Source organism: Panthera tigris, chromosome X (genome assembly GCF_018350195.1).
Source record: "Panthera tigris isolate Pti1 chromosome X, P.tigris_Pti1_mat1.1, whole genome shotgun sequence".
Lineage (NCBI taxonomy): Eukaryota > Metazoa > Chordata > Mammalia > Carnivora > Felidae > Panthera > Panthera tigris.
The window spans coordinates 98,192,021-98,297,667 of record NC_056677.1 but is presented as its reverse complement, the minus strand read 5'-3'; the positions used below and the strand labels follow the sequence as shown (position 1 = coordinate 98,297,667).

The following is a 105,647-nucleotide window of genomic DNA, read 5'->3' as shown; positions in this document are numbered from 1 at the left end:
CATGCGGGTACCCAATCATCTCCCCGCCATTTTTGAAAATAACCATCTGTGCCTCTTGGCTATTCTTTGAAGAAGAACTCGCCATCCAGCTGCCAAGAGAGCAGTTAGCGGTCAGCCTCAAGCTGCAGCCCATTGGAGATCTGCTAAAGCATTTAAGCAGAAGCCAGGCTCCTCCCAGGCAGCCCCTGGCCAGTGACTGCGTGCGGGAGGCTTACTAAGACCTGATCCCTTTCGACCAGTGAGCAATTTCTCTAATGGGTTCTTCCAGATGCGAACACGTTCACAATTTGAGGTTCTCTGTGCCCCATCCTCCTTTCTCTTCCTTTTTAAAAAATTTTTTTAAATGTTCATTTATTTTTGAGAGAGAGAGAGAGAGAGACAGAGCATGAGTGAGGGAGGGGCAGAGAGAGAGAGAGAGAGAGAGAGAGACGGAGGGAGGGAGGGAGACACAGAGCCCAATGCGGGGCTCGAACCCATGAACTGGGAGATCATGACCTGAGCCCAAGTTGAATGCTTAACCGACTGAGCCACCCAGGCGCCCCTGGAGGCCAGAATTTTGAGCTCAGGGTGCCAGTATGGTCTGGGTGAGGGCCCTCTTCTGGGTTTCAGACATCTAGCTGTGTCTTCACCTAATAGAAGGGGCTCGGGAGCTCTGTGGGGTCTCTTTTATAAGAGCACCAACTCCATCGTGATGGCTCCACTCTCATGACCTAATCACCCTAAAGACCCCACCTTCTAATATCATCACATTGGGCATGAGGATTTCAACATATGAATTGGGGTGGGGGTTATAAACATTCAGATCATAGCAGCTCCCCAGACAAGCATTGCCAGATTTAGCAAATAAGGATGACAAATAAAAAAAATGTTTTGGGGCGGGGTACCTGCGTGGCTCAGTCGGTTGAGCATCTGACTCTTGATTTCGGCTCAGGTCATGATCCCAGGGTCATGGGATCAAGCCCTGAGTTGGGCTCCATGCTGAGTGTGGAGCCTGCTTAAGATTCTCTCCATCTCTCTCTCCCTCTCTCTCTCTCTCTCTCTCTCTCTGTCTCCCTCTGCCCCTCTCCCCAACTTATGTTCTTTCTCTCTCTAAAATAAAAATGAAAAAAGGTTTCATGGGATATACTTCCACTAACAATTTATCCGAAATTCTAATTTAACTGGGCATCCCACTGATTATCTATACCCCAACCCTGGACCTCTCTGCACCCTTAGAACCTGCACAAGTGCCCCACCCCTTCCCTGACTCGGAGAGTCAAGAGGATCAATACAGTATGGTCCCTAGGGCGCCTGGGTGGCTTGGCCAGCTAAGCATCTGACTCTTGATTCCTGCTCAGGTCATGACCTCACAGTCGTGAGACAGAGCCCTGTGTTGGGCTTCGTGCTGGGTAGGGAGGCTGCTTAAGATTCTCTCTCTCCTTCTGCCATTCCCCTGTGCATGTGCTCGCTCTCTCTCAAAAGTAAAAAAATTAAAAGAAATGCAGTATGGTCCCTAGGGCCAAATAGATGGACAGCCAAAAAGAGATAAAAAATATTATATCTTTATATGTACACAGGAGTCTGAGCAAACTATGATCCCTTGCATCCCGGACCTGAGTCCCTGGACCTGAGTCAGTTTTCAGACCTAGAACCCCTTGTCTGCAGAGGTGGGAAGTTCCCCAGAAGGAAGGACCCTATATCACTATGGATATTATACACCATGGTCTCAGCTCTTCTCCAAAGGGATCTAGGGCCATTTATGTGGGTGACTGTACACTGGGGAAAGGGGAGCCATTTCGAGGACTACTGGACACTAATACTCAGCTCCATGGACCTGTAGACCTACCAGGTGGTCATTTCTCTGGTCACTGAGTCTTCATTAGGATTGACATACTTAGCAGCTGGAGTAACCTCCACATTAGGTCTTTGTCCTGTGGCATAAGAGCTACGATAGTAGAAAGGCCAAGTCCACGACTCTGAAGCTGCAGCCCACAGCTGAGATAGTAAACCAAAATGAATACTCCATCCCCTGCCCCGGAATGGGGTGTAGCATAGATTGGTGCCACCCTTAAGGATCTCAGGGATGAAGCGATGGTGTTCCCCATTTGATACACCAGTATAGACCCTGAAGAAACTGACTAGGACTTGAACGATAACTGGAGATGACTACAAGTTCAAGCAGGTAGAAGCCAATCACAGCTTCTATGACAGTCATGGTACCTTTACTAGAGCAAATGAATTTGGCTTCAGGTACACGATAGATGGCCATTGATGTGGCAAATGTGTTCTTTGCTATCTCAATCAAGAGAGAGAATCAGAGAGAGCTCGCATTCACGCAGAATGTATAACAATATGCATTTACAGTTTTGTTCTGGAACATGTTATTTCTCCTGCCTTCTGTCATAACACAGTTCAAAGAGATCTGGCCTCTCTGGACACCCGCAGAACATTACTCTGATCCATTGCATCGGTGACCTCACTGTGCTGATTGAGCGGGATGAGCGAGAGATGGCTAGCACTCTGGAGGCCTTGGTAAGACACATGTGCTCCAGGTTGTAGGAGATAAAGCCTATAAACATTTAATGAAGTTTTTAAGAATCCAGTGGTCAGGAACACACAGGGAAATCCCTGCCAAAGTAGATGACAAATTGTGGTGTCTTGTAAAACAAAGCACAGCACTAGGACGGACCATTTGGATTTTAGAGCAAACCACTCCAGACCTGGGAATACAGATCCACTCACTCGGCGCAGTCAGGGGCATGGAAGTCTACCACTTTTGAGTAAGTCACAGGGCGGTAAAAGCAGCCCTGATGCTCAACTCGCACGATCCAGCAGACCCCGTGGAGTGGGCAGAGTAAGGCGTGAGAACACACGCACTGGAGAGTTCCTGGCAAGTCCCGGGTCCAAAACACGGACAGCTGTTAACAGAATACGGACAGGGCGAGATAGGGAGGGAGCTTACGTAATCCCTTTGGACCCTTCTTGGTACTCTTTTGCCTTGCTCCGTTTTAATTTGTGCATAGGCGAGTGCAGCAGGCCCAAACTGAGCTATGTATGGTTGGTTACTGGGGCTCAGGTTTCTCAGTAATGAGGGTTTTACCCACTTCACCATGTAAGCCGCCGGGACCAGCAGAGGTGATAGCCAGGGGCAGGAGGAATTTAGGATGGAGACAATTAGGGAGGAGATGAGGGATTCCGGTTGTAGTTCTGAGACCACCTGAGGCAGTGGGAGCTGCGGTTTTTTTTCCCCACTAGCCTCTCCCTCTTCTAATTGTCACTCGGGAAGAGAGGCCTATGGGAAAACAAAAACTTGTCCCCAAATATGCACAGAGAGACTGATGTGCTCAGCACAAGAGATGGATTGTGGCAGCCACGGAGGACCTCCCCGTGAGAAAGAACTCGCCATTCAACGCGGAGTGAGTGCTACATCCTGGCTATTCTGCCCGATGTGGGACTCCTCTACCCGGTAATCTTTGCTCTAGAGCTCCCTGTTGCACTGGCCAAAAATTTAGCCAGTCTGAGTCTCCTACTACACAATCCTGCTTCCTTCTCTTTTATCTTTCACAGATGATACCCACCCCACTCCCAATAAACCTCCTGCATTTCTAGCCCCATTTCAACTTCTGTTTATCAGGGGTCTTAAGACGACACACCATCCTCTCTCCATTTCCCCGCACCGTCTCTGTCATATAACAAGTCTCCATATATATGGATTGTTCTAGGGCTCTCTTTTGTCTCTCTGTGCCGATATTATACCATCCTGTTTACTATAGCTTTATAATATGTTGATATTTGGTTAAGTAAGTCCTCTCACTTCTGCCTCTGCTTCTTTAAAAGTGTCTACAATACCTCTTGTGTTTTTCTATGCGTTTAAAATTTAAGGCGTGCCTGGGTGGCTCAGTCGGTTGAGAGTCACTGCTGTCAGCACAGAGCCTGCTTTGTATCCTCTGTCTCCCTCTCTCTCTGCCCTCCCCTGCTTGTGCTCTCTCAAAAATAAATAAACATTTTAGGGGCGCCTGGGTGGCTCAGTCGGTTAAACTCCAACTTTGTCTCAGGTCATGATCTCACTGTTTGTGGGTTCAAGCCCCATGTTGGCCTCTGTGCTGGCAGCTCGGAGCCTAGAGCCTGCTTCAGATTCTGTGTGTGTGTGTGTGTGTGTGTGTGTCTCTCTTTGCCCCTCCCCCGCTCGTGCTCTGTCTCTCTTTTAAAAAATAAACATTAAAAAATAAAAAACAAAAATAAATATTTTAAATAAACATTATAAATAAATAAATAAATAAAATTTAGCTTTTAAGTCTCTCTCTCTCTGTCTCTCTTGTCTCTCTCTCTCTCTCTCTCTCTCTCTCAAACACATACACACACAACATTGGGGGGGTCGTGACTGCAATTTCATTGAGTCTGTATTTGAGGGAATTAACATCTTTACAATATAAGTTTTCTAATTTATGAATAATGTATATCCCTTCTATATATCTACGATGTCTATCAGGAAAGTATTATAGTTTTCCATATAGACGTCTTGCACACATTTTATTAGATTTTTTCCTAGGAATTTTTAAAATGTTTTATTTTGAAATAATATCAGTCTTACAGAAAAATTGCCCGGGTACACTCTGTACCCTTCACAGACACAGATTGCCCAACTGTTAACGATTTATAACATTTGCTTTCTGTTCCCCTATATATTTTGCTGAAACATTTAAAATTAAGTTGCGGGCTTGATGTTCCTTTACCTCAAAATAGGCATTTCTTATAAACAGAACTTCTCATATATAACTACAGAACAATTATCAAAATCAGAAATTAACATTAATAACAGACTATTATCAAATGTACTCAAATTTAAATTCATCAATTGTCACACTAGTTATCTTTAGGGCAAAAAGAAAAAAATCTGGTCCAGGATGCAACCTAGGATCACACATTGCATTTAATTGTCTTTTTAGTCTCCTTTTAACCTTGCATAGTTCCTCATTCTTTTTCTGGACCTTGACTTGTTTTTTGAATTTATGTATTTATTTTGAGAGGGAGAGAGGGAGAGGGAGGAAGAGAAAAAGGGAGAGAGAGAGAGAGAGAGAGAGAGAGAGAGAGAGAGAGAGAACCAGTGGGGGAGGGGCAAAGAGAGAGGGGACAGAGGATCTGAAGCAGGCTTTGCACTGACAGCAGAGAGCTGGATGCAGGGCTTGAACTCACGAACTGTGAGATCATGATCTGAGCTGAAGTCAGAGACTTAATGGACTGAGCCACCCAGGTGTCCCTGGACCTTGACTTTTTAGAGAGTACAGGCCATTTATCTTATAAAATGTCCCTTAATTTAGATTTTTCTGATGATTTCCATTATTAGATTTAGGTTATTCATTTTTGGCAGGAATGCCAAAGAGTGATGGTGTGTCTTTTATAGTGCATCACATCAGAGATACATGATATTGCTTTGTGCTTTTGCTCATAATGTTAATTAACTTCAACCATTTGGTGAAGGTGGTCCCTCACAGGCTTCTCTAATGTAAAGTTACATTTTACTCTCTGTAATTAATACAGATCTTATGGAAAGATACTTCAATACTATATAGATATTCTTTTTCTGATTATATTCTCATCCATTGATGATTCTTGCCTGAAAAAAGTGCAGAGCCTGCTTGGGATTCTCTCTTTTCCCCTCTCTATACCCCTCCCCACTCATGTTCTCTCTCTTTCTCTGTCTCTCTCTATCTCAAAACAAATAAATAAACTTAATAAATTATAAAACGAATGAAATAGAAAGTACAAAGTTAAAAAGGACAATAAGAAAATGACAAATTCAGCAAAGGGGCTTGACAACAGAATAGAGCAGGCAGAAGAAAGAATCCATGAATTTGAGAATAAGGCAGTTGAGATTTTTTAATCTGAGAGGCAGAAAGCAAAGTGATCAGAGCCTCTGGGACCCGTTGGACACAACCAAGCATAAACACAATAAGACACCCAGAAGGAGAGGAGAGAGTGAATGGGGCAAGAGGTACAGATGAAGAAATAATGTCAGAAACTTCCTACATTTCGTAAAAAAAGAAAACGTGAATCTACGCACCCAGAAGCCAAACAAAGGAGATTTTCCAAGTAGGAAAAACTCAAAAAAGATCCACACCTAAGACACATCATAATCAAACTGTCAAAAGACAAAGACAGAGAGATCATCTTGAAAGCAGCAAGAGAGAAATGACTCATTAGATAAAAGCGTGACGCAAAGAAGATTAACAGCTAATTTCTCATCAGAAACCAGGGTGCCAGAAGGCAGTTAGATGACTCATTAAAAGTGATGAAAGAAAAAGACTGTCAACTAAGAATTCTATATCCAGCAAAAGTTTTCTTGAAAAATAAAGGAGAAACCAAGACATTCCCAGATAAACAAAAACTAAGAGAATTCATTGCTGGCAGCCCTGACCTATAAGAAATGCTACAGGGAACTTCTCAGGCTTAAGTGAAAGGACACTAACTTGAATCCACATTAAAAGAAAAAAACCTGATAAACTTAATTGCATAGGTAAATATAAAAGACAATGTAAGTGTGGTTTTTTTCTTTGTAACTCCTTGCTTTAATCACCTCCTCTTCAATGCTTTGGTGAAGAATAGATTCCCCAATGTAGAATGATGAGGATGGCCAAACACATGACATCTGACACTGCGTAGATGAGAAAGCCAGTGGTCTACTAGTCACATACGCTCACAGGCCAGGGGAGGAGGGCACCAGATGCCGTGCAGGGAAACAAGGTGTTTGCACTTGAGCACAGAGTGAACAAACAGGGTCTGTGGGAGGCAGACTTTCTAGTGTCAAAAGGGTGAGGTGACTCTTGGTTCCCACAGAAGGGTGTGATTGGCTTTTTTGAATAATTCTATAGGCTGGCAGGAAACTGAGGCCTGCTGGTCAGGGATGAGCAAGAACTAACTGTGTCAGGTCCCCATGATCAGAAGTTGTTTTGTTTTGTTTTGTTTTGTTTTGTTTTGTTGTTTTGGCTAGGGGAACTTATCCATGGAAGCAGAGTGGGGAGGTGAACTTGTGGTTAGTCTATTTGAGGCTCTCCTGATTTTACCAGCTGTCAAGGCAGCACTTAATATTAATTTTAGGACTGGCATCACACATGACCCCTTGAATGTCTTATCGGTTTCAATCTTGGTTATGACTGAGAGTTTTAGAGAGTAGAAGTGCCTCCCTAGGAAGTGAAGTAAGTACTTGACCAGGAGGAAAAGGGCCACATGGTGAAATGATAGTTTTCAAAAACTTGAACTTTAGAGATGCCCCCCTTTATGGCCAAAAAAGGCATTTGAGGGACCTGTGTGGCACTAATGCGGGGAGTGCATGTCTCCAGGGGCCATGAATTTAGACTAATCAATGCCTGTAGCAATAGTGACACCCAGTGGGGGGGCCCATTTGCCACTCTGTAACTTAAATAAGAGTTATCTGAGGAGCCCATTCATTATGCCTTTCAATTAAACCAACTTCCTGGATCCTAGAGGGAAAATTCCACTGAAAGTCTTCTTTTTTTAAATGTTTATTTACTTTTGAGAGAGAGAGAGAGAGAGAGAGAGAGAGAGAGAGAGAGAGAATGAGCAGGAGAGGGGCAGAGAGAGAGGGAGACACAGAACCCGAAGCAGATCATGACCTGAGCCGAAGTTGGATGCTTAACTGACTGAGCCACCCAGATGCCTCTGAAAGCCTTCTTTAAGAGCCTTCATTGTGTATTCTGAGAAGTGAAATGAGTGTCCTTGTCACTGGCAATAATGTAACTACAAAGGTGATCAGGAATATCCTGGTAGGGCCTTGTATTGTGTGTGGCCTTAGTATATGTAGAGACATGTGACCTTCATTCATATTTTGGATATCTGTGAGGCAAGAGATTCCCAGAGTTCTTCACTCCAAAAGGGGGCGACTCTTGGGCAATGGTGCAAGGGTTTCTTAAAAATGTGCAAATGATATTATTTGTTAGCCAGTTATCCAGTGTTAAAATGACTACCTAAAGTATGTCCAATTGTGCTGACTCTTCAGTGTCATGCTTTTCAGGGACATTCTGGTTAAGGGAGGAAACCCAGCAACATTCTACTGAACTCCATCATGTATGACGGTGCAACGCCATCTATAAAGTGTATGAACTCCCATTGTTGGTCACTCAGTTGATCCTAAAGGGGTCTCTAGGTAGCCAGGGGTCTGGGAGAGGGTTGACCTCCTCGAGCATCATGGCATCTGGCAAGTGACAGAGGATAGAGAAGGTCATCCTCCTGTATGTGGGATCTACTAGAGGGCCCAGGTTTAGCTCTATCCTGTAACAAGGAGGTCTCAGTAGCTGTAATGTGCTTATGGAGTGCTGCTTCCATGACCCAAAGCATAATGGGCAGCTGGGTATCGAAGGCCACAGGCTTAGGGACTGTGAGAGCCTTGATTTTCAGGCTCACTATGTGGCCAGCAGTTGTTGCCCTAATAGTACATAGTGCAGGGCTATGAAGGGCAATTTCTTATATTAGAGGCCTATAGACCACTTATGGTCATCATAGGTGGCCCAGAGATTCCAGGAGGCATGGAAGGATGTTGCTAAAGCTACAGTGACGGAGTCTCTGAGGACACTCTTAGAGTACTTGTTGATTTCAATTTGGACAGATTCTGGAGCTTTGTGTTGGAGACCGATTCAAGGCAAAATGATTTGCATGTAACAGCATCAGTGAGATTAAGTAAAATCTGTGAATGAAGGCTATGGTCGGGGCACTTGGGTGGTTCAGTTGGTTAAGCATCCAACTCTTGGTTTTGGCTCAGGTCATGATCTCACGGTTTCGTGAGTTCGAGTCCTGCATTGGGCTCTGTGCTAACAGGGCGGAGCCTGCTTAGGATTCTCTCTGTCTCCCTCTCTCTCTGCCTTTCTCCCATTCTCTCTCTCTCTCTCTCTCTCAAAATAAATAAATAAATAAATAAACTTCAAAAAAAAAAAAAAAGAAGACTACGGTATTTCCAAAACAGCAACAAAATACTAGAGGATGTTGGACTTGTATTAACATTGTGGGTGCTGAAAGGGTCAGCAGCTGTTTTCTTAACTGCCAGAGATGGAGTAGCCCTCAGTATGCCAAAGAGTTTTCAGGAATGTAACAGAGGTGGTGGAGCCTTGACTACGTGTGTGGCAATGGTCTGTCCCCTTTCTGTGAGTTCCTTTATCAGTATTTGCATGTCGTTAATAAATGTGTCACACGACTCTCCTTGGAGGAGGGTGTCATGCATGTCATGTCATATCTGTGTTTCTAGACAGAGGTGGATGCTGTTAGGATCCTGGATCTTGCCGGCAAAGATGATGCATAATGGCAAGGCTGCTGAGGTATCCCACGGGTAGCCTGGTAAAAGACGTGTTGTTTCCTTTCAGAGAGGAAAGCAAACAGCAGTTGAGAGACTGTTGAAACAGACACCGAGCTGGATATATTATTCAAATCTATAATAGCAAAATATCTGCCAGTTGCTGAGTGGATGGAGTCACTAATTCCAATAGTCAGTGTCGGATATGGGGGTCTTAATGGCTGGGACCACAGCACTGACGTACAGTGATTCACTGTGAGGCACCGATCATTCTCCTCAGGTTTAAGACCAGGCCAAACTGGGATGTTAAATGAAGAAGCAGTGGGGATACTCACCCCTTCACTAATTAGATCTCATATCAGAACTTTTAATCCTTCAGGGCCCTGTTTTGAGTTACACTGGCCCATTAACTTTTTAAACTGGGGAATCCATGGCATCTCATTTAGTCAAGCCAATTTATAAGGGCCGAAGACTTTATATAATTTTAATTTATTACTCAATTGGGTCAGAATGTTTGTGCCCCCTGGAGGATAGTTTAGGGTCATGGGTGCAATGACCATGGGAAATTTTGGCAAAATACTAATTCTGATCGTTAAGGTGAGGCATATACCTATCTGTCCTTTATTTTATATTCAGTAACTCCCTTAAGATTATAGAGTACCTTGTTTAAGTTTAATGGGTCCCCAGGTATAACTGTAATTTGAGTCCCACTATTGATCAAGTCCATGTAGGTTTGCCAATTGGTGCATTTAAGCAAATGTGGACGTTAATTCAGAACCTGTGTTGTAGAGGCGCAAAAGTCAGTCCGTGCCCTTTGGTCTTTTTGCTGTATATATTCTTTTAGGAAATTTTGGATTTCCAGTAGTATCAAAGTGCGTGCCTTTGTCTTGATTTAAGTTTTTTCCTTGCAACCCTGAGGGGTGAGTTCTTTGTTGCAAAGGAGGCATAGCAGAATGGCATAGCGGGAGAGCACTGGGTCCACAATTCTGGTATGGCCCGACTTTTTTCCCCACAAGGGCTTTCCTTTTCCCCCCTATTTTTCTCTCTGTAAAAATTCTCTCACAGTAATTTAGATTTCCAGCCAAGCAAAGCCTCCAATTTTAGTTTCTGTTTCTGTCCAATCACCCGTGATATGGACCTTCTTGGCGGTTAGGGGGAAAGGTTCAGGGGCCCTGGGGCCTGCCTCATGGGCAGCTGTCTCTTCCTCCAGGGGATGCCAGTCAATCTTTCCAGGGTTGAGGTCCACAACCAATAAAATCATTCTGTCTGTGACCTGAATGGGATCCATCAAGTCCCATGACTGCAAGATTAGCCCTTGGGCCTCCTGGTGGGCGGCAGGGCTAGGCAAAGCTCAGGCACACTGGCTAGGGATTGTGCATGGGGAAAGCAATTAAGTACAAAATACTCCTTCCCATTTGTAAAAGTCATCAGTACCTGGGCCGTGGGTCACCATGGATGTGCACCTCGGTATCTTTGGGGGGGTCAGGAGATCATATGCTACAGTAGCAAGGGAGGTAGCAGCACAGGAGAGAGAAGCAAAGATACTACCCTTGTCTAAACAACAGTGACTATTAGGCAACCGGGGTGCCATGCTTAGTTCTCCCCAGGACGGCAGTCTCCTTCCTTTCCACAAACCTCACAGAGAGGTGTCCCCAGGCCCATCCTGGCAGCGCACAATCATAAACAGGTTTGCACGGCTGCCCAAGCAGCCGGTGACAATAACCAGGCTAGACACAGTAACCAGAGAGCGATAGCTCCACTCTTGGTAGTCAAGTGCCAAGTGATTAGGATACTGTGTGTGCTGTCTTCACAGGCAGGAGGCCCAGCGCCCACCTGCCAAACCCAGACCAAACCCAATGACATGTCAATTAGCAACAATTCTTGTTGTGAGGATTAGAGCATTTAAACTCTTTTAATGCTTATTTATTTTGAGAGAGTGAGAGAGCATGAGAGCGTGCACAAACGGGGGAGGGGCAGAGAGAAGGAGACACAGAATCCCAAGCAGGCTCCACACCATCAGTAGAGCCAGACGCAGGGCTCGAACCCATGAACTGTGAGATCATGACCTGAGCCGAGATCGAGAGTCAGACGCTTAACCCACTGAGCCACCCAGGTGCCCCAGGATTAGAACATTTAGAGTAAGAGCTACCAATACGTGGCAAAGACCACACAGTGCCCTGTAAGCCAAAGAGCAAGTCCATTAGCAATTGACAACTCTGTCCCAGACAGCATCCACCTTATCATGGAATCTGTTAATTAGCCATAAGCAGTGAATTAAAACTAACCAGGTGTCCTTGGTCATGGCTGGTCTATCCTCTTCATGATGCCAATTGTTTTGATCACCTCTTCTTCACCCTACTGATGAGGGAGGGATTCCTCCCTAGAATTATGGGGATGACTGAACACCCACCACCCAACACTGGACACATGAGCTTGGCAGCAGTTTATTAGTCGCATATACTGACAGCCTGAGGGAGGAGGAGGACACTGCATGTCACATAGAGCCACAGGCGGTTTGCACTTGGGATCGGGATGTACAACCAAGCGTTGTGAAGGGCAGGCTTTGTAGTATCAAGAAGATGGGGTGATCCCTGGTTCCCATAAGAGGATGTGATTGGCTTGTTGAAGTAATTCTATGGGCTGGCAGGGAACAGAAACCCACTACTCAGGGATAAGCAGGAACGGTGCCTGGTGTCCGTGATAAGGAGGGTTGTTCGGCGAGGGGACCTTATCCATGGAAGCAGAGCGGGGGAGGAGAATTTGCAGTTAGGCCACTGGAGGCCTTCCCAATTTTACCAGATGTCAAAGCAACATGTAATATTAATTTTAGACTGTGTGCCACGTTCCTTTTTTCCCTTTCTGACTCAAAAGACAACTGCATAAAACAATCATGATAAATCTGTGTACGTGGACATACAGCATAAAGATGTAACTTGTATGATAATAACAGCACAAAGGACGGAGGAGGGAATGGAGCTATCTTGGAGCACAGTTCTCACATAATATTGGTATTAATTTCAACTTGATTTTTATAGGTGAATGTATTAATTGCAGTCCTCAGGGAGACCACTAAGAAAATAACTGAAAATACGGTAAAAGAAATGATAAGGTAATCAAAATGGTAGACCAGAAAATAATGCATTTAATACCAAATAAGGCAGTAGTGGAGGATTTGATGAACACAAAAGACATGAAATAGAAAAAACAAATAGCAAAAGAGCAGACATAAAGTTTACCTTTTTGGTAATTAAGTTAAATCCAAATAGATTAAACACTACTATCAAAGGGCAGAGATGGGAAGAATGGATAAAAAAGCATGATCCAATTATATGCTGTCTACAGGAGACGTGCTTTGGATTCAAAGATACAATTAAGTTGAAAGTAAAAGGATGGAAAAGATGTATCATGAAAACGGTAACCAGAAGAGAGTTGGAATGGATACACTAATACCAGACAAATTAGACTTTAAGACAGAAGTTGTTAGTAGAGGCAAGGAGGAAGATTTTATAATAACAGTGAGGTCAGCAATTCAGGGGAATACAACAATTATAAATATATACACACCTAAAAACAGCCCGGCCCCATATATGTGAAGCAAACTCTGTCAGAATTGCAAGGAGAAATAGACAATTCAACAACAATAGTTGGGGACGTTACCGCCAACATTATAGAGACTTTTTTTTTAAAGAAGTGCTATAAACAATTGCATGCCAACAAAATTAGACAAACCAGATGAAATGGAGAAATTTGTAGGAAGACACAAGCTGCCAACGCTGACTGAAGGGGAAATAGAAAGTCTGAAAAGACAGGTACAAGCAAAAACATAGGATCAGTGGTCAAAATTCCCACCAAAACAAAGCCCAGGACCAGAAAGCTTCGCTGGTGAATTCGACCAAAAGTTTAAAGAAGAATTAACACAATCCTCCTCTTCTCAAGCCAGAAACCTAGAAACCTTCCTTGATTCTTCCCTTTCCATCACCCCTCCTCCAAGTCTCCCAAGTGCTTAGCACAATGCTTGGCACACAGTAGGCATGTATTCATCTATTCAATGAATACTGAGCTACCATGTTCCAGGTACTGTTCTAGGCATTGGACCTACAGCAGTGAACAAAATAAGTCCCTGACTTCATGGGCCTTACATCGTAGAGAATGGATGAAGGAGTCAATCTTGTAAAACTTGAATCAGGCACCACTTCCCCCATCTCTCCTGCCTGGGTTAGGAAACCTTCCCAGTCCTTTCTCAGAATCCAGCATACACTTTTACCACTGCGTTTAGTTTTCTGTGCTGAAATTATCTTTTCTTTCTTTCTTTCTTTCTCTCTTTCTTTCTTTCTTCCTCTTTCTTTCTTTCTTTCTTTCTTTCTTTCTTTCTTTCTTCTTTCTCTTCCTTTCCAAATCTCTCCCCCCCCACTTAGTTGTGACCTTCTTGAGAGCAGGATCTGAATTTTAATTATTTCTAGCATCTGGCGCATAGCAAGTATTCAACGATGGTTTGTTCTGCGCTATTCAAAGCGTCTTCTAACTTTGGATACCATCTCCACCTCCAGACATCGCCAAACACATACCAACTTAATGTGTCCAGGAACACTAGGCAGTGTTTTGTTTCTCCTGGATCCCAGATTCATTTCACACGTGGGGCCCCCGGGGGGCGCCTCAGGCAAAGTTTAGGAGTCTTTTTTTTTTTTTTTAAGAGCAGAAATCCTTGTTTCATTTTTTTGGTTTCCCCCTTTTTTATTCGAGATGCCCGTCTCTCTGTCCCTCTCTCATTTAATCACCTGCACACACAGGAGTGTCCACTCCCCACCCTGTACATTGTCGCACTGGGGAAATCCTTCCCCAGGGCCAAGAGACGGAGGAGACACGATGGCAGGTGCACTGACCTACCACGAGGGCAGCTTTTAAAAAAACAATTTTTAACGTTCATTTATTCGTGGGAGAGAGAGACAGACAGAGAGACAGAGAGAGAGGGAGAGAGAGAGAACGAGTGGGGGAGGCGGGAGGGACAGAGAGGAGAGAGAGAGAATCCCAAGCAGGCTTCATGCTGCCAGCACAGAGCCCGATGCTCAGCTCAAACTCACAAACCGTGGGAACATGACCTGAGCCGAAATCAAGAGTCAGACGCTCAACCTACTGAGCCACCCAGGCGCCCCAATGAGGGCAGCTTTTTACCCCAAACGTGGTGGCAGGGAGGTGGCGCTGACAGTGGCTGTATTTTTCCCACTGCTTCTCCCTTGACCTCTTCCGTTTCCCGTTTCTCACTCTTCCATCAGGGCCTGGGAGTCATGAAGTACTCCGTTCAGCTGCCCACCGAGAAGAGATGGCTCAGCCCTTTGTCTGAGCTTAGAGAGGGAGGCTGGGGCACTGTCCTTTGGATCCTTTTGGTCCTGAAGGGTCACCCTTTCCAATGTAAGCTGGGACTTCCATGTTGCCAAGCACTGCCCTGGGTCGGATCCCCGTGGCGATGCTACAATACGCTTCGCAGGGGTTTCGTGGACGATTTTCAAGCTCAGGAACAAAGATCCACAAGAAATTGTGCCTGGCTCACCCAGCCTATCCCTACCACTGGGAAAACACCTCACATCACACATCCTGTTGAGGGAGGCCGGGTGCCCATCAGCTTGGGTGTAAAACGCATTGGGTCATTTGTGGCGGCCGTGGGGACCGTGGCGTGACTGTGGCGGCCACCTCGGGCTCTGATTTCCTTACCTGTTAGAGAACGTAATACTGACTAGGGAATTTTCTCAGGTCGGTATAATAACCCCTGTGCTTCTGATGGAAAAGTAGGCCAAGAAGGGTTAATTAGACCAGGGGACTCCAGTCATTTTGTGAGGAGAGGCCATTTTTCATTCCATTGAAGCCTTGAGAACACCTCTGGGAGGGAGGGGGAGCGGAAGGTGGGGGGGAGAGGTGCTTGTGCGTCGGTGTGAGTGTGTTGGAGGAGGCTGTCAGTGAAGGCCTTGAAGCCGGGGAGGAGCAGCTAAGAATGATGGGTCTGAGGGACTCCGGGAATGGGTACTCATGATAGGAGGGGGGTTAAAGGAGCAGACCGGAAAGACCCTGGGGGTGAGAGGGAGGCTGACAGTAAAGGTCCTTGGGGTGGGGAGGAGCTGAGGATCTGACAGTGACGACCCCACACAGGAGCCGTAGACGGGCTGCTGGTGTTTGCTGCACTCCGTGACTAGCTCATCCAGTGTCCCACTCGGGGCCCCCTGGGCCAGACTAATAATGTACGTGCCCCACTACAATGCCAACACATCAAACAAGCCACCATTAGAACAGGATCATTTTCCTCCAGGCAGCTGCTTGCTGCAATCATTCTGCTGATTAAATTTCATTCTGGAAAGTACTGCACAGACATTAATCAGGTGTCACAGCCACTCCATCCTATAGAGCCAAAGCCTCTCTGACCTTTAAAAACACACCAAACAGTTGCTAGAACACATCTCCCTAGGGAGGACAGGTCCTCAGGCCGGCCCTCAGAAATACACGCTGTCCTCGCCCCCTTCCAACCCATCTTCTTCTCCCCTGGAGACAGAAAGGGGTAACAGGGACCTTTCTGACATGTTTGCCTGGGGGACTCTGGTCAGTCTTCAGCCTTGGTGGTGCCAGCAACCCCCTACATCTGTGGATTTGAAGTCTAGAAGGGCTTTCCCACCTCAGAATAGCTTCCCCACTGGCCTACTCCACGGCCTGACATTTTCACTGTAAGAAAGCATTCCTTCCAGTTAAAACACCGTCATCTCCAGAAATCCTCTGTTCAAACAAAAACAAAATAAAACTGGTTTATCCGGAAGAAAGAATCCATAAACAATAATGGCACCTTTTATAATCACGGAGCACTTTTCCTTGCTTTCCATGTATTTGGCCATATGCTATCTCATTTCATCATATATCAGCCCGGTAAGGAAGATACTCTTATTATCCCCATTTTGCAGCCGTCAAGATGGAGGCTCCGAGACATTAATTGATTTGGTCGAAGGCCCGGGGCTAGAAAATGGTCTTCTGATGCCGGGCCTTAAGCGCTCTCTCTCACCCTGACACAAATGACTCTTGGCAACTGAGAATTCTAAAAAGAGATGTGTTTTGACAGGGAGTGGGGGTGGGGGGGGCAATGGTTGAGGTCACCACCAATAGGTCGTCAAAGGAAAAGCCTTCAGGGGCACCCGGGTGGCTCAGTCGGTTAAGCGTCCGACTCTTGGTTTCAGCTCAGGTCATGATCTTAGGGTCATCAGATTGAGTCCCGCGTGGGGCTCCACACTGGGCGTGGAGCGTGCTGGAGATTCTCTCCCTCTTTCTCTGTCTGAAAAAAGAAAGAAAGAAAAAAAGAAGGAGCCAGAAGTCATGGTGGGGACAATGAGCACTTGGATAAGAGGAGGCAGATTGGGGGGCAGGGGGTGAGAAGTGCAGAAATCAGCCCGGTCTCCTTCAGTTTGGATGTTAGTATTTGCGCCCCCTGGTTTCTTTCCCTCAAGCCCGTAGGTGGCAAGTAAACTGCCTTATCTCTAGTTGGCCCTTCCTGCCAGAAGTGGAGCGAGGCTGGAAGCAAGTGGAGGACGGCAAGTCATATGTTTCGTTCCCTGGGTTGGGCTGCCCTTGGTGATGGTGATGTGTACCGGCAGTCTGCGGCCGCCCACTCTCTTCAGGCAGGGCTCATTCAAGTCCAGGACATTAGCATTAAGACAGAGCATTATAACACTGTATCAGTAATGTAAGACAGTGCCCTGTCCTTAACGCATAATGTCGTTGAAAATGCAGAGTGTGGCAGACTGCAACTTAATTGGAAAGGATGCCTTGGACCATTCGGGACGCTACAGAACATTTGGCATAGCCATTAAAAACTGTTCTCCAGAGCCCAGGAAACTAATTGCAAATGGTTAGGTAATGCAAAGCTGATGGAAATAAGATTTCCCCTGAAATTGATTCCATGGTATATGTATGGGGATGTTTACTGCAGTATTGTTTGTAACCATGAAAAACCAGAACTAAATTAAATGTTCAACCATGGGGGGAGGGGTTGGTTAAATAAGCCTGAGACATTCACACGATGGAATGTTAGGCAGCTTCGGGGAAAAAAATGAGGTAAATCTATGTATACTGACATGGAAACATGCCCATGAAATAGAATTGTTTTTTTTTTCTTTTAAAGTAAGTTGCAGAATAAGAGTTATAGTTTGGTTCCATTTTTGCTCACTACCTATGTGTGTAAATGTGTACAAGTACTTGTGGGTACTTGTATATGCGTAGGAAAAATGGAGAAGTCTGGGAAAATATACACCAGATTTTTAACAGGTTACCTCTTTAAAAAAAATTTTTTTTATGTTTATTTATTTTTGAGAGAGAGGGAGAGAGAGAGTGAGCAGGGGAGGGGCAGAGAGAGAGGGAGACACAGAATCCGAAACAGGCTCCAGGCTCTGAGCTGTCAGCACAGAGCCCGACGTGGGGCTCGAACTCACAAACCGCGAGATCATGACCTGAGCTGAAGTTGGACACTCAGCCGACTGAGCCACTCAGGCGCCCCAGCAGGTTACCTCTTAAGAGTGAAATTGGGAAAAGGGAAAACACTTTCACTTTTTAGTTTATACACTTCCGTGATTGAAATCGAGGCACGTGTTTCATTTCTGCAATTGTTGGCTGTTTGCTAAAGGAAGGCAGGCTTTCTTGGACAACGCTTCCTCATTACAGCAGGATTCTGCGCTCCTGGCAGGGCCGAGAGGCAGGTCTAGAGTTAGGTGCATTTCATCTTCGACAGAACTTACGGCTCCAGCTGAACCGCAAAGCTGTGTTTCTTCTAAACACGAAGACACTAAAATGCAACCTTACCAAAGGAATCCAACCTAATAAACAAAGACACTCATTTTCTCTCTCTCTTTACTCTTTCCCTCAGATTCCACCCACCCACCCCACCCAGGGCTGAGTTCCTTTTATCTTCCCAGACAGGTCAGTGTCTCAGAAAAGCTGTTCCTTTCAGGCAATCCACAGAGTAGACAGCCCCCTACCGGTGTAATTTCAGGGGCATAGGAAGAGCTGGACCAGAAAGAGTACTTGCCCACCTGCCAGCACCAACACGCTTTAATCACACAAAGAAAGAGAAGTACAAATTCCCTTGAAAGAGGTGACACATTGCCTGAAACTTGCACTCAGACAAGGAAGACTGAAAGCAGAGCTGTGTGTGTGTGTGTGTGTGTGTGTGTGTGAAAGAGAGAGAGAGAGAGAGACAGAGACAGAGATAGAGATAGAGATAGAGAGACAGAGGAAACCAAAGCAAGTGGGTCCCGAGCGGCCCGAAGCACAGGCTGCAGGGAGGACAGAGTGCAATTTACGAAGCATTCACATGTTTAATTTGTTTATAAAATACAATTTGGAGGGACGCCTGGGTGGCTCAGTCGACTGAGCATCTGACTCTTGATGTTGGCTCAGGTCACGATCTTGAGGTTGGTGAGTTCGAGCCCGGCGCCTGGCTCTGTGCTGACAGTGCTAAGCCTGCTTGGGATTCTGTCTTTCTCTGTCTCTCTCTGCCTCTCCCCCACTCGTGCTCTCTCTCTCTCTCTCTCTCAAAAATAAACATTTTTAAAAGGTAGAATTTGGAGGGTTTGGGGAGCTATTTTTAATAATACATGCTCACTGGGGTGCCTGGGTGGCTCAGTCGGGTAAGCGTCTGACTTCAGCTCAGGTCATGATCTCACGGTTTGTGAGTTCGAGCCCCGTGTCGGGCTCTGTGCTGACAGCTCAGAGCCTGGAGCCTGCTTCGGATTCTGTGTCTCCCTCTGTTTCTCAGCCTTTCCCCTGCTCGTGCTCTGTCTCTCTCTCTCAAAAATAAAATAAACACTAAAAAAATAATAATACATGCTAACTGAATATATTTGGAAGGTACAGAAAAATATACGAAAGAAGGTAGTCACTTGTAATTCTACTACCCAGCATTGACTACAGTCAATATCTTCACGGTTTTTCCTTCTGGTTATTTTTCTCTACATATATATGCAATTTCAAACAAAATTGGGATCAAACTGTACAGCCTACTTTTTCACTCATCATTATGGATATTTCTATGTCCCTAATATTTGAAAACACAATTTCAATAGCTATACAACATATGCACCTTTTGGCTGTGGTACCTTCTAGTTCATCATACCCTTAATTTGGGACATTTCAGGTTTTTTTCCAATTTTTTCCTTATTATAAATGACATTGCCATGGACATCCTTGCCCGTAAATCTTAGTCCAGATTTCTCTTTCCTTAGTACAGATTCCCAGAAGTGGAATTACTGGGTCACAGAGCATAAACATTTTGAAAGGCTCTGTGGAGCAGTTTGAACTGGGAGCAAATCTATTGATTCCCAGAAACTACTGAACACAGAAATCCTCTCCAGTGCAAACGTGAACCAAACAGTTGGACACACACACCCCCGCCCGCGACGATGCCACATCTAATTAGGTGTTTAATGGATGTTTTTTGATGGGGATACAGGGAAAGGATGTACTCAGCTCTGTAATTAATTAGAGGAAGGAAACGGGGCAGTTACTGCTTAACTGAAGGCTATTCCGCTATCCCCACCAACCGCCATCTCTGGCAGGTAAACCAGAACATCCAAACTGTGAGACCCACAGAATGATCCCCTGACCCATTCCTGTGGGCTTAAGGCCACTCGCTCTCATCTCCTGCCCTTTTCCCGCCCTGATTAAAAAGAAATAAATGTGGCGAATTTTTCTGTATGGATTTTCCTTCAATAAATAGTTTACTGTATAAAATATGGTAATTATATTTACTCATTGACAGGTTTTGCTCTAACCTTAACATTTGGTGAATATTAACCTCTGTTAAATTTATTCTAAAATTCAAGCAAGCATTATTTAGCCTTTTTGAGTATCAGGATTTCCCTAGTGTATTCACTGATGCGCGCATTATTGTTCTCTGTCGCTGTTTTATGCCTTCAAATTAGGAACGTGTGAAAATCTGTGGAAAAACAGACTTTGATCTTAGAAAGAAACCCTCCTTTCTGTAGTAAGAAACAGATGTTTTTCTGAGCTTTCCTATCAAGAATTTATTAGAAGCATGTATATATACCTGTAGCGTTTGGACGTTTTTGTTAATGTTTCCCAACAATGTGCTTTGAAACCAGAGCCATTTCTCTGTATTCATTTTCACAGAATTCTCCGGACGCTCTTCATCACACATTAGTGATCAGAAATGAGTTGTAATTTCCATTCCTTGCCCATAAGGGCTAAGTAGATGTCGTAATATAAGTTGAGGGGAGTTTTATTGTGCAAGAATGAGCTACTGTTGGGTTTGATTGATTGAAGACGGACTTTGATGCAGTGTATTTGAAAGCTACTAAATGCAACTTACAAAGCTTAACAAAACACATTTTATTTTGTATTGCAAAAGTTCACTTTCAAAAAGGAGTATTTCATATTCAAAACAAACAAAAGTAGAAGTATGCGTGGAGAAAAAAATCAGGAAAAAACCGCATTTCAACCTGTAAATTGTCATCTCTGGGGAGTAGAGTTGCGGGGGAGAGGGTAATTTGCTGCATCATGTGCCTCGGCAGTTTGGAGAATTTGTACAGTGTCAGGTTTTATTCCAGTAAGCAGGAAAAAAGCAACATATGAAAAGGGCCATCTATTCAACAGGTGTTTAAGCCCCTACTATGTGCGAAGCATAACTAAGTGACCATTATAGAAATTTTGAAAGCTACAAAAAAAGAAGACTTCAGGGCATGTGCCACAGAGAACAATAATGACTACGACAATGAAAACAACTGAGCAGTTGGAGGTTTCTCGGGTTCTTGTGGACTGTGACGCAGTGTTGCCTGCCTACTGGGACTGCTCTCAGCCTCTGGCTCCTAGATCTGTGGTTCTCACCAGATGCCTAGTGCCCAGCTGACCTCCGATCCCGCTTCCTGACTGGCCCTTCCCCTCACGGGCTGTAACCGGGTGTGTCTCAAGTGCTAAAACATCTCCTTTGCTAGGTAAAGCCGGGAGAGTGTGAGGATCCAGGCATGTGCTGATATTGGGAAGGGACTTTGCTACAAATACTTTGGAGGACAATTTGGCCACATGTATTAAAAGCCTGAAAAATATTCAGACTTGATGATAAAAATCAGGATAGTGGTTGCTTCTAGGAGGGTTATTGGCCAAGAGCGGGTTCAAGGGAGCCATCCAGGATGTTGGAAAGGTTCATCATCTTGATCTGGGTGGGGGCTACAAGAGTATGTATGTGAAAATGTATTGCTATGTGTACTTAATACCTGCGTATCTTACTGTATGCATGGTGCTAAAAATGTTTTGTTAGGAAATATATATGTGAAAAAAAATTAAAAGGAGCGCCTGGGTGGCTCAGTCGGTTGAGCATCTGACTCTTGATTTAGGTTCAGGTTGTGATCCCAGGGTGGTGGGATTGAGCCCCATGTGGAGCTCTGCACCGACAGCGCAGAGCCTGCTTGGGATTCTCTCTCCTCTCTCTTTCTCCCTGCCCCTCCCCCCCTACCTTACTCCCACTCACTCGCACGCACTTGCTCTGTCTCTCTCTCTCTCTCCCAAAATAAATAAGTAAACATTAGGAGCATCTGGGTGGCTCAGTTGGGTAAGCATCTGACTTCGGTTCAAGTCATGATCTCGAGGTTTGTGAGTTCAAGCCCGGTGTCGGGCCCTCTGCCGTCAACACAGAGCCTGCTTCAGACAATCTGTCTCCCTCTCTCTCTGCCTCTCCCCTGATCGCTCATTGTCTCTCTCAAAATAAATAAATAAACTTTAAAAAATAAACATAAAACAATTAAAAATAACATAAATTTTAAAAAAGAAAAAATATATGTGAAACTTTCGAACCAATGATTCTGCTATAACATTATATCTTACAGTAACAAAAATGCAAATGTTTAGTTCATTGTGTTCCTTATAAATGTTAAAAAACTGGAAACCTCTGAAGTATCTGATAGCAGGGAGTGGTGAATAAGTGTTATTCCATTCATTTAAAACCATGTTATCAAAACGTTCTTACCAGTATTGAAAAACACTTTTAGTGTGTGGTAACTATTGTGTTTGGTCACTAGGATAGGAAGAAATCAATGGCCAAGTAAATACAGGTACCAGCGTTGTTCCCTGGTGCTGTGGTGATTGTCTTGGTACCCAAAGAAAATGACCAGCTGACGATGGGAACCAGTCAAGCTTCGGGGGCGAAATCACAACATCAGCCATGGTTCTCCTCAGTGAAGATTCAAGCAGCTGAACGCCAATACCTTAGGCATTGACCTAAGGTAGTCTGGTGGGTCCAACTGCAACTTCAGTTAAGGACGTTTGGACTCTTTGAGGTTCTCCATTTTTTCGAAGCTTCTCTCTACCCTTAGTCAACTCAAGTCTGGGAGCTGAGTGGTGGGTGGTGATAATCAGGGTGGAGAGAGAATGGCTGGGATGTATCTATGTCTGTGTGCATTTGCGAATACTTGTGTGGCCACCATTCCAAGTATGTGTGAATGCATTTATGTGTATGTAGCTGTGTGCACGTGACTCCTCTAGTTCACGTTTCCCAAATATGGAATCAGGAAGGCCCTACAGTAATTTAGTGAAACTGATCATCAAAATAAGGAGGTGATAGACTAATACGGCTATTCCCAGGGTAAATGTGTTAGAGACACAGAACCATCTGGTATTCTTCTAGTGGTCCAAAGGCTCCTGGGGAACGCTCTCACCATTGGTTTGAAGAAGATGGAAATAAGCAGGCTGCAGCCCCATCGGCAAACGTTTCCTCATGCTATGAAACAGTTTGCAACCTAGGGCAACTGTACGCTTGATTAAGCTTGCAATGAAAAGGATTTATTTTAAACCATTTTAATGATCTCTTGTTTATCAGAAGCTAACCAAGCAGTTTTATGGTAGCCTTCGCTGCCATGAGAGACCCGTTCCTTCATCTAGGTGGCTTTCCTATTGGTAAATTTTACTGTGAGCCTCTTACTGTATAAAATCTACACGTGTTTTGACATGAGAAAAATCAGGATGGAGCCCATGCAAAATTGCCTCTTGCTTTTTAATTGTCCAGCTCATTCTGAGTATAATAGACTTTTTTCTTTTTTGGCGGAAAGGGGGTCTTTGTGCCAGGCTTGGTTGAAATGCGGGTTGCTTTTTTTCTTTTCCAAGCTCCCATTCTAGTCCCTCCCCTTATCCCAGATCCGCTGTCCAAATAAGCACACCATCTCCAGGGACAAGACCGCTACTGCTCTCTGAGCTGTGGCGGCTGCCATTGTCACTGCTACTGGTCTCAAAGTCATCTTTAACTTGACTGAGAGCCTGCTGTGTTCCAAGTCCCATAAGGTTCCCCAAGAGACCGTATGAAGGAAATACACAGTGTGCAAGTTCTTTTAAGTAGCTACCTCCTCTAGTACTTTTTAAAATAGCTTTTAATTTTCACGCAGGCTTCGGGAATACAGATGTGGATAAAGCAAGCTCCCCCGCCTTAAGGGTACCTCACTCATTTCTGGATTTGATTATAAAGGTCAATCGATAGGCAGTGCACTGAAGTGAAAAGACCTCAGTCTGTCCATCGAAACCAGCAAGGTGACAAGTTTCTACTTGGCTTCTTTAGGGATCTCCAGCCGTGTGGTTGCCATAGGGGAGCCAAAATCTCTAGAGAATGTGCAAAGCCGTCTTTTCCAGTCCGTATAAACCCTCTTTTCTTCAAGGCTACTTTCACAGAAACAAAATCAGTTAGTTATGAAGTACTCCTGAGAAACCAAGGCTGGTTGCAGGAGACCTTCACATGTAATGTATGAGATATTTAGAGCGAAGGGGGTGGGGAGAGGTAAGTAAACACAACTGAGGACAAACACGGCAAGAGTATAAACACAGGGCTTCTCCTCTCTCTGCCTTTGTGGAGCATATGGAGATTGACACAAGCCAAGCATGCCTAAGACACACACCTCTACACCAGTGGGCATCTTGTCTCTATCTGGGACATATCTCACACATTTCTAAACCACATCTATAGCCTAAGGCTGCTAATAATACCTGACACAGCATTCAGCCTGGCCCCTGGGGTGCCCAAGTTCTTTACAAAGGGCTTCCTTTTTAACCTTCAGGAAGTGTCTTTTCTTCCTTTGGAAGATGGGAAAGGGCAAGGGCCCTTGGTTCCATTTGGTGGATAAGGAAAGAAGGCCTCGCAGTGGATTAGCAAGCCAGAGCTGGAAAGAACCAAGTTCTCGTCTTCATCCCATCTCTCAGGAAGAGTTTTTTACTTGTTTGTTTGTTTGTTTGTTTGTTTGTTTGTTTTGGCGGGAGGACCGGGAAAGAGTGTTGTCACAATCATCAGGGGAGGTGGTTGGAAGGAGGCCTGGCGATCAGAACCTGGGAGCTCTCACGGGGACAGAATGAATGCCTTCAAACGGGAAAACAGATAAATTCCATAAGAGGCCAGACCCACGGGGGCCTACTTGCCACTGTTATTGTCTTCTTCACTTTCTGGCCTCATTCTGTTCTGCTGTTTCGAGACCTCAAAACCGCCCTCTGGGCTGACAACATAGTGACTGGGGTCTAGTGGGGTCTGGAAGGACTGGTTGGGAAGGACTCTGCTGTCCTCCAAGATCAGGGCCATTCACACTTCACCCTCAGTTTCCCTTAGCAATCCCCCCAATGGATTCTGGCAGGCATGGCTTGTTCATTCTTTCCACAGTTCCTTGTGTTTTCATCCTGTTGCCCTTCTTAGGGCTAATGAGTTACTTAGGTTTCCAATATGCTATATAGAGTAATATTTCTTTTCAGCTGCCACCACAGGAAGAGCACTAACCTGGGAGTCCAACAGATCTATGTTCAAATCCCACCTCTGCCACTTACTGGCCTAGTGGCTGCAGGAAGTGTTCATCCCTTCTCGGAGATGCAGTTTCTTCATCTGTAGAATGGGAGTATCGATACTTCCTCTTCCTGCCTTGCATGGCTCTTGTGATGAGAAAATGAGATCATCGACATAAAAGCATCTTGACCAGAAGCACAAACCGGGGTGGTGCTGATGCCGAGTCATATTTGCTTTAGCTGAAACTCCTTCTAGCTCTTAGGGGGCTGTTGGTTCTAGAATTCTCAGATCTGGTGAATAAGGCTGTGTTCCCTCTCTCCATCTCTGCATAATTTTATACACGCTGGTCACATCCCTTCCCAGCCTTCATCTTTCTAGACTAAAGAGTCTGCGTTTGTTTAATCTATCTTCATATGGCAGCCCCCTCTACCCTCCCCCATCCCCTTGATTGTAGAGTGGCCCTTCTCTGGATCATCTCCAGCTCCATTATGTCATTCTGGAAGCACTAAGACCAAACCTGCACAAATGTGTGTGTGTGTGTGTGTGTGTGTGCGCGCGCGCGCGTGAATGTGTGTGTGTGTGTGTGTGTGTGTGTGTGTGTATTCATCAGCCCTGAACCTCTGACTCTGCCCCCTCCCCAGTTATAAATCCTAGAACAGGATGCTTGCCCAAGACCCTCTCTCCAAACTACAGAGAAGGCCGGTTGGCCCCAGGCTGTAGCCTCCCCCTCTTTCTCTGCGCAGCCCTGGCCCCAAGGGGCTAAAACGGCTCCCTGTCTGGCTTGGGAGGCTGGGAGGTGGATAACTAGGATGGGGGGGCCGAGGGGGAGGGGTGGGGGGGTCTTGCGCAAGCGCACGCCGCCGCTCGGACCGCCAATGCTGCTGCCTCCCGGAGCAGAGGGAGGCAGAAGAGGAGGGAGGGAGAAGAGGGGAAGGGAGGGGGAGGCGGCACTTGGGCTGCAGCTCGCAACCAGAGGCAGTCTCTCTCTGCTCTCTGGAGGGACGGGGAGCGGCAGCCGCGGAGTAGGATGCTCTGCGGGGCGCCCTGAGCCGGGGGCGCGTGAAGCAGCTTCGGGGGCCGGGGCCACAGGGCAGCTTTCACCATGCATCAGTCCCTGACTCAGCAGCGGTCCAGCGACATGTCCCTGCCCGATTCCATGGGTAAGTCCAGCCGCCCTTCCTAGGGGCGGCGGCAGCTTGGGGTGAGTGCGCTGCCCTCTGGACCACAAGCGCCCCGGCCGCCCCCGAGAGCCGGGGAGCGGGAAGCGGGGCCAGGTAGGGGGTCCGAGCTCCCTTGCGTCTGGGTCGCCGACCAGAGCCCCAGGGGAGCGGCCCAGCGGGGGCGGGGGCGACGCGCGGAGACTGGAGCGCCAAGCTTGCGTCGGAGTATCCCTGCCCCGGAGTGCGGGTGTGTGCGTGTTTGTGTGCGGGCGCCGACAGACTTGCAGCTGGTGGTAAATTCCAGCTGTCTGGAGATCCAAACACTTCCCTGCAACCTGCGCCCTCGCTTTCCATTCGACGCTCCCTCTTTGCAAAGTCCCCGTCACTTCTAAGAGCTCACGACTAACGACAATTAGGAGAAGCAGAGTCCTCGCCCCCTCCCAACTCTGTCGAAGCTGCCCAGAAATTCAGAGCTGCAGTGGTGGTGGTGGGGGCAGACTTGCACCTCGCTGGTGGGGGGGTTTGCGCAACCCTGGGGGATGGGCGGGGGGGGGGGAGGGGGGTTCGCGGGAGGGGAATTCCTAAGGAATCACTCAAGACAGCCCAGCCCTGCAGTCTGCAGCGGCAGGATCAACATTCCTTGAATTTGATTCCTGTTCTGCTCCAAATGCACGGAATGTGCGTGAGTGTGAAAAAAGAGGTTGGGGGGGGGGGAGAGACGAGTGAGAGCGCGAGAAAGAAAGAGCGAGCGCGAGCCCGCGCATCTTCTGAAGTAGCGCTTTCCCTCTCGGGGTGGAGTGGAGGGGGGGGGAGACCCACTAGCCTGATTTGGTACAACACTTTTCCTCATCAAACCTGGGGGACAGCTCATCAAATCAGGCACCAACTTGGCTGCCCCTCGAAGCTGCTTTTTGGTAGTTACAAACAAAACACAAACCCAGTCCCCCTCAGCTGTTAGGCACCTTCCCAAGCCCTATGATTTCACTGGGCGGAGAAATTAATTTGGAGCCCAGGAGAACGGGAGGAGATTGTCAAACCATGATCCCACCTAATCTTAAAATTCGCCTCGGGTACACTTTAACATAATCGAATTATCTCTTGCCAACATACTTTACATTCTGCAAATTTCCTCCGTCCCGAATTCCTGCCATCCAATCTGCTCAGGTCTTCTCCGATGAATTTGCGGGAACATCTCAAAAGGAGGGGGCGGGGAGAGGGTTGAACCCCCTGTGTGAGCTCCTTACTGCCTGCAGAAGGCCCGGTCTCCACAGAATTCGTTCACCGGAGGGACCCCAGAAAGTGTCATCTCCTAGATGGTGAGAAGATTCGTATTTTCAATGGTTTTGCATATGCAGTATGAGAATTTGCTCTTTTTTATTTTTGAGGGTGTAGTCATTTGCAACGTGGTCCAAATGAGGCCAAGGACTTGGGTCCGAATCCAGAACCCAGCAGTACCAGACTCCCCCCAGCTGTCTTTCTAACACGACACACACACACACACACACACACACACACACGCACGCGCACACAGGCACACAGAATGCACTCCTCACCTTGGCCAGCTGTGGCGCCAGCGCAGCCCCTGGCTCCCCGACGCCAGACTGTTGCGCCAGGGAGGGCTGGGTGGAAGAGTGCGAGGGCCCGCAGCGCCCATTCCCGCAGTGGGCCACAACCACCTGCAAAGCCCGCCCCCGCGTCTGGCCGTCTGCCAGTGGGGGAGTGGGCAGGTTAGGGGCCCAGGGCTTAAAACGTTGCTACTTGGCACATGGCTCTGTGGGCTGGGAAACAAGATGAAGAGAGTTCTTTCTTGGGCTCCCGGGGGCCCTCAGCCAATCTTGGCGTTTCCCGAAAGGTCTGCGCAACAAGAAGCTGAGTGGGCTTCTCCCAGCCCAGACTCTACACTGCGGGGAAAAGAATCCTAGATCCCTCATAGACGCGCGAGCCTGCTCCACGCATCCCGCTTTGTAAAGTCTGCAGACCCAGGGCACTAGCAAATTCCTGAGTCGAGTGGTAACCCTGGATTTCCAGTTTGGACAGGGGAGTCTCCCCGGAGTTCCCTGGCTCGGGTCCCGCACAACCCAGGCCTGAATCAGCGTCTAGGCTATTTAGGAGCTACTCCCACTTAACTCAGCTCTGGCAACGCCACCTTCCCTTGCATGGGGGGTGGGGGGGTGGAAGTGGGGGGGTTGTGTTTCAGCCCCCAAGGGGCAGCATTTCTGAGGGGATTCCCTCTGCAGGCAAGACACAACTGCAGCCCAAACAGTAAAATTTAAGACACACACTGCACCAAGGTGCCTGCATCTACGTTTGCTGGCTGCCTGGGGATGAACGGTTAGTACAAGGCTTGGAGCAGAGCAGGCGCTTGGCAATATGAAGATGGTAATTTGACTCCAGCGCCCCTGCATCCCCTTCCAGCAAACCCCCTTCTCCCTTTTGGCAACACCGCCCCCAGGCGCTAAGGCACCTCTACTACAGCCGGCACTCCTCTCCCAAATAACACATTTGTAATTCACCAGTGACCTGGGACATCTCTGATCAAAGAACTGCCAGAGGCGGGGTGGGGACGGGGGGGGGGGGGGACGCAGGATATCAGCACCCTTAAGAAAATGTTTGGGAGATTGGCGGCCTTGAGGCTCTTGCATGGGCAGGCACCTGTTTCCACCGATGTGCAAGGCTGGGACTTCCTGGGACCCTCCCTGTGTGGCAAAACTGACTCAGGTAAGCAAATCCTAACTGGTTCAAAAGATGAGCCTTCCAAATTAGCCAGTCGTCAACAACATGGTGTATAGGACAGACTACTGGGCCCCTGTCCTTGCTGCACGCCGATAGCGATTACACACCCTATAATCAAGGGGGTCATCAAGAGCTCGTACAGGTAAAACAGGAGTAAGCAGAGACAATCATCCCACCTTCTGGCAACCCACATCTTCGTTCCTGTCATATACACAATCTTGGACCTGGATTTGTCATATGACTTGTGTGCCAGACCCCCAATTTACAAGGGTAATCAATTTACCATTGATACATGTATTGAGTAAGGTACACAGGAATTCAGGGACATGAAATAATGAGCGATTAGAATAGAGTGAGCTTGGTAAGAAAACTTTTGGAGGAGGTTAGTTTTGAGCAGGTTTTAGGGGAAGGGAGGGACTCAGATTCAAAGACCGCAGTGCAGGTGGGGGATCTGACCAGGGGGGAAACCAGGCTGTATCTGGAAGGGTGGAGGCAGCAAATAATTGGGCGCTTCTAGAGCTGAGTATCCTGGTCGTCAGGAATCTGGGGTGGAGGTGGGGCACTGCAGAGAGGGAGGGCCGCAGTAGCTCTGCAGGGAAGCTGCTGGGGGCGGAAGGGGGGCAGGCAATGCCCATGACGGGATTTCAGACTCTCCCACTGCTCTTGGTTGCAGGGGTGGTTGTCGTTGTTTAAACAGAAATCTACTGGGCGCCAAGTCGTCGGGCTAGTGAGAGACATTGGGGTTTTGTGACATTAGTTGACCAGAGGCTTTTAGTTCTGGGGACCCGTCAGGTATACCCTAATTTAAAAAATCAATTCTATGAACACAGCTTATATTTATTCACACAATTCCCCGCACGCCTTTTTGATTAGAAGGGAAGACATTCTGATATGTTGCCTCTGGTTTATTCAACAAGTATTGACTGCTCTCTAAGTATCAACCACTACGATAGGCACTGTTTTCTGGTACCTCCTGCTTTATTTAAGTACCTCCTGGTATCCGAAGTTTTTTGATATGTTGATTAACTAAACAGAGTCGGAATCAGATGTTCCTGTGTTCGCGGGAACATCTAGGGCAGGCCCCAAAACTGTACCCTAATAAGAATAGGGCTTCCTTCTAAAATGAAACAACCACCAGGAATATGTCCTAAACGGAAACAGTTTACCTTTAGTAGCCTGGACCACACGTTCAGAGAACGTTCATCTGCTCTAAGCAGATGTGACTTTTAAGTCAAATTGACACTAAAGATAAATGGAGAGGTGATTCTTCACTTTTCAAAAGCATTCACCCCGCAGTTCCTTATGATGGTCAACTCCCCAAGTACAACTAGAAATAATTTCATCTTTCACAATTATAGTCCTTATAGTGTAAAGTAGGGAGTGGCTTGGGGGAGGGTGTGGGGAGGGGGGACAGAGAGTAGATATTCAACCTAGTGATGAGAGAGTTTTCATGGGACTTTTCAAAACAAATCCTATTTGGAGGCAAGGCCCCTGGAAATCTGTAGGATCTTTGCCTGGGTTTCTCAACCGACTGGATTTTCAATTCAGGTTCTCGAGCAGGAGAAAAAAAAAAAATACATTTTCAAATGACACCATGTGGTTTGCTGAGTCACTTTTCTGACCTGGCTCCTGTGCTTTTAAGAGCTAGAGTGATATTTGCAAAGGAGACCCAAGAGCTGTGAATAGGATTTAAAGCCACTTGGCAGGGAAGGAGTGGGCAGGCGAGTGATACCAAAAAAATTAGAAAGACCATACACACACTCCCTCAGTTTAGTCTCTAAAGTTATATGTTTTCTGTGTGAGGTGTTGAGACACTTTTCGTGCGTCACAAAGATACCGCTGGCGGCTCCAGATGTTTCCTCACTGTGTTTTGCTAATTTGAGGCAGGGGAGGGCTCAGATGGGGTGAGCGACAAGAAGGCAGACGGAATGGAAGGCGAGGTAGGTAGGTTTATGTTAGAGCCCCTCGTTCACCGGGAAGCATCTATCAACAAACAGACTCAAGGACCCTGGTTTAGACACTCATTTAAAGGAACCCCTCGAGATCCAGACGGAGGCTAACTAACCTCCGGGCGAACAGAAAATAAATCCTGCCCCCCTCACCCGCCCCCCCCCCACCCCCCCGCAGTCCGCAGCTCTGCTCTCGGTGTTTCCACCAGTCAGCCCGCCATTTGCTTCCCAAATAGCCCTCTCTCACGAAGGGCCCTGATGTCACAGGTGTCCCCAGGGGTCCCTTATGCTCTTCCCCGTGGAGGCTGGACTCGGGCCCCACTGGAGAGGAGCCTTCATCTCCCAAGTCTCCCTGCCTCGCCTCCCAGGGCGAGATCGGGGTGCCTACAAGCGCTCCAGCCCCTTCTACACTGCAATGTGTCTTAGAGCGGGATCGCATTAGCAATGACCCTGATGAGTCACGTCGCTCACTTTCCAGGCTGACGTCAGGGGAGACCGCCGGCCCCTCCCACCTCCCTTGGAGCCCTCGGCGGGGACGGCCCCGGGGAAGACAAGATGGACGGTGGAGCGAACCGGGGGGGGGGGGGGGGGGGGGGCGCGCTCCGTCCACCCGGGAGGGCGGATCTTCTGGGGGCTGCGCGGGCCCGGCCACAGTCCTGCCCTCTGCCCTCCTGGCCTCGGGGTCTCGCTGCTTGTCTCGCCTCCCTCCCCCGTCCTTCGTCCCCGCTCCTCTCCCTCCCAGTGGTGCGGTCTGGGCGGCTTCAGAGGCGGCTGCTGCCCTGAGGCCGAAGTGAGGCCTCCCGGGACGGTGGGGTCCTGGGAGCGGCTTCTGGGGGCCTCTTTGGGCCCCTAAACGCCAGCCAAGCCACATGGGTGGGTGACCCCCATCGTAAGGCTCCCCGCCGCTTCATCCTTCTCACTAGAGAACTGGACGCCCCTACCATTCCCCCCACTTGCTTGGTTTCCCGGAACGCAGAGGTGAGAACTCATCCCCGGTGGTCCCCGTGGGGAGTCCCTTCCCCTCGCTGGGGAAACAACGGCGGCAAGCGGAGCGGTGCTCGATTCCTTTCCAAAAAAATTATATTCAAAAGCGAGTCTCGATACCATTTTTCTATCTGACTTAATAAGCCTGTTTTCGGAAAAAAAAAAATATTGGTTTGCGCTATCGTGGCTGATAAGCGCTGAGTAGGAGAACGGGTTTCTTGTCATTTATAATATTTATGTCACCCTCACATAGGCCTAAATGTGTGTAAGTTATAATCTTCCCCATCTACCTCCCCGGATACATATCTTTGTGGACTAATGGCCTCCAAACACTTACTTTATTACACACATTTGTTATGTGACAAATCTTGCCAACACACCATTTTAAAGTTTATACACGAGGTGGCAAATGTCAGAAATAAGTGAAAAAAAGAATCCCAGTACCTGGCTTGGTTGTGATATTTACACTGAAAATGAAATTTCATATCTCCGGCTTATAAAAAATAACCCTTCTTAGTTGCATTTTGGCTTTTAAATATTTTCATTTAATGCCTCCATGCGTACACTTCCCATTTATCATAGGCCTTGTAATTTGGCCTTAAAAAACACTCTACTAAGTGGGTACGACACATCTTTCATGGAATGGCAAAAGCACAAAATTTGTTGTGGGTTTTTTTTTTTTTAATGTAACTGCTAAGATGCCGTCTGTTCATTTTCAAACCGGATATATATATATATATATATATTTTTTTTTTTTCTTCTTGTAAACGTGGCACCTGATGATTGCAAAATACCGGAAGCTCCATCCCTTCCCCATAATTCCCCTCCCCAGAGATAACCCCAGCTACCAGTTGGGGTAGGAAAGGAAGACCTTCCCAGTGATTTTTCCCTGTAAGTCCGTGCCCTTCTCCGGCCAAAATGAACCACTTCAGTTTCTCTGTGTGCTTTCAGGAGCCTTCAATCGAAGGAAACGAAACTCCATCTATGTCACCGTGACTCTGCTTATTGTGTCGGTGTTGATTCTCACGGTGGGCCTTGCCGCAACCACCAGGACCCAGAATGTGACCGTCGGAGGTTATTACCCGGGAGTTATTGTAAGTATAAAAGGCCTAGGTAGGTCTCAGGGGCTTGCTGGCTGCGGTCTTTCGGGTTCTACTCGGAGGGTTTTTGATTGTCTGAGTTTCCAGTGTTTGCTCAGGTTTCCTCCTGTATATTTCTCTGTATGTGTACAGAGAGGAAACTCTGGGCCCGTTAAGAAGAGCACTGGACTGAGAGTCAGAGGAATCCCAGCTGTGTCCCTAATTAGCAGTGTGCTGCTGAGCAAGTCACCTCGCCCTTTAAGCCCGTGATTTTCTGGTCTACGAGGTGTCACCAACCAGCAGGGTTAGCTTTAGGCTAAGGTCCCTTTCTCTCTGGGCACCTGCTTTCCCACGTATAACAGGCGTCACCTGACCCTACCTGAAACCTGACGACGGCTTGACACTCTGACCGTCAGCGCTGACCTCCAAAGTGAGCCTGCATTCCTACCAGGAAACACATGTGGAACATTTACTTCTAAGATAGGTATATTTATCCATTTACAGGTTTCATACATGTTCCTAAAACATACAGACATGGAAATTCAAGAATTAGATTCAAAAGAAATAACTTTTATTATCCTCATGCTAACTTCAAAGAATGACCTCCACTTCGCGTGAAGTCGGTCATTAAAGGTAGTGGCTATGAATCCTTATTTCAAGTAGCCCGCTAGATCATTTTGAACAGTTTTGGCTGACTTATCAGGTACAATTAGGTTACCGTGGGCATCATTTTTGGAAATTTTCAAATTGGGGTCGAGTCGACACACAATATCACACTACTTTCTGGTGTACGACATAGTGAGCCCATGTCTCTCCATGTTATGCTGTGCTCACCGCAAGCGTAGCTGCCGTCTGTCACCATACAGCGTGGCGTCATTGTTTTTTTAATGTCGATCCCACTGCGTAGCTGACAAAAAGCTCATCCCGAGACAAGTGTCAACTGTGCCATTTTCTTGTGGCTCGCTTCTGCTTACTTACATTATTAGGGTCATCTTCAATTTGCGGTTTCTCAACAGAAGCCTTTCCAAACCACCTGTCCATTTGATAGGGACCAGTTTAGTTAAAGCTAGATAACGCAGTCCGGGCACACGTCAAAAGCCCCGCCATCAACTGGTTGCTGCTGGGATCTTGCCTTTTCCTCCCTGCAAGACGGCTGACCTTGTTATCTGACATTCACACCGAGGGAGGGCGCCAGTGACAGTCTGTTTATTGAATATTTGTACCGCTTAATTTCTCTTACTAGTTTAGATAAACAATAAATAGGAAAAAAGAGTTCGAATAGTTTCTTAGTGTACATCACTGGATTGTTGTATCCATCACCAGGGTGCGTGGGATCCGCTCTGGAAACCACCGAACTCTTGACATACAAAGCCTCACTTTATAGCAAATCATCGTGTCGTATACATGACATAGATACAATTTCTTTTGTCATTTATACTTCAATAAATCTGGGGAAAAGAAGAGGAAAGAGAAACAAAAACAAACATGAGCCTCATTTGGATCGACACACACACGGCTGCTGATCCCAAAAGCCTAACCCTAGAGGTAGGGTCATATTTTCACCATCAATTATATAAATTGTCAATTGTAAGTGATTGTAGAGAACAGGGAGGAAGTTTGGAAGTTTAGGATGGTTCTTTTATGTATAGTTAGTACAGCAAAGAGGTCAGATGTGTTTGTGTTGTTGTTGTTTTTCTTTTTTCTTTTTTTGAAGAGGTGGGGTTGGAGAGAGAAGTCAAGGGAGAGGAAAGGATTAAAGATGGATGTCTTTGACAAGCCCAAGCTGCTGCGAGTGACCAAGCCTGACGAGGGTTGCCTAGGCCACGGATTCCACAGTCAGCCTCCTCAATAGCCCTGGCTGGCTGGCGCCAGACGTGCCTCCCACCTCCCACAGGCTGCCTGGGAAGTTCCTTCGCCACTCTTGGGCAGGCAGGGCTCCCTCCAGCCAAGGGCAGGTGTCCCTCTGTTAAATGTGTGATGTGAGAACTCACCCGGTCCACTTCCTGTGGTGAGGCAAGAAAACCAGTTGTCAGCAGAATTGGGTTTTATTTTTAAGCACAAGCGAGGGGGGCGAGGAGGAAGGGGGAGGTAAGATTGCATTTTGGTGGCTTGGAAAAGCAATTTATAGGGTCTGTGTGACTTTGTGTGCTTCAGGTAGCTGCGTTTTGTAAAATATTTCTGATGGATGAACAGATGCTCAAAGCCAAGAGTCAGACTCCCCATGGGTGAGGAAAAGGTATTTTCCCTGTCATTTAAGAGTAGGAACTCCTATTCTAGAACAGTGGCTATGAACCTGCTCTGTAGAATAGCTGCCTGTGGGTGGCTAGGTTGGAATGCATTAACAAAGGAAGGAGGGCGCATGATTGTTGGTATTCGAGTACCTGATGTTCAGCAAGCTCGGGTAGTTGAAGGGGTGCGTGCCTCTGTGTGTGTGTGTGTGTGTGTGTGTGTGTGTGTGTTTCACTAAAAGCTAATATGGAAATGTTAAGAGGAGAACCATCCCTAACAGACAGTGTGCCCCATGGTTTACCCTTTAAAAATGTGCTCTTAGAGTTCCTGTAGATTTGTTTCTTTAAAATGGGTTTTAATTATAGAAATGAATGGGGAAGATTGCAGATCGAAAGGCAGAAACATCCATTTGGGTTTAGAGGTCAAATCATGTTGTAACAAATACGGTGACGACTCAGGCCTCTGAAACAGCGTGTGCCTGACAATCCAGATTTATCCGGGAGTGGGATGCTTTCGCTCATTGACCCGTTTGGTTATTAGAGAGGTAGGTACTGTATAAACTCTAAGCCAGTGGTTTCCCTACTTTGGTGTGCAGAAGAATGACCAGATGAAGCTGTGGGAAATGCAGACCTCAGGTCCCTACCCCCAGAGATTCTGGTTTGGTAGGCTCGGTATGGCCCAGGAACCTGAATTTCCTTTTGATGAGCTAATTTTGATTGGAAAAGTAATACAAATTGAATCTGCATTTTACTAACTACCCCAGGGGAGCCTCATTCAAATGAACTGGCAACCACTTGGAGGACTAAAACCCAATAAATAAAATATGCTCAGCAATAAACCCAGGCATTTTAAGATTCCATACTGGCAAATTGGTCACTCTGAATATAAATGATCAGTGTATAGCAATGTGAAAAATTTCAGGCTACTTGGAACTCTGATGTTTTGGGGTTAGCTCTGCGGGTTAAATGCTTTAACAATAAATGAGAATTCAAAATTTCAAAACAGACAAATTAGGGCGCAGTTATTACATTAAAAGAAGGCTTATTATACATACAACTCACTTAAATATAGAGACTCGGGCATTTTAAAATATAATTACATTTGTACAGCTCAAACTCACATGAAACTTTTCTGGGGCATATTCATTTTGCCAAGCGAGGTGCCCTTGTACGGCAAGGTGCATTATAATAGGTCATGAGCTACTTGATCTGAGCTAGAATGTGGTGCCAGCATCCTAAGACACACACATGCATGTATGCATCTTTAAAGGTGCTAATCTGTCCAAGCGGAACGGCGCAGTTTTTTTAAAAACTTAAAATCGGTGAAGAAAGACAAACTGGTTTAGGATTTTTACTATCCACGAATGTTCCAGACATTCCATTCCAGAAGAGTTCAGTGAGCTTTCTACACCGGAGGCCTAAAAAAGGCAAGAGGCTCACTTGTTGTATAAAGCTGGAAAGGGTAGGGGAGAGAGTGCGCTCCTTGTCTGTAACACTTTAACCTTCGATCCGGGAGAATGAAGCCTTTAAATGTGTTTCCCAAGCAACCCACAAGATGGGGTTGGCCACCTGATCAGCATGGAAATCTTTCATTCTTGTACCCTCTCCCCAGTTGTTGTACTGCTAAGACTCATGCCAGCCTGGGTTTTCTTTAGGAGAAAAAAAAAACAGGAGTTTCAGCCCCGTTCACAAGGTGGGGGTGTGTGTGTGTGAGTTAATGGAAAAATTATATCAGAGTTACCGTGGGATAGTAGGAAACTGAGACAGCAGAGATCATTCAAAATAATGGCCCAGAAACTTTCTTTAGGCAGATGTGGCTTCAGCTTCACATGTAAAGACTCATGATAAATCCAACAAAGTTTAGACTAAAGCATGCTAAGGAAACATACTGAGCTCTGGATGGTAGAAGTTTGCAGTTTATTGTGAATTAGGGAGAAATTTGTCCACCTCTTGTTGAAAATGTCTCTAAAATATAAAATCATTCTAAAATAAAGTTCCTACCCCTAAGGTACATTTCAAAGATGGGTCTTGAGTCTGGATTTGCTAAATAAGACTTGTAATGCCGTAAAGTTCTAACCTTCATTGGCTCCCTGTTCCCTCCTTAGTTTTGTCATTCACAGCACTCCAAAGATGCCTTTGGTCTGGTCTCCCATTCCCCCCTCTTTTGCCAAAACTGTCAGTTCATGGCCCTGAACGCAACTTGGATTTTTCTGCCTTGCTGCTGTCATTTTCATTGTTCCCCCTGGTCTGGAATGTCCTCCCTGCGTTTCCTCTCTGTTTATCCAAATGCTCTGTTCTATCCCAACTTAAAGACAAGGCAGGACATTTTTCAACCGCGGGCGTCCACAGTGGCGTCTGCCATCTTTGAACTCCCCGCCATAGATTTCTCCTACTCATGGTTCCTGGAAAATACATCCTGCTTTGTGGCATCTGTAGGGCCATATTCTCATTTAGTTTTGTTTTTACAGGTCCCCGATCCCTTATCTGAATCCTTGGGCCAGATGTGTTGGAGAATTTAGATTTCTTTCCTTTTTTAAAATATTTTTTAAAAAAATTTTTAACATTTGTTTATTATTGAGAGACAGAGAGACACAGAGCGTGAGCAGGGGAGGGGTGCGCGGGGGGGGGGGGGAGACACAGAATCCGAAGCAGGCTCCAGGCTCTGAGCCGTCAGCACAGAACCCTACGCAGGGCTCGAACTCACAGACTGAGAGATCATGACCTGAGCTGAAGTCGGATGCTCAGCCGACTGAGCCACCCAGGCGCCCCTCTTTTTTTTAATATTTATTTTTTGGCGATGGAGAGCACAAGTGAGGGAGGGGCAGAGAGAGGGGGACAGAGGATCCGAAGCGGGCCTTGCACTGACAGGCTGACAGCAGCGAGCCCGATGTGGGGCTCGAACCCATGAACCGTGAGATCATGACCTGAGCCGAAGTCAGATGTCAATGGACTGAGCCATCCAGGTGCCCCTAGATTTCTTTTTTATTTTAGAAGGATAATACAGTGCATATATTATATTATCTAACATCCCAGGGGGGTTGAGAAAAACCCCATAATCAAGCACTTTCATATTCCTCTAATAAACTGAGTTTTTATACTAAGTGGATAAAGATTGTAAAATAATCTCACATCAGTTCAAGGTTTTGCCACCAAGTTAGTTACGAAAAAAAAACAACCTTTCGTTTTTAAGAGCTTTGTGGATTTCAGGATTATGGGAAGGAATTGTGGACCAGTTTACCTAATTATAGCTCCTTGAGGGTGAGTCTCATTGGTTGTAGTATCATATCCCCCGCCCCTACTTCTGGCCTCCAAATCACAGATATAGCACGGTGCCTGCCACAGAGTAATGTCCAATTAACACGTATTGAACGACTAATCCTTCTGAGCCTCGGTGCAGTGAATGGGAATCGGCCTAGTCCAAAAAGAGCCGTTAAATCTGACTTTGATGTCTAACGATTTGTGTTTTCCTTCAACGAGTGGAGGGCAGCCAAATCAAAGCAAATTGGTTATTTATTCAGGTAATGGGGAATCAAGATGGAGGTCCAAAGGCCTACACTTGCCATGATTCCCTGCAGTTCTCGAGGGAGAGCCAAAGAGCTTCCCTTTCTGGGGTCTCAGGAGAGTAAACAGTCGATTAGAAGTAGCTGCCCACTTTCAGGAAATTCTGTTGATTTTCCCCTTTTTATTTTCAACCCCTCAGCTCTTCCTCAGATAGGATTTTTCACTCCATCCTTGCAGGGAACCTCTTTCCCGGAGAGGGAGGGGAAGTGACGAAAGTCACTATTCTACTGACACACCACAAATGCAGCACAGTGTGGCTGAAAGAACACCAGCTGTTGGTCGGGGCACCTGTGGGCTCCTGGCCCTGTCAGTAACTTGCTATAAGAGGGGATGAGTCCATACAATTCTCTAGGCCACCATTTTCCTATCTATCAGATGGGAATCGTATCAGCTCCACCGAACTCCACAGCGTTACTGTGACCAAAATGGAGGGCACGTGTTGCTTTAAGTTAAAATGCTTTTCAAATGTACGGTAGTTTTTGCAACACTGGTGCGTTCATCAGCCTGTCATCCAGGTGAGTGAATTCTTCCAGCATGACTCAAAAGACAGTAGTTCCCTGCCTGGTGATCTCTACCTATCTTTGACCCCATGTTAAAATGTCTCCTCCTCTGTGAAATCTTAGACTTAACATTTATTTAGCGTCCTACCTCATGCAAGTCACACCACGTACTTTGTTAAAAAAGGTTTTCTTTTATTTGAGTATAGTGGACACAATGCTGTGCTAGTTTCAGGTGTATGACATAGTGATTCAACCATTGTGCTGTGCTCACCACGAGTATAGCTACCATCTGTCACCGTACAACGTTATTATAATATTATTGACTGTATTCCCTACGCTGTGCATTTTGTTCCCATGATTTATTCATTCCATAACTGGAAGCCTGTGTCTCTCACTCCCCTTCACCTATTTTGCTCATCCTCCACACACACCCCCCCCCTTCCCTCTGGGAACCATCAGTTTGTTTTCTGTATTTATAGGTCTGACCCTGCTTTTTGTGTGTTTATTCATGTGTTCTGTTTTTCAGATTTTGCATATGATGAAATCACATGGTATCTGTCTTTCTCTGACTTACTTCACTTAGCATAACACCCTCTAGGTCCGTCCAGGTTGTCACAAATGGCAAGATCTCACCCTTTTATGGCTGCGTATACATACCACATCTTCCCTTATCTCTTCGTCTATCAGGGGACACTTAGATTGCCTCCATATCTTGGCTATTGTAAATCATGCTGCGATAAATGGAGGGGTGCATGTATCTTTTTGAATTAGTGTTTTTGTTTTCTTTGGGTATATACCTAGTAGAAGTCACACTACATACTTTATCTCATTTAATCCTCACAGCAGCCCTGTGTGGTAGTTACCATCACGGTTTGCATTTTATAAGTGAGGTACCTGAAGCACAGAGTGGTTAAGGAACTAGCCCAAGGTCACACAGTTTACAAATAGCAGAGCCAAGGATATAATACAAAATGAATGATTCTGTTCTCCTGTAGCACTATGTTTATATGTTGCCTGCGGTCCTTAACCCACAGTTTGTCTCTCCTTCACTGGACTAGGAGCCCCTGGAGGGCAGGGACCACATCCTGTTTATCTGGCACAAGTGCTTAGTGAATATTGGAAAGTTGAATGAATCGGAGTGGATTAGAATGGAATGGAAAGAAAAGGAGGGAACTGGATAAAGTAACTGTCTAACCTGGGACTTCGGTCCCAAGTGCCTTGTCTTTCCAGTCAATTCCATAAGGCTTCAGCCCACCTCTTCCTGGCCACTACCATCAGAGTTATTTGAGAGTGCCAGGAATGACGAGGTTTTTTGCTTCCTGTCTGAAGGTCAAGACTGCTGTTGGGGTCCAGGAGACCATTAAGTGAATATCTGTGGAAACTGATAAGCTGCTCAGTCAAAGGACTTATTTTCCATGTAAGAGACTGCCTCTGATTTTCTCACAGTCTCCACAAGTGGTCCAGAGTGCCATGAACACAAACTATTCATGGAATTCTTCCTAAAAAATAAAAGCTGTGGAATATATTGGAGGTGTGGATAAGAGAAAACATGAAGCTGTGTTATGAAATACAGCAAGCAATGATAAGATTTTCCAGCTCAAATTGGGTTAGAGTTGCTCAGAAACTAAATGTCTTCAAAAACGATACTAATCAGGGGCGCCTGGGTGGCTCAGTCAGTTAAGCGTCCAACTTCGACTCAGGTCATGATCTCACAGCTCGTGAGATGGAGCCCCGTGTTGGGCTCTGTGCTTATAGCTCAGAGCTTGGAGCCTGCTTGGGATTCCAGGTCTCCCTCTCTCTGCCTCCCTGGCTCGTGCTCTGTCTCTCTCTCTTTCTCAAAAATAAATAAACATTAAAAAAAGTTTTTAATGGTAATAATCACTAGAACAATAATTAATATTTCCTGAGTACTTACTGTGTGCCAAGCACTGTGCTAAGTTCTTTCAATGTATCATCCTGGTTTGTGCTTGCAAAAGCCCTACGAGATAGCCACCACTCTAGTCCCCATTTTCCAGATTCGGAGACTGAGGTTTAGAGAAGCCAATCAGTTTGTTCAAGATCCCACAAACAAAGGTGGAAGAGCTGGGGCAGGAAGCCAGGCTGGTGTGAGAACCAGGTTTTAATCAGTATACTGTATAAAACAATACATTTCAATTACATTTAAACTAAGAGCAGGTGTTGGGGCGCCTGGGTGGCTCAGTCAAACGTCCAACTCTTGATTTCGGCTCAGGTCATGATCTCACGGTGGTTTGTGAGATCCAGCCCCGCATCGGGCTCTGTGCTGACCATGAGGAGCCTGCTTGAGAGTTTCTCTCTCTGCCTCTCCCCCACTCTCTCCCTCTCTAAACAAACAAACAAACAAACAAACAAATAAATAAGAACAGGTGGGAGATGGGCATAGTTTACCTGTTGAGTGAGGATGTTCTCAGTAGAGTCTTGGATGGCACATGATATACTCTTCATACACTTCGGCTTCTATTTCCCAAGAGGGGTTGCTGGCTGAGTGGCCCTGAAGAATGAGTCCTTGGAAACTTGTATTCATTCCTTCCCTTCATTCCCTTTCATCCTTGGGTTTCTGAGACAGTGACCCAGCCCCCCCAGGCAGCCCACCACATTCCTGCCTCGCCCTCCAGGCCATTAGATTTCCAACCACAGGTGTAAGGCTTGGGGGGGGCCTCAGACTGAAATAGATGCCCCTGTTAGCCATGGTAAGGCTGCAGATGGAAACCGGGACCATTAGTGAGGTTAAGAGACTCGCAGCTACATTGCTGAGCTTGTGTTAAGATTTATTGGCCCATGCTCACCACTCTTTACTTCTTCCGTTTTTACCCCTATCAGCAGCCTTCGTTAGTGATCGTGTTCAGCTGAGACGGGCCACCTCAGTCCGCTAATGGCAGAAGTGAGAGGAAAGTGGGACCCGCTACACTGAGCCATCATCCAATCCACTTAGACAGGGAAATTGTTTCGCAGGGTTTTACGCTGCCATTTCTGTTCACCCTCTAATGAATGCTTTCTGTCCATAAATGAAGCAGAGATGGAAGAAGAGGTGAATAAGTGCTAACATAAATTGCAGTGGGTCAGCCACAAATACAAGCTTTCAAAAAATAGGGTTGGTTTTTTTTTTTAAGTCTAGGTTAAGGTGCTTGCTGATTTCTAAAGTACTTCCTGGGTTTGATTAGTGTGCCGGATGCATCGAAAATTGCTATTTCAAATCTTCATTTTGTAATCCATGCATCAGAGTAGAAGGCCTCTTTTCAAAAAAAAAAAAAGATTCAAATCAGAATATAATGTGTGCTTTTCACCGTTACATGTCTCTTACTGACTCACCAGTCACGAGCTAGGTAATGGATATTGACATTGAGATAGGCAGGCTCTGAAACGCTCTGGTTGACCTTTACTCGTAGCTTTTAGGTATGATTTATTTCTATGAGGAAAAAATTTGCAAATAGTGGGGGAAGCACTTTTATTGAACACCTTGTATCTGTGTAACAGTTGCATGTGGCTTTAGCATCTATACCCCAGTTCTTTTCCGTTGTCCTGAATCATATCCAGGAGCTGCAATGATCGTGTGGCCAGGCTGGCCACCTTCCCACATGCTATGTTTGCCATGTTGCTTTGCAGCTCGGCTTTGGATCGTTCCTTGGAATCATCGGATCAAACCTTGTCGAGAACAAACGGCAGATGGTAAGTCTGCATCGCTATAGAATTACACTCTTTGTCTGAAAAAGCTGAATATATTTATGAATTAAATAACACACTTCCTAAGGTTGCCCACATTGGGCCACAAAAGTAACTGCTCCTTTGCCTTTTCTCCTCAGCCTCCAGGGAACTTGTTCGAAAGTGACCCTGTGGTATGGGACTTGTTCTCATCTTGCCCGATGCTCCCTCAGTGCCCTAGTTGGTCTCCTTAAGTGAAAGAGATAGAATATTCTGGATCTTGCCCTTTGCTCTCCTCCTCCCTCTCAGATGCATAACCTTTGGGGAAGGTTTTTGCAGAGGGCTCCTGCCTTTTAGGGTATTACAATCTAGGAGACTTAGATCAAGAGGACAAGTCACACTTGGGGCACACAAAAGACAAAATTATGAAGCCAACCTAAAGTATTCCCACGACTCATACTTCAAAGCTAAGTGTGTTGTAATGTTCAAAGGAAGAAGGAACATGTAACAGGAGGTAAAACTTAGAAAGTTCTATGTCCTAACAGGGGCCACAAGGGCAAGCTGTTGGGTTTCCTGGTATGGACCGAATTGCAAGCATATTGTAGATTTATTGGCTTGTAAATCAAGATGCCTGGTGAGTGGTCAGATGGTGGACTGATTAGGCTCCCCCAGTACAAGCCTCTGTGGCATCTAGACTTTGATAATGGGGTCTATTTAACAGCACGTTTAATCAGATAACGTCATAGCTCCAGGGACAGAGAACTCTAACCATATGTTCTCATATGAATCGCCCTCAAGGGAGAGATCATAGTTCTCTTCTTCCATTTCACCTGGACTCCCCGCCTCCCCTGCCTGTTGTGTTTGCACTTGGGGCTTACATTATTCAAAATAACGGGAGAGTTTTAATTGTAGAGCTGATCATAGCATAGCTGATAATGCCAATTTCATGACATCGTTCATCCATTATTTACCAATTCTCTGTAGCGCTGTGAAGTGAGATTTATGGGGAGAGGCTTTTGAACAACTCCTGAAGGAGATGAGTATTTCCTCCTGGCCTGTAGAGGAGGGAGAACCTTAGGGCGGCCTTGACTTTGATTTGATTTTGCCCGGGAGAGCAGTTTAATGCCATGCTATTTCCCCCCTCTTTGCCCCCAAACACCTGAAGAAAGCAAAACACTGATTCCATCTAGTTCTGAGGGTCAACACGGGCAGACGGTAGGCTTAGGCAGCGCCTGCCCCTGCCCCTGTAAGCACCTTCCCCCGCATTGGGTTGTAGTATCACCCTTGTAGTGGAAGATGAATTATTAGGAAAACTTGTCATTTAACATGATCATATAACATGATATAACATGTATATATACACTCATATACATATATACGCATATACATATGCATATATACTCATCATATAACATGTTGAGTATAGGGCAGTCTGGTTCAAGCAAACATTTTCTTACTTAAAAATTTTGGGGGGTGCCTGGGTGGCTCAGTCGGTTCAGCGTCCGACTTTGGCTCAGGTCATGCTCTCCAGATTTGTGAATTCAAGCCCTGGGTCGGGCTGTGTGCTGACGGCCCAGAGCCTGGAGCCCACTTCGGATTCTGTGTCTCCCTCTCTCTCCCCGCCCCTCCCCCGCTCGCACTCTGTCTCTCCCTCTCTCAAAAAGAAATAAGCATTTGAAAAATTTTTAAGAAAAAATAAATAAATACTAAAAAGAAAAAAGAAAACTTTTTGTATATATTACGCAGAGTTAGTTGATCAGTTCCAGAGACTTCAACCCTTGTCAAATGTCTTTGGTATTTACTTTGGTATTTATTTGTCTTTGGTATTTACATCTTACTAAGTTGACTGTTCTTTCTTCAACAATGCAGAAGGCCATGTAGGGTTGTGTGGGGCCTCAGAACCATCCCTGTCTTCATCAGTGCCCACTGCGAGGGGTTGAGAAGAACACTGGACTAGGAGTTGGTGGGCATCAGACCGGATGGTGACCCCGGGCACACCACTTCCCCTCCTTGAGCCTCCAATCCACCAGTAAATAAAATAGGGGGTTGGACCACATGATGTCAAAGGTCCGACATCTTTCTGAGTCTGAGCCTGGAAGAGCCACACGTGTTCCTCCTTGGACAATAGGCTGGATGTTCATGTGGTGCTGACAGACTCACTGAATGAGTTTCTTAGCTTGCCCTGAACATGGGGAACGTGCTTCAGTGGCCCCTTCCCTGCCTCCCTCGGCTCCCACTCATCCTGGGTGATTGAAGAAAGCACCCTCATGGGGTGGCCGGCCAGAGTTCTGCATTGGCTGGCATTCTCTTGGGGACCATCTAGTCTCCAGAAGCAGCAAGAGTGGAAGGCTAACAGACACTTTTGTTCCCCCCTCATCCTCGCAGCTGGTGGCCTCCATCGTCTTTATCAGCTTTGGGGTGATTGCGGCCTTCTGTTGTGCCATCGTCGACGGGGTCTTTGCTGCGAGACACATTGTGAGTACTTTCAGTCCTGGGTTCAAGCCATTGTACGATACGGCAAAGTTGAGTGTGTGCTGAGATGTGTGCCGAGTGCTGTGAGGGGTACAGAAGAGGGAGAAAACAAGATCCGTGTCTCAGGTTGCCGACAGTCGAGGACACCACGGGACACACGGTCATCTAGAGAACAGGGGCTGAGCCGGGGGTATAAACTCTAAGTACCAGAGCGGTTTATCCTGGACTCCAGTGGCCGGGACAGGCTTCCCCGTGGTGGTGGGAGCTAAGCCTTTGACACGTAACTGAGATTTGGAAAGGCAGAGGGAAGGGCTTTGGGGCCGGGGGAATGACTCAGAGGTGACGTTGGGAGCGAGGAGGCAGGGAAGAGCAGGGGGGCCCATGACTTGAGAGCCTTGGAGGCTTCAGCAGCCACAAGAACAGACCATGAAGACAGAGTCACCTTTTCTCAGATACCTGAACTTTGCTGTCCCTACAACCATGGTTGGCGTTTAGTGATAGGATTGGGCTCCAGAGAAGGCCCCAGAGCTAGAAGCCTCCACTCAGAGCCCAGTCCTGGAGTGCGGGTGCCAAATCCTTCCTCCTCTGGAGAAGCTGCACCTTGAGAAAGGCCATTTTACTCCTGAAACCCGAACCTGTGCTCTTGTTTGAGGAGGCCTGGGATTCAGGGCATTCCTGTGTGGCTGTCTACAGGAGCCCTCGCCCCTCTTTCAGTACTTTCCATTCCATAGTGTTCCAGACTATTCTGCTAGGGCTGACTTCTCCATCAGGCACAATAGGCACAACGCCTGTGGCCCATAGGACTTTCAGGGTTTCAGTAAAATATTAGCATTTCTTTTCAAATCCGTAGAAACATGATAAGCTTTTAGGTCAAGAAAAAGTTTTCCCATATAATATAAATATATTTGTCTTTATACCAATGCAGTCATTAGATATAATTAAAATAAAGAAGGGGCGCCTGGGTGGCTCAGTCAGTTAAGCATTTGACTCTTGATTTCAGCTCAGGTCATGATCTCACGGTTCGTGAGCTTGACCCTCGTGTCGGGCTCCATGCTGACAGTGCAGGGCCTGCTTGGGATTCTCTCTCTCCCTCTTTCTCTGCCCTTCCCCCACTAGCGCTCTCTCTCTCAAAATAAACCTTTAAACAAAATAAAGAAAATATAATTTTCAATATTTTTTAACGGGGAGAAGGACCCACAAAAGCAAAAGTGCCTAGGTCCCAGGGAGGCTGTAACATAGCCCTGATCCAGCCCACAAACCCAAATCAAAAGCGAGCCACAGCAACTTACTGGGCCCCCACAACCAACACAAGTACTCCTTTCATTCCTACTGAATCAGCAGGGAGAATGAAAACACCTCGTGAACTAGTTGGAACTGTTTTGCTTTCCAAAACAACTGAATTGGAGCAAAATTGTATTACCAGAATCTTCTGTGGATCAATGGCACTTTATTCCATTTCAGTCACTGGCTAATAGTGCAGGTCATGTTGAGGGAGCCTCGTGGGTACGGTTGGATCTGGGGAAGGATGATCCGTGACGTTATTATTTCAATTCCAACTTGCTCTCGGACCCTCCTCTCAGGAGTAAGAGTCAGTCCATCATTTGCCAAGATTGGAGGGACTCATGTGGTTGGTGCTTCCCCACAAGCAGTCTCCGAATTGGTGTCTCAGGAGAGGATTTCTGGGCAGAGGGCAGAGCAAGGGGTGAGAGAGAGAGGGTCTTTACCCGATTTTCTTTCCGGGCCGAGAATTTAAATGTAGGCCCCTCTATCAGACCCATCCCTTCTGATTTTAGATGAGAACAGCCATCTTCTTCATCTTTTTCTTCTTAAAAAGGCCAGTGATACATGGGGAACTCGTAACATCCACAAGCCCACCACCCTAACTTAGCAATCCGTATCATTTTTGCATATGACCCTCTGAGTAAGCACCCAGTTGTGTGGCTGTGTGTAGCGTGGTTGCAGCCAATCATGGCATGCGTGCTATTGGTATTCAACAGGAGCCATCTTAATAACAACAATGCCTTGTTTTTGTGTAGCGTATTTAGCTTTTAAATGTGCCTTCACATCTATTGTCTCATTGGAGACCCACAGCAATCCTGTGAGATATGTAGGGCAAGCATTATTATCCCCATTTGACAAGCAGTATTCACTCTGAGGCAGTCTCCATGGTAACAGAGGCCTAGTGGCCAAGAAGCCTGCAGTAGATTTTGATGGCATCATGAGCTAAAATGGCTTCCTCTTTTTCCTTCTTCCTCCCACTCCTAGTGTGTTTTTTTTTAACAGCTTTATTGAGATGTAGTTCACATCCCATATAATTCACCCACTTAAAGTGTACAATTCAGTGGTTTTCAGTATCCTCACTGTTACGTGGAAACCACCACCACATCAATTTTAGAAGATTTTCAGCATCCCCCAAAAGAAGCCCCATGCTCTTGACTCTCACCTCCCTTTACCTCTAGTCGCCTCAGCCCTAAGCAGCTACTAGTCTACTTGTTTTTTTCTTGATAGATTTCCCTATGCTAATTAACCTTTCATATTAATGGGATCATAGAATATCATGGTCTTTTGCGACCTGACTTCTTTCACTTAGTGTGCTATCCTCAGGGCTCACCCATGTCGTAGCATGTATCAGTGCTTCATAGCTTTTCACGGCCTAATAATATTCCACCGTATGGATATACCACATGTTGTTTGTCCATTCGGTGGCCGATGGGCATTTGGGTTGTTTCCAGCTTGTGGCTTTTATTAATAATGCTGCTCTAAACATGCATGTACCATGTGGCCATATGTTTTTGTTTTCCTTGGGTATATACCTAGGAGTGGAATTGCCTGGCCGTATGGTAACCACGTTTACCCTTTTGAGGACCTACTGGACAGTTTCCGAAAAGAGCCGCACCGTTTTCCATTCCCACCAGAAGTGTATGTAGGAGAGTTCCCATTTCTCTGCATCCTTGCCGACTCTTATGATCTGACTTTTTGATTCTAGTATCCCACTAACCATCCCAGTGGGAATCAAGTGGTATCTCAGTGTGGTTTTGATTTGCGTTTCCTTGACACTCCTAAATGTTTTTGAGCACTGGCCTCTGTCAAAGGCAATGGAGAAAAATCCAAGTTATACTTACTGGAAGTTTCCTCTATCGACCACCTACGTGTCTCTGACTCCAGGCCCTCTGTACTTCCCACAGTTAGTGGCCTGCAGCAAAGTGTTTGATTCGTGGATTTGGGTTAAGGCTGGATGAATCTTTTAGAAAACCTTTCTGCTTACACTGCACCTGTCCTAAGACATCTGCCAGCCCTCACTGACACCCAGAGAGTTCTGAGAAAGGAGGCTTTGTTAATGTATGGCAATATCCGTTGGCCAGTTTAACGAAAGGCCCTTTTGGATCCTAGCACTGCTTGGGTGGGCTAAAGCCAGGCTTTCTTTTTATAAACAATGAATTTTTTAAAAGATTTTATATTTAAGTCATCTCTACACCCAACGTGGGGCTCGAAGTCACAACTTCGAGATCACGAGTCACGTGCTCCTCTGAGCCAGCCGGGTGCCCCTAAAGTCAGCCTTTCCTGTTGTTGAAATCTCTCAGCACTATCTTGCCCTGTCCTTTGGCTTGGGAATGTGTGAGCTACCTCTCAAGACCTACCTTCTTACACGCCCCTTTAAATATGTCTTCTTCCTTCTCTCTTGTCTCCTGGTTCTTTCCTTCCCCGCCCCCAACATGGCCCTTAACCATCTGGGAAGGTCATTTTGCCTTTTTGTAACAGTTTCCCCTCTTTCAAATGGATGTAATAGTAACCTACCTCTCAGGCTCAACCTGAGTGTGATATGAAGTAATGGGTGCAAACTGGGCCTGGCACAGAGTAGGCACTCAACATAAAGCAATGTCCATTTCCATCTCTTCGCTCCAGAGTCGGAAGCCCTTCGGATTTGAAAGGTCACCGAGCCCTCACGAAGTGACTTTTTCCTACCTCCCAGTTGCCAGGGCTTATTCCTTCTCGGGGGTCTCAATGCAGAATAGCAGCCAGAGGCAGCAAAGGGGCAACCGTCACACACGTCTGTCTTCATCTGGGGCAGTTGGCGGCTGAATGCTTTTTGCAGAACCAGGAGGTCGGGAGGGCTGTGACCAGCGTATCAAGCCTCCCTTTCCACAAGATAATAGTGGTCTCTGCTATTGTGCAAACACGGAAAATAAACCCTGCTGCGTGTGAACATGAGAACCCTCGCTCCTTTCCCCCCTAACTCCAGCCTCAGCCCACAGGTCAATGTACTTTCAGAACAGTGAACAAACAAGAGGTCCCTGTAGAAGCAGCTGATGGGAAGTCTTAGGTGCTCGATGGGGCTGGGAGGCAGGAGGCACTGGGGTGTCAGGATCAGGAGATGTTAAATCATCCGTGGGAAAAGCAGCCACTGGGATTTGAAAATGGCAAGTGGGGGCAGGAGGGAAGGTGCTTGGCCACCCACCCCCCAGGTCAGTTTGCATGAACTTCTTGTCCCGTCCTAACCTGCTTTTGGCCAGAGCTCCGCCACCACTCAGGAGATGTTTAGCATCACCCCAGAAGTGAACAGCATCCCCTGCCTGCAAGTTTCCAGGCAGCCCTGGATGGTGCTTGTCTGCTCTACCCCAACCCCCGTGCCTGGGAGTTCCCTCAGCAGGAAGCTGGCCAAGCCAGGAGGGTAAACCAGCTGCCCTTGAGCCCCATGTTAGTTTTCTGGGCTTTAGCAGTGTGTTTGGAGTTCACTGTCTTTACCTAGTATCCCTAGTATCTGTGTAGTTGAGTGGAAATGGCTCATAGTGTAGTTGAGTTAAACTCTACAGCAGTCTCAGGACACCCAGGTGGCTCAGTTGGCTAAGTGTCCAGCTCTCGGTTTCAGCTCAGGTCATGATCTCATGGTTTTGTGAGTTCGAGCCCTGCATCAGGCTCTGTGTTGACGGTGCGGGCCCTGCATGGGATTCTCTGTCTCCCTGTCTCTCTGCTCCTCCTCCACTCATGTTCTCTCTGTCTCTCTCAAAATAAATAAATAAACTTCAAGAATTTTTGAAAGAGGGGCGCCTGGGTGGCTCAGTCGGTTGCGTGTCCGACTTCGGCTCAGGTCACGATCTCATGGTCTGCGAGTTTGAGCCCCGCGTCGGGCTCTGTGCTGACAGCCCAGAGCCTGGAGCCTGCTTCGGATTCTGTGTCTCCCTCTCTCTCTGCCCCTAACCCACTCGCATTCTGCCTCTGTCTCTCTCAAAAATAAATAAACATTAAAAAAAAATTTTAAAGAAATCTACAGTAGTCTCAGTAGCTGCTCAGCCCCCTGGGGCTTGCTTCCTGAGCTCTTCCTTCTGGAAAAGCTGTGGCAATGACAGCAGGGAGCACATGTCAGCCAGCCCGTGTCCTGTCCTCAGGTGATGATGAGAACTCATTGATGGAGTTGGGCTCCCTCCTTTTGAGAGTATGGTGTTGTAAGAATTTTGAATCTTGTTCCCTGGGGACTCTTTGGAAGAAGACAAAGACTGGAAATAAAAGAAAACCAGAGAGGAAATTTCAAGAAAACCATTTCTTAGTCAGTTTCCGAATTTCTCATTAACCAAGTGGCCCAACAGAAAGCAGTTATTAGAACATCTTAATCTAATCCTCAGATTCTCAGGGTCCATAGAAGGGCTGCTTTCAGAAATTAACCCAACCCACTGCCTACTCGTGTGTGTGTGTGTGTGTGTGTGTGTGCGTGTGTGTGCGTGTGTGTGCGTGTGTGTGTTCAAATCTTTTATTACCCATCAGAGCACTTGCTGCTTTATTTTCCAAAACCAACACTTCTTTGGTTCGGTGTTTCCCTTTCCAGGATCTGAAACCACTCTATGCTAACCGGTGCCACTATGTCCCCAAGACATCCCAGAAGGAGGCTGAGGAGGTGAGCCAGAATGAGGCTGCATGTCTTACTTTTGGGGAAAGTCTTCCGTTCTGCCTGAAACCCCCTTCCCTGTACTCCTTTTCACGGGCCTAAGGCTTGCTGTTAGGTGTCTGTAGCTGATTTGTTCAGTGGGTCAGAGCACAGTGTTAATGAGGCCACGGTCATAGGTTGGAGCCTCAAGAGGCCTAATCAGATTTACTTTGCTCTGTGGCCACAGGCTGCCCCTCTGACCCCAGCAGGCAGCCTCTCCGTGTGTGGCTTTGATCCCAAGAGGGACAGATGAGTACAGAGGCCACAGGGCAGGCCACTCCCCCAGCTCTGTGGATGGCGGTTTGGTCGTCTGGACTCGGTGCCCAGCTGGAGGGAAAGCAGGAGCCTCACCAGAGCACTGGGCCTGGACCAGGGAGGCAGAGCCTGGGTCTCACACGCAGGAGGGGTCAGGAAGCCAAACGAGGGTAATCGAGAAGCCCGGTCCACTCTAAGGCTCTGAGAAGGCCTGGACTGTGGGCCTGGCCCCTCTCATGACACCCCAAGAGGCCAGTCTGCTAATGCACGACGACTTGTCTCGCTTGCCCTATGCATCTCTCCTCGTGTTCCACGCCGCCTTGCGCGGAACTAGAGGCAGCAGGCAGTGAGGTGAAGCACGACTCCGGGCCACTTTCAGAAATTAACGCAATCCCACTGCCTGCTTGTGTGTGTGCACAATAATTGCCCCCCAGCCCAGAGATTCCTTTGATATGAAACTACCATTCGACATAAAATACAATGCGAATGGTGCCCTTGGAGTTAGGCGGGGCGATGGCCCTCCTCCCAACGCATCAGGGCAGATATTTCTATTATGGCTCTGCCTTTCACTTCTCCCCCTACTTTGCACCCAATCCCAAATTTACTGTTTTTCTAACTACCCATGGGTTCAAAGGGAGGAGTAGAAACGTTCACGTGCCAACAGCTTATCAGAAAGGCAGTGAGCATTTGGATGGAGGACCCGATATAGAAAAAGCGCCTGTTTACCACAAATATTCTCTATAACACAGTGAAACACATTCACAAGCACTTCCTTGCATCCATAAAGGACGAGAGTCTGGAAAATTTCTTCCCAACAGAAGACGGTAAATGGAAATGGATCTTTTACATGTTTTGCAAACTCGAGATGTGTGAAATGTCATTGCTGTTCTGATTTCGTGGCGATCGCTTTCTCGTGTTAACTTGGTGACTGTAAAAATATTAATGACTTCCATAGGTTCACTTGTAACCCTGGTCCCCCTAACCCTATTTTTCCTATATAAGGTCATAAGTTCCTCAACCAAAAATTCTCCTTCCGCGAGGGTTCTGAGGAACCTTACCCAGGCAGCTAGAGAGGTACTATTGTACTTCAAAGTGCATGTGACAGCCTTTCTGTCTTCCTCCCCATCTGATCCCCCGCCCCTTGTTCCCCCCCCACCATTCCCCTTCCCCACTTACTTTCATTTCCTGCTGTCATTTGTTCTTCCGCCTGTCCTTCCATCCATCCTTCCTCCTCTGCATCTCCGCCCTTCAGGGATGGGGCACTGAGGGCTGTGGCTGAGGCTGGACGGACCCCAGCTACACGGTGGCTCGTGTCGGGCACAGGTCAGCCAGCCCCGTGCCCAGCCCCATCCCTCTCCTGCGTTGGTGTGTTCATTTCGCAGCCATCCTCACCGCCTCCATCAGTCACTAACTCATATTTCCAGTCCCAGAGGGTCCTGCCTCCCATCCAGTGCCAGCCCATCTCTTCACTGTTGTGTGCCCTCAGGTGAACTGCCCTCACCTCAGCCGTGGATTCTGCACGCCTCGCATCCGGGGCAACACCTGCTTCTGCTGTGATCTCTACAACTGTGGCAAGTAAGTGCTGAGCGCCTCACAGGAATGATGGTTTGACCACAGTGGGCACTAGGAGGGCTGAGGCGGGGCGGAGGGGTGGGGGGAGCGCAAGGGCACACGGTAGGGATCCGAGAAATGGAAGATGTTGGTCTGTCAACAGATTTCAGCTAGTAAGCATTACCTGCCTTATCCGTGCCAGGCATCACGCTAAGTGCTTTGGAATACTTGATCTCATTTTGTTCTTACCTATGATGTATGTAGGATTATTCTCTCCATTTTACAGATGGTGAGAGTGAGGCTCAGAGGAGGCAGACACCTGGCCCAAGGTCACCCAGAACTTGAAAACAGTAGAGGTAGAGTTCAAACCCAGTTCTGTCTTAAGTCCAAGTTCAACAACATTCAACAGATAGTTACTGAGCACTTTCTCTGGGCTTGGGCCTGTTCTAGACACTGCTGACTCAGCAGCAAACAAGATAAAAGTCCTTTCCCTTATGAAGCTTGTATTTTAATAGGGAAGACAGTCAATAATACATGGATATAAAATATGCCAGGTGTTGATCAGAGCTCTGAGAAAAAAAATGAAGCAGGAGAGGTAGATAGGTAGGTGAGGGTGAGGTTGCTGTGTGAGACAGAGGAGCCAGGGAAGGTCTTTTTGAGGAGGTGGCATTTGTGCAGAGACCGGAACAAAGCGAGAGAGCAACCCAAGTAGATACCTGGGGAAAGAGTGTTTTCAAGCAGCAAGAACAGCAAGTGCAAAGGCCCTGAGGCAGGAGCAGGCTCAGTGCTAGTCTTGTTTGGTCACTCGGCTCTCTGCCCTCTAATTGCAAAAACGTCACTTATTCTTTTTTTCAAAACATGTTTAGGGGTGCCTGGGTGGCTCAGTCAGTTGAGCATCTGACATCAGCTCAGGTCATGATCTCACAGTTCATCGAGTTCTAGCCCTGCATCAGGCTCTGTGCTAACAGCTCAGGGCCTGGAGCCTGCTTCAGATTCTATGTCTCCCTTTCTCTCTGCCCTCCCCCTCTTGCGTTCTCTCTCTCTCTTTCTCAAAAATAAATAAACATTAAAATAATTTAAAAAAACATATTTAGGTGGTGGGAATACAGAGTCTATACCTCTGAGGAACTCACAGACTCGTAGGGAAGACAGACATGAGAACAATTGATTATATACAACAGAGTGTGATAGGTACAGTGGGGACCAGTGGATATACTGGGGACCCTGATGACCCAAATGACTGAAAGTCAGGGCTGCTGGGGGAGTGTCAAGGAGGAGGTGACATGGGAGCTGAAATTTAAAGGGGAGGGAAGGAGTTGGGAAAGAAACCAGAAGGGGGTAGAGGTGGGGAAGGTATTCCCAACAGTTGTAGGGTGGGGAGAGTTCTACAGGGGGTAGGAGGTAAGGGCGGAGCTGTAGTCAGAAGCCAGATCATGGAGGGCTCACTGGCCACAGGAGTGACTTTGGACTTGACCCTGTAAGCAATTTGGACTTGACCCCATAAGCCATTGAATGGTATTGCATGAAAGATGGAGTGCTGAGGGCCTGGAGACAGAGGGGGAAGGGAGGAGTTGGCAGAGGGGGCCCGGAGGGAGCTGGATCCAGAGGAGTCAGATGGATGCAGCATCCTCCAGACCCCCACCCCCTACTCTTGGTATTGGGGGGCCCATTTCTGCGGTCTGAGGATTAAGACCTGACTGACTGGAGGTAGGGTGGAGAGGCGGGGAGACTGGCACCAGCCTTTTACCTTCTTCCTTTGCACCAGCCTCATTTCGTTCAAAGGTTTGGCGGCGGAGGAAGAGAAACTTAAAGACTCAAATGAGGTTTGGGGATTATCTGGGAGGCTCAATTATTCATGTTGTAATAATAACTAACACTTGTAGAGGACTTCCCTCCTCAGCAGCAGTGATGGCTATAATTATACTTCCTGAGCTCATCCTTCCAAAAATGATCAAAGGAATGTAAAATAGGTCCTAGGGGAATTGGGGTTATTTTGCTATCTTTCCTTTGGCCTCCCCTGATGCCCCCCTCCTTGCCGCTGTCCTTCCTTCTCCTTTTCCCCCCTCCCTCGCCCAGCTCGCTGCTCTCCTCCCTCCTCTGGCCTGCTCCCCCTCCTTTCTCACTTCCTGGCCTCCTGGTGGGGGGTGCTGGGAGCAGGCTCACACCTGCGGGCCCAGGATGGAGAGGAGCGGAGGCCCCCTGGGAGGCTGCGAAGTGATTCCTTGCAGGCGCCTTTCTCTCTGAATTTAGGTGTGTTTCTGGAAAAGGTTTGAATAAACTAAATCCTACTTTAAATTCCATTCAGTTGAGTCCTTAGGTGCATTTTTTTTTCAAAAGTGGAGACTAAGCCCAGTTTATCTTCCTGTCAATCTGAACTTCATAATAACTGACTTTCTTACTTCTTTAAGAAAATGTTTCTTTTATGTTTGAGAGAGAGAGAGAGAGAGAGAGAGAGAGTTTGAGCAGGGAAGGGGCAGAGGTGGGGCGGGGGCAGAGGATCCGAAGCGGGCTCTGGGCTGACAGCAGCGAGCCCGACGAGGGTCTCAAACTCACAAACTGAGTAAGTAGATTGTGACCTGAGCCAAAGTCAGATGCTTAACAGACTGAGCCACCCAGGCACCCCTGACTTTCTTACTTTCTTAAAGCAAGTTATGCAGTATTGTCTTCAAGGCTCTCAAGGAACTTTATGAGGAGTGGTGCTAAACTCTGGGTTCTCTGGAGGCAGGGACCATGACTTCATCTTATCTCTATCCCCAGTCCCTGGCACAGGAGCAGGCATGAGTAAAGGCCTAATGAAACAGGAGTGACATTTGTTGGAAAGTACCAAAAAGAAGAACGCCCTTTTCACCAGGAAGATAAAATATTGAACTAGGCAACGAAGAGGGGTCACGGGGACGTGGTCCTTAAGCCTGGAAATGGTTTTCGCCTACCTGGGGCCCGGACCCCAGCCCCGGGCATCAGTCAAGGCCCTGTCTGTGGTGCTAAGTTTCCAAGGGCAAAGCCACCAGGAAAAGACTTTACTGAACTTTCCATCAGGAAACAGTCCCACTAGGGTCATAAACCAGGGCCACGAGACTTAAGAGGTAATGATCCTACAATAGAGGGAAAAGGTTTTCCTTGACCTGAGGCTTTTTCCAGCCAGTGCCAAAGAGACCTGAACTCCAGGCCTAAATATAGCTAGCAGCAAGCATTCGGAGAGATGCGGGGACTTTAATTTTGCAGAGCCTGTATTTGTTTTCCTCACACAAAACCTATTTTTAATCAATTGCCAGCTCCTCCAGTCCATTTCCTGGAAAGGAGGCCAAGAAAAAAAAAAAAGTGGGAACAAAAACATCAGGCAGTCATTTGTACAGTGCTATGGAAACAGAGTTTCTACTGTCCCCTCAAACCCACAGACCTTCTTTGACGTCAAGGCAGTCAGGTTTTAATACCAAACATAGATGATTCCATTTAGCCTTATGCAAGAAGGTGGCTTTCTCTAGGACACAGCTCTTCAGCAGCTGCCTTTCAGAGCACTTCGCTCAGCTTTGGAGAGGTCAAGTCAATATCACTGGTTCTCAGTGTGTAACCTAAAGGAAATGGAAGGAAATGGGGGTGGTTTGGTGAACTGCTTCAGCTGGCAATAACATGGAAGAAGACAGCTTACTTTCATTCATTCCCCTGCTTCAACAAAGTTGTATTGAGCCCCTACTATGTGCCAGGGACTGTTCGAGAAGAATAGGTATGGGGAAAGCATAATCTTACCCTTCAGGAACTCGGCTTACCAGAGGGGCTGGGGGGAGGGCAGCTTAGACCCATACACAGAATACATGCAGTGAGAGATGCACAAGCTTGTCCATTGGCGTTGCCTGTCCACCGAGAGTTGGTGGATGGTTCCAGGCGCCTATGGAAGAGCAGAAGGAGGCCCTTCTGCGTTAGCCAAGATCTGTTGCCTCCTGCTTTGTTAAATGGGGATGGAAACAGAGAGGTTATCTTTTTCTCCAGGCACACCCAGCAAGTTGAGAGCAAGAGGGTGAAAGCCCATATTGGGCAATCAACCTCATGATCAATGCCACAATCAGGCTTTGAACTCAGTTACTCATTCACCATTTATTGATGACTTGCAGTGTTTCTGCCACTGTGCTAGACAGCGAGGGAGACACAAAAGAAGTGTAAGAGAGGCCCCTCGCCCTCAAGAGGTTATAATTGAGACGGAGGCGCTATGTTTACCTTGGTTGTAGCTTCAGCACCCAGCACCGTACTCAGCGCTGAGTAGACTGTCAATAAACATTAGACGAAGTGACTAACTGAATTATTGACATACGCAAAGTGCCAAACTAAGAGGAACAGACTGTCTGAGGCTATGGGAGTCCAGGGGAAAAGCTAATGAGTGGGCACCGGAGTCCTTGAAGAAGACACTAGAGACATGGCTGTGGAAGCTTTGAGCAGTGGGAAAGGCTAGGACAGGCAGAGAACAGAAGGCGGTACCTTCCGTGCAGGGAGACAAATCTGAGCACAGGTTCGGAAGAAGTACCCAGTATGGCCAGTTTGGGGTTTCTCAGGGCTCTGGCCTAGCTGGAGACTGGACTCCATTTTGGAGCCAGATTGTGGCCAACTGAGGCATTTGGATCCTTCTTCCTGAAGGTAATGGGGAGCCATGGGAGGATTTTGATTAAATGAATGATTTAGTTTTAAGAATGTTTGAGGAAGCTTAATGAAGCAGTGGTAGGGTCTGGTAGGCAGGCCTCGCGGGCATGGACACTGAACCAAGTGGAATCATGAATCTCCAACAGCAACAAACTGCATTAATTTGTTAAGCCCTGAACCACACCTAAATATTAATGTTCTTTTGCTTCATGGTTAAGTAAAAAAAAAAAAAAAATTTCAATAGCTGCCGAACCTGCTCAAACCGGAACCAAACATATAGTATCTAAAATAATTGAGTATTTTTAAACAGACTGCTACCCTGTGCACCATGGTGTGGTCTGTGCCTTTAAAGTGTCAATGCTTTTATTTTTTTCATTTTCAAAAACAGCTTATTTTTGAGAGAGAGAGAGAGAGAGAGAGAGCGTGCATATGGGGGAGGGGCAGAGAGCGAGAGGGAGACACAGAATCCGAAGCAGGCTCCAGGCTCTGAACTGTCAGCACAGAGCCTGTCGTGGGGCTTGAACCCAGAACCCATGAACTGCGAGATCATGACCAGAGCCAAAGTCAGACGCTTAACCGACTGAGCCATCCAGGCGCCCCAAGGTGTCAATGCTTTTAAGAACAAGATTCAGGGGCGTCTGGGTGGCTCAGTCGGTTAAGCGTCCGACTTCAGCTCCGGTCATGATCTCATGGTCCGTGAGTTCGAGCCCCACATCGGGCTCTGTGCTGACAGCTCAGAGCCTGGAGCTTGCTTTGGATTTCAGGTCTCCCTCTCTCTCTGCCCCTCCCCCACTTGCACTCTGCGTGTGCGTGTCTCTCTCTCTCTCAAAAATGAGATAAAAACATTTAAAACTTTTTTTAAAAAAAGAACAAGATTCAAAGATTCCTTGCCAGAGGCTGGCTCTTAGAAGGGAAAAACAACAACAAAGCTACATGTTTTGTGGGGGGCTCTTATTATGTGCTGGAGTGCTGCTTTCTTGCATTATCTCCTGAAATCCCCCAGGTTAAGAAAGTTGCTCAGCAAATAAGGGACAGAGCTGGGACCCAGATGCAGTTCGACTCCAGAGTGCTGCCTGTCTGTGCGCACTCCCAGCCCAGCCTGCCCTCCATGTGTTGGGAGGTAGACAAAGATCATTCAGGAAAGTCAGAAGCTCACTGTCAAGCCCTCCAACCCCACACTCACCCTTACTCACAGGCCTGCCTTTTTACAGCTCTTGTACGGCTATGCCTTTTCGTGGCAGTAAGCAATTTTCTTCTCACTGCATAAATCTCTTTATTAATATATGATACTGATGAGAGTAATGCTTTAAAATCCCAATAAACATGGGTTATGTTAATATTTTATATCCGAAGAGAGAATTTTTTTAAAGGATAATGAAATATGTCTTCTTTCTTGATCCCTCTTTAATGGATCATTTCTTCATCCAGTGTCTAATATCCTGGGTGCCAATGTTATGGTTCATGGTTTTCTTCTAGGTTCAGTGAAGAATAAAAGATATGTGCAAGTAATCTGAAAAAATGTAGCATGAAATATAAATCTGATTTTTCGATTATAATTCATAATGATAGAGTAACAGAATTCAACAATGATTTATGTCAGTGGGGCTCCGTTTTGATTTTGAGAGGCAGGAAAATGTCATGGTAAAGTATAAACTCAAGGCCAGCGTGTCTGGGTTCAAAGCTCACCTCCACTACTTAATTAATTTCTTTCTCTGCTTTGATTTTCTCATCTGTAGGTAACAGGGATAAAAATAGCCCCTACCACATAGGGTTATTCTAAAGATTAAGTGAGTTCGTGTTTGCACACTGCTTCGAATAGTACCAGGTGGGGGTGTCTGGGTGGCTCAATCGGTTAAGCGTCCGTCTCTTGATTTCAGCTCAAGTCACGATCTCATGGTGGGATCGAGCCCCGGTCGGGCTCTGTGCTGACAGTGTGGAGCCTGCTTGAGATTCTCTCTCTCTCCCTCTCTCTCTGCCCTCCGCTGCTTGCATGCATGCACTCTTTCTCTCTCAAAATAAATAAATAAATTCAAAAACAAAGAATAGTACCAGGTAATTGTAAGTACTCTATAGAACTTTTTGTTATTATAATTGTATTCGTTTTTCAAAATCACAGATTTGACCTACATCTATGATGGTAGATAGCTATACATATTCTTACTTAATATCAGAAAGAAAATATTCTACCTGCCAAGAGTAATAATTACTTGAGAGTTACTGTGTTCCCTGATGTCTGCAGAGAGCCACTGGTAGTGGGAATAAGCTTTCTGTGTGTCCGCCTTGCTTGTGGGTGGTCTCCAGTTATAGTCTTGAAAATACTGAAATCTGGTTCAAATTCGGACGAATTAAGACACCTTTAAAATTTCAGTATGGAAGCTTACTATTTAAAACCGTGGGTTTCACGGCGCCTGGCTGGCTCAGTCGGGTGGAGCATGTGACTCTTGGTCTCAGGGTTGTGACTTGGAGCCCCACGTTGGGGGCAGAGTTTACCTAACACATAAAAAATAAATAAAACAGTGGCTTTCAAACATCAGCGAGCTCATGAACCAGATTCCCGAGGCTCACCCTAAGATTTTCTGCCGGATTCTGTGGGACTGGGGCTGGGCCTAGGAACCTGTGTGTTTAAGCATCTGTTTCTCAAAGACACATGCACACACAGACACGCAAACAGCACGCTGATACACAGGCATGCGCATGTACACACAAACACACCAATGGTTCTGATGCAGTCTGTCCGGTAACCACACTGATTTCAGTTCCTCAGAAAAACACTGATTTTAAAGGATCCTGAGATAAAATAAAATCACCTGTAAAGTTTAAAAGTCTTCTCTTGTGTGAATAATCCCTCCCTGCTTGCCTTTGGAGGTTAACCTTTCATTTTTGTCCTTTTTCACATCCAGTGTTCTTACAACAGGGGAGTCACGCGTAATGTCCATCCTGATGCCAGGGCACTTGGTTGTGATTTTAAGAACCACAATGTTGGAGAGTCATTAGCGATTCCAGCGGCCAAGTTGTAAACTAGTCTGCAACATCCCAGAAGACAGGAACTTTCACTTAATCACTTCAACACAGATTTATGTGGCACCGACCAGGTGTCAGGGAGAGCAGCAAACAAAAGGAACTGAGTCCCTGCCATCACGGAGCTCACATTCAAGTGAAGAGACAGACAGTAATGAGTGAGCGCTAGAGAGCAGCTCAAGAAGGCTGACGTGTCAGCTCTGCCCGCCATAATAAAATACCATAGAGCAGGTGGCTTAAACAACAGACGTTCACGCTCGCATAGACCTGGAAGCTCGGGGTCTGAGATCAGGGCACCAGCATGGCCGGGTTCTGGTGGGGGCTCTCTTCCTGGCTTGCAGATGGCCACCTTCTCACTGTGTCCTCACGCAGCCTTTCCTCAGCGCCTACAGACGGAGAGAACTTGCTCTCGCTCTCTCTCTTCCTTTCTATAAACCCATCAGTCCTATCGGATTAAGGCTCGGCCCTTCTGACTTCATTTAACCTTGATTACTTCCGAAAAGCCCTGTGTCCAAATACAATCATTTTGGGAGTTAGGTGTTCAACTTAGGAATCTTGGAGGGGGATACACTTCAGTCTGTAGCAACTAATGTGATAGACAGTGACTGAGCTGAGCGGGGGTGTCTTTGGACAGAGTGGTCAGGGAAAGCCTCCACAAGGAGGTGAGATTCAGGTTCTGTGCAGCAACTTGGCTTTAGTTCTTTACTGGGACATTGTTTTGTGTTTGTTGATGTTTTGTTCTGAAAGAGGAGAAACGGTGAAATCTTTGAAGCTTGAATTCAGATTCCAGCTTTTTCACTTATGACTCGGGCGAGTTCCTGACTTCTCTCTGCTTTAGTTTGTTGGTCAGGAAAATGGGAATGGTGATAGTACCTACCTCATAGAATATCATAAGGATTTGCAGTGCTGTCTAATAGAACCTTCTGCAGTGACAGAAATGTAATCCGCTCTGTCCAGAGCAGTAGCCAGCCACTAGTGTGGCTCTTAGAAGTGTAGCCAGGGGGCCCCTGGGCGGCTCAGTCGGTTAAGCCTCTGACTCTTGATTTCGGCTCAGGTCATGGTCTCAAAGTTTGTGCGATCGAGCTCTGCATTGGGCTCTGCGCTACAGCGAGGAGCCAACTTGGGATTCCCTGTCTCCCCGTCTCTTTGCCCCTCCCTCCGTCTCAAAACTAAATAAATGAACGTTAAAAAAACGTTGTAAGAAATGTGGCTATTGAGCACTTGAAACGTGGCTGGTGAGCCTGAAGAACTGAATTTTTAAAATTTTTTTTCATGTTTATTTATCTTTGAGAGAGAAAGAGACAGAGCTTGAGCAGGGGAGGGGCAGAGAGAGAGGGAGACACAGAATCCGAAGCAGGCTCCGGGCTCTGAGCTGTCAGCACAGAGCCCCATTGGGGCTTGGACTCACGAACTGTAAGCTCATGACCTGAGCGGAAGTCAGACGCTTTACCAACTGAGGCCCCCGGGCGCCCCTGAATTTTTTGTTTTACTTAATTTTAACTCATTTGCATTTCAACAGTGACTAGTAGCTACCATCTTAGACAGCACAGATTTAATGAATTCACGTATGTAAAATGCTTAGCGCTGTGCCTGGCACGTAGTAAACGTGAATGTGCGCTGTCTAGGATTCGTGTCGGTGACGGCAACAAGTGTTTGTCTGGTAGGTAGGAGGTGAGTTTTTCAATTTATTTTTTGCCTAAGCAGCAATCGCACTTTGATTTATTACGGTGCCTTGCTCCCCAGTGCGTTCATGGCTATGACGTCCCTTACCATAGCTCCCCACCTATTCACCTGTCTTTTCGCTGAGCTGTGTAGTAGCCAAAGCCCTAGGGGACAGCCTACTCCCGGGAGACTGACGGGTGTGTGCTTCTCCCTGTCCAGCCGGGTGGAGATCACCGGTGGGTACTACGAGTACATCGACGTCAGCAGCTGCCAGGACATCATCCACCTCTACCACCTGCTCTGGTCCGCCACCATCCTCAACATCGTCGGCCTGTTCCTGGGCATCATCACTGCCGCTGTTCTTGGAGGCTTTAAGGACATGGTAAGGAAGGAAGCGGCTTCTTATCCCAGAGGCCCCTGTCAGGGGCCAGGGTGGAGGCTAGGAGGTTGGAGGCAAGGGGGACCCACGTTTCAAAGGGAGGACTCCGAAGCAATTGCTTCAAGGATATAGCTGCCTTCAAACATCTCAAACTGAAGGAAACAGGCGATGTCATTAGTGGGCAAAAATTTCTTGTTAACATGAGTTGTCTGTGTTCTTGAGGTACATTCTGGGGGCGGGGATGAAGAGCCAGTGTCCTCAATTCTCCCGTTCATGCTGGTTATATAAACACAGCCTTTCATGCTCACGCCGCCCCCCCCCCCCACACACACACACAAACACACACTTTTAGTAGAAACCTTTCTGGTCAGTTTTTCCCCTAACTGACTTCGGGAGAAATAGAAGCAGAGAGGTTTTTAGCTCAGGTAAGAGTAATGCTGGTCTCCCCGTCCCCAGGAATTTCATCCTGGAGTTTCTCCAGAAAGAGCATCTGGGCTCTTCTCTTTCTCCATCTGAAGGGCCACCCTTGGGCTAAGCTGCTTGCCGGGTCTTGTCCTCAACCTCAGCCTCCCCAAGTTCCTTATCCTCCCTCTCAACTCCTTTCCATATTTGTGTGTGTGTGCGTGCGTGTGTGTGCACGCGCGCGCACGCGCCAAGTCACAGGGGACTCAACGCTCAGTAAGTTCCCTGTAAGAGTGGGCTTCCTCCCTCCTTTGCTTTTAAAGCATTACTAAGCATTCCTTTGCTTATTTAACAAACTTTGATCTCTAATTATAGAGAGAATAGTTTTAGAACTATGGTTGTCAACCTGGCTTCCTTTTAGAATAGAATCACCTGAGGGGCTCAAGAAGCCCAGATGCCTGGGGGTGCCTGTGTGCACCCGGGTGGCTCAGTTGGTTAAACGTCAAACTCTTGATCTCGGCTCAGGTCATGATCTCACAGTTTGTTGGTTCAAGCCCCACATCAGGCTCTGCGTTGATGGTACGGAGCCTGCTTGAGATTCTGTCTCTCCTCTCTGCCTTTCCCCTGCTTGTTCTCTGTCTCTCAATCTCTCTCAGAATTAAAAAAAAAAAACTTTAAAAAATAGCTTAGATGCCTGGACCTCTCCACCGAAGATTCTAAGTTAATTGGTCTAAATTGAAGCCCAGGCATCAATATTTTAAAAATTTGTTAATGTTTATTTATTTTTGAGAGAGAGCGCACAGGCAGGGGAAGGGCAGAGAGAGAGGGAGACACAGAATCCGAAGCAGGCTCCGGGCTCTGAGCTGTCATCCCAGAGTCCAATGCGGGGCTTGAACCCACGAACCGTGAGATCATGATCTGAGCCGAAGTCGGACACTCAACTTACTGAGCCACCCAGGCGCCCCAAGCATCAATATATTTTTTTAATGTTTATTTATTTTTGAGACACAGAGAGAGTGTGAGCCAGAGAGGGGTAGAAAAAGAGGGAGAGAGAGGATCCCAAGCAATCTCCTCTCTATCAGCACACAGAGCCCGATGTGGGGCTCGAACTTATGAACCATGAAGTAATGCCCTGAGCTGAAACCAAGAGTCAGAGGCTTAACTGAGCCGCCCAGGCGCCCCAGGCCTCAGTATTTTTTAAAAATTCCACAGGTGGTTCTGCTCCGCAGCCAGGATTGAGTGCCTCCGCTTTAAAGAAGCGTCCCACATATGTTTAGGGAATTATTTTGTGCTTAAAAGGGTTCTCCTTTGACCCCAGAAATGAGTCAGATAGCCCCTAAACCCCTGGGTGTTTCTGTCCCATTCTGGGGTCCCTGAGGAACAGGAACCTGAAAGATAGTTTGTAATTTGACCTTGGCCTGTCAAAAGGCTAAACAATGGAAAGGGAAAGGTAGGGTAAGATGGGGGAAAAGAAAACACTGCAGCAGAAGCAGGTTGACAGGAAGTTATTGAGTGTTCCCGCTGGTGACTGGAAGTCAAGAGAATTCCATCCCTACTCACGTCCAGTCTGTCTGTCTGTCTGTCTGTCTGTTTTTTTCTCTCCCTCTCTCACACACGCATTTCTCATTCCCACACCCCGCCCCCCACTGGGGAATGCCCAAGCACTAAGGAGTGGGGGCACACCAGCAGAGGTGCGACCCTCAGAGGGAGGAGGCCCTGTAGGTTTGGGCCTGAGGGAACTTTGGGGCGGGAGGGCTTCAGAAAAGCTGTTTGTGGGTTGAACAAAGGATGCTCTGTGTTCTTGGAGACCTTCCCCAGGGGGCCAGTGAAAGTGGAGGCGCTGAGTAGAATGGGAGCCGCTCTTGCTGGAAGGGAAGCTTCGGGGGTCAGGGGTTCAGGAGATCGCACATCAGGATGGATGTTAAGGGTTATCTGGATCGTTCCTAGTGCTTTCGGACCCAGGGGGCCGAGCTACCCTGATGCGCAAATGCAGTGGGTGGTGGGCGACTACTCAGTAGGCTCCGTGGGGTTCCTGCAAGGAATCAGTGGATCGTTGATGTACAGGTTTATTTTTGGACTCTTCGTTTCACTGTGACCTTTGATCTTTAGGGGAAAGGGGGGTTTGTCGAGGGTCTGTCCTGACAGGTAGAATCACGAGCCTCTACTTTCTACAGAGGGCTTTTGCGCAATTAACTTCCTTCGCTCCTCCCCGCTATTACTACCTTATGAGGTAAGTATTACTGCCCCCATTTAACAGATGAGGAAATAGGCCAACAGAGGTCAAGTGACTTGCCCAGAACTAAATAGCAGAGCTGGGACTGGAGCCCAGGTTTGTCAGATGCCAGAGCTTTGCTCTTTCTACTGTGTCCCAGCTGCCCGGACCGACATTTGGATAGCCCTTTCCGGTTCTCCAAGTGTTTTACCACACATTACCTCCTTTGTTTAGTTGCTTTAATTTAGAACAATTAAAAGCGAGTTGTTTCCAACTGTCCGGAGCTTCTTTAAGAGGAAACGAGGAGGAGGGCAAGGGAAATACAAATGCCGGGCCTGGGAACTCAAATGGAGGACCAATGGGGAAAACGAAAGATGAAAGCAAAGATCAGGGGCAGGGCATCCGATTCATGAGATGGGAGAGTTAAGTGGGAATGTTCAGATGGGGTGCCAGGAAGGAGCCATTACTTCGATCACTTTATTTTTTTTAAGTTTATTTCTTTATTTTGAGAGAGAACGGGAGGGGCAGAGAGAGAGGGGGAGACAGAGAAGCTCAAGCAGGCTCCGCACTGTCATCGCAGAGCCTGATGTGGGGCTCAGGGAGATCATGACCTGAGCTGAAATCAAGAGTCGGACGCTTAACCGCTTAACTGACTGAGCCACCCAGGTGCCCCACTTCAGTCACTCTGAGACGTGGTGTAGACAAACCTGGAACATCAACAGGTGAACCTCAATAAAATCCTCGACCTGGGTCCAAACGCAGTTGGTGACTTGTGGTGTGCCCCCCGCCTCCGCCCCCGTGAGTGGAATGCCCTGGGATCCGCAGGGAGGCCCAGGGGTGCTGGCTGGTGAAAGCCATTCCCAGGGAGTGAGGACAGGAGCCAAGGGCTAGCTGGCAGCTGTCAACGGGATTAGCCAGGAGCCGCCATTTGCAGAATGTGTTGCCTTGAGAGGAACAAGGATGTCTTCATTCCCTGACCAGAGGAGGCTTGGGGCAAAGGAGCTTTTTTTTTTTTTTTTAATGTTTTAAATTTATTTTTGAGAGAGAGAGAACAAGTGGGGGTGGGGGGCAGAGGGAGAGACACACACACAGAATCCAAAGCAGGCTCCAGGCTCTGAGCTGTCAGCACAGAGCCCGACAGGGGGCTCGGACCCAGGAGCCTCGAGATCTTGACCTGAGCGGAAGTCGGACGCTTAACCGACTGAGCCACCCAGGTGCCCTGGGGCAAAGGAGCTTTGAGAAATGTTTGATGAAGTGTTTGTTGACCAAAGATATAAGAATGTGAGATGAGTCTTTCAAAAGTGACTATATCTTGCCATTTTCTCCTAATTGGTGTCTATGGTTTGGAGTAAAGTGGGGAGGAATGAAAGTGACCCTCTTTAAAAAGTCCACAATCATTGCCTCAGAATAAAGTCAGTTTTGTCCAGGCAAGATTGCTTTCACCATTTCCTGTGCTTCCTAGTAACCTTTTGTTTCCCCGGAGCTCAGAATGTTACCGATCAGTAGTGGGGGTGTCATAACTTCTGAGCCCCAGAATTTTATTTATTTATTTTTTAAAGTTTATTTATTTTTGAGAAAGAGAGGAGAGAGAGAGAGCACACGCAGGTGGGGGAGGGTCAGAGAGAGAGAGGGAGAGAGAGAATCCCAGGCAGACTCCACATGGTCGGCGAGGAGCCCAAGGCAGGGCTGGTACTCACGAACTGCGAGATCATGACCTGAGCCGAAGTGGGTCGCTTAACCGACTGAGCCCCCCAGGTGCACCAGGAGCCCCAGAATTTTAACGGAAACACACACCATTCTCTTTACGCCCTCTACCCTTGACTCTCCTGTCTTCTGTGGCTTTCCTGGGCTTATTCAATCTTCCTCTTGTGTTGCTTTCTCTGTAATAGTGAACTTCCTTTCAGAGATTAGCCTGGGCCCCCAGCCTCGCTGAGCACACAACAATTTTTATAGATAACGTTTACATTGCGTGATTGTTTCTCTATAGCTAGGCTTAGTTTATTTGCATAGATGAACTGATTTCATCTTGCAAGAGCTGGAGGGCGTGTTTTTAACTAACAGAAGGCCAAGGGAACATGACTTCTGGGCCCTCCTCAGGGATGAGATTTCTTCTTAGAATTCTGGTGGCGAAGTCAAGGCGTTTCTGAGCACTCTTTCTCTAGAAAGCGAGCCAGCCCTTGGAGTTGGTCAAGGACCTCAGCCCCCTCCCACCCATGGGAGGGGCTGACAGACATTTCTCTCTGCTTGTCCGTGAGCTGCATTGTGATGCTTGAGGTTTGTAGCTCTTCAAAGCTCCCAGAGATGTAAACAGTAACCCACTCCAAGGAAGAGAGCAGTAGAACTGTGTTGAAACTTGCTATAAGGGAAGAGTCCTCTGCCAACACCCCAACGTGGCTGCCCGTGGCCACTGCCAAAGCCTGCCCACACATTTTCATCGCTTGAGAGGAAGCGTCTGCTCTCCGTTCACGTGGAGTAGATACATACCAGAACGAAGACACTGATTTTGCAGACAGCCCTTGGCTATCCACACGAATGGAAGCCGTGTCAATGCCATGGAACACGGGAAAAACATTTACCCCGTGCCTTGACCCACGCGGCACACGTCAGGTCCTGCTTGGGACAGCCCTACTTGGGCACTAATGAGCTGTGACTTCCTTTAGCAGTGTTTCGGCCCTGTTGAGAGCAGGAACTCCCCATCCTGGACAAGATCAGCTTTAACCCTTGAAGGGCTACATGCACCATCATGTTATCAAAATGGCATTAAATTCTTTCAGCGCCGTTTTGTGTGCCAAAAACAAAAGGGGATCGATATACTCTGCTTGGTCCTTCATGGGTTCTGTGTACTGCTAGGGTGTTGCCTTCCGCCGGCAGGGCCGGTGAGAAACACAGAAACACGTACCCTTCACGTGTGCATGAGAGCTCCTTAGCAAGCTTGCAACCTGCAGGAATCCTCACGACTTTTACAAACCCTTTGTGATTCGTCACATTTCCGTCACAGCAAGCGCAGTAGCCTGCTCAGCCTTGTCGATGTGACATGTTGTATTTTGGGCCTTATTCTTGTCTTTGTCTTTTGGGTTTTTGAAAACCACATAAATAAGTGATTTCAACTTTTCTATAGGTTTGAATGTTTCAAAATAATAAATTGGGGGGGAATGACACAAGTAATATACTATAAAAAAAAAAATAGAAGGGTGCCTGGGTGGCTCAGTCGGTTAAGTGCCCGACTCTGGATTTCGGCTCAGGTCATGATCTCACGGTTCGTGAGCCTGCTTGGCTCCCAAAACCTGCTTGGGATTCTCTCTCCCTCTCTCTGCCCCTCCCCCGCTCATGATCTCAAGGGGGTGCACTCTCCCAAAATAAATACATTTTTTAAAAACTCAAAAAAGAAATAGAGTGAAGGGTCCCCATATACCTCCTGATACTACTCCCCTCCCCAGAGATAACCACAGTTGACAGTCTATTTTGAATCTTTCCAGATGAATTTCTTTTCATTTACAAATGCACATAGATACATAGTTGTTTGGGTCTTTGTTTTTACATAAATTGGGAATCATGCTATATTAATATAATAGTGGCTTTTTTAAGACTTGTTTTTTTTCTGAGCAGTTTTAGGTTCACAACAAAATTAAGAGGAAGGTCCTCCCTGCCCCCACCCCCCGCATAGCCTCCCCCATTAACTACATCCCCAGCAGAGTGGTACATTTGTTATCAAGGACGAACTTCCCTACATTGACAAGTCATTATCACCCAAAGCCCATAGTTTCCCTTAGGGTTCACTCTTGGTGTGGTAATGCTATGGGTTTGGACATACATATAATGACATGTGTCCATAATTGTAATATCATACAGACTGGTTTCACTGCCCTAAAAATCCTCTGTGCTCTGCCTATTCATCCCCCCAACCACAACCCCTGGCAACCACTGATCTTTCTACTGTGACCTTAGTTTTGCCAGTGACTTTTTAAAAAAATCTTTTGACGTTTGTTCATTTTTGAGAGGACAGAGTGCGAGTGCGGGAGGGGCAGAGAGAGAGGGAGGCACAGCATCCGAAGCAGGCTCCAGGCTCCGAGCTGTCAGCACAGAGCCCGACGTGGGGCTCGAACTCACTAACTGTGAGATCATGACCTGAGCAAAAGTCAGAGGCTTAACCAACTGAGCCACCCAGGCGCCCCTGCCAGTGACTTTTTTTTAATGTTTATTTTTTATTTTTGAGAGAGAGAGAGAGAGAGAGAGAGAGCTAGTGGGGGAGGGGCATGGAGAGAGGGAGATACAGAATCCGAAGCAGGCTCCATGAACCTTGAGATCATGACCTGAGCTTAACCGACTGAGCCACTCAGGCGCCCCGCCGGTGGTTTTTTTTTTTTTTTTTTTTTTTTTTTTTTTTTAATTTAACAATATATCCTGGACAACTTTCTCTGTCACTAAACATAGGTCCACATCATTGTCTGTTTATCAATAGCTGCATGTTATTCCACGGGCTAGATGTGCCAGTTTATTTAATCACTCTCCTGCTAACGAACGTTTATGTTGTTTCTAATTTGTGTTTTTCTACAGAACCCAACTCTGCCAGCACTGAACTGTTCTGTTGAAAATGCCCATCCAACTGTTTCTTACTATGCTCGTCCTCAAGTAGCATCGTATAATACCTACTACCATAGCCCTCCTCACCTGCCACCATACTCCGCGTATGACTTTCAGGTATGCTTGGAGAGAAAAAGAACTCTCCATTATTCTTGCTGCCGTTCATGCTCTCTTGTGGTCTCCCTAATTATGGAAGCTCCCTAATATGTACGAGGTAGCCGGGCTCTGACCCTGATGGCCTCCAGCAGCCTGTGGGTACCAGTGACCAGCTTAAAGACAGCGGCAAGGTGAGATGGGAAAGATGGGGAGAGGAGGAGCTGGGATCAAGGTGTCCCAGATTGCCTTGACCGGCACCCAGGAGAAGATGATACTCATTAATGTGTCCGTATGGACCCCGGTCCAGCCACGCATGGCTCTTCTCATTCCTCTGCCAGATAGAGAGACCTAGTCTGTTCTTTAGCACAAGGGACTCTGGCCACACAAGGGATTGAATGAAATCTGTAATGAGGAAGAAGTTCCTTGTTTTTCTCCAGACTTCCTAACTAGGACTATACAGAGAAAGGTTTTGTTTTGGGGTTTTTTGTTGTTGTTGTTGTTGTTGTTTTTTAGTAACACTCCTCGCCCCTTTTTTGCCTTGTTATTACATGGGTCAGAAATAGAGTTACCAAATTTGCGCTTTCCCCTTTCCCATTTGAGCTGAGGCTAAGCACAGAGAAACAGAACCAAGAAAGGCACTTAATTAAAAGGGATTCATTATGTGCTGAGCACTGGACTAGGCACTTCAGGAAAACAAGCAAAATGGTCTTTTAAACATTTACAGTGATTGTAAACCCTTGACCATAGAAGAAGGGGATTACATTGAAATCTGGTTAATTAAAAATTTGAGGACCAAAGGAAATACCTTTGAAAGGAGAGAAGCCCGTAATGAATTTGCTTCCACTGACTAAGGGTCCCTGAATGCTCCAAGGGGACATAAAAGCATGAGTGTTTGGGGGTGCTTCCAATTAAGCAGCCAGTTTGCAAATACAAAGCCCTCGGGCAACCTAATTTCAGCTTTCGATTAACAAAATAATTGAAACTAGAAAACCCCATTTTGTTGAATAAAGTGTACTTTTGTTTGGTTTAGATACTGTCGTGGGGGTCTAGGACTCTATTGCAATAGTAATAGATAATGTGAGCCTGGATGTGTTCGCTGTTACAAAATGCGGTACCAGAACAAGGTGGTGTCCCTTAAAGCTTGCGAAAAAAATTATGTTAGAACTTGTTCCAAAGCCTACAGTATTTACAGGTTAGACAACTGAGGGCACTTGTTACCCAGATAGGATACAGACTGGGAAACACAAATATGTTCAAAAAGGGCAGTGGGGCCCCTGGGTGGCTAAGTCGGTTAAGCGTCCAACTTGCGCTCGGGTCATGATCTCCAGGTTCATGAGTTTGAGCCCTGCATGGGGCTCTCTGCTGTCAGCACGGAGCCCGCTTCAGACCTTCAGTCTCCCTCTCTCTCTGCCCCTCCCCCGCTTGCGTGCACTTGCACTCTCTCTCTCAAAAATAAATAAACTTAAAAAAAATGTTAAGGGTATAGATCATTTCAGTAGTGATGGAGGCAAAAAGAGTCTTTTAAGAGAATACAGGGATGTGGACATTAACGCAGGAAGAAAAAGTAATAAAAAGTCATCCCAGGGGGTGCCCAGCTGCTCAGTCGGTACAGTGCGCAAGTCTTGATCCCAAGGTTGTGAGTTCAAGCCTCACGTTGGGCGTAGAGCATACTTTAAAAAAAAAAAAGTCATCCTGGCATAGAGGGGCCACACACACATAAGTTCAGCCCAAGAGGCTGCCTCCATTTATTTTATATCGAGGTAAATTATGTTCATTACATTGACTTTAAGAATTTTCACTTTATAACGTACCCCTGAAGTAGGAACATTAATCTCCCTGGTTATGGTTGCTGCAAAAAAACAAAAGAGAGAGAGAGAGATTGAGAGATGGGAAGACTCTCTTTAGGGTATGGAGACATTTCTCTGTCCCTCCTTCCTTATTCAAATACTACCCCAGGGATGAAAACAAGATCGACAATGCCAGTGGTGACTCAGGCTGTTGGCTTCATTTCAATCAGGGTTTACTCTGTGTTCCCATGTGCCAGGCACTGTGCTAGGAGCTGTGGATATAAAGATTGATTGCATTAAGAGATCAGTTTTGGTGGCGGGGGGGGTGCCTGGGTGGCTCAGTCTGTTAGGCGTCCGACTTCAGCTCAGGTCATGATCTCAGGGTTCGTGAGTTCGAGCCCTGTGTCGGGCTCTTTGCTGATAGCGAGGAGGCTGGAGCCTGCTTCACATTCTGTGTCTCCCTCTCTCTCTGCCCCTCCCCTGCTCATGTTCCCTTGCTCTCAAAAATAAAATAAACATTTTTTTTAATCTTAAAAAAAAAGAGATCAGTCTAGGGACTTGATGGGGGGGGGTCAGGGGACAGCAGTGGAGACAAAAAATGTAAATAGACTGTTACCCAGAGTGCGATGGAAACCCAGAAACAGGGTCCCTAACCCAGCGAAGGGATCCAAATCTAGCCACCTAAGCCAAACCTACACGTGGGCTTATAGCACAGACGTCAGGGATTTGTGGAAGCCTCTGCTTTTTTATTTTTAATTTTTTAAAGTTTATTTATTTATTTTTGACAGACAGAGAGAGCAAGCAGGGCAGGGGCAGAGAGAGAGAGGAAGAGAATTTCAAGCAGGCGCCACACTGCCAGCACGGAGCCTGATGTGGGGCTCGAACACACACACTGTGAGCTCATGACCTGAGCTGAAACCAAGAGTCGGACGCTTAACCGACTGAGCCACCCGGGCGCCCCACGAAGCCTCTGCTTTTTAGTAACAGCTCCAATTCATTGAGCGCTGGTTATGCACCAAGCATTGTGTTGAGTGCTTTACAAGGGTCATCTTACTTAATCCTTTGAGGGAAAGACTTTTGTCATTACCAGTGTCTTGTCCTTGGAGTCTGACTCTACAATTGGCTTCAAGAATTCTTTGGAGAAGCTATATATCTGAGCACAGCATAGATCTTTTCCCTGGGTAATTTTAGGATATTTATATTTTTTACTGACTTAAATTATGGGCTTCCTAATCATGACTCAGAAAGGGTCTCTAAAGAGTAAACTCTCTCTGATTAATTATGAAATTGCTCCTCCCTCCAGGGGCTGCTGGAATACCTCTTACACCTCTCTCGGTTCTTTTTCTAGATTCGAGCTGTCTTCGTGTTTCCTTTTTGGAGACCGTAGAGTTGTGTGGTGTGGGTTCTGAGTGATGTGTTTTTAAGCGATTTGTTTCTCTCTAGAACTTTTTTAAAAAATGATGGGACACGTGGGTGGCTCAGTTGATTAAGCGTCCAACTGTGGCTCAGGTCATGATCTCACTGCTCATGGGTTCAAGTCCCGCATAGGGTTCTGTGCTGACAGCTCAGAGCCTGGAGCCTGCTTCTGATTCTGTGTCTCCCTCTCTCTCTGTCCCTCCCCTACTCACTCTCTCTCTCTCAAAAAAAAGGAGACATTTTTAAAATGTTTATTTATTTTAAGAAAGAAAGAGAGCAAGCAGGGGAGGGGCAGAGAGAGAGAGAATCCCAAGCAGGCTCCACACTGTCAGCGTATATCCCGACTTCGGGCTCAATCTCATGACCGTGAGATCATGACCTGAGCCGAGGTGGAGTCGGATGCTTAACCTACTGGGCCACCCAGGTGCCCCTCCCTCTAAAACTTAAATGGTGTGTTGGGATTGAGTTTTCTTTTGTTCACCAAGTTTAATTCCCTTATAGTTTCATAGGAGGAAATACCAGTCTCTACCCAGGAAGGCCAAGAGGATGGGGGAACATCTGCTTGGGCTCCCAGATAAATAGAAAGCAGCCAGCAAAACGCACACCAGCTCTGACGATAAAACCATCAGCAGCACGGACCCGCCCCTCCCCCCACCACACGCCAGAAAACCAGAGCTCCCTTCTGATCTTCTCAGATTGGAAAAGGGCCCAGAGTACAGCAGGAAAAGTGAACTTTCTAGACGTTTCTTCTGAATGACTTCCCTATTCTGGTCGTTTCCAAATAGGACTATATGTGACTTTGCGTTTGTTCCTTTTCACCCCAAGGCTGATGGAAGGGAGAGGAAAGAGACGCATAGGGTTTTGTTTTAACCCCTCAAAGTCATACCCTTATGAGGTGGCTGTCCAGTTAGAGAAAGCTTGGGAAACATTCCTTGTGGTCAGATGACTTCGCTCTGGTCGGATGGCCCCGAGGATGCTGTGAGTGCTGAGCTTGCAGAAGCAGGACTTTTGCAAACATTGGCCTCCAAGGTGTCCTTGCTGCTGCTTCTTTCCTCCTTCTCCCGCTCCTCCTCCTCCTCCTCCTCCTTCGTCTTCTTTTTGAGAGAGAGAGAGAGAGAGAGAGAGAGAGAGAAAGCATGAGCAGGGGGAGGGGCAGGGAGAGAGAAGGAGAGAGAGGATCTGTGCTGACAGTTGCGAGTCTGATGAGGGGCTTAAACTCACGAACCCTGAGATCATGACCTTTGCCGAAGTCGGACGCTCAACCGACCGAGCCACCCAGGCGCCCCTAAGTTGTCCTGGCTTCTAATGAACTCCCCATCCCCCAAGGCAGGAAGGATAGAAGTTGAGACTACCTTTGCCTCTTAGCTAATCTTCCCAATACTCACTTCTGTTGTCCGCCCCAGTTCATTTCCCTACTACGCGTAACCTCAGTTTCAGCCAAGTAGTCCACATTCCATAGGGTGTAAAGCATCCGTTTCTACTCCTGCTGGGAAATTCAACCCAGCGTAGCTTTATGTAAACCCTTAAGGATTCCAGCCATCCTTCCCAGTCCGGCCTATTGGGCCAGCCCCCCTGCTTCACTCTAACCGTGGACTGGTTCCTCTCCCGTCCACTTGTGTGTTGCCAAGTTTAGCCCAAAACAAAAGTCTCAGCCTGTGCAAAATGCAAATGCCTCTGTTTCTGCTCTTTATGAAATCACATGGGGGTCCGTGAGATTTCATCTCAGCCACCAAACTGACCCACTAGAAATTGGGCCCGTTTATTTTTTTATTTTTAGAGAGAGAGAGAGAGTGTGCAAGTGTGTGTGGGGGTGGGGTGGAGAGAGAGTGACACAGAGAGACAGAGAGAGAGAGACAGAATCTTAAGCAGGTTCCACACTCAGGAGCCCGATGTGAGGCTCGATCCCACAACCCCAGGATCACTACCTGAGCTGAAATCAAGAGTCGGACACTCAACTGACTGAGCCACCCAGGCACCCCAAAACTAGGGCCATTTGCTGAAAGGATTGCTTGGTCCGGGGGGAGGGGGGACAGCGTACGGCCCAGGTGGCCGAGAGCCTCAGAAGGTGGTAGCGGCTGCCACTCAACTGTTCTCTTTATTTCCCCTCTCCTACCAACTTTGTGTCTCTCTCTCTCTCTCTCTCTCTCTCTCTCTCTCTCGTTTCTGACCCATCCCCTTTTTTCTTCTTGCTTTTATCCACTCTTCTCTCCATCTCCCCCGGCCTCGCTTTCTCCGAGGGGGCATGTAAAGAATCAAGAAAGCCTGGATTTTACCCTGGGGACACAGCATCTTCCGCCGTGACCTTGGTCACCTGGCCCGGGTACAGGGCTCTCTTCAGAGTCACTGCCTCCCAGTGCTCCCGAAAAGAGAGAGAAGCACGCACGACAGAAGGGCACACTCGTCCTGGAGAGTGTGGGTCCGCCGCCCGGCAGACAGGGGGCAGGCTAGGGTGGGAGAGGAGAGCCGTGTGTGTGTCCTGACAGGGTGGCCCTCCTCTGGAAGCACCACCAGCCCGTGCCTCGCCTCCCCTGCTTCGGGAAGCTTGAATGCACCGACGTAGGCCCCGCAGTAGGCTATTTAGATGCTTTTCATGCTTTGTGGCTACAAGGGCTCAGAGCTCTGTTCTTCTGAGCTGCCCGTCCCATTAGTGGAGTCGACTCCTAGGCAGGAGCCCAAATGCACCAGGCCAGCTCCCCAGCTGCAACAGAGCCAAATCCTTCCCAAGGTGCCTGCCTGTTGCTAGGAAACGACGCGCTGGTACTGTGGGCCCCACCCCCAGCCCCAAGGGTGTGTGGACTGCAGCCAGTTAGCTCCCCAGTCCTCCCATGTTATCCTTAAGAAGACTCCCGGCGCCGCCGCCAAAGCCAAGCGAGAATCATCCCACCCCCGTCCGCTTGAATACTTCCCAGCCGCGAAAGTGAGAAGTGAAAACCAAAGGCTGTCGTGCCGCCCCCTTCTACTACCACCGCGTGCAACTGCCGCCCGCGGTGGCCTGTGCCTACCTCCCGGGACACAGCCGCCTCCTAGCCGCGCGGTGGGGAGCTTGCGCCTCCCGCCTGGGGCTGGCAGCGCCTAAAACCGGCCTGTAGCGGCATCCAGAAGGGCAGAGGACCGCGTCCCCGCGCGTGGGGACTCTTGTCCCCGCTGGGTTTTGCCCTCCTCTCCGGCTGAGAGGACAGTGCTCTTGGTTGAAGATGAGGGAGGGGGAAAAGGAGAGAGTTCTGTAGCGCAGAATGGAAGACGAGGCAGTCACCATACAAATGTCTTGGTTTTTTAAAGTTTATTTATTTGTTTGGAAGGGGACAGAGCACACGGGTGGGAGAGGGGCAGAGAGAGAGGGAGAGAGAGAGCATCCCAGGCAGCCTCCACGCTCAGCACAGAGCCCGACGCAGGGCTCCAAACCCACGAACTGTGAGATCATGACCTGAGCTGAAATCAAGAGTCAGGCCCTTGGGGCACCTGGGTGGCTCAGTCAGTTAAGTGTCCGACTTCGGCTCAGGTTATGATCTCGCGGTTTGTGAGTTCGAACCCTGTGTCCGACTCTGTGCTGACAGCTCAGAGCCTGCTTCGGATTCTGTGTCCCCCTCTCTCTCTGCCCCCTGCTTGCGCTGTCTCTCTCTCTCTCTCTCTCTCTCTCTCTCTCTCTCGAAAAATGAATAAACATTAAAAGAAGAAAAAGTTAAAAAAAAAAAATAGATGCTTAGCCAGCTGAGCCACCCAGGTGCCCAAGTTGTTTTGTCTTTAAAGGCTCTGCAGTTTCTATGACCTTTGACGTTCCTTCACTCAGGGTGAAATAATAGATGGGGTGGGGGAGGTGGAGGGAATAATGGCACCTACATCTCTTGTCGGTCCCAGCGTTATGTGGACAGGTATTTCAGTGTCTCAAGCAACACCTAGAAACCTGGACATCCCTTTCTAAGGAGTGCAGGGGTGAGGACTGGGGATAAGGAGACTCACCCAGATGGTCTCAGGCTCCAGATATCTCATGTCAGCGGGGCGCCTCAGGGGCCCAGTCGGTTAAGTGTCTGACTCGATCTCCTCTCAGGTCATGATCTCACGGTTCGTGAGTTCGAGCCCCGAATCAGGCTCTGCGCTGAGAGTGCGGAGACTGCTTGGGATTCTGTCTCTCCATGTCTCTGCCCCTCACCTGCTTGTGCTCTCTGTCAAAATAAATAAATAAACTTTAAAAAAGAAAAAGAGGGGCGCCTGGGTGGCTCGGTCGGATGAGCATCCGACTTCAGCTCAGGTTATGATCTCGTGGTTCATGAGTTGGAGCCCCGTGTCGGGCCCTGTGCTGACAGCTCAGAGCCTGGAGCCTGCTTCGGATTCTGGGTCTCCCTCGCTCTCTGCCCCTCCCCCACTCATGCTCTGTGTCTGTCTCTCAAAAATGAATAAACATTAACAAAATTTTAAAAAAGAAATAAATAAAAAGAAATCTCATGTGGCGGCTGACTCTAGATTGCCCCAGGCCTGGAAAAATGACATGATCCACTCAGACTCTGGCCAGGTGAACAAAGTAAAGGAACGACCATCCCAAACTGCACTTGAACTCTTGAGAAATTTTGGTGTAAGTGGGTCTTCCTAGAGCTAAGCCACGCCCGAAAACTGCAGTTCTCCACCCTGTCCATTGGTTTATTATGTGCACTCTTCCTGGGAGCCTAGAACTGGCCTCTGGCCTCCCGCCATCCCCGTACCCCCCTCCGGCCTTCACGCCTCAGCCACGTCCCGCCGCTGCTGGAGCAAGGCGGCGATAGCTACAAGATGTGACTGTATTCTTTGAAAATGGATTTTATTTTTAAAACACATGCCAAGTTCATCTTCTGTAGTCCTGAGGTTACAGTCACTCATTCAACATGTATTGAGCACCTGCTACTTGCCAAGCACTGTTGTCAGCTCTGGGGGATACAGCAATGAACAAAACAGGCCAACTCTCCTTGAGCAGGAAAACCGTTCGGGTCAGGGGTCTATATATACATGGGCCAGGGAAAGAGAAGTAGCAAATGACTCCTCATGAGTTAATTCACTGTTTTTTTTTTATTTTTAACATTTATTCATTTTTGAGAATGAGAGAGACAGAGCATGAGCGGGGGAGGGGCAGAGAGCGAGGGAGACCCAGAATCCGAAACAGGCTCCAGGCTCTGAGCGGTCAGCACAGAACCCGACGTGGGGTTCGAACTCACAGACCGCGAGCTCATGACCTGAGCCGAAGTCAGACGCTCAACCCACTGAGCCACCCAGGCGCCCCACTGTGTGTGTGTTTTTTTTTAATCTATACCCTCTCTCTTCCCAAAGACAACACAAAGTCACATTGAATCCTGTGTCTCTGCAACCTGACAAATCGCTCCTTGTGCTCGCCGTTGGTAGTCTCACCTCCATGCCCGTGTTCCTCTGCCCTCCCCTGAATTTGGGGGTGGTGGGCCACGAGTAAGATGAAACAGAAATTGCTGGACTTAAAAGAGCCCAGGTCCAAGACACCATTTAACCTCTCTGACCTTAGTTTCTGTTTTGTGTTTTGGTCTGCGAGATGGGCTCCGTGATATATTCTGGTAGCAAAGACTTTCCCAGGTATTACTGGCTTAACCTCAGATGTTCTTTTAAGTTTTCTTTATTTTTAAAATTATCTCTGAGAGAGTGAGAGAGCATGGGAGGGGCAGAGGGAGAGGGAGAGAGAGTGAATCCCAAGCAGGCTCTGCACTGTCATTGCAGAGCCCCATGCGGGGCTTGAGCTGAGATCGTGACCTGAGCCGAAATCAAGAGTCGGACGCTTAACGGGCCGAGCCACCCAGGCTCCCACCTCAGATGTTCTTAAGGCCCAGAGCACCTTTGTTTCGGAGACTTAGCTGGGATGCTGTTGCCATAGCTCGAGGGAGGGGTAGCGAAGGCTTGGGTTGTGAACGTGGAAAAGGGAGTGGCGGGTTGGAGGGACGACACAAGCAGGAGTGACAAGAATTGGGAACTGGATGCAGGGCTCAAGGGGCCGGGAAGGAGGATGCCGTGCTGTCTGTGCGGGAGCTTTGTAGCTCGACTGGGAGAGTGGGACCAGCCCCCGCCCCTCGTGATCTTTGCGAGGTGTGGGAGCGCTCTGTGCTTCCAAACAGAAGCGAACGCGGTCCAAATGCGTTTTTAAATAACATGCACTTCGGAGGACTTGCCACCTGGCTGCCTAACCTGATGTTCTGTTTTTATCACACAGCATTCGGGTGTCTTTCCGTCCTCCCCTCCCTCCGGACTTTCTGATGAGCCCCAGTCCGCCTCGCCTTCGCCCAGCTACATGTGGTCCTCGAGCGCACCACCCCGCTACTCTCCACCCTATTACCCGCCTTTTGAAAAACCACCACCTTACAGCCCCTAAAGAGGAATGCCTGTTGGCTATCGAGATTATTGTGGCTTTTGTATTTCTGCTTTAGTGGAAGTGTGTAGGGTACAACGTTTAAGGTGTGATTCTTATGCATACGGTTTTACAGAGGCTTGCCAAGCCAGGGAAAGATAGGGATGAAGCTTCTGCGTCATCAGTGCAGAGCAGGGGTGGCTGGGCTGAACCCAGTGCTTCCAAGAAGGGCAGCAACACACTCTTTAAGCAAGGCTGCGGAGCCGTCCCAGCAAGAGGCGTGTCCCGCGCGGACCTGCATTTCCCACAGGCTTGGCGTCTGCGCTCTGCAGAAGCGTGGTCACCGCCTGTTTCACTTTGTGTAAATGCAGGAGCCTCCTCGGACGCTTGTAGATTGCCACCCTAGCACCTTGGTTGAAGCACCTGGCTTATGGGCCCTATCTTTCCCTACCGCCAACGTCGGTCCCTAAGGAAAATTTCCCAGATGATGGAGCTACGCAGTGGTTCCAACACAGAGCGTTCCGGCTAAGATTTTGTTTGCTTTTGTCTGGATGTTGAAAAACGCTGCCCGTATCTTGTACTCCTTTTCTTCTCCGTGAGTATTGTAAAAATGGCTGTTGTGATCATTCAGCTCAAGCTTTTGTTATCAGTACCTCCCAAAGGGAAAAGTGCAATATTCCCTCGACTAGCGGGAACAGGGTTGATTGTTTCGGAAGCACTGAAATACAAAGAGCGACATGTGAAGTGCTGTGAGTAGATCTCAGTTCTACATCCGGTAACTTAGGAGACCGCGGTTCCACTGCAGGACGCGGTACTACAAAAGACATTTGCTACGGGAGATAGAAATCCGACGGTTAAAAATGCCAGATTAGGTTCTTGGGTGGTGATAGGAATTGTTACTAATCTTTGTGACTATTTAGTCTCCAAATATTGTGCTTCAATCCCAGCAGACCGCACGTATCCTGCACCCCACCCCCGAAAGAATCATCCTTTTTTGTGTGGAGACCAATCACGACAGTGTTCAAGATTATGAAAGTGTCACAATGCCGCTTTAAGTCTGCAAAACCTCAAAAGTCGCCAACCTGACAAATTCTTAAGTGTTACCGTAGATTTAAAAATCCATCTGGCACATTGTGGTAGGTGTCTGTACAGTTCTTTTAATTACACATAGCTTTAAACCATCAACCTGACGAATTTAACACTCTGGCACCCATGCCTTCAACTTCAGAATGAACACTTTCACTGCGATCTTACGCTAACCTGAGGATTGACTGATTTAAAGGCAGGCTGCTAATCCTACACTTGTATAATGTAAAAATACAGGGGCTACAGGAGGGTACCTAATTAGACAGTTCTGCAAACACAGAACACATACTGGAAAATTTTCCAGCCAATTTCGCTACCTCCCGACTTGATGGATTCGAGGTAGCAGGCAAATGCTGGTGCTCCCATCTACCTTGTAGACACCCAGCCATCGAGAATTAGCAAGGCGCGACAAGTGCACCCACTGTTCACAAATCAATGTTTGCAAAGCATTCGGTTTAACTTCCAGCACCATGAATGATGTCTCATCCAGAGTTCAAATCGGGAAAACGAAAATGATCCTTTTGTGTTACGTAGAATTACTATTATTTTCTACACTTCTGAGCATATTAAATTCTATTGGATTTCAAAAAGGGACTAGTAACCAATTGACTTACTATACAAATACCAACTTGTAATACTCAGTGACATCTTTTGCCATTTACACTTTACCTTTTGCTTTAGTGAACGTGTCTGAGTATTTGATTTTTTAAAAGGCACCAGTACACAGTATATCCTACATTTATCACATTTCTTAAAGTGTTAAGACTGACTCATTTCTATGTATTTTTCTTACTTTACAAAATAACTTGAAACAGAATAGATTTTGTAACACTTAATTTGAGCAGCTTCTTTTTTTATTACATTGAATTCTATACAGTGCATGTTACCTTAGAAAAATTAATATTTGCTGCTTTACTCTTTTGCAATACATTTGCTGTAATGAAGGAATTTCTATTTCCAATATGGACCTTGACTGCATTTTGTAATATTTACTGCTTTATTCCTAATTCTGCTTTAAAGTATTGAACTGGGCATGAAACATTAAAATATTAATCCAGAACCTGTATAAACTGGATGTTGCTTAAAATCTGTATCACTGCCATGTTGGAAACCCAGACTGCTTTTGTGATGTTTCAGATTAATAAAACTGTCCTCCTCCTTATTCACTTACGTGCGTCTTCATGGAAGGTACAAAAGTATCACAGACACCCCAAAGCCAGTGACAGACAACAGCCTACTCACTTCGGACTAATGTGGCTCAAGATACCACAAGGATGCAATTAACCCACAAGCGAAATCTGTTAGAAGGTGGGGGGGGGGTGGGGCGCGGGTGGCAGTAAAGTGTCATCCAGACTGAGAAGGCATTTTGAGACCAAACCAGGAAGCAGCAAGCCACTCCATTCGGCTTGGCTTCCAGAGTTTCCCTCCGGGCAACTTACTGGCTGGGGCCCGGGTGGGGGTGGGGGATGGAGCGGACGACAACCCAGGTGCTGCGAAGCTGTCCTCCACAAAGTGCGGGCCTTAATCCACAGATTTTACAGAGCGTGGTGGTGAGGTCAAAGTGTAGTTTTATCTAAAGTGGTGCCATCTGTGTGCCAGAGGGGAGGGGAAGAAATGGTTAGCTCTGCTAGGTGTTTAAACAAGTTTAGGAAAGATCAAAACAAGCCTTCCTGCATTCTGGTCAGGACATATATTAACCTCCAAGGGGCCTGGACCATGTAGCCCCAAGGGAGGTCATCGCACAGACATGACTAAGCTGGAGAGCCAAAGATGGAGTCGGTATTGTCAGCACTCCTACAAACCTAGGAGTTTTGTTATGCTGCCATCAGAAATACCCCCAGTCTCCTACTACAAAAACTGAAAAACAACAGAAGAGTAAAGTCTATACAATTTCCTTTTCTTAAGTAAGCTCTATGGCCAATGTGGGGCTTGAAGACCCCCGGCATGCTCTACCGACTGAAGCCAGCCAGGCGCCCCAAGTCTACATAATTTCTGAAAGATAATCTCGTAAAAAATACGCTCAAAAAAATCAGAATTATAACATTTTATTTTTGCCATAAGAAGCTCTATGAACTAATACCAGGTAATGGTTAATGAAAAGAACTTAAAGTCATATGACAGGGAAGATTGTACAAGTATGAACATTACAGTATTGGGTAGAGTCAGATGATGGACAGGTGAGGAAGCCAGTGCTGTTGAATTAACATTTAATCCTTTAGAATATGCATGCCTTGACAATACAAAATACCTTGACCATTTTTAACCATTTATCTTTTTGGTACAATGGAAAAAATACATCAATTCCTCGTAGTAGTTGTATGGGGGGATCATTACCACCGAAACGATAATGATCATTTCAAATACGTTTTAAAGTAAATCTTGCAAGATTCTTATGGCATTTTAAAATCTTTGCTTACTTTGAGCATTTCATTTTCTATCATCTCTTTTAACAAAATGCTATTTCAAACAGTTTCTATCCAGAACATTTACAGGTAATTTAGCACAGGAGCAAACTTGAAGCCAACTTAAAAGAAAAAAAGAAGGGATCTAATAGCCAGAAAACTAAATATTAAATAGGAAAACACCATGTTAAGTTTTAAACAGAATCTTGCTACAGATTTCCAACCCAATGAATCCTGGGGGTGAATGGTTTCAGCCCCGAACGAGTATGCCACACGAATTCTGAACTTTGGATATAGAAACTTCTTGAAGACCCTGACATACATCGCAGGGAAGAGTCTTCTGGCAAAAATACAAGTTAATTTTCCAGTTTTCCTTCTCCCAAGAAACTCTAGAAGATACCTTCATTAGGCACAGAGTTTAAGTTTTATATTCAGAATTTACATAGAGCACAGCAGCAGCAAATAGTTAGATCCGTATTACTCAAAATGGAGAGTTTTCCATTACAGAACTGGTTTGTCATAATAGCCTTGTAGAAACTCTCAAGTTTTGTTACGATCAACTCGTTTTCTTAGCAGTTGAGTTTGAAAGTTCTGGAAGTTCTGCTGGCATCGGTATCATTCACACTTGCTGAAGTAATTATGTCTAACTGGTAAAACAACATTAATGAAACTCAAACAGATTTCCACTGAAAATATTTCCGAGTGCACCGTATAGTCAAAGAGTAATGTTGTCAATATCCACACAGAAATTAAACAGATATTGTGATTCCGGAGATCACAGTCTTAAATTGTAAGGTAACTTAAAAATCTTCCAAGGATTAGCTTACAAAATGGTTTGAAGGTCTAGACTCACAGAACAGGAAACAGTCAGATGCACATCACTCTAGCCCTCTGTAAGCAAACCATTATAATATTTTTCTTTCTTCTTGTATTATTGCAAATACGGAGGCCTGAGACCCTCCACTGCCAACTGAAACACTGAAACCATTATCTTCAAATCTAGCTCGCCATCAGAAGAATGATGCATACATGAGAAATTATGATTAAAGCTTTAAGTTCCGAGTCAAGAAATAGACTATTTTTAAAAATACGTGGTTAAAGAGAAGAAAATATCTATGTTGAATTAAGAAATATTTAAGCAAGGTTACAAATGACTAACAACTATGCACAACAATCTTTTTTAGTATCTATTAATTTTTTTCCTTTGCAAAAAGTAATTTACAGAAGTTCAACAAGTTAATCCTGTTACAAAGGCTAGGCTATACATTTGTTCCAACCTGCTTCCTTTTAGTACTAGCACTTCAGTGAGTTTTGACTTTATTTTCTAAGTGTTTAAATAGGTGTCATTTTAAAAGGAAGAAAGGTATACTTATTGTTCTCAAGAGAAATGGGAATCAACAAGCCTCTAGAACATTCCATATACAGTTTCTGATTGCTATAATATTGCAGCACTTTGCAGATGGAATGGAACTTAACTTCAGAAGGGGTAACAACCTAAAAGGTCTTGCCGAAAGGAAAATACTAGATCACGGATTCAACTATTTCAAACAAAAACTTCCTATTAGAAATTCTAAGTAATATGAACATTTAAAAATATATACCAGTAGCCTCCCGCCTAAAATATGTAGGAGTCTCATTTATGGAATCTATCATTTATAAAGATTTATACATAATGAAAGATTTATTTGGTGGCTTTCAAATTCAAACTTTGAAATTTCTCAAGGGAATATTTTTAACCATAGGAACAAAAAGGAAATCACCATTCACCTCCGCTCTCTATCACGTAAGAACACAGAATTCAAAACAAACCAACAGAACTCTTCCTCTCCTCCAGTCTGCAATACAGAGATTTGTTTTCCGTGAACACTTTCGCCCACGGAGACCGCACTGCAAAGGTATATATATATACAGTAGTCCAGCCACCAAAGTCCTTTCCAGACAATGGCAAGAAAAGTGAAACTTACAACTTAACTCTAATGAACTAAAAACTCTTTCTTCAGATGAGACACTTGTCTGCATGGCCATCTTCATGGCGGGAGGGAGGCAGGAGGTTGCTATCCATTTGGACTAGCAGAATACACAACCAAGCAGAGACTTATTCTGAGATTTTCCAGAACAACTTTAGAAGTTCTTGTTTACTTTTTATGCCATATCCAAAACACAACACACATTTATAGTCTCAATATTAACAAAATTGAGAATTCAGCAGTAAAGTGCTAACATGGAAGGGGAAAGTTGGAAGATATACTAGGGTAAGCTAATAACTCCAGTTATTTTTAAAGAACATTCAGACTGCTTCAAAATTCTATTCAGGAAACTATCTCTCCAAGCTTTTGTTGTTTGCCTCTTAAAAATGAGCTGAAAGAGAACTATATAAACAGATACTTGGGAGGGGGGGAAACTTCTCAATCTCTACTCAAACTTTCGGAACGATTTGCTTCTAAAAATTATCAACAAATAATCCAAGTAGACTGCCTTCAGATGGCGTGGCAGATCAAATTAACTCGTTTTCACCTCAATTTGTGTTACAGGTTTTCTGAAACCCTTGCCCCTTAATGCAAACCAGAGTTTCTGATACTTCCAAATTCAGTAAGATTCAGGTATTATAAATTCAAACTCAGTACTGCCATCTGTTACATTCTGTTTAAAAATGGAATCATTTTCCTGCTGAATAAAAATATCTTCCCAGGTCATTGGCTTGTTCTGAGGAGTAGATGCGGCCCCTACGGCAGGTTCTTTCCCATCATCAACCTTATACCCAATACCATCATCCTTCATTACAGGCATAGAGCCTGACCTATCAGAAAGATACGCATATTGTCTGATCTGTAAGGACCTGCACGGATGTAAACGATAAAGCTTTGCGTCCCCGGAAGGGTCCTGACTATGAACTGACTTTATGTGTGAAGACATAAACTGATAGTTGATGAAAGATTTGCCACAGGCCAAACACTGATACCTTCGCTCCCCCGTGTGATGGATTTCATGTTTTGTGCGATATTCTGCCAGAGGAAATACCTTCTCACAGTAACGGCAAGGATACTTCTTCTCCCAAGAATGAATGTTAAAATGTCTCCGCAAGCTTGTCAGACAGACATAGGACCTCTTGCACACAATACAGATATAATAGACCCTCCCATCTACTATTAACTCATAGTGATCATCGTGTTTTACTTTCATACGCTTGTTTGCCGTCTCACCGCTAGATGTTTTTGGTATCTCATTCTCAAGTCTGGCCTCCCCTTCATCAGGGTCATCTTTGACTGGGATCACTATGTCATAAGTATCTTCACCGATATTTGCATAAACCTTGCAACCCGTTGACAAGCCTTCAATCTCAGTGGCTGTATCTAAAGTAATGATCTTCTGACCCTCCATTAGATGCTTTGATCCTAAACCTGCATCGTTAGTGTTTCTGGTAATTATATCTGAAATCTTTAAAGAATTAGAAAGTGGCTCTTGCAGAAGTGTAGGAACCTGCATCTTCTGTATCAATGGTCCATCAAAAGTGGCATTCGGGGGGATTTCAGCCTGTGGGACCAAAGATGTATTACTGACGGCCGAATCTGGACTGGAGCTAATAGTGTCATCATCATCATCTATAATTTCCTCCTCCTCCTCTTCATTGGCCTTGCTTCCTGTTAAAATAGCACTGTTTGGTGTCTGCGGATTCTGCACAAGTAAATTGATCGAAGGAGACATATGATTTGGAAGTGAAGAACTGACATTTGGTGGTGTAGTAAGTGGTGTCTGATTTAACAGAATAATGTTGGGAGTCAGATGTGTCGGGGCTGAAGACACCAGCAATTTTTCACTTCCTTGTGTCTGGCTCAGAGTTGCCTGATTCACAGCAGTAGGAAGTTTCTGAGTAGGTGTGACATTTGGTAAAGGGGGAGAGTTATTACTAGCACCGGGAGCAACATCTGAAATAGCAACGGAACCTGGGTTAGGCTGGACCTGTGTCACTGCATTGGTACTCGGCAAAGTCTCCTTTGCGGGCAGAATCTCAGAGCAGAAAATGACATCATCGTCATCATCGTCTGAATCGGTAACAATTATCTTTTTTGTCTCATAATCTTCAGCAGATAAGGAAAAAGACTCTGTTATAATAGGCATTATAGTGGCCCCGTTATCTTGGGCTTCATCTTTTGATTTTGGCATTTCAAGGTTCTTGTCACCAGAACCAGGTGGTAAGGTCTCTGCATTACCATCCTGAGCTGTACCTGAGATGCTTTTAACCTGTGACAATGGGACACCAAGCTCTGCTATAAATTTAACCCCTAACAACTGTCCTGATTTAATCAGCTCATCAAGTAAATCTGATCTAACACGAACGATTTTAGAACTATAGATATAATTGAGAATTTCTGCAAAGATCTCTGCTCTTATAAAGCTCAGTTCAACAACTTGCCCAGCAACCGAGAAGAGCTGATGGAAGTAAGTACTAGAAGCTGAGAGAATATTCCTGTGGGCCCGGAATTTTCGGTCTTCCACGATGACGGTAACATCACAGAAGAGTCCACGGCCACGCTGCTCATTCAAGGAGTTCAGCAGACTGCCAGAGTATTGAATGTCTGTAGCCGAAATCAGTTTTCTACTCTCCATGCCTGTAAGAGAAAGGGAGGAGGAGGGGGTGGGAGAAGATTAGAAAAGAAAAACAAAAGTACTTTATCATTCAGAATGTAAGCTACAGCATGGCGTCGGCGTCGCCGGGCATCAGGTTTTAACTGAAGGTTGGCCTAACTTTTTGGCTTGTATGTAAATTGTTCACGCAGGCTGGTTTCTGGACCACGCAACAAATCTCATGACTTCCCCCCGAGAAGAGACAAGCAAGTTTTTAACTGATCTACAGATGTGAATAGTAATATCTCTTCCTCTGAATCTCAGATACATGCATCACCACTGAGAATTTCTTAAGATTAGAATGAATTTTCTTGGTTCCATTTTTTGGGTTTTGTCCTCAAGAAGAGTTAAGAGTTCATTTTTAACGGTCTTAAAACTTTATGAAGTCTTCGTCGTGAACACACAGAAGGTATTCCACCTGTAAATGAATGATTTCAGTGTCAGAGGAGCTTGGTGTGTGCAATATCCATTCTATACTTTCTAAATTTTAACTCATCTTTAAGAACATATTCAAAAGCTACTCCCTGCAGCCAGAAACTGAATTAGTGTTTATCAACCCTGACAATCATTACCTCTAGACTGCCCATTATTTTTCTGTTCTTATTTAAATCGGAGTGCCACATCTAGATAAACTATGAAACACTTTTTTTTTTACCTTCTCCCCTCTCCTCATCCTCCTTGCCCCTTCCCCTCACCTCTCTACTCTTACAATCTCCAGAGGTGACCTGTAAAGAGTTTCAAGTGAAGTCAACAGATGCTACTGTGAAAAAATAAGACTAAGGACAAGTCACCATTTCTTAATGCTTATTTGCATGAAAACACAAAACATTTCAATTTGTTGGTAAAGAATTATGGGCAGCCGTAGGAGAACTTTTTTATACCTGATGTGTTAGTGACAATGAAAACAGAAACTTACTGGAACAGAGCGGACAGTTACTCTAGAAAAAGGGAGCGGGATGTCAGTAAAGAGCAATGCTGTGTACCACCCCCCAAACATTCTTTTTTTGCGTGTTCCAGAACATACTCCTGGTAAGAAGGATGCGGAGTTGTTTAAAACGCATACATGTATTAAATATATTATTTAGCTTTTATGTATTTATCTTTCATATATTTTATGTATGTACAAACAATTAGCTGATAAGTACTTTACGTAAACACACACACACATACACACACACACACACTTTTATTGCTAATATTCTTTCCCTTTAAAGTTACCAAAACACTACCACTGTCATCACAGTGCTTAAGTTATATACACGTGGAGGGCAGGGCATCTCAAGCCTCTTCGAAATTTTCAAAATTACAGCTTAAAAACAAAAAGTAGGCAAAAAGCCTAGAAATGAGGATTTCAAACACCATCCGTTATAAGGCGTTGCTCGTTTAACAGTACCAAGGATTTCCAGGTGACCATAAAGGCATTCATCAGAGAGGGTGACCTTTGGACAGCGAGCCAGCAACCAGGGCTTCCGAAACATGGGGATTTCGACAGAAGTCGCTGCTAAGTGGGTAGACAGGTTTTTCGGAATCCGATTTTTGTCGTTTGCAAACGGGTTCCTGGAACGGGGTAATGCATCGAACGTACGTGTCCAGGTGACACTGGGGACTGGTTTCATTTTGTGTGGCTTTCCTCCCGCTTCTCCCCGTCAGGGTGGGCCCGGGAACCGCACAGATCGCTCTGAACCCTCCCCACGAGCTGCGAGCTGCCCAAGGAAAAGCCATTCCGCGTCACTGGGAGGCAAACCCCGGACCGAGGGCAGGTGAAGGTGGAAAAGCGAGAAACGCCATCCGCGAGGGAGTCAAGCCGACACGCGGCTCCCTGCGGCAGCTGCACCCCATCTTCCTTACTCCACCCCCTCTTCCCCATTTGCGCCCGGCCGGCTGCAACCGACGTTTTTCACCCCAATTCACGCGAAAAGGCAGCGTCCCGGAAATCCAGGAGGAGCTACGACCGGCACGGCGAGGGCAGGGGTCCTCCGGCGAGCCGGGGAAAGTGGAAGGTGGCGAACGCGAGGGTGGGGTGTTGGGAGGGGATGAGGCCAAGCGGGCGGCATTGTTATGCCCCGGGAAGGGGACGGAAGGGGAGGATGGGCCGGGCAGAAAAGCTCTAAATCAAAGTAGGGGCTAGGAGGAGAAAAAGCAGGCACAAAAAGCCAGGCGGAGGGCGAGGGAAAAGCCAAGTGGGTCCCCGCGGCGGGCTCCCCACGCGCCGGGCCTACCCGGGGAACCGGCGGCCCCCCGGCCCCTGACGGCGGAGGGGACCGCGCCGCGGCCCTCCGGGCTCGTCCCCTCCTTCACTCCCGGGCCCACACAAAGAAAGGGCCGGAGGAGCGGAGCCTCCGACTCCGCCGCTTCCTGGTTCAAGTGAGGAGAATGCAAACGCAGGCGCGGCCCGGCGACGGAGGCAGCGGGCGCGCTCCCTCGCCTCTCCCGGCGCCCGGCCGGGTCCTCACCTGCTTCCCGGCGCCGCCGCTTCTCCTCGTCGGGCCGCGCGGACGGGTGGGAACCCTCCAACAACCAGAAGCCGGACTCCGTGGCGATTCGGCTGCTTCTTCAAACGTCGCTCCAGTCTTGGTCGACGTCGACGCGGCTGCCGCCACCGCTGCTACAGCTGCCCCACGCCGCCGACAGAGGGCACAGCGCGGGGGCGCCTTCCACTTCGGCGCCCTCCTCCTCCGAACGCGGTTCGGGCCTTTCCGGAAGGGCCCGAGCTCCCGGCGGCCGCGCTTCGGCGGCCGCGCGTCGGCGTCCCGCTCTGCCTTCGGCTCCTTCCGCAGGGGGCGGAGTGAGACTGGGAAGCTCTGGGAGCGTTCGGCCCTTTCCGGAGGGCGAAAGGGTGGGAAAAAAGGAAGGGAAAGATGGGGTCATGCCGGCACCCGCGTGGGATGGGAGGGAAGCGAGTCGCTTTCACCTAAATTCGGCGCCAGCCTCTAGGGCGTAAAAACTTTTAGAGACTGTACGAGTTTGCGAGTTGGAAGCTGCTCGATCAGCCCGTTTCTTGGATGCTAAGCCACCTTGAAATACAATCTGAATACATATGATAAAATCAAATGGATCGACTCAGGATGATTCAGGTTTCTAGGATAACAAGTTGATAACGACATCACAGTACTATTTTTAAGAAATAAATCTAGTGTTTGGACACCAGGCTGTCTTCGTAATTTAATACTAAATGAAGCGGTACTATCTTAAATTCCTTCGTTTCAGCTATCGTTTACTGACCACCTGTCTGAGCTATACCAAACTTCAGGTTGCGTGGAATACAAAAATGAGTAGGCCAAGGTCTCCCTTTCCAAAGAGCTCAGTAGATGGGTGCACAAACATCGACAAAAGTATTTGTGCAACGTACAGAACACAGAGAAGGAAACAGCAACTAAATATTCCTGTTTGAGCTGTATATCTTGAAAGACGAATAAATTAATACTTGCATTGTTAATTTATTATTTGTATTTACCTAGCATTTCCTCCTCAGAGGGTTTTAGTGTCTGACACATAGTCGGGTGTTCAATAATTGTTTAATGAATAAATGCATGAATGAGTTGTAATTTTTTAAAACTCTCCGGTAATACATTTCTGAGTACCATGATGAATGAAGAAACAGAATGGGTGTTTGTAGAGCAAATTATTTCCCTTTAGGCTGATTATTGATCGTATCCAACTAAGGAGCCAAAATAGTGGCTTTTTTCTTCAACAATTAAGGCCATTCACTACTTTCATTTTCTTTTTTAAAAAATATGTATAGGAGGGGGGCCTGGGTGGCTCAGTCGGTTAGTCCAACTTCGACTCAGGTCGTGATCTCACTTGGTGATGTCTCTGATGGTGCGGAGCCATATATGTTTATTTTTGAGGGATATATATATGTATATGGTAATATTGTAACCATTCCTCAAAACTTGAATTTGCACCTATTTACCTTTCAGTCAGAATCCCTGTGCTTCCTTGCTACAAAAATCTTGCTGAAAATGTCAGCATATTCCAGGATGAAAATCTAACTGTATCTAATTTTCTTTAACATGAAATTGGACAAGAATGTCACCATCGATCCATCCCTAATCTATTCTACATTCTCCTCAATAAAGTAAAGCCACATAGTAAAATATAAAAGTGGTGTGTCAAAAAAAACCCCTAAGTGGTGCATTAGAGTTGTATTTTCGCATGGAAACAAGAAATTCACATGAAATTCCTTAGGCTCTTCCAGATTTTGTAATGTGAGAAACTAATGTGAGAATTACTGCATTGTTGGTTTTTTATTTTAATTAGGGCTTAAAATTATGAGTTCCATTGTTTAATATAAAGACATTTCACAGGAAATAGGAGTCCACTGTTATAAAGGAAACTAAAGTAGAAGGTAGTATTTTCCTGGAATTGAGTACTTAACAAAATGAGTTAGCAGATTTAACAAACTAGTTAGCAGATTAATGACCATTTTCCTGAGTCATCCTCTCCCAAAATTCAGTAGCAAAAAAAAAAAAATGTTTTTAGGAACTAGGACAAAGTACTTCTTGAAAATTTAGGACCTATTTACCTTTCAGTAGCTTAGTTGACAAAAAACTAAAATGAGACATAAGACATATATTTGAAATACGGATCACAGTGGCAGTAGCTGTGGTCTTCATACCAAGTGTCGGTAGGTTACCTCTCAGTAAACTGGAAGATGCAACACAGTTTCTTTTGCAACAGCATTAATAGCACCAAGGCCACCAGAAGAACTGCCTTGCCTTTCCCCCTTTCCTGAAAGGGCTTTAAAAATGTGGAGCCCACATAGGAAACCTCTTCTCTTCTGGCCGTGTCCCTCACCACACACCCCTCACCAGCCCAGAAAAAAAAAAGCTAAACTAAAATTTAAAAGCTACTGGGGTGACTTGGTGGCTACGTCGGCTAGGTGTCCGATGTTAGCTCAGGTCATGATCTCATGGTTTGTGAGCCCAAGCCCCTTACTGGGCTCTGTGCTGACAGTGCAGAGCTTGCTTGGGATTCTGTCTCTCTCCTTCTCTCTCTGCCCCTCCTGCACTCTCTCTCAAAATAAAAAAATAAAATAAAATAAAATAAAATAAAATAAAATAAAATAAAATAAAGCAAAACAAAATCTACCTATAACTAAAGGGGTTTCAATGATCAGGAAAGGAAGTTCCTTGTAGGAAAGCAGAGCAGACCAAGAAATTTGAGTGCCCTTAATAATTGCGTTTCAGACAAGGTAATTGGAAAGTTTGGTTAATTTTCTGTTTCTTGACAAGTTATTTCACCTTTCACTTCCTTTATATCTGCAGGCTTAATCCTGCTTGAAATGACCCAGGAGATTTTAAAGAACAGATTTGGAGGTTATCAACTGCTTCACATTCCAGAAAGGTTTTTGATTGGCTGATTATGGACTCAGGGTGTATACCCACATTGTCAGTGTTTGCCTTGTTTGAACTTGATTAGGAATTCCACGAGGACAGCAACTGTCCTCTCCTGTGTCAAAATGCTGGGAATCTTGTGGGTGCTTAATACATATTCTGTTGATGATGCTAAAAGATTTTTAAAATGGCATTCATCAAGTCCTAGAGCCTTTCCTCAGAGTTTGCTTAGTTTCACAGAGTTAGAAAGCTCACTGCACAAGCAGAAGAAACCACAGTAAGGTAGAGCAGGAAAACGAAGACTAGAGGAGCAGATGTGAATGGGTTAGGATTCTGATACGGCCACTCAATAGCTGTGTGATCTTGGGCCTGATTATTCATCTGTAAAATAGAGATAATAATACCTTCCCACAGAATTGTTTTGAGTTTCAGTTTCCAAAATATGACATGCTGTTTACCGCTTCCGTGTCTGTGCCTAGAACCCTGCACTTGGAGTAACCATCCCTTTCATAGCCACACACTTTGCCTCTCCTGTTATTTGGCAAGTGCCTGGTCTTCCAGAAAGATGCAACTCAAGCAGTAACTTTCTTGTGGAGCCGGCCTGGATCTAATAAATGGTAGGTAGATATGGCTACTTAATGTTGAATGAAGGAGTGTCAGGTACCCAATAAGTGCTAAATATACATTTGCTTGTTCATCTGTATCCCCTTTTCTGCTTAATCCTAACAATTTTCTCTTTAAGTGACATGTTTGATACTGCTGGTTCTCTCATTCTTCTTAAAACCTCTTAAAGTCAATTGGATAGGGATAGATAGCCCTCCTACTCAGAAAGAGGAAGTGGACAATTGCTGACAAGAATACGATCTACCAAACAAAACAACCATCACCACCACCAGGTAGCATATTTCAAATATGAAAAAAAAAAATTGAGGGAATATACTCCCCATGAGTTCTTTGTGAAAAATTACTCAGCAACGTGAAATCAAATCAAGTAAGACATGTGTCAAAATAAAAAAATTAAGAACAGACATTTTGCAGCAAGCCAATCTATTTAAACGGACGACTAAGACCAAATGACAAGGTTGATGATGAATATGTGACAAAATGAAACCGTTCTAAACCCTGACACAATAAAAATCCATTCGTTCATATGTTCGTTCAATACATATCATTTAATACCCACTCTGTGCCAGGCAATGTGGTAGGCAGTGTGGATATAGTCTTCAAGACGAAGTCCCAGTCTTCATGAAACTTAGATTCTAATGGGAAAGACATACCATAGATGTTTGTGTCTGTATCATCTAAATGTATAATATCAGATAGCAATGTGACATGTGAGGAAAAATAAACAGCGTAAAGGGTTGGAGAACTTTGAGGGCGCTATTGTAAATAGTGTGGTCGGGGAAGACTTCTCTGAAAAGATGATGTATGAGCAAACAACACAATGAACTAAGGGGAAGGAGCTATGAAAATATCCGAGGAAGAACATTCTAGGCAGTGGAACGCATCAATGCCCTTCAATCAAAGATCACTGGGCACATGCCCGTAGTTGACAAGTTGAGTTCATTATTCTTTGCAGGGAGGGAGAAGGCACACCATAGGCAAGTGTGGGGTGTTTCAGTAAGAGGACATTAGAAAGAACCTATTGTATTATTTGGGCGACTTAGGGGGATGATCTAAGGAAGAGGGAGTTCACTCTAGATCAGTTGCTGTCAGGATGCAGGGACAATTGTACCATTGGGCACTTCAGTACATCTTAACTCTAGGGAGGGCAGAAGAGAACAGGAATAAAGCTGTAATTGATAAAGTAGCAGTCACCCATTTTGGCTAAGAGAGGGGGGTGTTTGGTGTTTTCTGAGTGACACAGTGACCTTTTTTAGCTATGATTAGACAAAATTATAAATTGGCTTTGTTTTGTCTCACTTCATCAATCTCCTAGTGACTTCTTCTTAAGTTAATGTTGTGTGAGTTTATGTCCAACAGATCATGGCCTGAGCGTTCTGCTACCTTGCAGATACCAGGGGCGGCCTCCCCCTTCCCCTTCTGAAACAGCAAATGAAAAACTATAAGGAATAAAATTAACAGGTGGTGGCGGAGGTACAATAGTGACCTTCTCTTCAACAAAAATTAGCCATTTAATACTGTATTATTATTGTATGGGACATACTTAAACTAAAACATTGTTCGTTGTTTATCTGAAATTCAAATGTAAGTGGGCCTACTGTATTTTTTCTCTTTGCTAAATATGACAAGACTAAGATAAACACACTGTCAGCTGCGTAGAAATACTTTGAATACTTTGTGCTTTTTCTTCCCATTCCCCATTTAGTTTTGTTTTGTTTTGTTTTTAATTCAGGATATCCTCAGGGAAAAAAATATGTTATCCATTTGAGCCATTCCGAAATATTATACATGCATATGTATACATACATATCTATGCATATATTATGTATACATCCATCTATACACTTGCACATATGAGACACACTAAGCGCTCAGTATTATAAAATGTTACATACACGTATGCACAGAAAGCATCTGAAACAAGCAGAATCGACTGTGTTGTTGATATGGCCATTCTGTGAAATGTATCCTGTGGTCCGTCATCCTCCCCTTCGGTTATTTCAAGTATAAGGCTGAGGAAGACTTGGTCTCCTAACCAAACGAGACGGGGTGCGGGGGAGGGGATTCGCGGTCGGGGGAGAGAGACTGCTGCGGAACTGGAAAGATGGGCGCTCGGGGCCGGTGGCAGCGGCGGCTTATTTACACGGATACACCACCCCTTTCACTTAGGCTGGACGCCACGTAGCCCTGGGGAAGGGTTTTGCCGACGTACCCGGAACGAATTCTAAGTTTTTCTCAGCTTTGGGAGGTTGCGCAGGTGGCTTCTGGGAGCCAAGGCAACTGAGGTTTTTCCCAGGCTCCTTGAGAGAGTGCCCTATTTCCCCGGCAGCAGTAGCTCCAGGGTCCCGCTCTGCAGTCCGTAATGAGAGGCCTCGGGCTCCGCGGGGAAGCGTCGCAGTTCGTGGAAGAGTCCCGAGCGCAGCAAATCCGCTCGCTCCCCGCGGGGCCGCCGCTCTCGCTCGCACTCTTGCTCTCGGTCCGGGAACCGGAATGGCCTGGGCCCCCAGCGGAGTGGCCTCAGCCTGGCCTCCCGGAACCAGCCCTGCCTACCCGTTGGCGGTCACGTTCTCCGGAGCGGCCCCCTGCGCCGCGGGGCACCCCCTTCGCCTCTGCCTCCTCGTCCGCCTGTCGCGGCCGCTCCCCGCGCCCCTCCGGGACCGATAAGCCGTGGGTCTCTGGGACAAGGAGAGGGAGGTGAGTGAGACGGACCCACCTTCGCGGTGAGGAGCCACCTGTGTTGAGAGTCCCTTCATCGTTCATCTCGCTTCTTAGCGTTTGTGCTTTTCTCCCTTCTCCCATCCTTGCGCCCGTTTTCTTCTTCAGTCTGTCCACGGCCGCCCGTTATTCGCCCCTTTCCTCCCTTAATTCTCACTCATCCTTGGGCCCCCACCTGCAGTGCCCTGGTCTCCCACCACCTCCTTCCACCTCTGGTCTGGTGGCGGACATGGCCAAAGGTCGCAGATTTCTGTGCTCAGCATTGATTTGTGTTGTGTTATCATTCATGTGCATGTTTTTATTCTACACTAGACTGAGTTCGTGGAAAGGAGGATTTTATTCATTACAGAATTCAGTGTTTAGCACTTAGTAAGAGCACAGCCATTGTGTGTTGAATGAGCAGATCGGTTTGAGATGATAACAGGATATGTAAATAGAAATTCTTTGTAGGGACTTGGGAAGGGTTGCGCTTTTTTTTTTTTTTTTTAAGTAATCTCTATGCCCAATGTAGAGCTCCAGCTCACAACCCCAAGATCAAGAGTGGCATGCTCTACCGACTGAGCCAACCAGGCGCCTGGAGATTACAGGTTTAAATTGGAAAGTAGAAAAACCTTCCTCCCAAGACATGATTGGATGAATGTAGAAAAAGTAGTGTGCTAACCTGAGATGAGGCTACCTAAAAGGCCTTGTTAAAAGTGGTCTTGGGGGCGCCTGGGTGGCTCAGGCACTTAAGCGTAGGACTTTGGCTCAGGTCATGATCTCGCTGTTGGTGGGTTCGAGCCCCGCCTCCGGCTCTGTGCTGACAGCTGGAGCCTGGAGCCTGCTTCCGATTCTGTGTCTCCCTCTCTCTCTGCCCCTCCCCTGCTCGTGCTTTCTCACTCTCTCAAAAATAAATAAACATTAAAAAAATTAAAAAGTAATAAAAGTTGTCTTGGTCTTGACCTTGAGAAATGAGGGGAGGGTGAGATGAGTTTTCCTTTAATGAAAGTGAGTGGAAAAGTAGTTTAAGAAGGAGAAGGAAAAGAGTTTTCATTATTGCCGTGTAAATATTCATATCTAATGTTTATGGAATGTGTCAGGTACCATACTAAGGGCTTTGAATGTGTTAAAAAAAATTAAAAATTTGGGGTACCTGAGTGGCTCAGTGGGTTAAGCCTCCAACTTCTGCTCAGGTCATGATCTCACGGTCCTTGGGTTTGAACTCTGTGCTGACAGCCTGGAGCCTGCTTGGGATTCTGTGTCACCGTCGCTCTCTGCCCCTCCCCCACTCGTGCTCTGTCTCTCTCAAAAATAAATAAACTTAAAAAATTTTAAATTGAATTAAAAAATTTAAAAACATTACAGACATCGAGAGCTAGGGTGACATTACAACAGTTGGGCAATGTCTTGATGATTCTTTTTCTTCCAGCAGTGGGAGGTGAGTGAGGATAGTCCCTGGATTCAGACTGCCTGGGTTTGAAGCCCTGCTTTGCCACTTAATACCTGTGTGGCCTTGAGTGTCTAGAGTTTAGCTAAGCTACTCCATGGTACTGCTGCCTGGGCATCCGTTTGGTTTGGCCAGGTGGCCTCTAGGCACTTTAAACTTACACCAGCCCCCTCTTGCAAGCACATGCCCTGGGTAGCCCACAGAGAGTCACAAGCAAATAAGTTCCTGATAGGACTTCCCCAGTAGCCCTTGTGATCAACTATCTCTGCCTCCCAGTGCCTGTAGGCCCTACAGGTCCTTTAGATAAGATCCCTGTGGGGCTTACCCAAACCCCACTCTTCTGGTTTAAATGACCGATCTGGTCCTAACCTGGGAACTCCAAAGCAATACAGACCCTAATAAAAGCACACGCCCCAGGTCCTGTCTCTCCATCTGTACTCTGCCTTGACTGCCTTGTGTGGCCTCTGGAGGCATGCTGTGTGTACTTCCTCCAGGCCTTATGAGTAATTAACTGTTCTATTTGAATTTCTCTTGTGGTCTGTTGTTGAACTTTGGCTCACCATCCAGGGGAGTCCTATGCTCCACTTAACAAATGTTAATTTAACAATGTCAAAACATCAGGCAAGTTACTTAACCTCTCTACCTTCATTTATTCACCTGTAGAAAGGGGATAAAAATAGTGCTGATATTTTTAGGGCTGTTGTAATGACTGAGTGCCTGGAACATAATGTACCTTCCTGTTAGCTATTAGGGTTTCATGCCTGGGAGCAGAAAGAGTAAAAACAGTCCTGAGTACACTAGAGACCTGCCTCTAGGGGTTAAATGTTTCAGAAAGGTGCCCCCGGTCTGTGCCAGTCAAACCAGCTTCTTTTTTTTTTTTTTTTTTTTTAATGTTTTTATCTTATTTTTGAGACAGAGAGAGAGCATGAGCAGGGGAGGGGCAGAGAGGGAGACACAGAATCCAAAACAGGCTCCAGGCTCTGAGCTGTCAGCACAGAGCCTGACGCGGGGCTTGAACTCACGGGCTGTGAGATCATGACCTAGCTGAAGTCGGATGCCCAACTGACTGAGCCACCCAGGCACCCCAAACCAGCTTCTTATTTTAGAAATCTAAGTAAGAGATATAAGAACAGCTTGGATGAAATTTGCATTTGTGCGTGTGGAAGATAAGTAATTTATCTTACTAGTACAGATGCAACCAGGCAGCAGTATGGACTGTTTTGATGGTGTCCTATTCACCGTGTTGGTGAAGGAGGGATTTCCTTCCCAGGATTATGGGGAGGTGGAACACAGAATACCTGATATTGGACAGATGAACTCCATCGGCTGGCAGAGTACTGAGACCCACTCAGGGATGCGCAGGGATAATCTGGAACTGGGCCTGTTCCCTTGTCCTAGAGACGGTTGTTTGGCTAGGGGACCTTACCTGCAGAAGCAGAGTGGGGAGGCGAATTTGCAGTTAGGACATTGGAGGCCCTACTGGTTTTCCCAGATGTCAAGGCAGTACCTAATAATGAGCCTTAATTTTAGGCTTTATAGCGCAAGAACTGTGTGTCTTTGCATTGGCCCCTATCCTCATATATTCCAAGAACTGTTATTTGTATGTTTATTTTTAGATTGCTTCTTGAAGTGGGAGAACGTCTGAGTCCAACTCTGTGTAGTAACAATACCTTTTCCACTGAATAAAGAAGTAAAAATTTATTCAAACAATGAAACCAAATATATTAATTTTGTAAGGATTTTTTTTTGAAAAATCAAATAGAGACATAAGCGCTAAATTTTGGGGAATTGCACCCCTGTTATTCTTTTCAGTTTATGCAAAACAGCAAAAATCAAAACAGAAGAAATGACAAACATTATAATAAAATTAAAAGTGTTTTTACTGTCCTCCAAAGAGCAGACAGACAATGTACTCCTTTTCCAAAAAGGAACTAAAGGGAAAACATAGAGTTGGAAGAAACTCTGAATCTCCTTGAGTACAATGTTTGTGACATGGAACTTTTCAGGGCTCCCTTTAGTGTCATCTATTTCTAATGCTTCCTTTTTTTTAAATTGTCTTCACTGATTCTCAGGTTTCTGCAAACTAAAGTTTTAACCAAGTTGAAACAGACTTCTTTTTCTTTTCATAAATATGTATAAACAAATGAAGCTATTTCTGAATGTAAAACTGTTTGTGTCACATATTGCAGAAGATCAAATGAGCAGTGAGGAGCTATGTCATGCATGAGGCAGAAGGGATGCACTTGACAGCCTCCCAGGCTGCATTTCTAGCCCGGCTGCTCAGGCTGGCTGTTGTCTGTACCATTTGAACTTTCAGAACATCAGCTCCTAAGTGTTGAGTTTACATTTATGCCAAGTTTTTGTCAATTTAAAGTTTAAAATGTAAAGGGAAAATAGGACTTAACTGGACCTCTCGAATTTGAGATACACACACACACACACACACACACACACACATACATATAACACAATTTAGTCATTGAGTTGTAATTTGCATGCCTATATCTTCTGGGAGATTAAAGTGAGAGAGGATTGCAGATTTGGGAGCTAAGTATGAAGACTTTCTCCAGAGAATCCTTGTTATAGACTGAATTGTGTCCCGCCCTACCCCCAATTCAAATGTTGAAGCCCTAATTCTCAAAGTGACTATATTTAGCAGTAAAGCCTTTAAGAGGGTAATTAAGGTTAAATGAGGTCATCAGGATGGAGCCCTGATTCAGTAGGACTGGTATCCTTAGAAGAGGAAGTGACACCAGATATCTTCCCTTCTCTTGTGTGCACAGAGGAAAGGCCATGTAAGGACACAGGGAGAAGTCACCAGTCTGCAAGCCAGGAAATTTCTACCAGAAATCAGTCCTGATCTTGGACTACTAACCTCCAGTATGGTGAGAAAGTAAATTTCTGTTGTTTAATCCATCCACTATGTGATATTTTATCATGGTAGCCACAGCTGACTAATACAATCCTGAAAGGTTGTTTAAAAATATAATTTTAAAATAAGTATAACATTTGTTAAATCTGGAGTCTGTTGTCAATTTTTTTAAAAAAATTTCTTAATGTTTTATTTATTTTTGAAAGAGAGAGAGACAGAGCATGAGCAGGGGAGGGGCAGAGAAAGAGGGAGATACAAAATCTGAAGCAGGCTCCAGGCTCTGAGCTGTCATCACAGAGCCCGACATGGGTCTCAAACCCACGAACCACAGGATCATGACCTGAGCTGAAGTCGGATGCTTAACCGACTGAGCCACCCAGGCACCCCGTCAGATTTTTTTTGAAGATAGTATTCACCCATTTTTATTTTAATATCTTATTATTTATTTATTCGTTTATTTAGTAGGCTCCATACCCAAAGTGGGGCTTGAGCTCACAATCCTAAGATCAAGATTTGCATGCTGTCCTCACTGAGCCAGCCAGGTACCCCTGTTGTCAAGTTTTTTATTAAGTAAAGAACTTTAAATACGTTTTAAATTTTTCTTCTTTCTTGTGATTTATCCTCTTATATCCTTTATGTTTTAAAAATGCCTGGCTGGCTCAGTTGGTGAAGTGTGTGACTCTTAATCTTGGGGTCATGAGTTTAAGTCCCATGTTGGGCATAGAGATTACTTTATAAGAAATAGAAAAAATAGTTTTAAAAATAAAAACATGGAACATATGTAAGAATTAAAACATGTTGCCAGTATATTTTAGGATGCTAAACGTTCTCTTTAAATTATAATTCGGGGGGGGCACCTGGGTGGCTCAGTCGGTGAAGTATCTGACTCTTGATTTTGGCTCAGGTCACGATCTCAGTTTGTGAGATCAAGCCCATCGTTGCTTGGGATTCTCTCTCTCTCCCTTTCCCTCTCTGCCCCTCCCCAACTCATGCGTGTGCTCACATGCTCTCTCTCAAAATAATAAACTTAAAGAAAATTATATTCATTATAATTATAATTTATAATGCTAATCTCTTATTCATAGAAGGGTTCAGTGTAATGATACGTTTATATTATTTTGAATTTCTGTTCTCAGCTAACCCAGTAGCAGATTGCTTGCCAGATTTTAGCATTACAAAGGGATTTAAAAATGAATATACTAGCATGGTTTGGTTTAGTTCAATTTCCTAAAGTCAGTACTCTCTGAAGGCTTAATGCTTCTTTTTCCTTATTTCTTTCCTCTTTGGTGCTATTCATAAGCAGCTTCTTCCCTCTCAACTCTTTCTTTTTTTTCCCCCAGTGATCTCTACACCCACCATGGGGCTCAAACTCACAACCCTGAGATCAAGAGGCATGTGCTGTACCAATTGAGCCAGCCAGGCACCCCACCTCTCATCTGCTTCCATGTTTACTTTAGGTTGAGTTCAGACAATGTGCTTTGGTGGGTAAACTTTGTAATTGTGACAGGGTGATAAAGCGTTATCAGAAACTTGTTCTTAAGGGACGCCTCAGTCAGTGGAGCTTGTGACTCTTGATCTCTGGGTCGTGAGTTCAAGCCCCATACTGGGCATAGAACTAACTTAAAAATAAAATCTTTAAAAACAAACAAAACAGATACTTGTTCTTAATAGAAATGCTTACAAGAATCGGAAATCATAGAATTAGAGTTGGAAGGAACCCTAAAAATAATATTCTAGGCAATACCTTAAATTATTCCAGACATCATCTCCAGAGGAAAAGATTATATGATATGGAAATTCCCCTTTTAACCTATTGTAGGATTTTAACAATATTCAGTTTCAGAATTCTCTACCACAGAATGAAATCTCTTTATATTGTAGTGTGTTAGGTTCTTCTTGCTTTGGGGACAGAGAGTAGTTGCTGCTCTACCATATGTCCTTTATATACATAGAATCAAATCATGAGGTCTTTCCTCAGCCTTCTTGTCTCTAGTTTTTTCTTCTTATAGTTCCCTACATTTGCCCTGTGGTTTCTTCTGAAAATATAAATCACATCAGTGAGCCTACACCAATACATCATAATCACCCACAGTCCATAGTTTACATTAGGATTCGCTCTTGGTGTTGCACATTCTGTGGGGTTGGAACAGACATATCATGACGTGTACTCACCATTATACTGCCATACGCAGGAGTTTCATTGCCCTAAAAAATGTTCCGTGCTCTGCCTGTTCATCTCTCTCTCCCCTCCAACCACTGATCTTTTCACTGTCTTCATAGTTTTGCCTTTAGTAGGATGCCATATAGTAGGTATGTAGCCTTTTCAGATTGGCTTCTTTTACTTAGCAATATGTATTTTGCTAAACAAGATTCTTCCGTGTGTTTTTTAACTCAAGTGTAATTAACATGGTATTATGTTAGTTTCAGGTGTGCACTATAATGATTCAACAATTCTATACATTATTCAGTGCTCATGTCAATGAATGTACTCCTAATCCTCTTTATCTATTTCATCCATTTCCTCCCCTACCTCCTCTCTGGCAACTACCAGTTCTGTGTAATTTTTTTAAGATTTTATTTTTAAGTCATTTCTACATCCAGTGTGCATCTCGGACTTACAACCCTGAGATCTAGAGTCGGATGCTCTACTGACTGGGCCAGCCAGGCACCCTTGTTCTCTGTATTTAAGAGTCTAGTTTTTTGGTCTCTTTTTTCCTTTGTTCACTTTATTTCTTAAATTCCACATATGAGTGAAATCATATGGTATTTGTCTTTCTCTGACTTAATTTCACTTAGCATTATATACTCTAGGTCAGTCCATGTTGCAAATGGCAAGATTTCATTCTCTCTTGGGGTGCCTGGGTGGCTCAGTTGGTTGAGTGTCTGACTCTTGATTTTGGCTCAAAAATTTCTATTTGGGTCCTGTGCCCATTTTTAAAATGTTTATTTATTTTTGAGAGTGACAGAGCACGACGAGCAGGGGAGGGACAGAGAGAGAGAGAGAGAGAGAGAGAGAGAGAGAGAGGAGAGAGAGAGGAGACGAGACAGACTCTGAAGCAGTCTCCAGGCTCCAAGCTGTCAGCACAGCCTGATGCGGGGCTTGAACTCACAAACTGCGAGATCATGACCTGAGCTGAAGTCGGACACTTAACTGACTGAGTCACCCAGGCGCTCCCCTTTGCCCATTTTTTAATTGGATTATTTGATTTTTTTGGTGTTGAGTTGTATGAGTTCTTTTTTTTTTAAAGATTTTATTTTTTTTAAATTATTTTAAGTTTATTCATTTTGAGAGAGAGAGCACATAAACAGGGGAGGGGCAGACAGAGAGGGAGGGATAGAGAGAGAGAATCCCAAGCAGGCTCTGCACTGACAGTGTGGAGCTTGACACGTGGCTCCAACTACCAAACCATGAGATCATGACCTGAGCCGAAATGAAGAGTTGGACACTTAACTGACAGAGCCACCCAGGTGCCCCAAGATTTTATTTTATTTTTAAAAACTTGTTTTAAGTTTTATTTATTTATTTTTGAGAGAGACAGAGCATGAGCAGGGGAGGGGCAGCAAGAGAGGGAGAGACAGAATCCCAAGCAGGCTTCACCCCATCAGCACAGAGCCTGGTGTAGGGCTAGAACCCACGAAACTGTGAGAGCATGACCTGAGCCAAAATCAAGAGTCAGACGTTTAACCCACTGAGCCACCCAGGCGCCCCCCGCTCCAAAATTTTATTTTTAAGTAACCTCTACACCCAGTTTGGAGTTCAGACTTACAACCCCTGAGATGAAGAGTCGCATGCTGTACTGGCTGAGCCAGCCAGGTGCCCCGAGTTGTGTGAGTTCTTTATATATTTTGGATAATTTTTAAGTTTATTTATTTATTTTGAGAGAGAGCATGAGCAGGGTAGGGGCAGAGAGAGAGAGAGAATATGAATCTGAAGCAGGCTCTGCACTGTCAGCACAGAGCCGGATGCAGGGCCTGACCCCATGGACCGTGAGATCATGATCTGAGCCAAAACCAAATGTAGAACACTTAACCGACTGAGCCACCCAAGTGCCCCTATTTTGGGTACTTTTTAAAGTTTATTTATTTATTTTGAGAGAGAGTGCGCATGTGTGAGTTAGGGAGGGGCAGAGAGAAGGAGAGAGAATCCTAAGCAGGCTCCACACTGTCAGCACAGAGCCTGAGGTGGGGCCCAATCCCATGAATTGGGAGATCATGTCCTGAGCCAAAATCAAGAGTTAGACACATAACTGACTGAACCACACAGGCACCTGTATAAATTTTGGATATTAACCTCTTATCAGATATATCATTTGCTGATGTCAAAGAGGTTCCTACCTGTGTTCTCTGCTAGGATTTTTATGGTTTCAGAAAGGTCTCCCATTTAGGTCCTTAATCCATTTTGAGTTTACTTTTGTGTATGGTGTAAGAAAGTGGTCCAGTTTTGTTGTTTTGCATGCAGCTAACCAGTTTTCCCAAGACCATTTCTTGAAGAAACTGTCATTCCCCATTGTATATGTTTGCCCACTTTGTCATAGACTAATTGACCATCGAAGTGTATGTAGGTTTATTTCTGGACTCTCTATCCTCTTCTATTGATCCGTGTGTCTGTTTTTGTGTCAGTACCATACTATTTTGATTACTATATCCTTGTAGTATATTTTGAAATATGGGATTGTGATACCTCTGGCTTTGTTCTTTTTCAAGGTTGCTTTGCCTGTTTGGGATTTTTTTGTGGTTCCCTACAAATTTTAGGATTACTTGTTTTAGTTTTGTGAAAAATGCTGTTGATATTTTGATTGGGATGGCATTAAATCTGTAGATTGCTTTGGGTACTATGGACATTTTAACACTGTTTCTTCTTCCAGTCCTGAGCATGGAATACCTTTCCATTTATTTGTGTCTTCTTTAATTTCTTTTATCAGTGTTTTATAGTTTTCAGAGTACAGGTCTTTCACCTC

At 46.1% G+C, this 105,647-nt stretch overlaps 2 protein-coding genes across 3 annotated transcripts; one reads left to right on the top strand and one right to left on the bottom strand.

Annotated features, from left to right (window-relative positions):
• Positions 1 to 26,143: 26,143 nt before the first annotated feature.
• Positions 26,144 to 81,029, top strand: TMEM255A (transmembrane protein 255A). Of its 2 annotated transcripts, none has more exons than XM_042974201.1 (9): positions 26,144 to 26,212; positions 32,830 to 32,972; positions 42,868 to 42,930; positions 45,289 to 45,378; positions 51,194 to 51,262; positions 53,034 to 53,122; positions 62,624 to 62,786; positions 69,952 to 70,095; positions 79,471 to 81,029. In XM_042974201.1, the coding sequence occupies exons 1-9, from the start codon at positions 26,155 to 26,157 to the stop codon at positions 79,627 to 79,629; spliced, it is 978 nt and encodes a 325-aa protein (XP_042830135.1). In that variant the 5' UTR covers positions 26,144 to 26,154; the 3' UTR covers positions 79,630 to 81,029. The 2 variants fall into 2 exon arrangements, with proteins under 2 accessions (XP_042830135.1, XP_042830136.1); XM_042974202.1 differs by lacking the exon at positions 26,144 to 26,212 and adding an exon at positions 30,852 to 30,889.
• Positions 81,030 to 82,720: 1,691 nt separating this feature from the next.
• ZBTB33 (zinc finger and BTB domain containing 33) lies at positions 82,721 to 90,432 on the bottom strand. Its single transcript, XM_042974624.1, has 2 exons — positions 90,170 to 90,432; positions 82,721 to 87,700 (listed from the first exon to the last, which is right to left on the bottom strand). Exon 2 carries the CDS (start codon positions 87,696 to 87,698, stop codon positions 85,680 to 85,682), a length of 2,019 nt encoding a protein of 672 aa, XP_042830558.1. The 5' UTR covers positions 87,699 to 87,700; positions 90,170 to 90,432; the 3' UTR covers positions 82,721 to 85,679.
• Between the last annotated feature and the right edge of the window lie 15,215 nt (positions 90,433 to 105,647).

Bases quoted from the DNA above. Each gene is read 5' to 3' on its own strand.
- TMEM255A (XM_042974201.1), top strand. From the start codon at position 26,155: ATGCATCAGTCCCTGACTCAGCAGCGGTCCAGCGACATGTCCCTGCCC. The intron at 51,263-53,033 runs GTGAGCCAGAAT...GTGTGCCCTCAG, and splicing joins CCCAGAAGGAGGCTGAGGAG to GTGAACTGCCCTCACCTCAG. The intron at 70,096-79,470 runs GTATGCTTGGAG...TTTATCACACAG, and splicing joins ACTCCGCGTATGACTTTCAG to CATTCGGGTGTCTTTCCGTC.
- ZBTB33 (XM_042974624.1), bottom strand. From the start codon at position 87,698: ATGGAGAGTAGAAAACTGATTTCGGCTACAGACATTCAATACTCTGGC.